The sequence below is a fragment of the Girardinichthys multiradiatus genome, chromosome 21 (assembly GCF_021462225.1).
Source record: "Girardinichthys multiradiatus isolate DD_20200921_A chromosome 21, DD_fGirMul_XY1, whole genome shotgun sequence".
Taxonomy (NCBI): Eukaryota; Metazoa; Chordata; class Actinopteri; order Cyprinodontiformes; family Goodeidae; genus Girardinichthys; species Girardinichthys multiradiatus.
Window position 1 is genome coordinate 17,127,340 of NC_061813.1, and position 144,179 is coordinate 17,271,518.

General features: G+C 38.5%; 1 protein-coding gene across 1 annotated transcript; it reads right to left on the reverse strand.

Moving 5' to 3' along the window:
* Positions 1-6,683: 6,683 nt before the first annotated feature.
* ofcc1 (orofacial cleft 1 candidate 1) lies at positions 6,684-112,271 on the reverse strand. The gene is made up of 23 exons (XM_047350578.1): positions 112,194-112,271; positions 108,457-108,523; positions 107,895-108,074; positions 104,532-104,636; positions 103,817-103,900; positions 99,428-99,658; positions 98,975-99,072; positions 97,590-97,676; positions 96,070-96,140; positions 94,731-94,839; positions 88,394-88,636; positions 83,956-84,104; positions 83,627-83,741; positions 82,672-82,981; positions 76,671-76,762; positions 74,759-74,934; positions 53,903-54,157; positions 50,380-50,632; positions 49,863-50,026; positions 42,390-42,549; positions 15,910-16,110; positions 9,103-9,241; positions 6,684-8,976 (listed from the first exon to the last, which is right to left on the reverse strand). The coding sequence occupies exons 1-23, from the start codon at positions 112,209-112,211 to the stop codon at positions 8,903-8,905; spliced, it is 3,381 nt and encodes a 1,126-aa protein (XP_047206534.1). The 5' UTR covers positions 112,212-112,271; the 3' UTR covers positions 6,684-8,902.
* Between the last annotated feature and the right edge of the window lie 31,908 nt (positions 112,272-144,179).

Below are 144,179 nucleotides of genomic sequence, written 5' to 3' on the forward strand. Positions count from 1 at the left end.
GCCCGTGCATACTGCCTGCAACCATCACACTGTGTAACCAAATCAAGACGCAGCATATGCCTAACAATGCAACAACATTAGAATTGACTAATCTTTGTTGTGACATTATGGCCTGTGTATAAACTTAATGATGAATTCTGTTTTTCCCGGGCCACTGGAAAATATATTCATGAAATTTCAATGTCCGACGAAAGAAGTCATCCTTTAAACAAAGCTCGACTGTGACATCCTATTCCTCATTTCCATTCCAGGGGAGACTTTATTTTAGTCAAATAAATATCCATTTTTCTTCCACTACTTCTTTTTTTCCCCCCTTCTCTGGATTCACTCTTAGCCCCAGTAATTGAACAGTAGTTGTTGAGGGCCCCAGCAAATGAAACTGCCATTGTAGCATCAAAAATAATCAATTTGATGAGTCTTGTATATACTCCCATACTCAACGTAATGTGATATTGATTCGCGCTCTGATATAGTACCCCTCTCGCGCACCAGAATGATTATTGGCTTTTGACAAATTCCATCGCAATATTTTATTTCACCCTCCCTCTCGGCCCAGCTGCCTCTTTTGTCTCAGAGCGCTGCTGCAAAAAAGCCCTCAGCTCCACTTCCCTCCACAGCCAGACTTCATGTGTTTGTAACCCACTTGGACAATAAAAAAAGAGAAGAAAAACTCTTGTCTTGACTGCTAATCATCTGAAGGAATATGATTTATTCCAACCTGCCAGCATCAAAGTATTTTGTATGCAACTCAGTTTGTCTCTAAAAACATATCTGATATCGAATCTGGTATCTCTTGGCTTTATCAATTTGGACACACATGCCCACCTTTGAGTTAATGTTTCCTCATGTTGTGAGACATTGTGAATAGCTCCCTTCAAAATCTAATACATTATTTAAATCTAAATCACCCTGCCCTGTCTAACTATGTTATAGATGACAATAATACAGCCACGGTATTCAACCCCCCACACCATAGATTTGAACTTCCATTTCTTCTCCTTGTGTGCACTTGCTCACTGTAGCTACAACACTTTGAATCTATGGATTGATGGGGGCCATGAAAATAGTATTGACAGACCGATGGTTGGATCATATGACAACGGAATAAGGAAAAATAGATGAGTGAGAAGATGGATTGGATTCAGGTGTGGAAAAGCAAAAGAAGGAAGGCATTGGATGGATGAGCGATGGATGAGAGTGAAAGCTAAGTGAGAGAGGATGGGCCACAGAGGTAAGATGGAAAGATGACACACCTCAACACCAGACCAGTTAGTATTGTTTAGTGTGCGTAATAAAGAAATCGAGACACCTGGCCCATGAGGGGACATGGCTCTCTTGGCATCTGCTTTAACAAGGAATCCATTTGTATGTGTATATGTTTGTGAATGTGTGTGTGTGTGTGTGTGTGCGTGTGTGTGTGTGTATATGAAATCTAAAGCTATTAAATATGCCAATGCCTGCATTTTACTCACTGAAATGCCAAAGGGTGTCTACAGAAATGAATAAAAGAACAAGTACACTATGTGTGTCTGTGTCAGCGCACAGACTGTGCATGCAAGATTATATGTTTGTGTGTGTGCCTGCTGCAGGCTGCAACTCCAGCATGAAGGCACTTCACACACACACACACACACACACACACACACACAACAAGGGCCCGCTCATGGAAAAATCAATATGATGGTGATAGAAATATGCTTGAATGTTCTCTAGGTGAGAGATTGATCTGAGCTCTACAGAGAATTTGTCCAAAACCAAGTAATGGTTAAGGGCCAGCGACCTCCAAATCTCCACAGAAAACAATAATTAGAACCACACTGTGTGAGCCTACACTAACCATATTAAGGCCAGAGTCAATGAAGGCTAAATGCTAACATTGCAAATGTTGCTTTTCAAAATAATGTCAGAGAGAATGGTGGTTTTAACAATAATGTTTACATTTTGTTTTAAATTATATTTTTTGTCCACTTAAGAAAAATTGTCCCCTTTTTACTAGACAATTTGTCGAGTTTACTATCTTCTCGTCTATTTGCATTTGGTTTTTTCTAGTTTACTGTTTTAGCTATGTGTGTGTCACATACTGTCAATTTGCTATCATATTGTACTGCTTATAATATTGAACTAATATTGTATTGTCAGTGACCATTTGGATGATCCAGAGGAGGAATGGGAGAAGGTCATGTGGTCTGATGAGACAAAAATAGAGCTTTGTGGTCTAAACTCCACCCACCGTGTTTGGAGGAAGAAGAAGGATGAGAACAACCCCAAGAACACCATCCCTACATGGAGTTGGAAACATCACAGGGGACAGGACACTGCACCATATTGAGGGGAGGATGGATGGGGCCATGTATCTGTAGATCTTAGCCGACAACCTCCTTCCCTCAGTAAGGGCACTGAAGATGGTTTGTGGCTGGCTCTTCCAAATTTTAAATGTCTTCCACATTTTTGAACCACTAATTCATGAGCTTAAAGCTATAAAAGTTTCTTCAAATTATGGAAGTCTGACCTAAAACTCTGTACAATTTCCTAAAAAGAACTACAGTACAGCTGGAAGATTTATAGTTAGACTAAATTTTTTTTATTTTACTTTATTTAGCAAATTAAAAGTATCGTGGAGTTTTCTGTGTTTTTACAACGATAAAACCACCTTGGCACTTATTGGCTGTCCTCCTTTCCACAATTGCCTTCAACATTTATTTGAGGAGAGCTATAATGTCTCATAGAAAAAGTTAAATAGAAGGCACAAATGTATCCACTCACGTAAAATATATCCATATTTTGGAATATGGAAAGAGAGTTTGATTGAAAATCAGACGTTTTCAACTAGTTTGTTATAATCTAAAAGCAGTAAATATTAACACATGAACTGGCTGGATAGGCTGACAGAACGACCTGATGTCACTTATCAAGTCTATCATCAGCCCAGCCACTTTTTGAGTGATGAGTCTCCTACAGGAAACAACAGCTGTATGTGCAAATCATGCATATAAATCAATTACTGAGGCCCTATGTACTTTAAATGCACCCATTAATTAAGCAATGTCAGACACAATGAACCATGAAGTTCATTACATTTTTAGCATTTAGACCCAGGATTATTTGAAGACTGCATGAGGGTGAGGAAGATGAGTTTACCTAATGATCAGAACTATAGCTCAAAGTCAGGCAGATGCCAGCGGAAATGTGAAGAAAGCTTTTGTGAGAGGAGACAGCAGAACAGAAGGTTGTCTTTGCAATCTGCAACACTGAGAAAATTTTATCAAAAGGTAAGCAAAAAATTATAACTAGCTGTTTTTTCTCCTTCAACATTTATCTCAGAAGAGCATGTGATTCACACTTGTTCAGTTCAGTTACATTTGTATTTTCTCACAACCAGATTTTCAGTTTTGGATTTGGATTAAACATTCAGCACGAGTAAAGCAGAAACTGTTCCTCTGTTGTATGCTTTATATGTTGTACACAGATTTCCAAATTAATGCAAATCACCTGTTTACATTTAGTGGTCATAAATGAATGACATCATTTTCTAAACTTAATTCATAAAAAAATATGTTACAAAATGGATCCATCTATACATTTTCTATACCCGCTTCTTCTGTAGACGGTCACTGGGGAGTTGTTGCCTATCTCCAGCGGTCTACGGGTGAGAGGCAGGGTACACCCGGGTCACCAGTCCATCGAATGGCTACAAAATGGATTTTCCATAAAGCTTTCTTCATATTTTTATACCTTCATCTGTAAAGTTTTGCAGGCGCAAACTTAGTATTTGAATATATTTTCATAAAAAATCTAGTAAGGTTTTGATGGGAGAGGCGAATGACTGTCTTCTGCTAAAGAGGTTATACTAGTGTTGAGCTTTTCAGACACTTACGTTGACCTCATCATTATTCCTGCTGCTTATATGTGTGCTAATGACAAGAGGCAAGATGCTCCCTTCACCATATTTCACTGTAAGGAGGCTATAAAGCAACGCTATTATTAATGTCACTAATGAAAATAACCAGGTAATTTTCTGAACTTGACTATTCAGCTAAATAAATACCTCATGCCAGCGCACATCTACCCATCTATCCAACTGCAAGGAAAAAGTGGGTAGAAAACGGACAAGGAACAGGCAGACAAACAGTAGAATCCAGCAGGAACAACAACAAACAGAGCTTACATGGGTAAAGAAACAGGTGCAGACTGTGGACTAATGAGACGGCACAGGTGAACAGAATCTACTTGATTGCATGTGGCTGTGGCTGAGGGTGGAAGACTAATAAACATGAATGGAGCGGAACAGAAAACAAGAAAATCCAGGGAAATATCTAACAGAGATTTAACAAGAACATTTTTTTAAAAGAACAAGGAACACTAGAAGAAGCATGACACAAAAGAATGGACTAATAAGGAAAACACCTAACAATGAAGAGCAAAGGGAAATGAAGAAGGCATATCCTGAAGAACATAACAGGAGAATAATCAAAATACATATACGATGGAAAATCAAAACTTAAACACCTTCAGATCATGACAGAAAAGCTTTTTTCTAGCCACAAAAGACTGGATGTATATAACCTGGTGTATATAACTTTCAGTTGTTTGCTGGATTGAACAATGAAGCTCTAACTGCATTGTACATGCATCATTTTTGCATATTGGTGATTGTTCCTTTAGATAGTTTCAAGCATGTTACCTAAAGAAAGTCAGCTTAGCATGCAATATAGCACACAAAAGAGTACATTGCTCTTTCAATCACTTCAAAATAAAATTCTAAGGAATTGTAAAAAGAAAAGTAGTCTGTAAAGCATGTCAAATTTTAAGTATGGCTCATATGACTTAAATATATTTTTAAGATATTTTTTTCAACTAGTAAGTCTCATCATGGTAACTCATTTATTCATAAAGAGAAGCCTTTTCAAAATTCTGTCGTAACTATTAGCTTTTCTTCCAAGCAATGCAACATGCAAACTGTGTTTCTAAAAACATTTGGTACAAGTATTTTTTAAAACAACGGGATAGTTTGTGGGTAAGTGTGGGGGCCCCCTCAGAGAGACGAAGCTTGGCCCAGCTGCCTGGCATTAAGCAGTGACCTCTGCATAATGAAAGATGGCAACAACATTTCCCACTCATTACAAGGTTCCACACTGTGACAAGATTTGCATATTCATATATTTTGTTCCCCCTCACCCCCACTCCCCTTCCTCACTGCAAATTATTATTTTTTCCTGTGAGCAGGACATCTGCCTCCCTGACAGAGCTCTGGAAGAGCTAAAATAAATAAATATGTGTGTAGACACACAGCATCTATCCAGATGCCACAAAAATATGGTGTGATGTCTACTTCGTCGCTTACCACAGCCGAGCATGTTTTCTTCGATTTAAGCACCAGGAAATCAAGTTCAGGGTCACTGGAGAAGAATGCAGTTTTGACAGAAAAATCTGATATGGAATTTAAATTTGTTGTGGTTATTATTGTAACGCTATATCTCTATATTACTCATATTTTGTTGCTAAAGAAAAAATGATATAGCTCCATCTTAGTTTTATCAACCTAGCTTTACTTTTTCTAACTTGCATTAAATAGGCTGCTGCTAAAAACATAAATATGTTTGATAATATTTAAAAATGAAGGTTTGGCATATTCCTAAATTAATATGTACTACTATATTTTAGGACCTTATTGTATTAAAACAATTCCCTAAGGGTTTTCATTGATCAAAAAGTTACCCCATGCATGGGTATAACTTCAAATAAGAAAGTTCAATAAATGAAACTCAAAAATACCGGCATGTGGGCAAAAACAGTGCAATAACATTCACAATCAAAAGAAATACAGAAAAAGAAGTGTTTGCCCATAAAAACATCCACAGAAGGTTGAAAATTAATAATAAGAGAAAAAAAAAAAAAACAGGGTGAAAAGTATGAATTTGAATCACATCTATTTAGTTGTGCAACTTTAATTCAACTGAATCAGTCTGAGCTGGAGCCGCCAACCTTGCCCGGAGAGTTGCCGATCTCGATGAGAAGCGTAACGATCACCACAGCACTTTTGAATACAAACTGTTTTATGTGAACACCTCGAGCTGAGGGCTACATAAATATAGAATTAGTCAAAGTGTTATTTTTTCTTCTTTTTATGTTTTATTTTCCCCCCTCTTTTCTCATTCTCCAGCAAGATCCTCAGGTTTGGGCTGGCTCCAAGCAGATGTGGGCACCTACTTCAAAAAGTTGCAGCTCCCTTATGATAGCTCTGCAAAAAGGTTTTCTTTTAACTTAAATCAGCAAATGTGTGGAGCACAGACCTAGCGGCATGTTTTTCTCCCTCAGAAATAATTTCTCCCAGGGATCCATTTGAAATTTAAATTGCAGCGAAGTGGTGTTTGTCATTAACAATCAAATATTTGAGCCAGTGAATTACCTTTGCCCCCTCTGTACTTGCACTTCACTCAGTTTGCACAAATTGCATGGGGCATTGTTTTGATGATCATGAAAAAAGAAAGATGATGATTCTCTCTGAAAACATCAAACAACAAAGAAAGCAGAAAGGATAAAATGTCAAATTGTACAGCCTTACATGAAATAGAAAAAAAATGAATACAGCAGTCAATTATTTTTGTTTTGTCACTTTATAAAATGCTATCCTTTTAAATATAAGGATAGAACAAGGAGAAAATAAAGTGACAAGTTGAGTAAATTAGTGCAATCACCATGGTAAGAGTATTTAGAGAAAGACTTGGCTTCATATCATCTCTGAAAGGCAGACTTTCTGCTTAATGTTCATTAGAGGACTGATTGAATTGGAGGGTGTAGTACTGTCACTGTTAATAGAGTGATCTCTAATTAGCTATTTAGGCCCTGACTAGTGTCAAACAGACAAGAGGGCAGGGTGCAGTAAAAAAAAATGCTTCCTGCTGATGCTAAATGTTCTCCAGAAGCAGCTAAATTAAATCATTTCACAAGCATTTTTGTGTGGAATAGAGATGTAGCCAATATGCAGCATTTTCTTTATTCTGAAAAGCACCTTGCACAAATATTGATTCCATTTGAACTATATATATTTTTTTTATGTTAAAACCACAAACTTCAACATGTTCTGTTCTGAGTTCTATATGATAGAGCAACACAACACTATGTGTGGCAGAAAATTAAAATCCACATCAGCCAGACCTCACTATTCCCACGGTGAGACATGGTGTTCGGTGCATTATTGTGTGGGGACGCTTTTGTTCAGCTAGGGACGCTAATTACAATGTAATCCTAATCCTACAAAATAAACAATAAAGAAAAAAAAACAAAACATAAAACTTAAAATGCAAAGGACTGGCTGGGCAGAGGTTCAAGCAGGGCAGTGAGTCTGAACATACAGCCAGCGCTATTTCTGCATATTGTTTTGCATTGCCATGTGTCAGAATGGCCTAGTTAAATTCCAGAGGTACATCCAGTTGCTGTAATGTGAAAAAAGGCAAAGGCAAAAATGTACTGTAAATTAAGGCATTTTGAGCTCCTTTTCTCTCTTTTAAGGCCAATATCCGAATGGATATTGAATCTGTGTGAGTGTGTTGTGTGTGTGTTCATATGCACTGGCACCGCAGGGCCACAACTATGATGGTTTGAACATGGAGGTGAGCAGCAACTTCAAGGCCAAAGTAAGGCATATTCTTGAAAATGATATGGCCGCAATGACCATTCGGTAAGACCCAGAACTTGATCTGTAATGGCTGCCCATAAAGGGGAAATCATCATCAATGAAAATGACAGGTTATTAAGATCAGATTTTAAAGAGGCAATGGCTTTAGTATGATAGGTTAGCCATCCATAAAAAGCTCTGAACGACATCAGTCGTCATCCTGCACCCTGCATCAGAGACACATGCTAATAAGCTCACAACCTTTAATTAAGCAATATGTGTAAGTAGGCGACCATTACAGCCTGATTTGTGAGCCAGTTCATTACACTAAGCACTGGCCAGCAGACACATATTCAATACAAATCAAGCTGGCCTGAAAATTATCCTGTTTAATGTGAGGCCAGAATTGATATTTTATCACTTGACTTCTGATTAGTGACTTAAGGAATCCTCATATTTCATTTTGTTTAGGCAGTGTGGGACATCAGACAACCTGCATTTGTTAGGGAGTTGTCAAAGTTTTTACTGACGTCGTTAGGTCACAGATGACTTATCAGTTCTGATGTTTGCTTGCATAGCATCTCAGAGACAAATGTTGTACCCTACAACACCACAATGTTTTCTCAATGTTAGGAAATGTTCTAAATAAAGTGTTTATGGGATTGGAATCCTGATCAATTGAGTTAGAAATTATCTCTGATAGAATGCCTGACTAAACTCAACTCCAGATACCAACTGTTGTGATTTTGTCAGCTATAGCCATATAGTTTGTCAGCTAGCATACAGTCACAATTTACACAGCTAGTTTTTTAGTGTCACAGCCTACGGGTTGTGCACCAAATTATGCTGATATAATTTTGGTTTTCTCTAATAATCTTAGTGTTTTCTAGCCTTTACCTTGATATTCAAAATGAAAGAAAGCTTGTATTGGCTTCTTCAGTTTCCTGTCTGTCTGTGTCATGTAAGCTGCTGAAAGGCTTGTCATTAAATGTTTCGAAGTCCAAAGCAAATTCAAAAGTCAGCCAGAGAACTCCTTTTTTTTTTCTCAGCACACCAATGAAGTGGTATCCAAATTAAAATATGCTACAAACCAAATTATCTTCAAGTCAAGTAAAATAAAAGAGATTTAACATGCTAGCATTAGCCTAGAGCTATAGTTAGCAGGAGCTAAATTTTGTTGCGACAGAAAAGCTGTTGCTGTCTAGAAAAACTGAGACTTCAGTGTCCAAAAAGTCGTCGACAAATGTTTTATCAAAAACACATCAGATCTTCACCTCCTCTTCATTATTATTGAGTGAGGTCATGCAGTGCAAAACTTGAGCCACATCCACTTCCTGCTATTGGCTCCACACGATTGGAACCTAGAGCAATTAAAGACACTGCATAAATGTAAGGCAAACAATTTATCCAAATCCAAAAAGCAAGATTTGTAAATCAATGTGACCAAGACTTTACACATGTGAAAAAGCATCAAAAATAATCCTTACGTGCAAACAGTTTCTTTCGTTTACGTAACTGGAGTAAAACACATGCACCTCCGTTGTCCTCTCTTTGAGTGGGAGGGCTCCGTTCCAGGCAAGTCACCTCCTTGTTTGCATTCTCCAATCCATGTAATTCACCGATCACCTACAGAAAATTAACAAGCAAAAACAAAAACAATGCTATGCCAGTTCCTACAATGGGTCAGACAGCTTGATCAAAAAAGAGGCAACGCACTCTAAAATGTCTTCTGCTGCAGAACTAAGAATATATTTAACTGGAATTGAGCAACCACGCACAGATCCAGAAATAACTCTTCATCATAATCCTGTCCCCACCAAACTTTGCCTTTAACCCAATGCAATCAGGCAAGAACCATTCTGCTAGTAGCTGTTAAACCCAGACTCATGGATCAGACTGCCAGACAGGATAAGTGTGATTTATCACTCAAGAGGACACCACACTTGATAAGATTTGGATCAAGGAGGTCATTGAAACACTTGATTTTAATTGTTTGGATAGGTGTCGCTATTGTTTGGCAATATACTGTATTTTTCTTAAGGCCTACTACAAGGTCTTCTGAAGTAGATTACATATATAAGAAAGCATTGCATCTGCCTAGAATATAAGCAGCCACTTAATACATTTTCTAAATAAAGAAAAGGTTTCACCAATTTTTCTGTGATGTTAAACTAGTATACACTATTCAGATAATTACATGTCGTGGGATCAGATAAGTCCTCCTGCTAAGTTGATATGGCTGCCAGGGAGACATCAAGCTCCTCATGCAACATACTGCGACGAGCCAAGGACATTCCTTTATCTCTCATCTTTTCTGAGTGTCTTTTTGCGACAAATACACACACAAACACACAAACTTGCAATGCACTCTAACTTCCTGTACAAATCAAATTCATACTTTTGACGGTGGCTGACGACCTCATGGCAATGAAGCATCAGCCCTCAGCTCCGCAGTGGCAATCAAACATGCAACAGAGTAATTACAAGAAGAGGGAGGAAGACGGAGAATTGATGCGGTTTGTCAATTAATGTTGCTGCAAGGTGTTTCAACAAAAGGTTAACTTCTTCATATTCTCTGCATGCTAAATTAGGTCAATATTGGTCCAGTGAAGAGACATTATTTGAAGATGGACAGCAGGTGGAGTCATGGCAAATAAAAAAAAATAAAAAAAACAATAATGACAGATTTAATGTAATATCATGATGAACTCTAAACTACTCTTTAATAGATTTTTCATTCTTTCAAATCATTGCTGCTGCATAATGATCATCACAAAATTTGTTTGCTTTGTAGTCGTGAAAATCTACAACCTACATGGACTAATTGCGCTGCAACACTTTGACCCCTGTTGAAGGTAAGATAATTACATGTCAGGCAATAAAATCTTACTGTTAAATAAACTGCACACCTTTTGTTTCTGCGGCTGAGCGCATCTCCAAGAAGGAGACGTGAAAAAAAGGCGCCAGATAAATTACAGAGAAAAGTTCTTCTATTTATTCAAGTTGCTGGAGATGCTCATCATCAGCGTTTTTTCCGAGCCATAAATAATTTGCAGAGAGAGGTAATATTCAAGCTGGCAGAGCCTTAGTTGTGCATCTTTAATGGAAGTTTTACAGAAGCTGAGCCAGTTCTTGCATATGCTGCTGTCACCCATATGGAGGAAAAGGAGACAAAAGGAGCACAGTTGGCTTGTCCTATCTTTTTATAAGTCCGCCGACACTTAAATGCTAGCCTCAGAGAAAAAGCAGCACAGGGGGACATAAACCCACTGTGGTTTTAGGAGGGAAGATAATGACTTTGCCTGCATTAATTTCTTCATCAGCCATCTTGTTTCTACAGACAGAGTGGTTATGAGTCCTTCTCTGAAGGTCCTAGCTTATATGGATGCTTTTCCCTGCATAATCTTGGCCCTAACAGTTGTTGTCGACGGCGCATTTTGCAATTCGGCAGCTGTGGAACATCTGTTTATAGGTAATGAGTATTTGGAAAGCTACACCTCACTTTACCTTTAATGTCTTTTATTGGAGCACACTGATGGGAAAGAAGCTTTAACTTCTTGTTTTGTTGGGATTCAGCAAGAAGATTCTTTTAGTAGGGTCAGTAACACACACACACACACACACACACACCTGCCTCTGGCTACAGACTGTGAAGGCACATGATGGATCATTAATATTAACTTTTAAAACAGAATTCAACATGCAAGTCAATAAAGAGTTCATTATTGTTATAGTTTTGACTAAACATTCTTGACTGCAACTTTACTCTGCTATTTTCTATTTGCAAAGGCTGCAACACAATCAACATAAAATGTTTCACAACTGCTGAATAAACAAAAGATTGTTTTCTTTACTTTTGACTTTTGCTCTGTCTTTCACTCTAAAATTAATAGTTTTGGTCTGTATTCCTTTCAACAGCTCAAGGCACTTGTTTACAGACTTGCTTTTTATTGTCTTCATTTACACAAGTTTTAGGTGTAGATCTGTGCATTTTGCAATCCTGCTGTCCCCAGAAGCTGTGGTCATGTTTGGCTAAGAGTAAAACAAGTCCTTCAGGGCACCTCTGTAAAGGGGATTGGCTAGATAAACAGAACTCCTTTAAGGAAATTGGTCAAATATTTCATCAGCAACTGCAAACTTTTTAAATGGCGAGATGATCATTTCATTTCTAAGAAAGAGAATGTTGGTTACATCATCAACACCATCTAATTAGGATAAGTGCTACCCTGTGGAAGTATTCATGCCTCTTAAACCTTTTCACATTTTGTAATTATACAACCACATGTGTGTAATTTCATCTCAATATAAAAACAGCGGTTCTCTGAAGATTTCAAAGGCCTGTTTCGAGAACATTTCTGGAAAAACAGCAAAATAGAGAACAAGTAATACACCAGAGGTCTGAAGCAAAGTTAGGTTAAAAAAGAATATTGCAAGCTTTGAACATCACTGTTCAATCCATAACAGAGGAGTATACCCCAACTACAAACCTACCAACACATGGCCGTCCACCTACACTGACAGGCCGGACAAGGAAAGCATTAATCAGAGAAGCAGGCAAGAGGCCCATGGTAATTTTGGAGGAGATGCAGTGATTGACAACACAGGTGGGAAAGTCTGTGAAGAGAACAATTGTGCAATCTATAATTTTGACCACAATCAAAAAGTGGCATGAAAAATGATAAACTATAAGAAGCCCAGTTTGTAGATTACCCCAAGGCATGGGACACATCAAATATGTAAAAGAAGGTGTTTAGATCAGATTAGACCAGAATGTTTGATTTTAGATTTTGTTTTTTGATTTTACATGAAAACACAATGTGTGCTAGAAAACCAACACTACACATCGCCCTGCCTAAACACATTGTCCTTGCTGTGAAACATGGCAATGGCAGCATCCTGCCGTGGGGATGCTTTTCTTAAACACAAACAAGGAAACTGATCAGAGTTGATACAGGGAAATACTGGAAGAAAGCTGAATAGAGGCTACTACAGAAGGTCTGTACTACAGAGGTTCACCTTCCAGAAAGACAATGACACTAAAGATACAGCCGGAGGTACAATAGAAGAGTTTAGATCAACACATGTGCATGTGTTAGATTGATCCAGTCATAGTCAAAACCTACAGAAATGTTCTCCTTCCGTTCTGACTGAGCTTGAGTTATTCTGCAAAGAACAATGGGCAAGAAATTCCATCAGGAGATGTGCAAAGCTGGTAGAGACATACCCTGAAAGACTTGCTGCTATTATTTTCCTTCCATTTTAAAATTATGTACCACTTTCATTTGGTTTATCACATACATTTCAATAAATACATTCAAGTTTGCATTTGTAATGTGACAATATAATTATGGACAGTTTTCCTTGGCAAAACAGCCTCACAGGTACAAATTAATATTTTAAAATGAACAAAATATATATTTCTATATATATTTTGTAAATTACTGGAACTCAATGTGTCCATTTTCTGTACTGTTGCTGTAACATGGCTGTTAGGTGTGTTTTTTTTCCTCTCCTCATACTTTTTATACATCAGATTAAATTGTACAAGCTGTCCCTGTCGATATGTACCAGAATTATACATAAACCACAAATAAAGTTAGCTGAAGAGTTCGTCCAACTGCAGAGGATGGCCTTTGATGATTCCTGGATCCATACATAAACCCAGTCTATATATTTAGGGCTGGATTACTTTTGAATATGTAAAGTGAGGATCTGTGCTTCCAGGCGAAAGGGATCAGTTTTATGTGATGTGCTGCATCCCGGTGTTATCACTCCTCTCTACCAGCAGGTGAAAAAGGATGCCATTGGCATCACTTACCAGAAAGCAAAGGAAGAGAAGCATTAAAAAGAGTGTGAGTAAGAATTTTCCATGGACAGTGACAACAATCTTTTACTTGTGGCTTCTGTGAAATTTCCATTGTCGTTTTAATGCAAAGATGTTGTGATCAATATTTTTATTGTTAGAAACTAGTGAGAATATCTGTGTTTAGGTGCTTGCAAAGATTACTTGTAACTGCCATTACTTTTGTTTTTGCAATGTGTCTATTTTCCATGATGAACACTCCTCCGTGTTATCTCATTTAGTCTGCAGAAATCTATAGGCTATACACACATAAACACACTCACACACACATAGACACCAGAAACAGATTTACCAGCATCATGTTTTGTTAAATAAGCTCATTTGTCTGTTGGTTTATGATTGAGGACCATTAGGACTAACAGAGCCTCAGAGCTAATTGTTGGCATATCAAGCATTTTCTCTTCTCACTTCTTTGACATTTCAACTTTAAAATATTAATTTTGTTGAGATGATCCAGGTTGCTCGAGGTGTGACAGAATGATTGAAGACTGTATAATACATTCTTGCTTAAACAGCAGCACTTGCCACAGAATGCTACTTTTGAGTAACTCTGCATAAGTAACAAAATTTTATTTATATAGCCCCTTTCACAGATAAAATGTTACAAAGTTAATCACAGTATAATATAAATTACATAAAGTACACAAAGTAAGAAGATAGTAGTACCTTAACTAAAAGTCTGTTTAAAAAACACCCTTGGCCTTTTAGTAATGATAATCAAATGTTGAACTTAATCACAAATAGTTCATCCTCCCTCCACCTATTATTTATACCTGCTCATCCTTGGCAGTTTGCGGTTTGTTTATTTTTTTATCTCCGGCAACTGTGGGGGACAGACAGGGTACACCCTGGACAGGTAGCCGGTCCTCCCCAGGACCTCATCAGAGATACACAGGAAAGCAAGCAAGCACGCATACACCCACATTGCACAAGTGCATGTTACAGAGGTCAAACAACCTTACTTGCACATGTTTGGACAGTGGGAGGAAGCCGGAGTACCCAGAGAGAACTCACGCATGCACACGGAGAAATGCAAACTCCATTCAGAAAGACCTCAGCTGCACAGACTCTGCTGCAAAGACTCCATGCACAACTGCCTCACCATGCAGCCCCAGGCAATTCATCAGAATGACAAATCTGTTTTGTTTTGTTTTTCTGGTGTGAAAAAAAGAGAGAGAACTTTGTAATTTTATTTTTGCAGACAGTACAATTTCAAAAGAATGTTTAACCATGAAGATAGTTAAATTCCCCCCATTTGTTCAACACCTGAGGCGTTAAAACTATACAATTACCTTTTATTTGAATGAAAATACAATAGAACAGTAATTTTACATTTCTTTGTGTAAAACACAAGAAATGAGCAATCAATATGTTGACCTCTTGAGAACTTCCAAATCAAATCCTTCTGCCTTTTATTTATTTTTTTATTTTTTCAGCTTTTAGCTTCACTTCACAAGAAAAGATGGCCTAAAACCTGGTGAATGTTGGTAAATGATTGAGTGGCACAAAATGGGGGATGTTACAAATGTTGATAGGTAGTCTAAAGTAGTCTCAATAAACAGTGGATGTCACATATTAGGACAATACAACTTCTTCAGGCTCCTTCCTGCCGCCTCTTTACACTCAGAAATTTCAGCTGGTGCCTCATTTAGATGTCTGACAGTCATTTTATGGTTTCATCATGGATATTTGTTTTTTTTTCTTTTTCCTCTTTTTTTGCTAGTTTGCAAGATATTCAACTGAAATCTGCAAACCTTAAGTTGTGAATTTGTGTTTATTTTGTGCAAAGCAGGAAAGCAAAGTAAATGGCGAGAACTTAACCTGCGCTTGACTTACATTTGAACAGTTTGTTAGGCAATAAACACAGCCCCTATGCTGTCTTCAAGGACACTAGGTGCAAATCAAATCTTTTGAAAGTGTCTGCTCTACAGTCTTGGCTTTTGACAAATAGAGCTATTTCAAATCTGGGTCATTATCTTAACTTGGTCATTCCTCATTTCAGTTTGAGTGGGAAATGACTGGAATGAGTTGTAAAATCGCTAAAGCTTCGTACTTTTACCCCGATGTCTACTTTCACTAATTCATTGCAACTGATGTTTCTGATCAGTTCAGCTGCTTCTGATTTGCACATTATTTTCTTTTGTCTCTCTGTATTATTAGATTGTCTTTGTGATTATTATTAAGTTTGTATTATCTGCCTTTACAAGTGCCTTTGTAAATGAGACATTATTCTCAATCGTCTAACCTGGTTAAATAAAGGTTAAATAAACATAAAATTAAAAAGGCAGGATTCTCAATCATACAAAAAGACTGCAACAGGCAACACAGTAGGTGTGTCTTTTTTCAATGAGAATCAGACATGCAAAAGATCTGCTTGAGAAATGGATAAATTGCCCTAGGAACAATGAAAAAGCCTCTTCATTGATCTCACCTCAATGATAGCCCCATCAGGTTGTCGAAGGAAGTGTCTGTATCTTTGTTTCAGCCCACTCAGGTACAGTGTATGGATTACGACATGAGTGCTGGTCTCGCTCTCTGGTGGTGACCCACCCTCTGTGTGAGGCTCATCACTGGGTGCAGCGGAGCTTGATAGAGAGTCCTCTGCTGTCCAGACATAGTCATAAACTGCCACCTGCTCAACCAAAGACAAAAGCAGAGAAATAGGGATATGATTCTTTAAGTCAGATCCTGATGAGTTATTTTTAATTTATTTAGTACAGTAGAGAAGGGAAGTGCTTAGAAAACAAAACACACAAGAAGGAAGTCCTATGGGAGCTTATGTGTAGCAGGTATAGGGACAGGCTGTGTTTGTGATCATATGAGCTGTATAATCCAGATGGTTGCCTTGTTCATGATTCCACTCTGTGTGTTCATGTGCATTTATTGTGGGGCTTACACACCTGTAATGTGCTGCTCTTCCATATCAGGGTGAGACATGGGAGCTAGCGGAGCATGTAACATGTTATATAGGTCATGTAACTTGAAGTCATCCATGTGTGAAGATCATGGAAGCCCATTCCCTCTGTGGAAGTGTTTATGGTTGAAGGCTGGAATTTTTATTTATCATATATTTTATGCATGAAATCAAAAAACAAACAAAATAAAACAAAATAGAACAAAAAAAAAAAGCTGACAAATAGTAAAGGCAATGTGCAGTTTCAAACTAGAGTACAAAAGTATTTACTTTCTATGTGTTTGCACATCCAAGGGTGTCTACTTACAGTGCCTTGCAAAAATATTCACACCCCTTGAATTCTTACCACATTTTGCCACATTACAACCACAAACTTGAAATGCTAATAGGGTTTTAGGCCATAAACCAACAAAACCTAATGCATCGTTGTTTAGTGCAAGGAAAATGATGATGAACATGGTTTTCAATATGTTTTGCAAATAGAAATCTGAAAAGTGTGGTGTGCCTTTATTGTCAACCCCTCTGAGTCAATACTTGGTAGAACCATCTTTTGTTGCAATTACAGCTGTTTGTCTTTTGGGACATGTCTCTACCAGTTTGCATATCAACAAACATATTATGTTGTTGTTGTTTAAAGAGAACCTCAAACTGTTTTAGATTGGATTGTCAATGTTAACAGCAAAGTTTTGAACCACAGGCTATTGAGAATGGACTATGAATGAGCCATTCAATAATATGCTTTAATTTAAACCATTCCATTGCAGCTCTGGTTGTATGTTTAGGGTTGTTGTCCTGCTGGAAGGTGAACCTTTCTGCTGTTTGAACACATAAACTTCCAAAAAACACATTGAAATATGCCGTTGTAATGTAACAATGCTCAAGAGGTCTGAATAATTTTGCAAACCACTGTCAAGACCATTAATTAAAATTTAACCAAGCACCTGACACACAGTGGTGAACACTACACACACAAACACACACACGCCCACACACACACACACACACACAGTCAAAGTCATAAAGAGAATAAAGTTCTTCAAGGTGACCCCCTAATTGGCTGTGTAATTATGATTCGTCTAAAAATACAGAGAAAGAAAAAATGGTAAACTCATTCAGTGGGCCATGAGTGGCAGGGTCAAGCTGAAGGAGGGGTGGCGTATCAATGTCACCCTCATACTTATAAACGCAAACACAACTCTAGGCACTTCACTGAGAAAACAGTGGAAGCCATTACCAAACTTGTAATTAGAGACGTAGCATAAAGTGCAGAGCAGACACCCTGTAAGTAGAAAGGCCCTCATTGTCAAAGTGTCAAAGAGGCACAAAGCAAATAGGAAAAATGTCTGAAGGAAAGTGTGCGTTTGTGTGTGTGTGTGTGTGTGTAAGAGAAAGAGAGAGTGGGAGAAAAGAGAGAACGTTTGGGAGGGGATACTGGAATGCATCTCTTCACTGCTAATTTAGACTCTCATTAGAGGAATCGCCTCAACTGCGCTTTGCCTCAAGCTTGGCCTCAGCCCACACTAGGAGTAACTGATTACCTGAATTTCTTAAGTAATCAGCACTTCTGCAAGGCAGCAATCAGTCTGTTTGTACAGCAAGAGTACGATGATTTTTTTCTTTTCAACTAAACCTGACTAAGAGTGTGAGAAAGTTGGATTTATTCCAATACAATCATGGTACAAGGAAACACACACTTTTATTTGTGTTAGAGTGTGTAAAATATTTGAAATTTTGTCCTAATAGCTGAAGCACTGGCATCAGGACGATACCTCATTACTAACTGAATATGGACAATGCATTTGAAAACCATGTTATGGTTTCTATAGATTTTCTATGGAAAACTGAGTGAGCAGCATTCAGGTGAATGATCTCGTTACCATCTTGCTATTGAAGCAGGATGAAGTTCTTTCTAAAGATTGCACAATATATTGAATAATATTTGGCATTGCAATATCCGTGTGTGCAATATGGAAATTGCAAAGGGACAATAAAAATAGGGGTCATAAATGTATTGACCATTTTCAGCTGATTTTCTTACTATCAATTTAAGACCCTGCTAAACCTTCAAAGAGACCCACCAAGTTTTCCTGATACGGTTTTTACTGCATTTAGTTGAGCCAGTCATGTCCCATACAAGAAATGCAGGTTAATTACGATCCATATAGTCATGCGAATATTCTAAAATATTGTCGCAAGTTCCTGTTTTCAAATTTCAATCCTTCAATAGAAATAGTCAGATAAATGCTGATAGTTAAGATTACTGTGCCCTCTTCTCTCCACCATGTGCATATGTTGCAAGGCTTTTTTTTTGCAGATAATCTTCTTAACATCAATATTGTTTTTTGGTCCAGTAGTAATAGTGAACTTCAATTTAAAAAATAAAAGAACATGTTCTAATAATAACAAATAGAAAGTATGTGTTCTCACCATTTACCCTTGGTTTATAACATAATGGATTGTTTAAATCTGAGTTATACAGGTCAAACAGAGATTCCATATTAGTTTTCTGGTTGAGGATGTATTTAAAAAAGACAATTATTTCAACAAACTGCAAGTGAAACATCTTTTCCCCCTTACTAGCCACATGAAGTGTGGTTATGAGCCAGTTATGACCCTTAACCAGAGTCCTGAAGACCAAGCTGTACAGTGATGATAGAAACACCCACCCACCTACTTATTGCACTTGCAATGTTTCTTTTTTTTTTTTTGCCCAAGCAGCTTAGCGCACTTTATTAGGTATCTTTGAAGATCAGGCCCTATGTGTTCTGGGTCTATACTATACGCCACTGTGGTTAAACACACCTGCTCATATTCTCTGTTGTGGTTTGCAAGAGTATGTATTTTGGCTTGCATGAAAATAGGTTTGTTTTATGTTAGCCATGCTACCATCCTACACTAATTAGCACGTGAAATCAAGTTGACAAGACTAGACAAAAGCTTGAAAAGGTGTTTGTGTGTTCCGTTTGGATGATGCCATTTCATGCAATGCACCATGGCTCTCAGGAAGCATCACTGCTAAGACACAAAAAGGAAAGAGCATTAGAAGAGGCCTGTCTGCTCAGCACTACTCTGTTCTGGTCTGTTGTGTTGCGTTATGGTGCTAGTCTGGCTTCTAGCCCCAGCTTGAGTGCTTTCTCCACTCTACCATTGTTCCATTTGATAGCACTAAGTGACTGATTTAGGTTCAATGCCTGCATGGAGCAGACGGGCCAGCTGTGGGTTAAGCAGATAGCATTCAAGTGAGTTAACCCAATTCAAACCCAATCAAGCCAGGATTTATTGTTGAGGTCTGTATTTAGAAATCTGATAGAGTCTACATCAGTCCTTTGACTTGTATAAGGAAAGACGGGTCTTGTTTCTTTTAGTGGAGGACTATAAACGGCAAACCATGTTTTCCAGCAGGGACATAAATTTTAAGATTTGTAGACATTACCACAAATCAGCATTGGAAGAGAAGGACAGGCATGGGATCAGGAAGTGGGGATGGTGCATCTGCTGATTGGCTCCATGGTTTACCATATAGTCTGTCTTTCTGGAAGAAGATGCAATTTCACACCCACCATTTCATATCATACTGCAAATGAATGAGGAATAAAAGCAATCAGTCTGTAAAGAAGAACACCTATTTTTAACAATACAGCGTGACTTGTAATATAATTTGCCTAACTTGTCAATCATTTTAGTGTGGACAAGTATACAGTCCCTCAGTGTGTAAATGTCTGAGACCAAATAACTGGTGAGACTACCTCCGAGATAAATTGATTTTGCATATTCCGTAAATAATATTTGTCATATTCAGAGAGAGATACCCACTTCTAGTGTTTTGCTTACTTTTTCATTTTTTTATGTTTTGTTATGGTACAACCACATACTTCAATATATTTCATTGGTATTTTATATGAGAGACCAATACAAAGCAGAGCAAAAATATGAAATTTTTGAGACATATTTTTATAACAAAAAAAAGAAAACACCTGAAAACTGTGATGTTTCACCCCTACTTTCAAATGTCAGTCTTTTGGGGATATGCCACAGTTTTATCAGCTTTATAGATCTGGAAACTGCTGTTGCCCGTTCTTCTTTCCAAAATAACTTAAATTATGTATGATTTGATCGACATACTGGCAACCTGTCCGGGGTGTACCCCACGTCTCGCCCGTGGACCGCTGGAATCCAGCTCCCTCGTTACCCTGTATGGAAGAAGCGGGAATAGAAAATGGATGGATGGTTGGACATATTACCAATTGCATTTAGTATTGTGTTCCTCCTGGTAGGAGACACTCTTAACCACCTTTATGTGTTTTGCAGCATCTAACAAATTTTCTTCCAGAATAGTCCTGTGTCAAGCTCGACCCATATTTTAATCAACTCTGAAAATCTTTCCTGTCCCTCCTAATGAAAATCATCTCCACTGCATTATGTTAGTACCACTAGGTTTCATGGTGGGGATAATGCATATAGTTTTCTGACACATTTAGTATGTTCAGTTTCAGTTTTGTCTAACCATTGAACTTTATTTCACATATTTGCTGTGTCCTGCAAACTGCAAATTGGGCTTCTTTTGAATTTCTTTGATTATTCAGTTTCTTCTAGCCATTGTTCAGTAAAGGCCAGATTTGTGGAGTGGATGTCCTTAGACAGATTCTCCCACCTGAGCTGTAAGTTCTGTGGATTTCTGCAGCTTCTTCAGAGTTACCATAGACCCTTTTGGTTACTCATCTGAATAATATATTCTCTCTCAGCCAGTTAGTTTCGGTAGCTGGCCTTCTTTTTTTTAGGTTAGGTTTGAAGTTATTTAATAATCTTTACATTTTTTGAGGATCGACTGAACACTGCCAATGGCATATTCAAACCTTATTTGTTTTCTTTTTTTTTTTTTACCTAACCCTGCTTTTAATCTCTCCACAATGATATCCCTTGACCTGTCTGGAGTGCTCTTTGGTCTTCATGATGCTATTTGTTTAATAATATTCTCAAATAATCCTGTGTCACTTACCGAAAAAAACATTTGGACTCATTTGGACTCTTATTTACCAGTTATGCGACTTATAATTCTATTAAGAGGTTTTGGAGTAAAGAGAGTTGATTACAAATTCACTCCCCACTATTCTGAGTTTTGTTTGCAAAAACATGTTTGTGTAGTCTCACCTATCTCTTATTAAGTTAAGTTAAGTTTATTTATATAGCGCTTTTCAGCAACAAGGCACTCAAGGTGCTGTACATAAGGAAAAACATTACAATGATGCAGAAAATCAAACAACAGAGGTGATCAAAAAAACAAAAAGAGTATAGAATAATGGATAAGAAAAATAAAGGAAAATTGGACTGAAAACTTGACTAATAATGTTTAGGTGACACATTCAAAGGCCACTCTAAACAAATACATTTTTAATCTTGAGTTAAAGCATCTTAGGGTTTCGGCGCTTTTACAGTTTTCTGGTGCTTATTCCAGATTAGTGGAGCATAACAACTTTCCCCACTTCACAAATATGTGCCACATTGTATTGTTAAATACAATTAAATATAATTAAATATCATTAAAATACATTAACGTTTGCGGTTGTAATGTGACAAAATGTGAATAAATTCAGGGGGCATGACAAAATGTCTGTCACTTTTGTCATGCCAGTTTTAAATGCGTATCTTCTACTGACTGTTATGAATTAATGTTATTTTTTTTCCATATTGAATCTATCTGGCCTGCCCTGCTGGCAAGCAAAGCAGTTCCACCTCACCCCAAAGACCTTTTTGCAAGTTTTACTGTTTTTCAGTGCTCAAAACAATGTGTCAAAAAGAAAACATTCACAGATGCAAGTGTTAATCCACCTTATGGAATACTGACATGGACCAATCAGTGATTAATAAACACAATCAAACACAGACCTAGGTTGAGTTCATTTTTAGAAATAAATATTAACATTTTATTGAGAACAGTCTTTGCACATGTCAACCAGTGTTTATGTTTTAAGACACTTGTTTGCACATATAGTCAATGGTGTAAATTATGTTTGCCTGCTTGATACTGAAAGGAGGCAAGAAGTATAAGTCTGCACCAGCAGACAAGCTGGCTACTGTCCAGAACAGAAGCCTTAGGCACATACACCATCAGGCTTGTGTTCCTCTCTGATTGTTGAATGACTGATCCAAAATAGATAGCTGTCATTAACATTTCATGCATTTTCTTTCCCAAATCTATCTTCCTCTGTTTCATTTCACATCCTAGTTGCATGTTCCAAAACTCACCTTTCACATGTTTTGAGAACCAAACCATAAAAAAGAACTTTAGAACCTTTAGGCATTCCTAAGTAATAAGATTGTAAGATGAGATCATGCATGATAGCAGGTTCTGGTAAGGGGAGTTTGCACTGTGTGTTAGTTGTAAAATACAATTTGGCCTATGTTTAATGATATGTTTTTATTTATGTAGCTCTCAGCAGTAACAAGCCCAACAGAGCTTGTCTCACAACATGGCCACTGTGACTTGTACTGTATATGTCTTTCTTCACCCACCTTTGTCTGTCTTGCCATTGACCACTTGAAAACCAAAGTTACGGACCTTTCCTGGGTTCTGCCACCTGCATATTTTCCAATCCTCACAAATTTATACTGCGAGTAGGCAGAAGTTTTCTCCACTGACATGATCCTTTTGGTTTGTAGTTCTGTCCCACTTGACTTTAATTTACAGTGGGAAAATAATTAGAATCTCACTTTTGCAAAGAGTGGAGTGAAAATGTAAACAATGCTTCCCTGCGGGCGGGTGCTTCATCACTTTGACAGGTGCATTTGAATTTGCCTGGGTGGCGGACAGGCTTGGTTATTTATGTGTCAGTCGCACATGAAAGCTCCGGCTGCGGCTGGAGTTGGGACTGACACTATGGAAGGGGTTGAAACTCTGTTCAGTGGGTTTCGATTTGGGGGAATAAAGGGGATGTTGCTAGGTTTTGAACGGGAAGGTTACAACAGGGTTATTCCCTCTGGCAGTAAGATGAGGGCAATGGGCAGGGTAGAGAATGCAGCTGGATGTGAAGTTTTTGCTGTGAGTTACTGTTGTAGTGGGGAGATATAAGGTGACATAACCCACTTGCATAAAACAAATTATTTTGAAATGATGGATACAAATAATCTTACTAACTTAGTTATTTTAGGTGCAGAAGCTGCTTCATGTGGAAGAAATGCTTGGGAAATATTTTTGTTATGTTTAAAATGCACCATTCCAAGCTTTACCAACTCTATCAGAATGTGAATAACTTTGTAAAACCATCATCGCTGTAGGTTTTTCTCCTGCTAGAAGATAACTTGAGACTGGGGCAGATGTTTATCTTCAATTCATCTAACAGGTTTTCTTCCTGGACTATCACTAACTTTGATAAACACATTTAAGGGTGTCTTTACATTGTTAGTTTACAGTAATGGTAATAAAATACATTATTATGCTGATGTTTCTGCACACCCTAAAACTAAAGTCCTCCCAACAGGAAATATCTGCAGAAATAAAGCAAAAAAGCACTAAAAGGAGCATCAGTGATTGTTGTCAAGTGAGTGAAAAGGTAGACAGAGTTGCTTTCTTTGTCTGCAGATATATGTACACACATATAAAGAAGCACAGTAACACATGCTAACACACATATAACTAAGCCCACGAACAGACAAAGCCCCACACAGTGAGGCAACGCATGCATGCATCTTCAGTGCCTGCGGGTGCCTGAAGCTGCAGAGCAGGGAGTGGGGGAAGGGGGAGAGTAGAGGGCTCTGGGGTGATAGAAAGGGTGTGTATGTGTGTGTGTGTGTGTATGTTGCGTGTGCGTGCAGTGGGGGGAGTAGCATGGCAAGGGGTGTGGTGAGGGTGCTGTGCACTGAGGCTGTCAGAGCAATAGAGGGTCAATCCCTTGACTCCCTGACCAAACCATCATTTCATTAAGACCTTGTCTGGGCTCAAGGCTTGGGTACTGAGCACCAGTTATATGCCACGGAAAAGTAGACAGTCTGCACGAATACAGACACACAATGCTGCATAGCCTGATGCATTGTCTGACTCATTGGACCTAGTTGTTCAGTCTCATGAGTCTCCATTTCAGCTACAACATTCAGATTGCAGAGTCAGAATTTCACATTAACAACAATGTAGCATAGACCCATCCTGCTTTCTAACAGCAGTTAAGGCTGGTGGTGGTGATATTCTGGTGCAGGGGAATAATTTATTTCCACACTTTGGTCCCCCTAGCATTAACTGAGGGTCATTAAAAGCAAAATCTTACCTGAATATTGTTGCTAAAGGCAGTTCTGAAAGTAAAAGAGGGCCCAACCCTATATCAACAAGGTGAACCTAATGGACTAGACAGTATACTTAATGTAATAATGTGTTGTTCTCATGTTTTTGGGGATAAATAAGCTACAAATGGTTTAGTTTAGTTGTATTTCTTTTGGGTGTACATCAGTGTTTGGGTAACCAATTAATAATGCAATCAAATCTTTTCATTTTGGTTTAAGGCAGCAACCATACAACTAGTGCACAGCATATGAACCTGCCAGGATTTGCATTTTCATTTTAAAAGAGCCACAAACAGTTTTGGAGGTGCTGTCCACTAAGTACAGAGAAACCAAGCTTGTAATCTTCAAAGAAACACCCACAAATGTCATTGTAAAAGACAGGATCCCTTGAATAAGTAATTAGAACAGCATTTCTCAATTTCAATATGTTAGGCTTTTGTCTGCCTGTTACAGGAAGAAGTAAACATGCAGTTGTGTAAGGTAAAGTAAAGCGCCGTTGCCCACTCTTGTACTTGGCTACGCATGGGGTTCATGCAACACATACAAATACAAAGCCAAGACATGCCACAGTACATTGCACATGGCTGGGAACAGACCAAAAACCACAAAGCATAAAGGACCACTGACATATATGCATGGATAGGCCAAGCAATGTCAGCCATTATAACAGAAATAGATATGCTATTATTGTAAAATTGGCCAATATGTGGCCAGTCGGCAAACATAATTGGAGCAGCTTGAAAATGGCATGGATGCACACGGTCTGTGTTGGGCCTGATTTGGCTGAAGCAAAGGTCTGTGTCTGGTTAAATGCACCACTGGACAAGACAGGCCACCCATTCATATTTGCATGAAGGGACACATATATGCATGCACGCACACTCGCATACAGTGACAAAATGGCTAGTATGCTACAGTAGCTTTCACCCACCCTCTGCTCATTACTCTGCTTCTAAAGCAGTGACCACTGCCTATAACTGTTTTGACCGGAATAGTCACAATTAAAATGCAATAAAAAAAACTCTAGCCAAAAGTAGCACACAGCAAACTGGACTCTGAGAAAAGATAAACAAGCAAAAATAACTGTATTTACAGTCAGAATAGACCAGACGACTTTAGACGACTTTAAAGAGATTATCCATTGAGATAGCATCTCTCAGTGCCTGAGATAATCCAGAAAATAAGATATGCATAAATTGCTGTTACTAATCTCCTTTGCAAAAAGCTTACTCCCAACCTACAGTAAACAACTCAGATAGCAGCTCAGCTTTTTCTTCCATACCGTTTCTGACTCACCCCAGGCCCTAAGGAGATCACTTTTCCAGGTTTGTTTTGGGGCATGCTGAAGTTTACTGGCAAATTTGATGGAAAAAAGATGGTAACTTCCCATTTAAGCCCTTTCTTAGATCACAGATGACTGACAGTATGATATATTGTCAAGTTTCTTCAAGTGATAATTTAAAAGGATGATTTAAATTTTTTGAGCGCTATCCATATGCAAATATGCAACTCCAGACCTTCCACAGCAAGCTCAAGCCAAAATCACACAAATTCACAGAGGTATGTGCACTCATGGATTAAGGGTTGCTAATATTTAGAACTGCCAAAGCCAAACCAATCACATCCCCAGTGCCTTCCACTGAACTAATTCAACATAGTGGCATGCCTCCTTCAGGTAATCCTATTGTGGCGCAAAAACATGTTTCCCCTCACTCAAACTGCGCAGAGCACATATCTCAGCATGCCATATTCAATTCTTAAAATTGTAGAGGATCGGGATTCATATTAAGATGCTGCAGACAGATGCCAAAGTTGAGTGTTGCCTTTGATATCCAGAATTTAAGTTTGGAGTAGCTTCAACCTAATCAAGCCTTGGAGGCTTTAGGTGATAAGTATCCAAGCCAATAACCTCAATGAGGGCTGAAAGTTAGGGATATGCCTTCACACACGTGCTCTCTCTCACACGCTGTGTTACATGTGCATGTGAATACACACCCATACAACATTTAAGGTTGTATGTGTGTTTAAGGTTTAAGGTTTAAGGTTTAAGTAAAAACCCTTATAAAAAAAAGAAATCACCAAATATCTATCTGTTCTCGAGATGTCATGTGAGGCTGTTAAGGCGTGACACCTGTCATGATCAGCAGGACTTCTTCAGCCCCTTGGAGCCACAGGAAGCGATGAAGGTCAAGCTCTTTAAAGAGAAGGAAGGGAATGAGTGGAAAAGAATTGACTAACGACAGACAGTCACAAAGAATCATATCTGTCAAATCAAAGTAAAACCTCTTCAGAGCCAGGGGCTGTTTGTACAATTTTTTGTAGTGATTGTGTTCCACACATGTACTTTACTGTGTGTATGCAAAGTATTTAAGCATGTGGGCTACATGGTCTGTGACATCTCTTAAGTGGTAAAATCAGCGTCTTTTCCTCCAATAAAGCTATCTCTCCATGTCAATAATACATCCAAATGTTTGGTTTAACATGATTCTACGCTGACTGCACTGATTTGAGCCAGGTGGTTTAGTTGTTAAATCTGTGGAAGTGTTGTAGGGACTGTTGACTTATTTAGCTGTGTTTTTTCCTAAACTTTTTTCCCTTCAACAGTTCAATTTGTTACCATCTGTGTCATATTATGGGAAGATGGCAAGAGAAAAACTAAGAATTCCTCTGGACTTGGCCCCATCTGGGAAAGAAGGAAAAGAAGTGAGAAAAGGAAAAGTGCCTAAAAGTGGCCAAAACCTGGTGTCAATTTACCTCCTCCAACTGCATGTGTTTTGACAGCTGACAGGCAAAGCTTCCTATAATAAAGAAATAATAGGAAAAAGCTCTTCCACACTAATAGACCTAAAAGTGCTTGAAATAGTCAAATGTAGTGTTTCCAAACAATATGTAAGCACCCTAACTGAATCCTCTTGTCTGACACAGAGATTGAATACATTACAGCCTGCTAAACAAATGCATTTCCTTGCTTAGACTGATTTTCTTTTTCAATCTCTCATTCCCTGTCTCAGACCACTGATAGATAATGATATTTGTTTCAAAGATTAATTGTAAAGGACAAACTGAGAAGTTGGACTATGTCTCCCGATAATGAAACCACAGAGACAATGCTCCCAAATTGGCTGTATGGTTTCAATTTCTCTATATCTCTTGATATGCCGTTCTGTAAAGATGGGCCTTTATAAATACAAGAAAATGCTATATGCAAGTTAAAAGAGTAAAATATTCTGTGAAATCAAGGCTGAGTCTGATTTCCCCATCATAATAATTTAACAAACACATGTTTGATCACTTTGAACCATATATCGGTGTGGTTTGTGAGCCAACCTTTCACACAATTATAAAGTTCTCAACAAAATGTGCAAATAATAAGCAATATACTTAAAGTCCCAGAATGACCTGCTGCAAAACATAAAAAATAAGCAAAATATTGACTGTATAAAATAATCAAGGTTACTATTTCTTTATACCCTTTACATAGGTGCCTGTCTCATTTCCTATCAGAAACAAATTTATTGGCTGAATGAAAATAATTTTACTTCTAAATTAACCAGGGGTGTGAATATTTTTACGGCTTATCTGTAATTGGTTTAATTCTTGCACTTTTTTGAGCAATGTCAATTTGGCTCTCAATGCAGACAGACATAATCCATAAAATCTGATACATCCATATTTTTCTCCAAAAAAGGTTCCCTTTGAATCATAATGGAGTTAAATACATTTGAACTTCATCTGTTGTTTTTCCTCTTCTTTTTTAACCACTGTGCACCCCTTTCACACATTAGTGCCTAGCAAAGTCTATGACCTTTTCAGAACACTGGCATGTAGTCTTTGCAGTCATATCTCATATTGAGCTCCCTAATGCTCTGAGTGTGGCTGCTGTGCTCGCTGCTGTGTCTCTCCAGTCACTACATGCCGTTTGCCTGCAATTGCCCCAGGCCCTTGGGGCCCTCAGCAGTGTCCACCGCACAAAAAAAAAAAAAAATCTCCACTGCAATGTAACTGAAGATGCAATCTGAATGTGACATGCACATGAAGGACTGAAAAGAGGTCTGCATGTAGATGCTCACACATACGGACATGCATGTAGACTACAGACACACAGTGAATACACAGACTGAGTGCATTAACAGGTTTGTGTCAAAACACATGCAGCCAAGAGCAAAAAATGCAAAAACAGTCATACATTAAAAAGCCCACACACTGCCCACATTGCTCTGTGGTACGGGTTACCAGGGTTTGGGGGACACTGCTCACTCCAATGGATATACACAAACCTTATCCTACTAAAACACACATCCATGCACACTGACCACAGCACTAGCTGTCTTTGGACTCTGAAAACCTCCAGTGTAAATGAAGCACTTAGCCCTTTCTCTCACTGTGTTTCTGTGTTGCTGTTATGGTTTCCTGCTCAGGAGCTGAGGATTCTATTATCACATGACAGCGGTTCCTGTGTATCCTTTCACAGCCCACTAATTTGTCACATGACAGCGGTTTCTGTGTATCCTTTCACAGCCCACCTTCTTCCTCCAAGCTTCTTCATCCACTACTTAAGTTTCAGCTTAGCATCTCGGGTGGCCTGTACTCAGGTATGTTTAGTACTGCATGTGCACAGACCAAGACTTATAAACTAAATGCTGTTGGTAGAGCAATTTTATATGAAAATCCTAAACTGGGGGTTTAAAAGCCTGCATCTGTGTTGAATGTTTGCCAATGTTAAATAGGTTAAAAAACATTGTATCTTTTTTTTTATTTATTATTCAGAAGATACATTTTTTATACTTAAATGTGCTCAGATGCTGACTGGATGAACCCATCCCATGAATTATTGGCATCTCTGATAAAGATGAACAAATTGCTTAAAATTAGGTTTAATCTCTGAAAAAAATCTAACCTTTAATTCATAGCTAACAATTCTGGTCAAATAAATTTAGCTGAAGCAATTTTATCTTATCCCTATGGTGAGGAAGACGAGGTTATAAGAAGAAATGTCCAATTCTCACTATAAGAGAAGTGCAACAAAGTTTTTCACCTTTGGGTGTTTTATTATTGGAAAAAGACGTTTGTTTCCTACCATAACACATTTTAATGAATTGTGGTTTCTAAACAGATACTGAAGCTTGAACTGAATCGTGGGATTTGGTCAGATGAGACTAATTTAGCTTTTCAGTCAGCAAAACAGGAAGAAGATGTGGAAAAGCACCTCACATCCAATGTTATATATAATGTACCATCTGCGATGCTGAGGGTCTGTATCGTCTAACGAGCCTAGGAACATTGTTAGAGAGCCTTGCATCAAAAACACCAGGATATTGTAAGTATAATTATGGCAGCATCTCCCAAAAAACTGAAAGTGGGCCTTCTTTGGGCATTTCTGCACAATAGTGATCCAAAACGTATATCCAAATCAACAAAAAACTAGAAGACGCGGGACATTGGACAACCTAGAGAGACTGAAGACCCCTCCCTCTACATTCTTCAATCTTGTGAAATAAGGTTAGATAATAAAAGGGTTTGTATAAAATTGAGAGCAGGGTTGTCAAAAGTGTGACACTAGGGATTTTAATCCAAACAATCATTTGTTGAAAGCATTTTTTCCCCTGCTAAATTGAAAGAACTAAAATTAAAGAATCAGTATTTTTAATGTCTCTGTGACGTTATCCTAATCCATTAGAAAATGTATTTACTTTTTTGTTTTTTTGTTTTCTTTTACACATCTTTAGCAGGGGTGCAAGAAAATTGTGGAGGGGGCTGTAAATTTATTGCTATTCCAACATGTTTTGTTTCACTCTTAACAGGTTTACTTGCCTCCAACCATGCTGTAGTTGCAAAGCACCTTGGGTGTTCCCAAACTTGCCCGCTGGTACCCCATTACCCAGACATAGAGTGACAAACGGTGCAAACGTACTCAAAATGTTGATGCAATCAAGTTGAGAAAACATCTCCAGGGCCTGGAGAGGGGGGGCCCTCTCTCCCTTTCTCCTTTAATTATAAAAACATCATCAACACAAAAAGGAAACTTTCTTCTTTAGGTGAATTAATAGCACAAAGACATTATCAGCAGGTAGGCTGATGGGGCTCTACTCTGTCATTGTCAAAGCGGTGTCTCCAACAAAACAGTTTGCATACCTGCTTAAGTATTACAGAAATTAACACCTCCCTTCCAGGTACAGTAATCAACGGGGTGACAGGAGACAATTAATTAGGTCCATCTGCATCACTGCCTTTACATAATTAATGGGGCTCATTACCGAGCTGCACTGAACCACTTACAAGCATAAAGCTAGGATAGTAGTAAAAGGGAAAGTAAGGAATCTTTATAATATGTTTTTAAATTTTTCCAAATTTACAGCATATCAACATCTATTAAATGTTTTATCATCTTAACGTTTAGGTTTAAACACTGAACTGAACCTAACTATAGATACACATGAATGTAGTCATTACTGGTTATTGCATGATGAAAAGTAATTTTAAAAACAACAGACAGAAATGCCTGTGAGTTGTTTCCTTCAAAATTTAAGTAAACTTTATGAGTTTGATGGAACCTCATCTGTAGCTGCAATCCACCTTTTTTGCAGTCAATTTATGTCCATAACACCAGTGCAGAATGCACACAAGAAGTATGTTACTTGCTGTGCTGAGTCAGTAAATGCTTTTGTCTCTATCTACCCCTGTAAATTTGCAACAATTTAAGGCCAACATCATGATCAAAAGGTGTGGAAGAATCTCTGACATAGAGGTAATTCGTAAAAACATAAAAATTAAATAAAGTTTTATGGTTGCCTTGTGAAAATTACAAGTTTGATAATGACAGCCAATTTTAAGGTTAGTAATTGAATGCATTTTTTTTTTCTTTTATTGTTTTAGAGCTGGAGGGAAATACAAAAAGACAGATTTTGCTGAGTTCTTTGATTTAACACAGAACATTCAGGAAGCAAGGTTTTATCCGATTATAATTGCATCTTATGTTGTTTAGATGATTTTAATTATGTGCTGGCAATAGAAACAGTAGTAAAGTTTTAAGAATAAGACTAGTTGCCTGATGAAAAACACATGTGGCTGTGCAGAATGCAAATCAAATTTTATTTGACTTATTTATTTATGTGAAAGTATCAATTCTGTCCTTGTATCAAGAGAATGCTTGGCATTAAAAAAAGATTTTTCTGAGAAGTAGGTTATTTTGTAGTTCCATCCTATTTTTGTCACCTTTTTAAATGCCAAATATTATCATACTTTTGATCCACAAAATCTTAGCTGACATTGGAAATCCATGGTTTCTCGAAGCAAATAGGTTTATACATTTATTTTCTGACCCAAAACGAGCCTTTTGAGTCATGCCCTCGAAACCAGACGTGCACTTCCATATATGGATGATGTGGTAGCATCTGTATTTTGCACCATGTCTATGGCTGTACAAAGAGAACAGATTTTCTTTCCTGACAAAAAGGATATTTTCACCAGAAATATGTCAAATGAATGTGTGGTTGCTTGTCGGCAACATGAAAAAAAAAAGATGGTGTGAACACTTTTGCTACCAAGATCATCTACAGAGGAAACAAGAGGTTAATCGAAATAAACAGTGAAAAGGACAGATTTCTCCTCACCCATAAAAATAATCTTTCCAGTGGGAACATGTTTTGCCACAGGATTGTGAAGCTATTGAAATATTCAAAGCTCAGGGAAGAGAACACGCACAGTTCATGCCACAGCTATTACAGATAGCTCAAGCAGGGACCCAACAGCCAGACCACAAGGCAACATTTTTATGTGTCTTCTGCCTGTGCAAAACCTTTGTCAATTTCTGTAGATTGTTTTAAATCTAAAATCACTCTCTACAAACATTCTACCAGCATGTTTGAATAATTGGCTTCAATTTAGAGATATTTCTTTGTCTGAGTAAAATAAGTACATCAGAGTGTTTGATTGCAGTTGCAATCCGTGTTTAAATCAGTATATTAACTTCTCTTCCAGCCACCACACCTGGAGGTCAACTTAAAGTAACTTTTCAGAAGACTCAGCTAAGCTGGTCTCCAAGCCACTCATCCCAGACAACATTTCTCTTGACTGTCTCCTCTTGAAAAATCTCCACAACACTTTACTTTATAAACTTATAGGCTTGAGACTCTTCTAACATTGATTTCCTTTACGGTGGACATTCTGCTATGAACTCAGTTGAGTTCAGCATTCCCAACATGACGTCATTAATCTTCAACAACTTTCAGAAGTGTAATTTTTGGCCGCCTTGTGCTTTTTATAGATTCATTTTTTTATATTTACTTATTTTGGATATAAAAATAAATATAACTAGGTAAAAGGCCTGAGTAGGAAAAGTTGTTAAAGTGTATAATTACATATAATAATTTGTTATATTCAATGTTGCACAGGTCTCTATCGTTGAGGGGTTTATATGCCAATATGAATTTGGAGTTACAGACAAACTGTCATTTTCGATATAGCACTGACCCACATACAGAGAACACTCAGAGGAAACAAGCTGAAAGTGTAATGGTGTTTATTTACAGTACGTGAACACAGGGACATGAATGGGTAAATTCCCCAACTGAAAGAGAGGGGAAGAGAACTGGTGAAACAGGGAACGGCATTAACGAAAACGATACTTGTAAACAAGAAAGTGTCTTACTAAGTAAATGCCGATAGGTCGCCAGGGGTAGAGGGAGTCAGAACCTGGGTGTGCAAAGCTAGGTTGTCCAGATGCTTCAGTACAAGCTGCGGAATGAATACTGGTGAGTTCATGCGAGAGTTGAATGTTCAGGTACTTGCGTTGGAGGGTGGACAGGGTTTGCCTCTGCCTTGGTTCAGGAGTCGGGAACTTCCAGGAAGCTGCCAGCTTAATCCAAAACACGAAATACAGAACGTAATTCACAAAACGTAGGTAAACCTGAGCGTCCAGGAAATTACTGGAGCCAAAGACGAAGCTCAATGAAGATAAACAAGGTTCAGGTTTCAGCCTGTGAAAAATCAAACACAATGTCAGCAAAGATTCATGGAACGAAGCATAGCTTGGGTAGTGGCTAGGTTTGTTACCACTGAAGGCAAATACTCTGGCATCGAAGTGCTGGCAGACTCCTGCTTAAATACTCCTCAAGGCAATCAGCAGATCAGTCGCACCTGTCACCCCATGCACCTGAGAAACTCTGGAACCATCTGAAAGCTAAAAGCAAAGTGAATACAAACACACACAAACACAAAAACCCAGAACCCTGACATCATGCCCCCCTCAACGGCCGCCTCCTGGCGGTCCAGAAGAAGTGGAGGGAATTGAAGCATGATAGTCCTTTATCAAAGATGGATCACAAATGAAGGACCGGGACACCCAAGGGCAGTCCTCGGGACCGTAACCCTCCCAATTGACGAGGCACTGCCAACCACGACCCCGCCAACGAGAATCCAGGATCTGTCAGACCGCGTAGACTGGGTGTCCCTGTCGGTCCAGGGTGGACAGTGGGGGTTTGGCCGGAGTGCAAAAACCACTGGAGATCACTGGCTTAATCTGAGAGAAGTGGAAAGTAGGGTGAATACGAAGGCTTGCTGGAAGGTGAAGGCGAACCGCAGAGGGGCTAATAACAGTCTCAATTTCGCAAGGACCAATGAAGCTGGACATAGACTTGTGTGGCGCGTCTCGTGCCGACAACCACATTTTCTGGCTGGGCTGATACTTCTGTGCAGGTCGGTGTCTTCGATCAGCAAACGCTTATTTTGGTCAGCAGTTCGTTGCAGGGCTTGAATGGTTGTGGTCCAGATCTTAAGGCAGCGGCGAATGTGTTGTTGAACTGATGTGACTGTAATGTCCTTTTCGTCGGCTGAGAACATAGGTGGCTGGTATCCAAGAGATGCTTCGAAAGGTGAACGTCCAGTTGCAGAAGATATGTGAGAGTTGAGGGCATACTCAACCCAGGGTAGATATGAGCACCAATCGGTGGGGTTTGTGGATGTGAGGCAACGTAGGGTGAATTCCAGTTGTTGGTTTAATCTTTCTGTCTGACCGTTGGACTGAGGATGGTAACCAGAAGTGGGTGAAACTTGCGCTCCTAAGACTAAACATAACTGTCTCCAAACCTGAGAGATGAACTGTGGGCCGCGGTCAGACAGAATGTCCTGAGGAATCCCATGGAGGCGAAAGACATGCTTGGTAAGGAGTCTTGCTGTTTGTAATGTTGATGGATTTTTTCTGAGGGGTATGAGATGACATGACTTAGTAAAATGGTCAACGATTGTGAGTACAGTAGTCATACCTGAAGAACGAGGCAGTCCTGTAACAAAATCTAAGGCTATGTGGGACCAAGGTCGATTAGGTATGCTGAGGGGTTGGAGAAAACCTACAGGGGACTGATTGCTGGACTTGTTCCTGGCACAAATGGCGCAGGCCTGAACAAAATCTTTGACATCTTTATGTATGGATGACCGCCAAAACCTTCTCTGGACCAAAGCTATGGTTCTGCTCACACCAGGATGAGCCAAACATTTGGCTGAATGAAGCCAATCAATGAGCTTAACACGTACTTGAGAGGGAACATAAATGCGGTTCGGTGGTCTCGTGCCAGGATCAGGTTCCTGTTGTTGAGCCCTGTTAATGACATCCTCAATCTCCCATCTAAGGGGTCCAACTGTCCAGTTGGAAGCCAAAATGGGAGCTGGTTCCTCCACCGAGTCGTCATTGGCAAACTGTCTGGAGAGGGAATCTGGCTTAACATTCTTGGGTCCAGTCCTGAAAGAGATACATAAATCAAAATGGGAGAAAAATAAAGACCATTGTGACTGTCGAGGATTGAGTCTCTTTGTTGACTGGAGGTAGGCCAAGTTTTTATGATCAGTCCAGACTTGCACAGGATCCTTGGCTCCCTCCAGCCAGTGGCGCCATTCTTCAAGGGCCAGTTTAATGGCTAGTAATTCTGTGCCCCCCACATCATAGTTCCTCTCAGTGTTGCTTAATCTGCAAGAAGAAAAAAGCACAGGGATGAAGTCTCCCCTCCTCAGAGTTCTAAGAAAGAACAGCCCCCACACCAGTGTCATAAGCATCAACTTCCAGGATGAACTGTTTTGAGGAGTGGGGTGAACTAAGAGAGGGGCTTGTGAGAATTTTACTTTTAGGGCCTGAAAAGCCGCTTCAGCTTCAGATGACCAGGAAAACGAGACCTTAGACGAAGTTAGTGCGGTGAGGGGTGCAGCTATGATACTATAGTCCTTGATGAAATGCCTGTAGAAATGAACAAAACCAAGAAAATGCTGAAGAGCTTTTCGGGAGTCTGGTTCAGGCCATTCCAGAACTGCCCTTATCTTTTCCTGATCAGAACGTACCTGTCCACCCTCGAGGATGTAGCCCAAAAATGTGACAGACGGTTGATGAAATACACACTTCCGGCCTTAACAAACAGGTGGTTCTCTAGGAGACACTGAAGTGCCTGGCGAACATGTGTGCGATGCTCCTCAATGTCCTTGGAGTAAATCAAAATATCATCAAGGTACACAAAAACAAAAATATTCAGAAAGTTTCTGAGAACGTCATTGACTAAAGCTTGGAAAACAGCAGGAGCATTGCACAGTCCAAATGGCATGACCAGGTACTCGAAATGGCCCAACGGTGTTTTGAAGACCATCTTCCACTCGTCCCCCTGGCGGATCCTGACAAGATGGTAGGCATTTCTGAGATCTAATTTGGAGAATATGGTAGCACCATGGACTGGTTCAAAAGCAGACGTTATGAGAGGAAGTGGGTATTTATTATTTATCGTGATCTGATTTAAACCTCTACAGTCAATACAGGGCCATAGTGAACCGTCCTTCTTACCTACGAAGAAAAATCCTGCCCCAAGTGGTGAGAAGGAAGGCCGAATAATTCCTCCAGCTAAAGAGTCATTAATGTAATTTTCCATTGATTTTCATAAGATCTATGGGGGGGGGGGGGTAAAGACAAAGCCTTATCTTTACTAAAAACTATCTTTAAATCATGGTATTCAGTGGGCACACGAGACAAATCTATTATTTCATCCTATACTTTAATCTGTAACGGGTAACTCGGGGTGAATGCTGACTGAAGACAAGACGAATGACAATTAGTGGACCAGGATTCGATACGACACTCAGACCAGTCTAGGTGAGGATTATGTTTCTTTAACCACGGGAAGCCTAAAACTATAGAACCCTGAGATACTGGAAACACGTAAAACAAAATCTCTTCCTTATGGTTTCCTGACAACAGCAGTTCAAGCGGTTTAGTTCGCTGATTTATCTGCTGTAGTTTCTTGCCGTCTAAGGCTAGGACGGAACGAGGAGAAGTGAGTGGTTCCACCTCAATTACAGCTCTTGTAACCAACTCAGAATCTATTAATCAAGCATGACAGAATCAACGTATGCTTATTGAATCTAATTGTAGCAGGCAAACTGAATCTGGGGGCCTTGTTCTCCTGTGAAGGGTCCACCAACCCCCCCTTCATAGCTGGTGGACTCTGCCTTTTGGCTGCCCAGGACAAACAAGACAAGATGCTATGAAGTGGTCAGGTGAACCGCAATGAAAACATTGTCTTGTAAGCCTGCGTCTCTGTCTTTCTTCAACTGATAACCGTGTGCAACCCGCTAGCATGGGTTCAGGTTCAGATTCAGATTGTTGGGGCGGAGTCCTGACTAAGTGTGGTGAGTTGGTTGGAAATTGTGGTGTATGATTTACTTTTTCTGCTCTGGATCTCCTTCTCTCCCTAATCCTATTGTCAATTCTAATAGCCTGGGAAATAGCTTCATCTGGTGTAGAAGGATCATCAATCAAAACTAACTCATCCTTTAAGGAGTCGTCCAGAGCATGAAGAAAGGTTGACTTCAAAGCGTCATTGTTCCAGCCAGAAGCTGCGGCCAAAGTACAAAACTTGACTGTAAATTCAGTAAGGGGTCTATTATGCTGCTTTAAAGCCCTCAACGGTCATCCAGTATGAGTCTTGTCACAAACAGGTGAGAATGTCTGTTTAAACTCTTTAATAAATTCTTCAAAAGTACAACCAAAGTCCCTGCAATTTGAGAAATGGGCCGCTGCCCACTGTATGGCTTTGCCAGTCAATAAGCCAATAACATAAGAAATCTTCACGTCATCATGGGGAAAAGAATGAGGGGCTCAGTTAAACACTAGGTCACACTGAAGCAAAAAACCCTTACATTTACCAACCTCTCCGGAAAACTTTTCCGGGTTTGGTGAGGTGACGTCACGGACATACGGAAGCTGTTGCGATGGTGGTGATGCTGCAGCGCCATCTACACATGGGGCGGATTGAGTATTCGAAGCCTGTTGAAGCATGGAAGTTATGTGCTCTAACTTTAGGTTTGTTTGGTGCTGTTGTTCTGAAAGAGAATGAAGAGAGTTGTCAAGAATATGGATTTGGTTAGTGTGTTCAGATAGGGATCTTCTGACCATTTCTCCTGGGTCTCGCTGGCCACAGTGTTCTGTCATTTTCAATATAGCACTGACCCACATACAGAGAACACTCAGAGGAAACAAGCTGAAAGTGTAACGGTGTTTATTTACAGTACGTGAACACAGGGACATGAATCGGTAAATTCGCCAATTGAAAGAGAGGGGAAGAGAACTGGTGAAACAGAGAACGGTGTTAACGAAAACGATACTTGTAAACAAGAAAGTGTCTTACTAAGTAAATGCCGATAGGTCGCCAGGGGTAGAGGGTGTCAGAACCTGGGTGTGCAAAGCTAGGTTGTCCAGATGCTTCAGTACGAGCTGGGGAGTGAATACTGGTGAGTTCATGAGAGAGTTGAATGTTCAGGTACTTGCATTGGAGGGTGGACAGCGTATGCCTCTGCCCTGGTTCAGGAGTCGAGAATTTCCAGGAAGCTGCCAGCTTAATCCAAAACACGAAATACAGAACGTAATCCACAAAACGTAGGTAAATTAGAGCGTCCAGGAAATCACTGGAGCCAAAGACGAAGCTCAACGAAGATAAACAAGGTTCAGGTTTCAGCCTGCGAAAAATCAAACACAATGTCAGCAAAGATTTATGGAATGAAGCATAGCTTGGGTAGTGGCTAGGTTTGTTACCACTGAAGGCAAACACTCTGGCATCAAAGTGCTGGCAGCCTCCTGCTTAAATACCCCTCAAGGCAATCAGCAGATCAGTCGCACCTGTCACCCCATGCACCTGAGAACCTCTGGAACCATCTGAAAGCTAAAAACAAAGTGAACACAAACACACACAAAACCCAGAACCCTGAGACAAACCTTAAAAGAGCTTTTTTGTTTTCAAATAAATCCCATCTTTAGTTGTTCTGAGTTGACAGCAGACATGAAATTGGCCAAAAACAATCAGTATTTAATCTTGTTTGCCTGACATTGTTTGTTGAAAATGTCAAATGCTATCCTTCTAAGAATGCATTGTTTATAACTTTTTTTAAAACGATTGCTACAGACTGTAGCCGATCCCGTGAGTACCTAGTTTTTCTCCTCCTCATCCCTTCTTTCTCTCAGTCAGCTAATGAAGGCCTCGTAGCCCACTGTTATTAAAATTACGCCCTTGCCTCTGATATTAATTGGGTTCGTAATAAGGAATGTGCCAGATTCATTATTTAATTGCAAGGGCACACTTGGAATACAGTTTCTGAAATGTATTTTTAATGAAAAACACTACATCCTGACCTAATCATATCAACCTTATTCTATCTAATTAGGGATGCAAAAAATCATTAGAGTTGCAAAATATTAGTTTCGGCTCTTTCGGGCTTCTCCTTTCCTTGCCTTCATGAATATATTTTTCCCTGTCTATGATAAATAGTTAATGAGGGAAAAATGACAGAAATTTGCATGTAGGCAAATTAGTTTAATAGGGATATGGCTTTGCTGAGTTAGGAAAGTGACCCTTTTGCACAGGAGAAATTGTGACAATAATTATAAAATAAGACAAGGCCTATCTTATTTTGATGAAATATTCCTTTTGTATAATGTGAAAATGTTAAACTGTAATAAACCTATATTTTCATCATGCCACAGAATGTGTTAGCATTTTATCAGCGTAATAACACCAAATTAGGTGCAATACGACAAATGCTGTAATTGTTGCTGTGGAGGGAAGAATGCAGTACTGGAAGGATAATAAAGATGTGTATCACAGCAAGAGTTTGCCTGATGCTAAATGGGGTATTTGTTAAGTAAAATAAAAAAACAGGTCTAAAACATTATAAGTTTAGTTGTTTAGTTGCTTATAAGAATCATCAGTGTTCCATCTTTTGGTACAGTTGTAACATACAAGGAGTTAACTAAAACTAACTTACAATTCAGCATTTTATTGCTTTATAGCTGTATTAAGATCAAACTTACATCAAAATGTTATTGTATTTCTATTTTATAAGATGAGTATTTTTTATTCCTATTGCTAAAAATAAAAGGTTCCACCTGATTTTGTTCCCACAAAACTATTTTAATATTTAGATGAACTAGTTCTATAAGGTCAGGTCATCCAGTTCAAATGAAAATAAATTCATTTTTCAAAGTGCTGTACTTATTTTTATTCTTAACAAAATCCAGCTTCCTGGTAACAAAGTCCATGTTAAATATAACTAATTTTACATTTTTATATAAAAAAAAATATTCTCTAGAATGTTGAATTCATTTCATCCTCTCTACCTCGAGATAGACTCTGTGGCTGAGGCATCTTTGCATGCGGTGTGTGCAAGTAGCAGGTGTGCACACCTCATAGTAAAGTTTAAAACAGTGAGAAAGGCATATGTGTTAACAATTTACGATCACTACAAAAACAGCACTACTGACATCACCTTGAAATACTGAGGGTTTGATCTACAGGTTTCACGGATTCAAGCATATAGCTCAAAGTCTAGCAGACTCAGTACTAGTTCCTCCAAAACAAACTGTGACTATAAAGTTGCAGAAATATTGTATTTTATTAAATTGAATGTGATAGATCAACATAAAGTAGGGCATTCTTGTGAAGTGGAAGAAAAATGATACATGATTTTCAAAAAACCTTTACTTTCAAAAATGTCTTAAAAGTATGACCATTTGTATCAATTTCCCATGAGACAATATGTTGTGGAACCACCTTTCACTGAAATCACACCTGTAAGATTTTGGGGTTATGTCGCTACGCGTTTGCACCTCTAGAAACAGATTTCTTGCTCATCCTTCTTTTAAAACACTCAAGCTCAGTCAGACTGAATGGAGAGCATCTGTGAATGTCTGTCCAAGTCCTTCAAGCCACAGATTCTCAATTGGTTTTAGGTCTGGGTTTTGTCTGGGTCATTCCAACACATGGATACGCTTTGACCTAAACCACTGTATGTATGCAAATCTAAACTTAAACTTTATTCCTGACCTGTCTGCTGTTTCCCTTGGTCTATATCATGCTGATTGTTCACTAACCTTCTCAAACAAATCTTTGAGGGCTTTACTGACTGGACTCTATTTACAAATTAGGTAACTTCTAATAGTGATTGGTTACAATGGATTTCTTTAGGGCAATCAGAGAAAATGTGTCTGAATGCATACACCGGCCACAATATTTGTAGTTGTAAAATGTTCTAGGGACATGAATACTTTGGCAAGGCACTGTCACTCAATTAAGCAATAAACCTTTATTTATAGAGCACTTTTCAAGAGGTTGGGTATATCACATAGTGCTTTAAAGAGGTTAAAATCAGAAAGACTGACATTTAACCACTAGAGACAGACATTATAAATGATCAAATTAGGTAAACAGACAAATAAAACAAGTAATTACTGGTTATGAAACACACAACAATTAAAAGTGACAATCAATCAATTATAAATGTTCTGGAACTGTCGACATTGTGTAGATTAGCGTTAAAACACTTGAGATTATGTGTATCTTATTGGGAGAAAGGTAAAATAATGTAAACTCTCATGAATATACAAATACAGACAGCTAATAAAGATGAGCAGAGTTTGTCATGTGTAGCACTTAATAAATTCTACAAATCATATTAAAAGGTGCCTCCAGTTTGATCAGTGCATTTCCTTTCCCTTATCTCTACAAGTCACATTTTCAATCTTTATGCAAAATTTCACATCATCTGTGGGCTCAACACATGCCAGTGACGTTACAGCTGACCTCTGTCGGGATGTCAAACATTTGACAGCCATAATTTCAAGATAGTATGCAATCTGGGGAACTGCCCTACCTGACAATAAGACATCCACATGAAGATAGGGCCCCGTTGTGACACACCCATGAAGTTCACTTTGTGTGTTGATTGAGCAGTCTCTACTTAATGGAATATCTTCAGAAATTGGCTTTCACAGGCTAATCAGGCAGCGCACTAGTCGAGTTTCTGTTTTGGTAATTATCTTGTACTAATTAGAATGAAGCTAAAGACCTCTGAGATGGATCTCAGCATTCTCACATGTAACTAAAGAAATGACATAAATTCAGCCCATGCCATACATCCTGGTAGGTGGAATTTCTCTTTTAAAGTTACAAGTAAATATTGAACTGCTGTAGCTGTTCAACCTTCTTCTTGCCCAGCACTTAGCACCCTTGACATTGAAGAACCTGCATCTGGATCACAGACCTTCTACCCCTCTGGGTTTAAGATCACTCTTTTTTCAGAAACTAATCAATCATCCTAGTATTAATGACCTGATAGAGCATTATGTCCTTAAGAAAACAACATTAAGCCCAGTTGATCTCCATGGATTTATTTGGAAAAGAAAAGGAGGAGGGACAGTTTGGTGATGAGTTTACCTTACGCCTCTCTCCATTGAAGCCTCTCCACTGCTCTGCCTTTTTGACAATGTAGCTGAGTTCCTGATTTGACAGCTCAAGGTCTTCAGGCAGGAAATAAACTCCCTCTTTGGCGGTGAGTCGCTGGTAGACATCCAACATGCGACCATCGTTGTGGAATCTGGAAGGTGTGTTGGGAAAGACGTGAGAAGTGTAAGTTGAGGTAATGTCATTCCAAATAACTGACCTTTAGAAGCTTGCATGCTATAGGAATGATTTTCAAAGCAGGAAAGATAAAAATGATAGCTGTGGCCTCCACTTTGCCAAACAGACTGACTGAAAAAAAATATAGAATAAAAAACACATAAAAACCTTTATTGATTGTTGAACACATACGGGTGATGCTCTTTAAAGTATAATACATCAAGTGAAGCAGCACAAGGAATCAAACAAATTGGCCTCTGAGTGGGAAGTGCTTTGTTAACACAAGCTGGCTGTAGCTGTGTCCATGTTTGGCTGGGTGTCTGTGTGGTTTTACATCTTTTAATGTGTAGGAGTCAGATCCTGGGATGTTCTTCATTGTTAATGCCGAGCTTTAAAGATTCCCATTGCAACGATAGAAGATGCGTCTGGAGAGGCTGGCTTGAGTCACAAGAAAATGTTCTGCAGAGCAGAAGGCATATTGATTGATAACTCCAGATGAATGTGCACAACCAAAGTGTTATTTTTGTTTTTCCACACATGCAGCCAACCCCTAAAAAGAAACACGTCTGTAAACAAATGCTTTGGCCGACCATCAAAACTGGGAGACCTTGTGCCCTTCCACAGAGATTCTAGTCTGTCAAAGGGTAATCAGCTCTCAAATAAAAACAACATCAAGGAGACAAGGCTTTACACAAGGAGCTGCTACGGAGCTTTGAACTCAGCATTATTCCCCATCGCTCTTGGGAGAGGAATGTTTGTAGATGCTTGACCTCAGACACAGGAATAGCATACAATCATTTTCATCCTACACTTGAATTTTGCTTCTCATTCATTTATGCGGTTGCTTTCTTGAAGGAATTCACAATCTTCTTATCTGTCTTCCTTAAAGCAGGCTAATTTTACTTTGGTGGATGAGCCTGAACCTCACTGTATTGTTTTTATATGTAGGGGTCTGACTTTGATGATGAGGCTCCAGTGTAGAGGTCACCATAGGACAAGTTATACATGTACAAGTTATATTATGAAATACATTTACTAATACAATTCTTAGATAATGTGATAGTAAATGATGAAGCTATGCCATATTGTCTTTAAGTAATAAAATGTCATATCAGTTTCATTAAATATAATTTTGCACTCTCATATCTGTCAGAAATCAGTCTGAATGATACATTTTGTCTTAAATCTGGGAACCAACCTTTTGCACACTATACAGAAAGTAATTATAAATTTTTATATGTTTTTATTTTAACATATATTTATTGTAAATCACGATATTGACACTCCAATTAATGTTGAATTGTTACATTAAACCTAGTCTATAATAGAATTCTGAATTAACCTATAAGTTATCACACACAATATAATTTGATGATTGAGAAAAGAAAGAAAAGATAGCATGAACAAATAATGAAACTAGCAACTACCTAAAGGAGATATCTAAAGAAAACAAACCATTAATTAAAGCTCTAACATCATCAAAAGTAATATCAAATTCTCTCAATTTCTAACATTTAAATGCAAGATTCCATGCAGCATTGGAGTACTATATAGCTGACCTAACTTTAAAGGAAAATAGGTGGAATGATCTCTAAATGAGCCACTTTTCATCCATCAGTTTCCTGCACCACAATCAACAAAACTGATAATTTTACAGGGTCGGAGGATGCTGTTGATTTTTTCGTAACCAACTTGTGTTTTTGGTCTGGTGCTATCACCTTCATTTTTTCACCTTGAGACAAACTGGCTTCAAAAGAAATATTATCTGCCATGAAAAATCACTCTGAAAAGGGGAGGTCCCTGGATGCCTCAAAGATTCCTCTCTCCGTATTCAAAACCAACTTGGTAACAGTCCAATAACAAACATCATGCTACATAAGCTGTATTCCATCTCCATCACAGTTGCATAATGGCTAAATAAAACACAATGTGGTGTAACTTTACATACAAAATTCGAGGATCCATTCAAAGTAAAAAACAAAAATAAATAAAAAATTAATAACTACTCCTGTACTGATTGCATATAAATGTAAAAGCTTTCTGGGTTTGAAAGTAGTCAATTGCAGAAACAAACACTTTGACATGTATTAACATGCGTCTAAATAAGCAGTTTCTGATCATAAGCAATGCCTGTTCTGTCTGTGTTTATGAAGTTTTACAGAGCACATAGGTGAAAGATGTATTTTTACAAAAAGTGACTAAAGGCAAATGTAAAATGTAATTAATAGAGGATAGCAGTCCGTTTTATCTACATGTATAGCCTGAGGGTTGTTTTTATTTTTCCAAAAATAGGTCACAGTCTGTGTCAGAGCCCCTTCATTGCAGCCAATAGGAAAACTATATCCCATAAAATTATCAACCTTGCTTCAACCTCGTGGCCTACATTCAAAACAAACCCAGTTGAGTGGCTGAAGTCATTATTCTCGGCTGCTGTTTTAATGTTGGCCATTTAGCTGGATCCTAGATAAGCCTCCTGCCTACAGAAATTAGATGGCACCCCAGCCATCAAAGATTCACTCAAAAAGGATTTTCTTGCATTGTAAAGTCTTAATAGTGTTTTTTCTTGTATGAATGTGGAAAGAAAAGTCCTCAGATGAAAACTAAGACATTTTATGAAAAATTCATTTACCTGCCTTTAATTCATTAGTTTTAACCAACAAAAATTGGTTCCATTTCTGTTTTTAGAAAAGCAACATTAAATAATTAGTTGATGACTAACAATTGATTATTAGGGCACTGTTTAAGCATTTCAGCAGAGAGCAAATCAACCTAAAACTATTTACTGTCACAGGCAAGTGTTGCTTGAGATTTTCCAGATATATTTTGAAGTCTTAAATCTACTGAAATAAAGAGAAAGTCTCCACACATATCCCAATGCTTAACACAAATACAGCAGACAATTAATGTTATTAATATTTTATTCTAAGTTGCTTAAATCGTGGCATGAGATCAACACAGTACAGAACAGCATTTATGTTCATTGCCATATTTGCAGTCTATTCGTATGTATGAAATGTTTATAGGGACCAACTGTACCAAACATTAAGCTTAATCTATATATATCAGAGAGTGAAGAGGGTATAGGCATGTTCATACTATTAAAAAAAAAGTGTGATTTTTGAAATGGTAAATTTTAAAATTTCAAAGATGTCTGTAAAATAAAAACTGCTGAGTTTATGTTTTTTTATCCTGACTGCTAGATTTATGTTGTTGGTTAGCTGTAACCAATCATTGGGTTTTGACCAAGTTTTGACCCGGTCCATTGGGTTATAGAACAGACCAGAAGAAGAACCATCATTTACTGAACTTCTTCCGTAGAATAAAATAAGAAATGCTCTATTGGTAACATTATGCTGTATGATGATGTTAATGTCTGTTATTTATGTTAATGACCTCACGTCACAATAATGTAAACATTTGTTCAAGGAAGATAACATTAGTGTTGTGCCTGCTAAGTAGGTAGTGCAAACCAGTGCTAGCTGTGAGTAAGTAGGTAGTGATCACACTTTGATCAATAAACTAGACATAAATTCAATGTATTATACACAACAGTAATCCTTAGTTACTTTAATTTATTGTTCAGGTTCAAAACATAATATGCTGGGCCAAACCCGTAACACAACCCTGCTGCGTTAAATCAACCTAGGGCTGGATTGGTTCATATTTAACCAATTTTAGGTTGTTTTCAAGCCAAGCAGTTTTGAGGGTGTAAGAAGAAATCTTTGTGTGTGTGCTGATGCATCTGGTCAATATCTGTATTTTTTTGTATTTTGTTAGCAACTTTCTTGCTTTGAATTTCATTAGCAATTAATTTATTAAATGAAATACTCCCATTTGCATTAGTTTATGTTGCTTTTTTGGTTCTGTGTGGTCATTCAGTTGTTAGGATTATGATTATTGACTAATTAATATTTATCAAGAATTATAATTTAAAATCATAATTTGAGAAAATTTATTTATTAACCAAAAATCAAAGCCAGAGATGTCCTCTGGTGTTGTAATTGTAGCCTAAAGACCTTGATAATTACAACCGTTAAATACTGAGTAATAGTTGATAACTATTACTAGATGTCACTGTTTAATCAACGGTTTTTGCCGAAACGTGGGAACTTTGACCTTATTTTGACTGACAAATCACTCTTGCACAAAATAAACACAAACGACTTCTCTTTATCTATGTGAATATTTATTAAATCAACAGCCTGATCCACCTCGCTATTCCGATTCAATAATCTTCACCTAATCAAACATGCAAAGTTCTACACAAAAGGGTAAAATATCTAACTAAACAAAATAAAACAAAACAGCAGTGGGTGTGTATGGAATCAACCAGCAGTTATGGCAAAAGTGATAATATGACAAAGGAATATGGTGTTGAATGGAGTTTTGGGAGCGCAGGCCCCCAAACATGTAGCTTAGTTACGGTGAGTCATAAAACTTCCCCCACCGCTGGGGATGTTCGAGAACACAAAGGGTTATAAAACTTTTGGCAGCAACTCATAAAACCCAAAGTTGGAGACAAAGAAAATGGTGAATTTTACCATGAGGTTATTATAGCAGTCAGTCTTACGTGCACTAACGCTTAGGTGTTCGCACGGTAAAAACACAACTTGAGAAGCGCGGCGGCTTCAAAGTCCAACAGCAAGTTTCAAAATGATGGCATGCACATACAATTCAGAACACATCAGACTATAAGTGACGAATCTAATCGCACTAAAATCCTATCTCTACCCTGCCCAGACTACTTTACTAGAAAGAAAATAATAAACAGAACGGAGTTACTTGGTGGAGTCTTCCTTCTGGGGCAGCGAGTGAGGAAAAGGGGGAGGGAGTTACTGCGCGTCCACAGTTAACTCCAAGAAGAGCAGTCAATCTCCATCCTCCGGCCTCCTTTGGCGAAAGGGGGAAATATGATCTGACTGTCAGCAGTCGACTGGAACAAAACAAGGTGGCGATCTGTCTCCTTGAAACCTCTGTGAGGGTTTGTTTTTTTCTGTTATGTGTTAAACTGACGTCTTTGATCGGCAAAGTTAAATTTCTGGCCTTCTTATTCCAGAAACCTCTTTCATGAATTTTTCTTTTTCGTTAGCCAACGGTGGAGAGTAAATGAAAAATCCATGTGGGACCTCTTCTTCAGTTGCTGGTCCAGTTCCAGCGTGAAAAGCAAGCTCCTTACCGCGGCCACCTTCCTATATACTTTCCTGTGACGTCAGATTTGGGACGCCCCGTCACATCAGCCGCAATGCCGCTGGGATTTATAGTGGCGGACTATACTGGGATACAAAATGGCAGATGACGTCGGACGGCCTGGTGGTGTCCAGCAAGGTGCAAATGGTCAATATTCAGCAAACAAGTGATCCACCACAGTGAAAGGAAAGAAAGGATAAATAATGTGATGCAGAACTGGTAAAACGGCTTTAGGATAAGGTTAGAGGGTTTGAAACAGTTCTGAATCAGGTCTCTTGTCAAGAGGGCTAAGATTTAAACTATTTTGAAATGGGCCATCTGTTTCATAGCCTAAACAGAATACATCACTTCCAGTATAATCAAAAGAACTCTCAGCTTTGGTGTGACAATAATTTTCAATGCTCATAACCAGAACCCGTCAGTAGTCAGGAGAAGAAGAAGGTCAGCATAGCTAATAAATGTCACTATATTAGCTATTTTCACACATGAGTTCTGGAGTTATTTAGCAACATATATAGAAAGCGTATATTTTCGGTTACGGCTTATCAACATGGACATTTTATTATGGTGCACTTGCATGTGCAGTCACTTTCCTTCTCACTTAAGTCACTGTTTCGCCTTTATAACATTTCTCTAAGTAGCATAGAAGATTCCTCAAGAAGTCTGAATATGTCATAGTGTTACGTATGGCTCTGACCCAGATGCAGAAATCACGCTCAAGGGAAACAGGTACCAGTTTGAAAAAAGGTTTATTTAAGGAGAATGGATCAGTATGGTGTGCAGGAACAACTGTAAGGAAAAACGACAGGTAAGTGACACAGTAAACGGTACCGGAACTTAAATGTGAAATGTCTCTTACTTGAAGGGAGTAGGCAATCCGCCAGGAGGAGAGGGATTCGGACAGGAGAAGAAGTGAATATGGAGACAATTTTAGGTCCGATGATTTATTAGTTACTTGGGTTAGAGCTTGGAGTGCAAGCGGAGCGTCAGCGGAGAGGTGGAGGGTGGACAGGTTAGGTTGAATGGTCTCTGGAGAATCCGGGTCTGGAAGCAGCCAGCCGGGGAAGTTCCAGAGTTCGGCGTCGGGTAGGTGTGTGTGGAAGATCCTTCCTGGGGAGATCCTGGGAGCGAGGCTAGTGCGAAACGAAACCACCAGGGCCAGCCTGGGTAACCTCCAGGTAGTTGCCGGTATAATCCTTGGAAGGTCCTTGAAAACGTAGTTAGTGTTTGAATGAAGCGACCCGGGCCAGCCTGGGTAACCTCCAGGTAGTCGCCGGTTCAGTTCACTAAGAAGAACAAAGAACAAGTTAAACGTTGTCGAAGGCAAAGTACACATAAACTTAATTAATACGAGGCTGGGTGAGTAGCAACCACAGAGGCTAATACTCGAGCGACGAGATGCTGGCTGCTTCCTGCTTAAATACTCCAGGACTCAATCACCGAGATGGAAAACACCTGTCTCCAACACTGCTGAGCACTAGCGCCTACTAGGAGTCAAAAAACACAGACAAAAACATACAACAGCAACTCCAGCCCCGACAGAATCAGATTTTTAGAACATTTTATTGTATTGAATGCCTGAAAATAGCTTTTTTTTATGAAAATGTTTATGAAAATCATGTATGTGTGACAAAGGAAATAAGTCTCAACCACTTTTAAATTTGTTTATCTGGAAGAATCTTGGGTAATTGGGAAAATAAAGAAATGGTGACAAATAATGGACCAGATATGAATGATTTTTAAGCACTGAGAAAATACTGCAACTAGCTAACAGCTGGGTAGCCGCTGACACTGCTAAAGTTAACATCAGTTTCATAGACTCCTGCCTGCTGAAACTACAGGCTGGATTTAATTTTAATTTTTAATCTCTTCTTCAAAATCTAATATTCTGATCAAACCAGAAGTACATATCTCTACACTAAACAGAGGTGCTTTAAAACAGTTTGAGATTACCACCTTAGAACTAGACAAGGATAAAACCAGAAGTCATACCTAAGCTGAATTATTTTACACTGATTAAAACTGATTAAATTCTGTGGATGGAAACATATCATACCAATTGAGAATTGCACAGGATTTGGTTAAGGTTTCTGTATGTCTCACCTGAGCAAGTAAATTATGAGAATAGTGATTGAGAGCAGGAAGTGGACTGCGTAGAGGAACACAGTGATGATCACCCCTGCTGCACCTGATCCATCAGCTCGATAGAAGTGCCAGTAAAGCTTGGCTGCATCCCCCACTGGTGTGTCGGGGCTGTAGGCCAGATGCTGGAGAGACAACATTTTAAAGAAAACAGTAAACTGAGCGAAGGATTTAGAATAATCAGACTGGACATTGAAAAGATGGAAAAGATGAAAAAGTTCAATACAGTTTAAGAAAGAATTTGCTCATTTAGGATGTGATTTAAATACTACATATATTCAAATAACAAATTATATTAGGAGGAATATTAGCGTTTCCAATTTGCAAATTTCAGTTCACTTCCAAAAAAGACACTCATCTAACCTTGCACAGTTTCCTTCCCCCACCGATTTTTTTATAATTTAAAGTCACTTTGCCAGGATAAAGTGAACTCCTATTTAAAGTGCACAAGTGTCCAAGTTATTTTTAAGTGACTTACCCCGAGGACGGCATCCACAGCAAAGACTGCCAGGGGGTCGAGGACTGTCCACACTCCCTGAGCCATGATAAAATTTGACGTGAAGGAAGGGAGTGAGCCAAATATCAGTTGACAGCCCCATCTGATCAGAACCAGCAGGAACGTTACAGCGTTCAAGGTCAAGGGACCCACCACCACCATTGCCAGCTCCTCTCGGGTGTGGAGCAAAGAGCTCTGGTAGATGAGATCCACTGTGTGTGCATGGAAGTGAAATCTGATGAGAGAGGAAAGTGTCAATACCATAATTGCATTTATGATGCTTTGCTGCTGCGGGGCAGCTGGTTCTGGCAACTCCCACATTGTGTTATAATATTTGTGGTTGATTCAGTCATTCTTAATTAGTCTGACGACAATACCAATTATTATAAGCTGTTAGCTTCTCTGGTCGCTAAGTGTACTGGACATTAATCCGTTTTATTTTTATCATATTATATTTAAATTGCTCAAACATCTGTCCGAGTTAACCAATATATTGCTGATAAAAGAAAGAGCTCGAAAAAGTTCCCTTTTGCAAGTTAGACTACCCATTTACAGCAAGCCTCATGAGCTTCTTAATCTTCCCATCAGCCAGGAGGAGGTAAAGCAGTGGTGGCCGAGGACAGGTCCAGTTTTCCTCATTAATTTCCATCCGATTTGCTCCGAGAGTTGAGCATCTCTCAGATTCTGTCCATTAATCTGACTGAAGAGCTCCATTGGTTTTTTTGAAACAGATCCTTTTACAGAGTCAAATATTAAAATTTAATAAGGAAGTCAATGCATTTTTAGCTCAAAGACGAGCAAAGGAAAAATAAAGTAAATTTGAGATTTATTTAAGTGTTATTGTGAAAGTGACACAAAAATATTGCAATTATTTACATTGAAAACATCTATCTTGGCAAATAACTAAATTAGAATGAATCTCAGTATAGGTGGTAAAATGTAATGCGGACTCTGACAGGATTTTGGAAACATTTGCTAATTTATATGTACACAGAAATGTATGCATATCTGTTATGAAGTCTTATAATTTTATTATTCATTCATGTCATCAACTATACATACTTTAGTAAAGGTTTTTCCATATTTTGGGGCATAAATCTCTTCCCGTTTAGTTCAACGCTTTGAGAAAGCACCAAAAGTTGTTGCCTTAAATTTTGATTTATCTTAGAAGCCTGTTAGGCAGCCCATCATCAAGATGAGTTTATGAGGTGAAGTGTTTGTATTTGCATTATTGGGAGGTGGTTGACTTCTGTTTTTAGACAGTATTCTTTTAGACATGCCTTTTAACATTTAATTGCATGCTGCGTTTGATTTGTCTTGGAGGTTTTGTAGTTCAGATCTGGGGAATCATTTCTCTCTATATCAGACATTCAAATACTAAAGGAAGCTGTTCAAACATAGATATTGCACAAGAGCTTGCATGCAGCAAATTTACTGAGATATAAGCTCAGTAAATCACCTTTTGTCTGCACAGAACTCTATTGTGTCTATAGGGTTGTAACATATCAGCTTGGTAATTTTCTGACTTCATGTTTGCCCTGCTCACTGAGAAAAGGAAATGGTAGATTTCCCCCTATGAATATCACAATAATGCAAGCTTTAGACAGTGTGCGTTGACAGTTAATAAATGGAAGTCTCGTAATCTATATCTCACAGGAAGTTGTCCATTTTTGGTTGTAGTACTCACGAATCCTTCACCTACAACTTTTGGTGCTTTCTAGTGGCTTTGCAGACATATGCCGAGCCTGGCGACAAATCTGTTGTGGTGGCAGTGGTTAATGCCCTTGGTGGCAAGATAGCCAATGTGTAAGGGCAATTTATGACTACATTCTATATTGGATAATAAGCTCTGGGCTGCTTTGCAACCTTTGATATCCTCAGTCTGGATTCGAACTGTTGGGGACATTCATGTTGCATTTTTGACTTGAAACTCAGAAAATCTAACTTCTGATTACAAACCACCAGACCAACTGAATTGTTTTCAAAAATAAATAAATAAATAAAAACAAAAGGTTACTTTGTACATTTGAACAAAATCTAATTGTTTGACTTTGGAGCCTCCTATCATATTAAATCTGTGGCTCTGCCATTTTGAGGTATAATCACTGCTAATAGTGAGCTAACAAAATGTTTCTGTGTGTTTACATGTGTCTGTGTATATGTGCAAATGTCTGTGGTAGGGTTGGCAGGCTAGGGATCTGTATCGCACAGATACAGTCACTTATCAGACTTAATAAGCATTAATGAGCACATAACATATTACACCCTGATACATTGCAGGAGGATAATGCAGTCCCTACCTGATAACAAGAATAGACGTGGTCACAATAATTACTGTTGGATCCCTCACATTAAGTACCATTTTAAACAATGAGGTTGAATGCAGTGCTACATTTCTTTTGCAGTACATTATTGGCTATGCACTGATTCCCAAAAGTAGATTTTGGTGATTGAGGAAAAAAAATACAAAAAAGATACAAATTCAAAAGACGCAAGAGACGCAGCAGTGAAAAGAGTTTCTTGTCATCACAGTACACACACTGACTGTCACTTGGTCTCTTTCCCTGTCAGTGGCCCCTACCAACTCTGAGGTAGAGCAGCTGATTTGGACATGTGGAAGTTGTCATCCAGCATTGACCCCCTCTGTTTTTCTCTTTTTTCTATTGCTCATATATCTACCCCCTCAGTCTATTTTTTCTCACTCTGTCACACAACCCCCCCCCCCCCACCCCCCCTCCTCCTTGCATCTCCAGTCCCTTTCCATGATTTAACACATGATGCCTTCACTAAAATGCTATTGTAATAAAAACCTTTGTGTATACTTGTTTCCAGTCAGCATTGTTGTTTTATTGTGATGAACTAAATCGGGCCCATATGTTGTTGCAGTGTGATTTAACTGTTCTGTGGTGTCTCATTGCAGTTTACTATCAATGCTGTACACCAAAAAATAACAATAAATTCCCTCCAAATAGGGTCTTTTGGGACCTGAAGCTGTGTGGTGAGCTAACTCCCCCAGCAATAGTCGGTTAATATTGAGAGAGTCTTGTTAAAATGTTAATAGGGGGATTCCAAACAGATGATTTGGGTGTATCCAGCTTCCATGTTTGCCAACATATGAACACACTCGCACACACACACACACACACACACACACACACACACACAGAGACTGAAACATGGTATTAATTTTCAGTGTCTTCTCTGTTTGTTATCCACATCCTGTTTAACGACAATCTTTGTTTGCAAGCTTTTTCATTCTGAGCTTACATGCTGTGTGTTTCGAGATCCGCAAATTTGGGATTTGTTAATAACTTACAGTAATCTACTGTAACTACTGTATCCCCCTTTGCTAATGTATTTCAGGATCGCTCTCTGTGTTGGTGAAACTATGCATTTCTGTGTGTGTGTGTGTGTGTGTGTGTGTGTGTGTGTGTGTGTGTGTGTGTGTGTGTGTGTGTGTGAGCAATGCGTGTGTGCAGGATCATATCAAAGGAGGCAAACTCACTTGTTGACAGGAACTGCAATGGCCTGGAGGTAGAGCCACTGGCTGCAGTAATGCAGGTAAAGCCTCACAAACCACATCAAAGCCAGCAGCAGAATAATGAGGCCGAGCTGCTGAATGGAGTCATGCCAGCTTATGTGCAGTTGTTGCTGTTGCCATGACAATGGCAGGCCCAGCTCGGACGGTAGCATGCGTAGGGCCAGTTGGGCTCGATCAGACAGTCGTGGGGGACATGATCTCGGTATAGTTGATGCTGATCTAATGTTAGACAAAAAAATACAATTCCCTCTATAATTACTGTTGGATTGTTTTTCTTTATAATACTGCGGCGGCCACAGTTTATGCATCCATGCTAAATTTGTTTAAAAAAAAACTTAAAATATACATACAATAACCATACAAATACATTTATTGAGTGAGGAACAAAAATCATGTCTCAGAATATTTATTTTTAACAAAATTGCCATTATGGGGGACCACTGCTATCAATACTTTTGTATGACAGCATTTTACCTTGTACTATAATATTAGGTTGCAAGGTTAGTAGAAGCAAAAGAGAGTGAGATCTTTGACAATTCCTCTTCACACAATGTTTGTAGATCATCCAAAGTCCTGGGACCTCTCTTATTCTCTCTTTTCTTCAGCTAATCCCAGACATATGCTACAGGATTTAGGTCTGGGTGGTGAAGTGACTGTGGAAGATGTGTGATGTTGTGTCTGGTTAACCATTTCTGTGTTGATTTGGCCATACGTTTAGATTAGTGGTTCTTAATCCTGGTCCTGGGCCGACTGTCCTTCCTGTTTTAGGTGTGTCTTTCCTCCTCAAATGATTACACTGCCTCATCAGCATGCCATCAAGTGCTGCAGAAATCTGTTGATCATTAATTTATTTAGATCAGGTGTGTGGTAACAAGGAAACACCTAAAACATGCAGGACAGTGGGTCCTGAGGACCATGGTTGAGAATCAGTGTTTTAGTTCATTTTCCTGGTCGGGTGAACCCGAATTTTACTTAAAATTTTCTGGTATAGGTTCAGAGGGTCTTTGAAAGAGATACAGGCCCACAGCATAACAGATCATATACCATACCTAGCACTGGGTATAAGGAATTTTCTAAAAATTACTTGCTTTTTATATGGCAGTTTTGTGTATTTTGCTTAAAACACAATCTTAGTCTTATCTGTTAAAAACATATTTTTGTTTGTTTTTTTTGCAACGAAATAAATGCTTTCAAATTCAAGTGTGAGATTATGTTACTGCAGGAAAGATACATTTATTTTTAGGCATTTTACACATCGACAGTTTTGTTGCACCATATGCAACGAAATTGTCAGCATATGTACCTAAAACAATAAACATATTATGTTTCCTTTTAAAATGTACCTTTTTGAGATATGATCATTAGAAAACAAACAGTATTCATAAAGAGTTCCTTCACTGCTTTCCGATGTCTGAATTTGAACTTAACGGCTGCACAAAGGACAATTGAGCGTATTTACCTACATGTATAACATTGGATCTGATTGTGTGAATTGAACAACACACTTCATTGTTTTTGCCACACAGTGAATATTTAAAATCTTCTCTACATTAAAGGTAGGGAAGTCTAATATTCAAATTGATACACTGTCAAGCATGCACACAATGGTTCTTTCTCTATCATGGACACATACTCACATACAACACACATACACAAACAAATAGAAATCCTTTCCAGCGATGTTCAGCTTTCCTCAGCACCTCTGTGCCGCCCTTTGTCAGGCCTGCTCAACTATTCCCTTTCATACAGAGGGCACAGATGGAGCACTGTGAAGCAAGAGGAGGAGAGCAAAGAAGATGTGAGAGAAGGATAGGACAGAAAAGACAAGGAAAGGACATTTTTATACAGCAATTAAACAAAAAATATGAAAACAGAAAAGTCACAAAAAGATAAAGGGGGAAATTAATTCTGTCTTTAAATCAGTATGTAAAGTTAAATAAAATGTCACAATTATTGAAATTCTAGACCATGTCCAATACAAGAGGATGTTTGTGACCTCTATCATCTGACTAACATTAACTATATTACAGCAAGAAAATGCTTGTTTACAGTGCAGCCATGGTTAGAACTGCAGAATGTGGCTTCAGGCCTGTGCTCGTGGACATCCCTGTGTCTCGCTACTGTCTCCCAGAGCACAGTTGGAATTCACTTTGTAGTGTTCATCTTGGGAAAATCACACACCGCCTAAAGACGAAAACAGAATCAATTGTGTTGCTCCCACACCCCCTTTACTAAATAATTAGGGTAGACTTACATCAAAATGAGGCACTGCATTTTATTTCCTGCTCGTATCGCTGCAAGAATGCCAACTCTCACACAGCTATTCATGCTTTTTCTTATTTTTTTTTTAAGAGACGCTCTTCTGTGAGATGTGCACACTTTCTGAAGTGTTAAATTGCTTGGAGTTGAAGTTCCTCCGAGCATGCTTACAACAGCAGCATCATAACATACACTTCATGTGAGAGACGTTGAGGTTTGTTCACAAAATGCTTACTCAACAGTTTGGGCTAATAAATATTCACAGGTTGGCCGAAACAAACTCACACAGAGATGATGAGGATCTCTCAGAACAGCCAGTTATAACACTGAGATTTTATTTTACAGGATTTTCGGTTAGTATAACATTGATCCCTCCTTTACAGAATCAGATGTTGCATATGAAGAAAATTAATTACTTTTTATAAAAATATATATATTTATTGCAGTCTGCTAATAACTACAGATGCACCAATCAATCGGGAAGACATTGAAATATGCCAGTTGTCCCTTGATTGGCTCAAAATTAAAATTGGCAGGCTAAATACTGAAAAATCAGATGCTTTTCAATTAAAAATATTAGACAGAGGGTATGGGCATAAGCTTTGACATTCCTTAATTTTCTGTAGGAAGCCACCACCTATTTGTTTTCTTCTGTGTGTTACTGTTCTCAGGGACCAAAGAACAGAAATTGGTAATGACGAGGAAAAGCCAGATTGGTGTGTAAGTACTAGCAATCTTTGTCAGTTATCAGACATCTAAAGCAGCTTTAAGCTTTTTTTGTAAGAGTTTAATGTTGATAGTTATGCAAACCTAATGTTAAGTGTCGTTTGGGGCCAGACTGTGATACATAATCCCACCAAAAAGAGGACAGAGGACAGTTAAATGTTTGCCCCTTTTCTGCTCTGTAATGATTTTGACAGTGGCACTTCTATTGAGAGCATTGTCACAGCTTGCCTCACCACAAGGGTGGCATAAAACTGCTTTCTGCATGTCGGCAAAAGTAGAATTACAGTGTAGACATAAAAAAAGCAGTGTGCCTCAGACACAGGCAAGATGCTACCCTGTCAACTGTCATTAAATAAAAACACCAAATGCAACCTGACGTCCATCTTTCAAATAATGAAGACCTTGGTGGTGCGTGAAAGAGGCATATTTTTAGACACGTTTGTGTGGTGGTTTCCTTTAAAGGAAGCTGGTGGATTGATGGGAATCTGTTATTTCCTTTAAATTTTGTTTGTTATGGTGCCTTCAGTTACTAAAATACTAGAAAGAAAAAGAGAAATGGATGGCAGATGTGTAGAAATTTTATCTTGCATGAAGAAATGATGTTTCACTCCAACATAACAGCTTGTCCTCTCCACTACATTCTGGCCCGCTGATGATACAAAACATTTAAACATGCATGGACTGACATGTTGTGCAGTTTTCTTTTATTGTAGCTGCTTCTGTGAAATTGAGGTGAAATTGAGCTGTTTCCTTATTTCCTTATGTATGTTGTTTATTCCCATGTCACGAAAGCACATTGCAAAAAGGAGTTATCCTTTGTGGATATGAATGTGTCAAGGCATGTAAATCAGATTTAACCTGTGTGAGTTTGTCAGTGTCTGAAGCAGGAGAGCATCTCCCTGAACTGGTTCTCTCAAGTTCTGTTCCTAATGTTGTATGGCGTGACAACAAAACAGAGCAGTGCTTTAAAAATAGCACAAAGTGAATTGCAAGTATAGACAAGTATTAAACCTTTCGACAGCATGGGTAATGAAAGAAGGAAGGGTGGGGAACTGGAAGAATACAGTAGAATTATATTTTAAATTGCACAGTTAAGCCTGAGGGTACATAAAGGCAACCTGCCGATCTCTTCTGGACTAAACCTTTCTATGTGGGACCACTTAGAGTATTAAACTGCTCTCTTTATTTTGAGGACTGTGATTGTTCTGTCACTTTCCTGTTTCAGCCAGTGACAGTAATAAATTTACCAAAACCGATTCGACCTTTTGCACACAGCTGAATAATGGCTTGCTGTTGGGTAAATTGAGAAATCCAAAAAATTAAAGTGATTAAAGAGACTTAAAAGATTCACAGATAATGGAATTGTTTTCAATGTAGCCTAGATTCACTAGTGTTGTGGTGATTAACAGAAGGCGATTATCTTAGTCATCAATAGAAGATACAATATTTTAATTTCATTGAACAAAAATCCTGATAGTGTGTTTGTTTCAAAAATGGGAAGCCTATCTGTCATCTGTCCTCTGGTGGTTACACTGTCAGTTCCCTTCTGAATAATGTGCGAACATTCATAGTGTTTTTACTTTCTATAAGCCACATTCCAGGGTTTTTCTTTGTTTGATTTTCAGTGGAGATAACAGCAACATTTATTTAGTTGGGCGTAAAGTAAAACTAATTTTACTGACATGGCTCCTCTGACTGGAAGTAATATTAAATTGTTGGAGTGGTCCAGCCAAAGTCCAGACTGGAATCTGATGGAGTCTGTGGAAGGAGTTAAAGATTAGGGTGATGGTCAAACCTCAAAGAACTGAAGCCTATCACCAAAAATAAATCATCAAAATACCAGTGGAAAAGTACAGAAAGATGGTAAGCAATCAATGCAAGGATTTACTATGGATGTCAAAAAGAAAATTTTGTCTTTTGTAAGATGACAACGGCAGGTCCGCACTCCTCCTCAGCCAATCATCTCCCAGGGCATCACTTTTAAAGACCCTCTGCATGGAAAACACCGCTCTTCTGCTGTGCTTTGACCCTCCTCTACCCCTTCTCTACCATGGGCTCCCAACTCCTTCCATACCAAGGCCTACACCACCACCAGGATCGGATCCCAGGGGGGGAAGACGTACCTATTCAAACCTACTTCATCCTCAGCGTTTACGTCTCCTTCAGGGGTCCGAGCGCCAAATAAATAATCTTTCATTAATAAATTCTTTAACCGTCTTCTTGTTGTTTCTCCTTTATGTGAGTCTTTCCAGGTTGAATTAGAAACAAACTTCTTTGTTTAACTCATTCATTCATTCATTCATCTCCTATACCGCTTATTTCATAGGGGTAGCTGGTGCCTTCCTCCAGCAGTCTACGGGCGAGTGGCGAGGTACACCTAGGACAGGTTGCCAATCCATCACAGGGCAACACAGAGACACATAGGACAAACGATGATGCACATGCTCGTTCACACCTAAGGGCAACTTAGAGAGACCATTTAACCTAACAGTCATGTTTTTTGGACTGTGGGAGGAAGCCGGAGTACCCGGTGAGAAACCACGCATGCACGGGGAGAACATGCAAACTCCATGCAAAAAGACCCCCGGCCGAGAGTCGAACCCAGGACCTTCTTGCTGCAAGGCAACAGTGGGGACCAAGGGGTTACAGTGGTTTATGGACAAGTCCCCCTAATATATATAAAATTAAAATAAAATACTTGATACTTGTCATTTGACAGAGGGATATTTATCAGTTATTGAATGTTGCAACAAAAACAAAGGCATATGAAAGCTCACTGCTTCACAGGGGTAAAAATAGTGAAACGTTACAACATGAAAAAGATGCACCAAGAACACATTGACATCAAATGTGGAGTTAGTACAGGCCACTTAATGGCCTGAAAGTGATATTTAGCTATTGTTTATAGTATTTATAAATAAGACAGTACCACATTACTGACAATGCATATGAAGATCAAGCATTCTGCAAAGGACTTAAACAGGATTACGCTAAGACTTAATTTCACATCTGTTGTTAATATTAATATTAGAATGTGATGATGTGAAAATATTTTGCTTTGTTTTAATCATTGCGTCATGTAACACAACACCTTTGAAGCTTGTCAGATTTTACAGTATGTTGATTCAAGGTAAACTACCCAGCATGACTAAGAAGTAGAACAGACACCACAGGTTTAAACCTGCTGAAGAATGATTTGGTTTACTAAATGAGAAAGTACTTAACAGTTTAAACATTGTTTTGCTTTTACAATCAAATCATTTAAGAATATTTTAAACTTAATTACTGTTTAATCTATGCATGTTACAGATTCATTTTATTTTTTAAATTTTCTCATGCCGAAAGTCATCTGACAAAAAAAGCACAATAATTCCTAGATAAAATTTATTTTCAGCAACAAAGAAATAATTTGAAAAGCAAAGCTAACACTGCCTTTTTCGAGCTTAGCGTCATGACTTTTTTTATAGTTAATTTGTAGTTCTAGTTGCAAAAGTATTTTTAAACTCTTGTGTATTATTATTTTCTTTTATTTATATAAGTAACCTTTGCACCACTCAGGTCAGGTGGAAATAAGTGACTTGACACACCTGTAATCGGTGACATAAAAATCTTGTGTTCATACTGTACATATGTGATGGCTGGCATATTCAGAGTGTAGCAATGTGACACAGAAAGCAATGAAGTATAATGTAAAAGAGATAAACTAATCCCATAAAATATAATAAATGATGAAAAAAAGGAGTTATATCAAATGCATAACGTTGGCAAATGTGCACATTTTATTCTATATTCAAATCCTTTTGTGTATGCAAGATATCATGTATGCACCTACCTACTGACCTACTTACTAATGAGGTTGAAGTTTTTACAGCCATGTTTCCACAGCTTTTTCTACAACGCTGGCAATGAAAAGGTTGATTTTCCATCCAGACAAGCTTGTAAGGGGAAGTATAGTAAAGTCACAAGTTCAACCACTACAATCTTATTTTGTTCCTCTGATATAGCTTTATATAAAATAGTCTTTATGATGATGAAATGTTAAGACTTGTGACTGTTCCGTCATAAATTCCCACCTAAACACGTTTTTGGCCTCCTCAGACACCTTGGAACCGTTTAGACCTGTTCATGAAGTAGCTGTTTCATTGCCAAGCAACATGTGGTGTTTTTATTGAGCCCCCGACCTAGCATGAGAGGGAATTAAACCGTGGAAATGCCAGGTCCCTTGGTGTGCTATAAATGAGGGAGGAAACATTTCTGGAGCAGATGCACCTGGGATCAACAAACACACTGGAACATCCAAAGCGCTCCTCACATGATCGGCTACTAAATCTAACAGTAAATTTCTCTATATAAACCTTTAAAGAAAATACACAAATCATGATGTCAGTAGATGTATAAAACAGACAATTATTGGTGGTTGAAAAAAAAAGACAGAAATATTTTACAGAAATATTTTCATTCATCAAAATAGGTGAGGTGCTCAGGGAGGGATGCTTTAGAGGCTTAGTATTGGCCTCATGAGAGTTGCATCAGTATTTAAATGGATTTGACTGCTCTGACCTTGCCTCATAACTGCAGGACTTTGTCACAAGAGAAATAGAGAGAAGATGGAGAGAGAGAATATAAGAAAATTAGAGGGACATACTGTAAGATAAAGTTGGAATTAACAGTAGGACTGAGAGCTGTAGTAACTAACTTCAATGGAAATTATTTATTTTACATATTTCTAGCATAGTGTAAAAATGGCTGAATGGTTACTGGGTAACATCTGGTCATTTTTACCCAATACATGCCAAGTATTCATACCCTTTGAACCTGCGTGACAGTTGCAGGGCAACATAGAAACACACATGACAAAAAACCATGCATGGCATTTTATGATTTTGTTTTTCTCGCACTTGGGTCGCCATATTTTGAAGTTGTGAAGCACTATAATGAATGAATACACACACAAGTACACGTTGTTTCCTCATATTCTTACAGCGACTTTGCATTGACTTCCATTCGTTGCCATAACCTAACCCTGACCCTTAACCTTACCAGTATACAGGTCCTTCTCAAAATATTAGCATATTGTGATGAAGTTCATTATTTTCCATAATGTCATGATGAAAATTTAACATTCATATATTTTAGATTCATTGCACACTAACTGAAATATTTAAGGTCTTTTATTGTCTTAATACTGATGATTTTGTCATACAGCTCATGAAAACCCAAAATTCCTATCTCACAAAATTAGCATATCATTAAAAGGGTCTCTAAACGAGCTATGAACCTAATCATCTGAATCGACGAGTTAACTCTAAACACCTGCAAAAGATTCCTGAGGCCTTTAAAACTCCCAGCCTGGTTCATCACTCAAAACCCCAATCATGGGTAAGACTGCCGACCTGACTGCTGTCCAGAAGGCCACTATTGACACCCTCAAGCAAGAGGGTAAGACACAGAAAGAAATTTCTGAACGAATAGGCTGTTCCCAGAGTGCTGTATCAAGGCACCTCAGTGGGAAGTCTGTGGGAAGGAAAAAGTGTGGCAGAAAACGCTGCACAACGAGAAGAGGTGACCGGACCCTGAGGAAGATTGTGGAGAAGGGCCGATTCCAGACCTTGGGGGACCTGCGGAAGCAGTGGACTGAGTCTGGAGTAGAAACATCCAGAGCCACCGTGCACAGGCGTGTGCAGGAAATGGGCTACAGGTGCCGCATTCCCCAGGTCAAGCCACTTTTGAACCAGAAACAGCGGCAGAAGCACCTGACCTGGGCTACAGAGAAGCAGCACTGGACTGTTGCTCAGTGGTCCAAAGTACCTTTTTCGGATGAAAGCAAATTCTGCATGTCATTCGGAAATCAAGGTGCCAGAGTCTGGAGGAAGACTGGGGAGAAAGAAATGCCAAAATGCCAGAAGTCCAGTGTCAAGTACCCACAGTCAGTGATGGTCTGGGGTGCCATGTCAGCTGCTGGTGTTGGTCCACTGTGTTTTATCAAGGGCAGGGTCAATGCAGCTAGCTATCAGGAGATTTTGGAGCACTTCATGCTTCCATCTGCTGAAAAGCTTTATGGAGATGAATATTTCATTTTTCAGCACGACCTGGCACCTGCTCACAATGCCAAAACCACTGGTAAATGGTTTACTGACCATGGTATCACTGTGCTCAATTGGCCTGCCAACTCTCCTGACCTGAACCCCATAGAGAATCTGTGGGATATTGTGAAGAGAACGTTGAGAGACTCAAGACCCAACACTCTGGATGAGCTAAAGGCCGCTATCGAAGCATCCTGGGCCTCCATAAGACCTCAACAGTGCCACAGGCTGATTGCCTCCATGCCACGCCGCATTGAAGCAGTCATTTCTGCCAAAAGATTCCCGACCAAGTATTGAGTGCATAACTGTACATGATTATTTGAAGGTTGACGTTTTTTGTATTAAAAACACTTTTCTTTTGTTGGTCGGATGAAATATGCTAATTTTGTGAGATAGGAATTTTGGGTTTTCATGAGCTGTATGCCAAAATCATCCGTATTAAGACAATAAAAGACCTGAAATATTTCAGTTAGTGTGCAATTAATCTAAAATATATGAATGTTAAATTTTCATCATGACATTATGGAAAATAATGAACTTTATCACAATATGCTAATATTTTGAGAAGGACCTGTACAACTAACCCAAAACCTAACCTAAACTCAATTCATACCTTAGTCCTAAACCTAATCATTAACACGCATAACCCATTTTTTCTTGTGTGGATCAAGCAAAGTTGCAGAGTTAGTTTTCTGCCATTGGTCTAGTTTTTTACAGTTGAAAAACTTCCTACATCTGGACACATCACCTTTTTCCACATGACTTTAAAATGGGTCTTCTAAAGGCATTCTTTTCCAGTTGTGGTTTTCTTTTTGCAACTATCAAAAAGGCCGGACATTTGGAGTCTGTGACCAATAGTTCCAATGTCAACAGACTGTACAATCTCAACTGTGGATCTCTGCAGCACCATCAGTTACCATAGGTCTCTTGGCTGCTTCCCTGATCAATACTGTTCTTCCCCAGCCTTATGTGGAGGACCTTTTTAATAGGTATGCAGTTGTTCTAAGCTCTATCCTTTGTTAGATTTATGAACTAAACAGTTCTCTTAAAAAAGTTCAAAGCTTGGCATGCGATTTTATAACCAAACCCTGCTTCCCTACAGCTTTACACCTGACATGTATGCTGTGTTCCTTGGTCTTTGTGATGTTGTTCATTTACCACTAATCTCTAACAAACCTTTGAGGCCTCCACAGAACAGCTGCTTTTATACTGAAATTAAATTACACACAGGCAACCCCTATTTAATAAATAGGTGCGTTGGATGGCAATGTGTGGTATCAGAGTAAAGGTGGATAAATAAAGGTGGATAAAAACATTATGCAAGTTACATTTTAAGATTTTAGTTTGTACACTTCATGATTACCTTTCATTTTATAGTTTGTGGTTGCTACATGACAAAATGTATAAAGAATCTGAATTACCACTCCAGCATAGCTCTGTTGTAAATATACAGAGCTAAAATGGATACATCACATCCTGATTACATTGGCATCTATATATTGTCAGTTATGTCACCAAAAGCTACCTGTCAGATATAATGCATCCACAAAACATTTTTTTTTGCAGAAGACAATGTGTGTTTGGGTATATGTTTGCTGCACTAGATCAGAATACCTTGGAAGTGATTTATTGTTAATCATACACTCTTACAAATACTGTAGTTCCTCTCATCTTTCTCTATCCGATGTCTTTAACTCTTTCTTACATGAAATGTGAAAAACACATTTGTTTGATCCAGACCACCAATGGACCCAGAGCCAGCACTAAGCCGACACCCACCTCGCAGAAGATTAACCAATTATTTTGCGTTTGCCTGTCAGACAGCTGACAGCCCTACTTTCCATAAAGGAAACAGCATGTTGATTTTGTATGTGTGTGTATGTCTGAGAGACCCAAGTTGACCCAGGGCAAGTCTGGCCACAGAAAAAACACCCTGACATGTGCACCCAGGCCGAGGTAGCCAGGGGCCTTGGTTTCACACATATGCGCACAATGCTGGGCGCACAGAAAAGCACATGCGTTTCTGCCCCCTCAGCAAAGGAAAGAGCACTGGGAAGCACTGGAGCCTTAGAGGTGACTGGCACTGCCATCTTTATCCACTTCTACTAGCAGCATTACAGCTGAAATAATTGAACCTTGCCACCAACTTGTGATCCGGAACAGCACCTTCAGAGGATTGACAGCATGGATCCGGTGGTTCATTTCTAACTTTCACTCAAAGTATTTTGGATTTTTCTTCAGAAAAACAATGCGGCTTTGATATAAGGCACATGATGCTGTTACACTAGAAGTATAGGTCAAGCACCTCTGAGCATAACGACTGCTGACTTTAAAGCTTATCTAGTATGTATGCATAGATACAGACTAAAACAGATGGAGGGCACAGACTGATAGAAAGCCAGAGACACAGACTGAGGGGAGCGCTCTGATAGGCTCAGTTGGGGGAAACGGGTGGAGAGGAACGCTGGTCCCCAACGAGGCAAGCTAAGTGGGGAAAATTAGGTCAGTGTGTTCCTTGCGACTCCACAGCAAGAACAGGCATGTGTATGTGTGTGTGTTGCTGGTACACCTAAAGAGCAACACTGCACCGGAACAGACTCATACTGTGTCGATCTGTTTGTCTTTATATGTGTAACAGTGTATGCTGCAAGGTGCATTCAGTACAATGACCTCTGCAGTATCAGTCGAGTCTTGACTTCCCGTTAAAACAAGATTAAATTCCACAACTTTTTCATAACCAATCCAACTGAGACAGAAAACAAGGATGTAACTAATCATAGCATCATAATCTGTGACAAAATTGTTCAGAATATGGAAGAGTTGAATAAAGGTTACGTGACTTTTATCCCCATTTGGCCGCACAGTCTTCTAATTCACGCTTTTGGGACTAATGGAGTCTGCTGTCATATGTCCTCTGGAGGACGAGGATGCTCCTCTTTCTGTAGCTTCCACCGAGCTTCATCGCCACTCATTGTCTTTTCCTGTCTCCAGACCAGGACACGTCACACATACTATAATTGATATGAGATTTAGGGGGTATATTTTAATGTAATTAGAATCTTGGTAATTGGACTAATTAGATCTAATTGCTATGTGAGAATGACTTTGATTAAAACAGGTTTCTCTCCTCAAACGATGAGGAAAAAATAGTTGGGTGACATTGGTGGGATACAATGCAAAGCTAATTGACTATAAGCACCGATAAAGATTAGGTACAGTAATGTAGAGAGCACAGGAAAAACAGTCAACATCTGAGAATTTCTTTAGATAAGATAATGACTTTAAAACAGTGCCAAACTCAGATTAAAGGATTCTGCCAAAACTCTTGCTATACTGGCAAACAAACTCAGTCCGAGTATGTTTAGATTCCTCCAAAAGCAACAAAATGCTCCAATCAATAACAACAACTGCACTGAGCTAAGAGCTTTGATTATTCTGGGCAACATTCTGGGGAAAAAGGGCAGTTAAGTTACACATGCCGACATCAAATAAGCTGAAAGGTCTGCAGAACTCATGCATGTTTATTTGGATATCAGTAGCACAGTATTTTTTAACCACAAAGACTGGATCAATCTTGAAATAATTTTACATTTTTCCCTTTTCATCTGACCAGAATTTACTTTGTGTATTTTGATACTTGTAGTAAAAGGTGCAGCACGTTTGGAATTAATGGATTAGACTTATCAAGACTTTCAATAAAATGAAATTATGCTTTTTGTAGGCTAATCGTTGCACCTCTGCGTTAACAAATGTAGGGTTTAAAGCTTAATATAAATTAAGAAGAAATTCACACTAACAGAAAATGTATTTTTGGTGTGCTTCTGGTTGTTTCAGTAGGTAAGTTAGAACATTGTTCAGTGACAACAAATACAAAACACAATGAGATGCATAACACTGTAAAACCTTTAATAACCCTTGAACATTTTTACCTATTGTCACATAACAACAAAAATCTTCAATATATTGAATTTGGAAGTTTATGTGTCTCACCATCACAAAGAAATGCATAATTGTGAAAATTAAGATAAAATTATGGGTGGTTTCCAAGTCTTTTTTTTACAAATCAAAATCTGAAAAGTATGGCTTGCATTTGCATTCAGACCACTCGGTCAATACTTTGTAGGAGCACCTTTTGTCGCAGTTAGCTCCAGGACTTTTAAGGTATGTCTCTACCAGCTATGTGCATCTAGAAACGTCTGAGTAACAACTGAATAATGAACATCTCTGAACATCACCTTTAAAGTTTTGTAAAAATTCTCAAATAGATTTAGGTCTAGGCCTTTCTGAGACATGAAGTTGGTTTGATCTAAACATTCCATTTAGCGCTGCCCTCGACGCTGCTGTCCCCTGGTTCGAGTCCTAGCAATTGTGACCTGTGCTGCATGTCTTCCGCCCATTGCCCATCTGCCTAGTTTCAAAGAAAGATTACAAAATAAAGGCCACTAGTGCAGCAAAACAAATCTTAAAAAAAAAAAAAAAAGTTTTCCCAGTTTTTCTTCCAGTTTTGCTGTATATTTATCTCCATCCATCTTCCCATCAACTTTGACCAGCTTTCATGTTCCTGCTAAACAGTGGCACCCCCACATCATGATGTCAAGACCACTATTTTTGGGCATGGTGCAGGGTATTACCACACAAAACATTTTGCATGTAGGCCAATAAGTTAAATCTTTGTTTGCTCTGATTAGCGCACATTGTTTCTTATCTGTGCAGTGTCCCCTACATGGCTTGCAGAGGTTACCTCTTGTGACGTTTTTCAACAGTTCAACAATTCTGCAGAAACCAAATTTGTATGAGCTAACAGATCCTCCCACTTAAACTTTGATTGTCTGCAGCTTCTCCTGAGTTACCATGAACATCTCTTTTTGCTAATTACGTGTCTTTAAAAGGCAATTGGTTTCATAGAAGGTTGTTTAGGGGGAAATGAATAAAAGGGCCTGAGAACAAATACCTTTTCAGATTTGTATTTGCAAAAACTATTGCCCTTCCACTTCGCATTTACACATTATGATACTATATCTCTCACTAAAAGTCCCAATAAAATATGTTGAAGTTTAAGATTATGACTTGACAAATTATGAAAAAAGTTTAAAGGATGTAAAGACTTTGGCATGTCACAGTCAGTTGTGTCAGTTTTGTGTCATACATCTTTATATGTTTACTTAATATATTAAGCATTTGCTCCCTTATCTAAACTAGAACTATTTTTGGCCAGTTTCAACAAAATTATTCCCTTACATAGATAATTCATGGAATTCTACAGTACATAATAAGCTCTCTTTCAATACACCCCTCAACGTTTATTTTACAAGCTGAATAAAGTCCTCAATCTGACTTTTCTAGAAATGTGTTATTTTACAGCATTTTTGTCATTCATAAGCTATCTGTTCTGAATCGTTGTGTTTCCATGTGTGAGCTTAATTATGCATTAGCCCCTGATTTGCACATTTGTGTCAGGATGCCACATAAAAATCCCAATGAGCTAAGCCTCGTGCGGCTCAATAGATGGCAGTAATATCCCTCAATCACTGTGGTATGATTCCTCTTTGCACTTAAAGCACATGAATATTCAGATGTGTATGTCCACATCCTGCGCACTCATGCAGTTAGTATATACTGAGCACATAAACACAAGCAAACACTCTTGTACGCATGCACAAAAAACCATAGATACATTGACACAACCAAAACAAATAGTGATAAAATCATAGCAAATAAAGACATAAATAAATCCATTAAAACAATCCCTTTTGTCCGGATATTTGTGAGTCTTACAGTAACAGACAAGCCCAGAGCAATTCACAGGAAGATGGTTTGACTTTCCCTCTGCAGTGTTTCTGCCTTGGTTGTAAAATTTAAGACTCACACTGTACCTTCCTAATAGTCTGATTAGGTGAAGGCCAAGAAGGAGCTTTTAGCTCGAGATACTGTAAAGTGAATGCTTGCAAATATGAAATCAATAGCTGCAGCACCTTCACAGGGAATCAGGGGAAATGCTGAAGTTCTTACTCAATACAGCTAGTGTGTATAACAGACAGAAATGTCTCATCTCACCCAACCAACGACTGCTCAGAGGTAAAAAGCAGCACTATGAATAATCGTGAAAACCATTTAATTTTGTCCCTTTGTGAGCAGCCTGCCCGGGTTCTGTGCTCGTTTTGTATTCACCCCCCGCCTCAAGACAGTCCCTGTGTCGTCATTTGTTGGTAGGATATGCTGGTAATCATTTGAATTCCCTGAGTATGTTCAGAAGATGTCAGGATGTCTCTGATCTTGTTTAATATATGACCAGCAGCTATAAATTACGAACTCCCACAAATGAGGAAACAAGGATACTCTTAAATCTCTAGGGAGAATTCGCTTCAAGTTCCTCTTGCACATACAAAGTCTCCCTCTCCTCCCCTTAATTTACTTGGAGTTCAAATAAAAAAAACTAATACCTGTGACTTTTGAGTTGAAATAGGCTTTTTCACTTTTAGACTGTTTTGATGCCTCACCTTGTTGCTTTAGATGTATATGACCAACGTTGTTTGAAATTCTCTGGTCTATTTGTTTTTCATAAATTGTTTTTTTTAATTAAAATTAAATGCTGAAAGCCACACTGAGGACAAAAACACTTTATACTATTTCTCTACCATGGACAATAAAGTAAATCAAAGTAGGTTTGAAAATAAACACATAGTTGCACTATGATTATGGTAGGATTTTAGCAGCGTGTGTTTGGTTTGGCTTCATATGCAAAATAAACTTTAAACAAACACATTTATCACTTTCTCTCAAAATAAATATGAACCGTAATTAAAATAAAAGGAATAGTGATGATCTGATCTAAATTCACAAAAATTTGTACACAAGATGTGACCCTAGATTTTCTTTGCACCATGTTTGTTCTTCTAAAGTAGTTTGAAAAATTCAGCTATTCAGCTCTCGCTACATGTACTGGCATCGCTGATAAAAAGGGTAAACAGTTTTTAAATGATTTCATTTTTCATTTCAGTAGCATAACCTCACACTAGAGAAGTTGCTAACAGTGAGCTTTTGGGATATTTTCACTCCACAAGATTATTTTTAATTTATAATATATGCACTCTAGCTTCACAGGGTCTTTAAAAACCTACTCTGACCCACAGAACCCCAGATCAGCCCCCATACCTAGCAGTGGAGTAGTTCTCTACATATTCACAATACAGTTTAGATTCAAACCAACCTGGAGTGTTTGGTGTTTGTAGTGGAAAAGCTTCATCTGTCTCGCTGACCAAAGTATGCAGTTCCAATTAAAGTCACAGTAGTGTTTACTAAATAACTCTAAGTCATTTGTCCCTTCCAAGCCCATTTCACCACTGCCATTGTGTCCCTTTCTGCTTCCATGTTGTACCCATAAACAAAATATTTTATACCAAAATACTACTGCCATTAATGACTTACAGGAATAAATTGCCATAAAATTGCTCAAATCTCATGTTTTCTTAATTTGATTATTTATTTTCTTCTATGTGTTCGCCCCTATTTTCATTGAATGTTGTTCTGATCCCAGGTTGGACCAGCTGGCTCAATATGACAGATTAGGACCGTGATGATATTAAATAACTAAATGACCTTCTGATGGTGGATAATATTTATTGAAGCAATACAACCAAATTCTCTTAAAGTAATGTCTAAGGAGATACATAGAATATAGGATATGGAAAAACTATTTAAAATTGTCGATGTAAAAGCAGGTACAAAACGTCCTAGACAAGTATGAATTGGAACTAGGTTGGAATGAAAAATCTTGCTACCAACTAGCTACCAACTAGTCCATTTTGTTTCTGACTTTTACAGGTATGAAATTAGGAAACGACCAACAATCTTAATAACTTCAAGATATTTACATCTGTGACTCTAGGACAAATAAAGCTTTTCTCTGGCATTACTTCCAAGCAACTGCCAAACAACTCTTTGCTGCAGTTTTCCCAATGAGGATTTTTTTTTCACCTCCCTAACCATCCTGTTCACTATGTATGGTAAGTAAGGTAAGGTAAGTTTATTTATATAGCGCTTTTCAGTAACGAGACACTCAAAGCACTGTACATACAATTACAATACAATCACAAAGAAAATAAACACAGATACAGACATAGAAAAACAAATCAAATGATTCTAAGAAATCTAAAAATCTATGAATCCTTCTGAGAAATCTAATAGTCTCATCATTCCACTGAATTCTAACTAGGGAATGTATGATAGCAAGATAAACTTGGGTCCTCACCATGTGTTTTAATTTCTATACTGACTGTAGATATTAGTAGGTAGCTAGGTAGGTAGGTTTTTTGTTGCCATTTTCTGACTTATTACAACATACCTCAGCCTTAATGAGATGACATGTTGTCTTGTCTCTTTCCTATTTTGAAGAGTTGCTAAGGTAAATATTCCTTTGTGACCCCTTACATTTACACACCATGGAAACTGGAAATTCTGGATTAGTTTGATGTAACTGGTAGTTTCTACATGCTCCGATGTGTCAGTCTTCATGAATGTAAAACGATTCCATCACTGGTGATTTTGTTAAAAACATTAATTTCTTGACATACATTTTTGAGTAAATATACTCCAATCGGTGGTAGGATTTTACTTTTATATCATTTTAAAAAGTGGTACAAATAAACGTCAAGAGGACTCTGTCTCTCTACTAGGGTTGTCAAAATAATCGATATTTCAATATAATAGATACTAGAAACGTGAAGTATTCAAAGATACTCATTTGCGTCAAAAATATTAACTGACCCATTTTCGTTATCCAAATTGTCGCAACTTCTCCTGGCAGCAGCACTGCATCAACAGATACACTCAACACTTTCCTTCAGCCGCTTTTCTGACCAAAACAATGAGCTGCTGCAGGAAAGTGTAAACGTTGCTTACATGTCGAATAAATCCAGCAAAACAACATATGCATCCCTCTTTAGCCAACAAAGCAAACACAAAAGCATTGTTCAGAGGTACTTTCCCTATGAGGTGGACAGGTAAAAAACGAAATGCTACAGGATGCAACAAGCTAGCTGCACTAACGCTACTAACTAATGCTATGACAGTGATGATTGAGAGCAACTTAAAAAGGTCAGTAAAGCTCCTGTATCTGCCACAGTGAAGTTGTAAACCTCACAGACAACATAAGCTTCAAGGACACGGACAGCACAATGATGTGTCCTGATGGTTTGAGCTCCCCGGAGATGCTCCCCTCGAGATGCACTTCCCAGGCGCCAATGTTCCATTCTACTACGGTACAAATTATCGCAGGAAAATATTAATCAGCTGACTGCTCAATCAGCAACTAAATAGTGAAAAAACGCAATGAACCTCCATGCCCCACTTCATTACTCCTTCGTTTAGTTGTGAAGATATTGGAGGCTAATGTGGCTAATGATAACACAAGTGGTGCCAGACTGAAGCTGACAAGTAGAGGAGAAAGAAGAAGAAGCCTGTAGCAACCTACCCTGCTGCTGTAGTTGATCACTAAAGAAATAAGTAAAATTACCAGAAAGAGAGAAATTGAACAGGCCTGCTGCTGCATTCATTTGAATGGACCAGATCTTGTTTATGCTGTAAAATGTGTGTTTTGTACAGGTCCTTCTCAAAATATTAGCATATTGTGATAAAGTTCATTATTTTCCATAATGTAATGATGGAAATTTAACATTCATATATTTTAGATTCATTGCACACTAACTGAAATATTTCAGGTCTTTTATTGTCTTAATACGGATGATTTTGGCATACAGCTCATGAAAACCCAAAAATCCTATCTCACAAAATTAGCATATCATTAAAAGGGTCTCTAAACGAGCTATGAACCTAATCATCTGAATCAACGAGTTAACTCTAAACACCTGCAAAAGATTCCTGAGGCCTTTAAAACTCCCAGCCTGGTTCATCACTCAAAACCCCAATCATGGGTAAGACTGCCGACCTGACTGCTGTCCAGAAGGCCACTATTGACACCCTCAAGCAAGAGGGTAAGACACAGAAAGAAATTTCTGAACGAATAGACTGTTCCCAGAGTGCTGTATCAAGGCACCTCAGTGGGAAGTCTGTGGGATGTAAAAAGTGTGGCAAAAAACGCTGCACAACGAGAAGAGGTGACCGGACCCTGAGGAAGATTGTGGAGAAGGGCCGATTCCAGACCTTGGGGGACCTGCGGAAGCAGTGGACTGAGTCTGGAGTAGAAACATCCAGAGCCACCGTGCACAGGCGTGTGCAGGAAATGGGCTACAGGTGCCGCATTCCCCAAGTCAAGCCACTTTTGAACCAGAAACAGCAGCAGAAGCGCCTGACCGGACCTACAGAGAAGCAGCACTGGACTGTTGCTCAGTGGTCCAAAGTACTTTTTTCGGATGAAAGCAAATTCTGCATGTCATTCAGAAATCAAGGTGCCAGAGTCTGGAGGAAGACTGGGGAGAAGGAAATGCCAAAATGCCAGAAGTCCAGTGTCAAGTACCCACAGTCAGTGATGGTCTGGGGTGCCGTGTCAGCTGCTGGTGTTGGTCCACTGTGTTTTATCAAGGGCAGGGTCAATGCAGCTAGCTATCAGGAGATTTTGGAGCACTTCATCCTTCCATCTGCTGAAAAGCTTTATGGAGATGAAGGTTTCATTTTTCAGCACGACCTGGCACCTGCTCACAGTGCCAAAACCACTGGTAAATGGTTTACTGACCATGGTATCACTGTGCTCAATTGGCCTGCCAACTCTCCTGACCTGAACCCCATAGAGAATCTGTGGGATATTGTGAAGAGAACGTTGAGAGACTCAAGACCCAACACTCTGGATGAGCTAAAGGCCGCTATCGAAGCATCCTGGGCCTCCATAAGACCTCAGCAGTGCCACAGGCTGATTGCCTCCATGCCACGCCGCATTGAAGCAGTCATTTCTGCAAAAGGATTCCCAACCAAGTATTGAGTGCATAACTGTACATGATTATTTGAAGGTTGACGTTTTTTGTATTAAAAACACTTTTCTTTTTTTGGTCGGATTAAATATGCTAATTTTGTGAGATAGGATTTTTGGGTTTTCATGAGCTGTATGCCAAAATCATCCGTATTAAGACAATAAAAGACCTGAAATATTTCAGTTATTATAGAATCTAAAATATATGAATGTTAAATTTTCATCATTACATTATGGAAAATAATGAACTTTATCACAATATGTTAATATTTTGAGAAGGACCTGTATGTTTGTTTAGAAACACAATTTGTTTTAGTATAGAAGCGTCCTTTTTTCTCTTTCAGTAAAAAAAAAATATACATATATATTTGTATCAACAATGAAATGACAGTCAAACGGAAGCACACAGTAGGACACTAAGGATTAGCAATTTTAATAAAATAAAATAACTCCATGACTGGATCAAAGGTACATACTTCCAAAAAGGAAATTAACACTTATAGTGTAATTTGTCTACTGTTTTACCAAACAGGGAAGAGACACATTTAAATCATGTATTTATTTTCTAAATAAGGACTGAATTGTCCCATATTAAATGGTTTTGCCCTGATTAGGGAAGTAAACATATTGTCATATTGCAAAGAGGCCGTGCCTTCAAACAATGTTGCTACGGTATCAAAAATGGTATTAAGTCTCAAGTATTTTACATAGTATCAGTATCAACTTCGAAATTTAAGTATCATGAACACTTTCCAGTCAGGGTGAATTTTGTTGTGATCATCTTGTCTTCTTGATGTTAATTTTGTAAGCATGAGGATAGATACCTAGACTTACTGTAAAAAGAAAGTATATCCTTCCATCTCCTCCATGGAGAGACTCTTCACTGTAGGCTGCATTTTCTGTTTGTCTGCCTGCAGAGGCGGCCCGCTTCTGCCACTCATGCTGGGGCCGCAGCTATTTGTCTTCTTGATTGGCTTCTTCTGTGAGGAGCAGAAATCGGGGAGAACACATACGGATGTCATTTGTAATCAAAGCAGGAAACAGGCCTTTGAATTTATCTTGGAGGATGCACACGGTGTCTGTGGCATTTCGGGTGCTTTTCCTATATCTCAACCAGCTCCTCAACTGATGCGAGACAAGAGTGACGGCGAAATCACATACACTATGCCATCCTTCAAGTCGGGTTCATTCGGGAAGTGCGTGCATAGTGACGCTGGCGTTAAATATGTGATGTTGGAGCAGCACAGTTTTTTTTTTTTTTCCTGCACGCAAGTCATTTACTGTCATCATCATAAACACAGTCAAACGAAATCAGGAAGTGGGATTTAAAATTTTTCACCAAGGTACTTTGGAGCAGATATTATTTGTTAAGCCGCCAACATGTTAACGGCTGGCCCTGTCAGCCCTGTCTATGTTGCCCTTGGGTGGGCTTAGTGCCTTTCTGCTTGAAGTTGTGACATACACACCGATGTATGTTAATGAGATCCACAGTTGGAATAAGCAACCTCTCTTTTTCTCTAACACCCCTCCCTTATTCTACCTTCGCCTATTTCATCTTTTTTCTGCCCTCCGTCTCTTCTCTCATGTTGTACGCTAGACCCAGGAAGTAGTAAATGGGCAGAGTACCATGAAATCTCCATCCGTTTTGACAGGGCAATCTTTGCCAAAGCAAGCTTGGATTCCAGAGTGATGATCACAATATAAGGTAGAAGAGAGAGAGACAAATAAAAATGCAGGAGATATATAAACCACAATGTTCTCCAGTGTCTCTCCACAATAAATTTAATGCAATACCTTAAGAGTAGATTCAGTATATAGCTGGATTCCTGCCCTGTGGGCAAAGGGGTTGCCTGGAGAAAATTCATTTTAATTAGGCCGGCACTGCAGGTTGAAGGGCTGAAATCTGATCCCTAGTGCTCCCAGGCTCAGGCAGGTTGGAGATCATTCCACTTAATCATTAGACAACTGGGTTCCACACCGCAACGTTTGACAGATTTAGCCAGGTTTTAAGGATGGGGCACAGTGTGGTGAGAATAAAAATGGTGGACAGAGGTTGCGGAGAAATAAAAACCTCATATAAACAAACTCATTTATTTATCAGGACATTGCTGATTGATGGTCTTCTGAGGACCCTCTGGTAGATCGGCAAAAAGAGGTTACAAACAATAAATACTTGTAGGGCATGGAGGAGGAAGCCTGGAGAGGAAAATGTGAATGTGGAAGAGGGAGGGAAAGGCAGGCTTGATGTCGCTCACAGACTTCTAACTCCCCCAACAATAACATGGCAACAACAAAAGGCCGCTGCTGAGGCACAATGGCAGGGGCGGACTGAGAGGCTGCAACGCTGGATCAGCACAAGCGGTAATTTTGCAATTACCACTTCAAAGTATGGCAGGTAACATGCAGGCTTTGATTAATTTAGCTTAAGTCTTCTGTTGAACAGGAAGAGGTGGGTTAGGTAAAGGTTTGGAGAAGAAGAAAAAAGAAAAAGAAGGAGGGCTGGCTGGCATTGCTGATTTCACAGAATTTGAGCTGTCCTGGCTTGTCAAGTAGATCAAAACTGGCTTTGAAGGCTGAAAAATACCTGTTAGTGTGAAATGTATTTTGACAAATCTCAGATAATAAGCCAGGGAGGTGCACGTAAGGGTGGAGAGAGGGGCAAAAAGAGGAAGGAAAGTGGTGAAGGAATAAAGGAAGAAAACAGCTCATTTTAAAGGGTCAAACACATCTTAAACCAAAGTGTTACCTTGTACAGGTAGCCACCTTCTACTTTCTCCTGACATGAATCAGTCTTCTCTGCAGCGCTTCCTGAAAATACTTCTGCGGAGTCATTCTTCCCTGCATCCCAAAATGGAAAGTAATGTAGTTAAATCTGCAGTGAGGAAACTAAGATGAAAAAGTTTGTTCAACGCGACTTAGTACAATTTATGCTACAAAGTCCATATATTGCTTGTTAATAGTTGCCAGACATGCAATGGAGAACTTTGGAGAACAATGGAGAAAACCAAAAAAACTAAAATTTTATGCAAAACCTACAATGAAGATTTCATGCTGAAGACGTTTGTGAAATGCAGGATTGTAGCAAAAAATATTTTTTTCTGTTGAAATCATCTTTGATTTTCTTACCAAGCTTCACATATTTTCTAGAAAAAGATTTAAATAAATAAAATATGCAAAAAAGATTTTGGACTAAAAAAAATAACAACATGCAAAATGTAATCTGAATTTGATCAAAGTATAATAATGTATGAACTAACTCCTCAAGTCAGAGTCAAAGTGGTTTAGAATGCCTAAAATACACAATTAGAAATAATGAAAAATCCAAAAAGAAATTAATAGTGTTGCCGAACCTATATCCTTTCTCCTTATCTCTACAAAATTACATTTGCAGTGTTTCTCATCCTGCAATTTTTCCTTTTCTTTATATCTCTCTCACTTTTTCTTGCCGTAATTTAAATGGTAAGCCACCAGATGTGTGTCTCATGCTTGAAGAGTCGAGGATCTGCATTATTTAGCATATTAACATTCACAGAATTTCAAAAAGGGGTTCCTGCTTTGCCTGGAGGTTGTAATTAAGTAAACCTTAGCTTGATACGTGTAAAAATCTCACTCTATGAAACTTTTGTCCCCCTCATGGAACCAATCATCTATATATAATACATATAGAAAACTCAGTGAAGATATAATTTCTTCTCTTGCCACAATATTAAATATATCAGTAATAATGACTTAAACATAAAATATCAGTCTGACAGCTAAAATGTAGTACATGCAAATGTACAAAAAAAAGATTCATTTTTACTTTGAAAGGACTCTAAAATCACATATTACAGAAATAATGTATCTATTTTATTTTCAAGGTTATGTTTTTTCTGCCTTGCTTATAGTATAATACTCTATTTAACATTTCTCATTGCATATATAGCTGTAAACTCAGTTATGTGTCGCCAGAATCATAAACATGCATTGATGTTTTAAAGAAATGTTGACATTTTTGTGAAGATCCATTAGAAAAGTAAATGGAACTGTAAAAGAAAAACACATTTAGAAAAAAGGTTAAATAAATTAGCTATGTGATTTTATAAATGCTTAACATGGAATATACAAAATATGATTCTGTGTTTTTACTTCATCACAGTCAGCAAAGTTTCTGTGTGTGTACAGACAACCTGAGAAAGAGTGATGAAACCCACAGCCACCTTTTCTTTGCATGAGTGCACACAAACACACAAGTTCGTACACACAAAAAAATCTCAGCCACCATTAACAACATAAACAATCATGTATACTTGTAGACTTAGACCCCCACGGATTTGAATGTTGTCTAAAGCCATGCAACCGAACACACACACTCATTACACTGGGGCCCCACTTGCTAATGGTCAGATGCTGTGGAACCAAAACCAGTGCGGAGGCAGCATCGGCTGCTTTGACAGCTAAGGGCTACGTCCGTGAACTTGGAGCGCTGGAGCTGCCACAACTCCAGCCTCTCCGGGCACCCAAGGCCAACAACAAACTCCTTGTTCTTTCCCAGTGCTCTGAGCTATGTTAAGACTGATACACATGCTCATCCATTACACACACACACACACACCCACATATTGCATTGATGCACCCACACACCAAAACGCAAAGACATGAATGTAGACACTTGCATATATGCACAAACATTTTCGAGGGTAGAAATATAAGAGTGTTGAGCTTACAAACATAGTCAGGTTGAGTGAAGAAAAAGCCCGAAGGCTGCACCACTGTGTAAGCCCCCGTTACTGTGTTAACAGTGAGATGGAACCAGAGTGAAATGCCAGTTATTGCTCATCAAGGCCCATAATTGCATGATGACTGGCCAAGATTTGCTAAAGAATCAAAGGTTATCAACTTGCAAATTACCCGAGTTCATCGAGGGATCTTGTGCTGTAATGCTGTAAATGCTTGGTGTTGCTTTAAGCAAGAGTGCATTTATTTTTAATCTACTGGATTTTGTTTACAGTAAAAAACACGTTATGAACAGTAGTGTGTGTACAGTGCCTTGAAGATGTATTTATACCCCTTAAACGTTTTCACACGTTATCACATTACAACCAGAAACATCAGTGGATGCACACTTGGTAGTTCATAATTGTAAAGCAGAAGAAAAAGTATTGATCATTATTATAAAATTCATACAAAGACAAACGGAAATGTGTGGCCTGAAATGTGTGGCCTGTATTTGTATTTAGACTCGTTTAGTCGGTAGAAACACTTTTTTCTATGACAGACCAACACAAAATACTTTATAATTTTAAATTGGAAAGATAATGATACATTGTTTTCAACATTTTTTGCAAATAAAACTAAAATATGTGTCGAGCATTTACAGTTAGCCCTGCTGAGTTGATATTTTGCAGAGATATTGCTGCAACTAAAGCTGCAAGTGTTAGGGACTGACGTTTTGCCAATATGTCTTTCCCAAATAGCTTAAACTCAGTCAGACTGGATGGAGAGTGACTGTGGAAGAAAAGCATCCTTACAGCATGATGTTGCCATCTCCATGTTTTATCTCACGGATGGTGAAGTAATGTGCAGTGCTAGTTTTTCTATAAAAATGGCATTTTGCAAGGAGGGAAAAAGTTATTATTGTCTAATCCTATTAGAGCACCTTTTTCTATGTTTGCTTTGCTCTTATACGGCTTTCAGCTAACTTTAAAATGAACTTTTCAGGGGTTTCATTCTATAGTGGTTTTCATTCTGCCACTCATTCGTTGTTTTATAACCTAAGCCTGATTTAAACTTCTCCAAAACATTATGCCTGACCTCTCTGGTGTGCCACTGGATTTTCTTGTTCAGCAATGGTATTTAAGAAACCTCTGAGGACCCCGCAGAACAGCTGTAGAGAAGCTGAGAGAACCCTGAAAGGGGAGTACTCCAAAGAAGACATTAGATGCGGAGTACCTAATCTCATCTTGAGTGACGAGGGGTTGGGATCTTAAGATAAATTCATTGAAAAAAAGCAACAAAGAGAAATGAAACAGCACTCATCAGCATGCTTATAATGACCCACTACAGGCGTCATGAAATGAGACACTGATCTAATTTGTCATTTGGGTTCAAACAAACCTAGTATAACTGGATCATTCTGTTAATGTGAAAGGTCACTTAACCCAGTGTGCCTCTAGCTAATCACCATAATACTAAATACATTTCATTACGCTTAGGCAAGTCATCTAAGGTAAATCAGATTATTATCATGGAAATACAAAATGATGAAATCACACACAACAGCGTTTGCGGCAATCCTCTAATACTCTGATCACAACTTGTCAGAGATATTATTTTAGATTGGGATGTCAGGTTTGGTTTTGTTGGCACATGACAAGTACAGTGATTCTCTTGTTTTATATAAAAGGGATTAATTAACTTAAGGCCTCAGGATTGTAAACCCAATGTTTTACTGCCAAGCCTTGTGTACGTTATAAATGACAAGAGGTCTCTATGTACTTGTCCCGCCTCTGAGACAAATGGGTATTAAGGAAAATCCAGGCATTACATGTACAGAGATTGTGATCCCACCACAGCACACATCAGCATCTGAAATAGGGAAGCATAAAATAGAAAGGAAACATCTCAAACCCCCACACCACCACAACCACCACCGATTTGACTAAGAACTGGGGAAGCTGGAGGATAATTCGTTTTTCTTTTTCCTGACTGAATTGGATTTCCATTTTTGGCTAGGTTAAAGTTGTCCATCCAATCGCCCTGCTCAGCCTTGACATATCGCCCCATCTGAACGCCATAATTCACTCCAGAGGTAATGCAACCTGAACTGATCTGTATGCAAATAGGCCCAAATGTCAGATTGGCTTAGGGAGCGGCACAGATGAGGTGCAGGACACCTTTTGATCCATTATTTCACTCGCCGGATCAGGTTCACTTCTCAAACAACCTCCTCACCTGGCTGTGAGAAGGTGCATGTGTGTGTGCGTGTGTGTATGTGTGTGTGTTTTCATGCATGTCTGTGCATGCGAGAGCTTGCAGTCTTCTGCAGTGAATAGATCTGCTGAACTTTGCATTATGTGGTAGAACATAAATCCCGACATAATAAGTGCATTTCTCGCTCTCTGTCTCTTAGGAAAGGCAGTCAGTTCGTTGGGGACACTTCCCTTGTGGGTGTTAGGATCTCTGTGGGGGGTCACAGGTCAGCTAGCGGAGGAAGCGACAAGCTGTGAAATGTAAAAGACCAATTTCTTCCACATGTTTCAGTGCTGGGAGAACACTGCCAAGCTGTCAGCCAGCATCACGTTTAAAATGGGCCAGGGTGCTACCCAGCAGACCTGTCACAACTCATTTGTAATTAAAAAGCCTGTGTGATGTTTAAAGCAGAGCACCCCAGAAACTTTTGAGAACTGTTAAATAAAGATGAGCTGTATGTGCACATGGAAAGAAAGAAAGAAAGAAAGAAAGAAAGAGGGTATTAAATATTGCGCAATTGCAATGTATAAAAGATATTCAAACTTACCAAAACATTAGAATCAGAATTTAATAAAATATGTTCTTTCAGTAAAATGTTATTTTTATTCGCAGTGTTTGATCTCCTGCAGAGCACTTAGCTAAAGCACCAAAGCTAAAGTCAAACTTGCTAGCAAGCTAAACCTCTTTACCCTGATGTGTTGATCCTAATGAACGGCACACCTTAGCTATGGCTGTCAGGGAAACGTTTTACATGCCACTTTGTTAAAGTAGACTTAAAAGAGTTGTTATCATCTTATTAAATGTCTTACTCCCAAAACCAGTCTATCAATATTGTTTTGTTTCTTTTTAACATGGGACTGTGAAGCACAATAAGAAAATAATCTAAATAAAACGTTAGAATTTAACTAATTTATTTCACCTGCTGAACCTAGTAAACGTTAGGAACTTTCCTGAAATATGTGGATGAGAAAGCTGTTTGTTAAAACGAGGGTGTTTTTCAGCTGTAACAACTTTAGCTAAATTATGAAAGTCACACTTGCTAAATGCTAAAGTCAAATTTGCTTGCAAGTTGGGCTCCCTAACTCTAGCACGTTAGCTGTATCTCAAAGGAACTTTACAACTTTTAAAACTTTTTAAAAATATATTTACAAGATGAGGAACATATTTAAAACGGATTATAATTTGAATAATTTATTTGTTTTTAAATGTTAAAGTTATATATTTTATACACAGAAATATCAACTAAGCTCTGCACAAATAAAACACCAGTTTATTTGTTAAATTCTATGAGAGTGTTTTATTAGTGTTGACAGACACTGACGGATTTTTCCCATGTTCTCCTCTTATTTAGGAAAAAAACTCTTTGTCTCACTGGCATATTAGAGTTATTTAGTGTTTTCAGTAACTACTAATTAGACTTCTTTATTCACTGCTTTCTATGACAGTATGATAAGGATTCATTTACAGGTTAAATTTGCATTGGTACTTGTCTGAATTTGTCAAAGCTATCCCTGGCAACAAATAATGCGCATATGGCCAAAATCTTTGGTTGTATCCTGCACAGCTTATCTGATGGGTTTTGTCACAAAATCTAAAAAAGAAAACATAATTTGTTTATGCAATTTCTGCTGCCTGGCTTTATTTAACTTTTCCCTAAAGCACATTTACCTCAGTAGAGAGTTGATTTAAGTGATATCTGCCATTCTTCCACCCCCCACCCCTCCAACTCAAGACATTAGAGTGACATTTTCTCCCCACAGTGCCCTAGTTGGGGTTTTTCAGCTTCGGACTCCTACCTGGCAGAGATGAAGAAGAGCAAGCTGAATCAGCTGATAGATGGAGAGGTGAACCCTGCTGAGAGTGTACCATGGTGGACTCTCCTGCTCTGCAGCTGGGGCCTGTGTACAGATGCTGCTGGGATTGGACAAGAAGGGGTCGGGGAAAAAGTTGAGACTGGGATGTGGGGCGGGGCTGGAGGGGCAGCTGGGTAAAGGTCCTATCATGAGGATCTTCAGGTTTGGTTAAGATTTTAGGGTTAGAGAAGGAAATTGATGGCGCAACAAAGTACTTTGTCTCTCCAGATGTTCCAGGTGGATGTTTCTTTACCTAAAACACACACAAATAAATGAAGGAAAAATCAAACTGTTGGTGCACATGGATATAACATGTAGTTTGTCTCTATAATCATTGTATGCCATATTGCTAGTGTGTGGTATGACTATTAAGTCTGTTAGCGTACATACTAAAATATTTTTTTGTTCACTGCATTAGCAAAGACAAAAAAAAATATCCTCCAGGAATCAAAGCAACAGTAGACCACAGTAATGATAGAGTAATACAAACAGCATGTCACAGTCAAAGGGATAAAGAAGCAAACAGAAGAGAGAGAGCATTGTTCTGTTTTTTTAATTTGATTAAGATGTTTACTAATCTAATCAATGCATCAGCTCAGATGCATCCGGAATTATTGGGTAAAGATGTGGATTTTGTTTTCTCTCTGGAGACAATTTCCAATTTCTCTGTAAACGCTTTTTGTCATAGAAAACATCCAAATGTCAGATGCCGCTGGACTTTCCATAACAAGCTAAATAATGAAACAGGGATTGTATTTTTAAACTTCATGCACACATGTTCCCATAGCCCTAAATGTGCAGTGGAAAGATAACAACTTTAAATGCAAAAAACAAACTGCAGGTCTTCTTGAGAACCACATGTAGGCATGTTTTTTTAACTGGGGATGTGAGCACTCACCTGAAAATACAGGTTGCACAGCCAGTGGTCAAGATCGGAGGAGATGATAGCCTCAATTTTTTTAAACTGGTCCAGTCGTGGGCTGAGCTCCCCCCTGATCATTGGAGTTTTGAATCTAAGAGGATAAAACATCATTGCTGGCAGCCAAAAGCCTTGATGATTTAAGTAGATGTAAGCAAGCAATTAAATAAATAAAGTTGCAGATGTTTTTGTTTTTCAGAAAAGTGTTGAAATGCTTTTCTCAAATGCATGTCTCCTTCTAGTGCTAATTTAGCCAATTCTATTCTAAAATGTTAGCTTGCAGTGAAAATATCAGGTTATTGACTCACCTGCCTTGGACTAGACTTAAGTTCAGGCCACATATAGGAAATACTCCCCAGGCCAGTACAGAGCTGAAATGGCTACCGTGTCCAGGTAGGCTGATCAATTGGAATACCAAGATCATGGAGGGGGTGATGTAAGAGGCAGCAGGTAAGCTCTACAGAAATATAGTAACCCACAAAAACGCTCTGAGTTCAATTCTGTCATCTTACAACCAAATGCTTTAATGCATTATATTACACTTTATGATAAAGACAAACTGTAAGACAAATAAAGACAAATGTGGATATTTATGATGTGAAAATATTCACATTTGATAGGATGACGGACATAAAGAGACTTTTTAAAGGCCTCCTTCAAACTGGAATCTTTGCCCATCTGTTTCTACAAATTGACAAAGAGTATACATTATGTTGCACAGATACAGGCTGTGTATCTGTGCAACATATGTCTGCGCTTCAGATTGCCACTGTAGTACAAACTGACAGCTACTGAATTAGAGATCCAGTAAGGCCACCATAAATCAAATTGATAATATTACGGTTGTCTTCCATGAAGCAAAAAGTGTTGGTGGTTAGCAGTCGATGGCAAATACATGCATGCTTATTTACCCAGAGAACGGTAGGGGTTTGCTTAAAAAATGAACTGACAGTGAAGTGTGCCCCACTTCATCCATCACTGAGTAGGAAATATTTTATCCCTTTATTAGTTGTAATGGAAAATGGAGGGGACTTGTTTTAACGCATTAATCATGTGTATCATGTACCAAATCCGGGACACACTGGTGAAATGATGGGTAGTGGTGTGTGATTCAAGACATAAATTTATGGAACAATATCACGGATTACAGATATTGAGGATATTTATATAATTCATTTACTGTGGGAAATATGACCTCCACCAGAAGTGCATTGTCGTTGTGTGTGTGTGTGTGTGTGTGTACACATGCTGGAAGTTCCTGCTTTGAGACATGAACAGTTATTTGCATTTGTGTGTAGGATATCCTGTGTTTCTGTAAGTTTTGTGTGAGTGTGGTACATACAGAGACTCGCAGTGGCATTTAAACCACAAACTTCAAGGTGTTTGTTAGGACTTGCTGCATAATTGTAAAGTGGAAGGAAAATAGTGTGGTTCATAAGATGATTTCTACATTTTGTCTTGAGGATACCGGTTTTACCAAATACATACATACAGTTTTCCCCTATCCTTCTTTGCAAAATAGCTCCACATCAATCAGATGGGTCTATGTCTGTGAATGGCAATGGCAATTTTCATATGTTGCTGCTGCAAAAATCTAACAGCATTTTTTTAAACCTTGCCACATATTCTCATTTGGATTTGGGTCTGGAGTTTGACTTGGCCATTTAAACACACTGATATATTCCATTATATGTTTGGCTGAATGTTTAATGTTGTTGTCCTACTGGAAACTGAACCTCTGTCCTAGCCTTATGCACTTGCTAGCAAATTTTTGAAGAATGCCCTGTATTAATATCTAAAAATCTTCCCATAAAATGTGACGAGCTTCCCAGTGATGGATGGGGTGGTCAGAGCCATAGTGTTTTCTATGTGGGCTAAAAGGTCTAATTTTTGTCCCATCTGAGGGGAACAGCTGCTTCCACATGTTTGCTGTGTCTCCTCTATGGCTTGTGATAAACTTAGAATGGAATTTCTTACAACAACGGTTTTGTCTTGGCACTCTGCTCTCAAGGCCAAATTTATTGATTGCATGACTTTTTTTTTAATCAATAATTTTTCAGATGACTGATTAAACTGTGCCCCATGAGATGTTCAGAGCTTGGAATGTTGTATATAATAACCTTACTTTACACTTCACCATACCTTCACCCCTGACCTGTCTGGTGCGTACCTTGGTCTTCATAATGGTGTTTGTTCAGTATGGAAACACAGTAATTAGAACACCCACAGCACAAGCCAGTAAGGACTTTATTTGCTGACTAAAGCATAGCTCCAATGTTCAAGAAAGACAGATTAGACCAAATGAATGAATTTCTACAAGACCACTTTTCTTTTTGTTTATTTTATACTTGTTTACTCGAAAACTAAAGCCACATACACATCCTTCTAATTCTCACTTAAAATGAAATTCAGACAGTCTTTCAACTCTACCCAGGCATTCCTACTCACCTGCAAATGCTTGACACTCCACTGTTTCTGCCTTAATCTGGCCCAGACAGACAAAACAAGTGATGAATGAAAAAAGTGGGGGAGAGAGAAAGAAAGATAGAGAAGGAGGAAAGGAAAATAAGCTCCTGGCCTCTCTCTACCATCACTAATTCCTCATTTCCTCCTAGAAGAGACTGCATGTACTTCTGAAATCGCACGCTATAGTGTGGGCAAGAGGAGGAAAGGAAAAAAAAGCAGCTAAGCTAGTGGTCTCATACAAATCTGATCAGCATTTCCACTGCTGTCAATGAGAATAACAACAGCTGGTTTGCCTTTAAAGCTCAGCTCACAGTTTAGGGAGGAGTGGAAGAAGAGTGACACAAGGCATTTACTATGCCGTACTTAAACCGTTTTTTTTTTACCTCTGAAACAGATCCCAGGTCTGCATTCAGTTCATGCCAGCTTTTACCCCATGCTTTATGTTTGATGGAAGCTGGAGACAATATTATCAGGGAGCTTGAGCTCAGTGAATACGCCCACAAGCATAGTGTCCACATGTGCTGAATGCTCCACATAGGCCTTCAACAGATGCCATCAGAAAACAGTGCACATATACATGACGATATAGGATCAGGAGGGACACTGAATATAGAGGCGTCTGTTTTAAGGTTTTTTTTGCATGTGAATCTTTTATATAATCAATGAATAAACAGAACTGAAAGCATCCTAATCCACTGGTCAATATCAACCATCCAGAATAAGTCTGTGGGGTTTTAAGATTAGTGCTGCTTATATACAGAGAATGACTTCTTTTCAAGAGGCTTAAGGAAGTGGTTGTGAAATGTGCTCAGATTTGATCTAATATAATCTGCTGGACCAAAATGGGAAAACAGATTGATTGTTCTATTATGAAAAGGAAAAAAAGTTGAGATTTTCTAACACATTAAATTCCAAGCAAAAGTAATAGTATTCCTTGAACATTTTCACATTTTGTTACATTACAATCCCACGTTTCTATGGAGAAGACAATCACAAAGTAGTGAACAGATGTAAAAGGGATCTTGTAGAATTCAGGCTTTTAATTTCTTTTACACAGTAAAAATTAAAAAAGTGAGGTGTGCATTTGTATTCAGCCCTTTTTACTCTGTTAATCCTATATAGAATTTCAGTGCAACCAGTTTCCTTCAGATAACATCTTATTGGTAAGTAAAATCCACCCTTGTCTAGTCATACATCCAGCTGTTCTGTGAAGACCTCAAAGGTTTGTAAGAGAACTTCTGTGAACAAACAGCATCATGAAGACCATGGAACACACCAGAAATATGGTAAATCTGGAGAAGAGCCAAGCAGATCCACAAATTCAGGTGAGGACATCTGTTGACAGGACTATTGCCCCTTTTCCATTAGTACCTGCTCTATTTGACTCATCTTGGTCTGCTCTACTCTACATGGTTTGGTTCATTTTCCATGACAAATGAGTACCATCTCAATGTGGGCGGGATCTTCAATAGCAAGGCGACCCCAAGATCCAATAAAGTATCAAGATGGGATTTGTAGTGACACAAACACAATAGCCTTGACAGCTGCTTAGTTTATGGTTGTTGTCAGACTCAAAGTAAAATTAGAGGTATGCTATGGGCAGCAATACAAAACACTCTGGATAAGTACAGGGGGAGAGAAGGAAGCCATAGAGTGGTATCAAACTGTAAGGCACCACCTCGGGGACATGTGAGGGTAAGCTAACACCACCTACTGCTAGTTTGCTATAGTGGTCATATACACAATAAGGCCAGTGTTCAATGATCAAAGATATCAGTTATCATAATATGAATGCTGTGAATAGTGACACTGCCCCCTACCCAAGCAGTGAAAGATGGTCTTCTGACGTCGTTTTTCTCAACACGACTCGGCATGCTTTGAACCACCTCTAACCAGGTTTACGGTTCCACGTAAACGTTACTAATGGAAAAGGTCTCTGTTAAAGCTTTTCTTCAGAAGAGACAGAGAAGACCCTAAACATACAGCCAGATTTAGAATCGAGTGGCTTAGATTAATACATATTTGTGTGTTAGAATGGCCCAGTCAAAATCCAGCTTTCAATACAACTGAGAATCTTTGGCAAGATTGAAAAACTGCTGTTTAGATTTCTGCATCATTTATATCCAATAAACACTCCAACTTCCATATGTGTGCCCAAAATGTTTGAAATTGTTAATAGAAGTGAGGAAGTCTTAGACCTTCCGCTCTTTTTTAATTATGGTATGTTATTATACATTCTCATAATTTAAAAATTTTATAAAATAAGTCAATTTTAGGCACCATGAACAGGCTCTGGTTAATGTGCAGGTCATTGTCGTAGAAGCGGCCTCTGTGCTCCACTGGCTGAGTAGATGCCACCCATGTTTGCTGTTCTGAACTGTTTTGGAAGGGCAGAGGAGGACCTCCTAGATGGCTCTGAAGTGCCACGCTGACAGAATAGAGACCTCTTGGAAGCTTGTCTCTGGTGGCTCTAAGGCAACATACACACACCTCTAAAGGTTGGGGAAGAGGTCCCTGGTCCCCCTATTAAAGAGAAAATGTAGAACACAAGGATTACATTTAAATTCCATGTTTTGCTAATATAATTATTTCATTTCAATAGAGGCTACAGATTCTGTGTTCTTACACAAAGTTTTACTGGACAGAATATTTTGTTCTGCAGTTAATTGCATCAATAAAACAGACAAAAAGCTTATGCACTAATATCTAACTGTCACATTACAACCACAGTTTAATTAAAAAGGTGCCTAGTTTTTTAGAAAGAACAACCTTTCTTGAAGTTGTATCTACACATAATTAACACATACCACACTGTATCACACTAATTATACCACACTAATTATGTTATGTATAAGCTAAATTATCAACAAGTATTATCAAAACAGAGGGTTAAAGAAGTTAACTTTAGTGTAGCACTTCAACCAACTGTCCTGCTTGAGAAGAGGTAATGTGTAGAGTCAGATATATCTATAGAAGTAAATGATAGTTATACACCAAATAAAGCACTAGACTTGAATTTGGTTTCAGTGAATTCCTAATCTTATATGATTTGGTTTGGAATTATTGACAAAAACAAACTGATAGGAACATTCTTATTTATTTCAGTACCAATAAGGAACTTATATAGACTTAAATCATAACACATGAAGAAATTAATTGGGCTCTCTTTATTTCATATTATACAAACAAAAGCCTGTTTGCTGTTTGCTGAAAGTTATTTAAAGGGCTTGGAGAAAATAAAGAAAGCCATCTATTCATTTAGCAAAGACGAATAAGAAATTGCACAGAAATAAGAAACAATTCAGCCCAGCCAAAGGGAGAGAGTTTCTTCAAAAAAAAAAAAGAATTCAGAGGCTAAGCAACTAGGAGCCAGTACCACAGTTAACCTAGAATAAAGATGATCTTATGGTGTTTAACTAAACAAGACAATGCTTCATTTAGGAAAGCCTGCATCTTTACATAGCCTAACCAGGGCTCAGCATTAAACCCCAGAACATCTGTTGAGATATCTCAAATGGCATCCAGCGTATCAAAGCTTGAGAGGATCTGCTAGGAAGACTTGGATAAATGTCCCAAATCCAGGTGTAAAAGGCTTTTAAAGTCTTACTAAAGAAGCTGTAATTGCTGCCAAAGGGGCTTCTGCAAAGTAATAATTTCATTTTGATCTTTTATTAATTTTTGAAAAATATGTTTTCACTTTGACATTATAATTAGAAAGTTTGAACCAGTCAGAAAATGATTGATTAGCGGAAAACCTAAATTTACTCATGTGAAATGCAAGAGGAGGTCTGAATGCTGAAAAAAACGTATATTTATAAAAAGTCCACCACAACTAATATCTTCATTGCAATATTAATTCAATGTTGGGGTTATAGCCTTTAAGCATCATTCAAGGCACATCAAAATTAACTGCTGTCAAAGTCAGATTGCCCATTTAGATGTAGATAGAAGATGGAGAAAATGCAAGACCTGTGGTGGTGAAATATTCTTTTAAGGACTTGTGTTATGGTTTAGGGTGGGTAATTGAATAAATTGATTAAATAGAATATTCAGAAGATATGTAATAAATGTATTTTCTCTTATGTAAGGTCTGAAGAAGATTTAATTGATTAATATTCAACATAAAGTTTGAAACCTTTTATAATTAACTATTTCTTCATTTTCTTTTAACATGTTGATGTCTAATAAGCAGTCATGCCAGCTGATACTGATAATTAGTATGGTCTCTAAATATAGTTGTTGGTATTTTGTGGTGGGCAGGATCATTTTAATTATAATATAATCCTATTGCCACACCAAGTCGTTGATCTTCACTATTGTGAAGAATCCGATTTTTTTAAATGAATTTAACATTCATGTCCCTTTCTATCTAATCCAATCCTATCCTACACTACCCTTCTCTTTCTAATCCCATCCTCTTCCATTGTATCATAATGTATTGTGTCTTACAGTATAATTATATACCATAGTGTATGGCATCACCTTGCATCATACTGTAATATATCCTATCCTATCCTATCCTATCCTATCCTATCCTATCCTATCCTATCCTATCCTATCCTATCCTATCCTATCCTATCCTATCCTATCCTATCCTTTCCTATCCTATCCTATCCTATCCTATCCTATCCTATCCTATCCTATCCTATCCTATCCTATCCTATCCTATCCTATCCTATCCTATCCTGTCCTATCCTATCCTTCAAGACAGTCATAACATCCACTGTAAATTACATCTCCTAATTCCTATTTATTGTATGTGCTTAAATATACAGTATGTTAACCAGGTCCTAAGGGCATATTTTGAGTGTCTGGCAATTAAAGCCTCTGTTCCAATCAATGATACAATCAAAGAGCTACACACACTCACACACACTTATATTTTTATTCTAGGACTTTCTCCATATGCTGTCAAGTATCATCTTTACCTACTTTTTAACGATTTTTACAAAACAATTTCAGCTAGTAAACGGTCAAAATGCCCATGACAGTGCCAGTCAGTAAAGGGGAAGGCATGTGCTGATCCGTGCAGTAATATCCCCTCAATTTTCCCACTGTGAGCTTCTTTGAATACCAAAACAACCAAAAACAATATAGGCAGAAGTAAAATTAGTATAATTGGTGGCAAAGCGGTTTAGCCCACATGTCTCACATTTAACAGGAGGTGGGGAGGGCCTCCAAGCTCCCACACTGGAAAAAGATGTATGCGTGCAGACTGAAACAGAAAGAAAGATGGAAAAGGAGGCGGAGGAGGGGGGGAAACAAAGCAAAGAATAAAAAATAATAACATCACATCACTGTATCTAATTTTCAGCATGTGTTGTAGAAGTATTGTTATTGTCTGGCTCAAATGATTGCACAGGCATCATAGGAAACAGCAAAGACAGCAAGGTGAAGGTAAAAGGTGAAGTGAGCCAATTTTCCATATCAGAGGTGGTTTGTTTGCCCCGAGCCTGAGTTGTGCCTAAAGTGCCATAACATTACAGCACTCCTACAGATGAGATCAAAGGCTCTAGTGAGGGATCCTCCGTGGTTTTGCTGGCAAGTGGCCGTCCCATCGCTGAAAGATCTTTGGAGGGCTTTCCACACATTGACTGATCACACAAAATGCACTCTTAATGGAGACAGGAAATGCCACATACAAAAACTTCCTTTCTTTCTAAGTATGGGCTAATATTCAGAGATTAAGCTTTCTTGTTAATTATTTTCATTTTAATTAGTAAATCTTAATTAACAATGAACATTTACCCTTAAAATATTTTGGCTTTGGAATGAAGGAGGGGGTGAAGAAAAGAGAGAATAAATATGACAATCTTTTTGGGACCTCCGGGCAGGATTACTGATGCAGGCTGCTTTAGTTATTAAACACGTTCTAAATTAAATGCCTCCATGAATTTTGCACAGAAATATATTTTCATAGTTTTGCATGCCAAATGTGACATTTTAGATTTCAGATTCATCTCGGTGCAGTAATTTTTAAGAAATGGCATATAAACAAAGATTTTGTCATTTACCAAAAGAAATTACTATGCGTGGCAGGTTTGGGCAGTGCTTCTCTCTTTCTATTTTTTTTTCTTTTTGCCTCTCCCTGCTTTGCCCCCTTATTCTGCCTGCACTAGTTGTTTCAAGTCAGCAAGCCATAAAAAATCTTTATCTCAGTGAAACACAGCAATTTGGGAGATAATCGAATGGTGACTGGGGGGCACAAACGCCAGTCTGAGGAATTATACCACAATCTCCCCTGCATTTACAACCTTCCTCAAAGCCAGTTGTCACCCTGGAAGGAAAGCCCCCGACTGAAGATTCATTACATCTTTAAGCCAGCACGGTGGCATGGCAGGCTCATCCCCAGATGCAACACAACAGCACACTCACTCCCACAGCTGGTGATGCTACTTCTCAAACTGCAGTCCCCCTCTCACTTTTTCTCAATTGGTTCCCCTTTTTTTCTTCTCTCCCTTTGCTGCCTGGGTTTCGATCTTTTAAGACGGCATTTTCCACCTACTGATGTTTCCTTAAACTAGAGACACTACTACCATAAATACACAAAACAAATCTTGGAAAGTTGAAATAGAAAGTGAAGCTGGAGGTTAGCATATTGTATAGGGTATTTTCTTCTTGGCTCACTGTAGAGAAGTGCTTGTATACAGCCATACTGAATAAATTAGAATATGCATCCTGATGAGGTTTGTTTGACAGATATCTTTAGAAAATAACATCCTTAAAGCAGGTATTAAGCCCACATTTCTGTATTAGAATGTTTTTTTATTGGTTTAATGTAACATTCTAATCTTAAATGTCATGTTTCATTAGCTGCAAGCAGAAAATGATCATAATTAACAGAAAGAAAAGTGTGAAAACATCAGTCTGTGACTAATTAATCTATATAATGTCTAATCTATAACTTAGTGAATTGAGTTACTGATATAAATGAACTTTTTAATAGTATTCTAATTTATTTTATAGGACTGTATGTCTCTGTGTATGTATATTGATATAGAAACACTTATTTTTTTCTTTATCTGATAGGTCCCATTCATTACTCCATTACACATAATTACATCATTTAACTACTTTCTAGCAAACAATGCTGTTTTCCTCTTATGATTTGTAAACACCTCAGAATCAAGCTTTCCTGTGACATCACAGAGTTTTTCCACCAAGGCAGTTCTAGTACTTAATGGTGCAGATGCTGATTCTTGGTTTTGGTTTTGGTTTTCTGCAACCAGAGGGCCAGTTTGGAGCTACATCACTACTAAGCTTGATTTAGTAAAGTCTATCTACTTGTCACACTATATTCCTGAGTATTTCTGCATTAATATAACCTGCTTAATTTATTTAACCTGCCTGAAAAAAAATATACTTGGTTTGTAAATGTGTAACATAAAGCAGGATTGCTTCATTGTATCTGAAAATAATAAAAAGCCATAATGTTTAAGAACTGGGTCAGAAATTGCATCTATAGATTCCGTAGAAAGCTTCTGTAATTGCAGCTTTATGTGACACACTGACCTATTTATGAGCAACACCAATCGATGTCCTTTAACTTGTACTAAAAAGCCACTCACACCAGAGGTGTCTTGTCGGTGGCCAATGATCCAAGGTGCAGTGCTGAGCTAACCTTTTTAGATCTGCTCTAAGGTTTTTCACAGTGAAAGTCCAGTTATCAGTGCACTCCAGCACGATGCTCGTACTCATACTCGTATTTGTACATTAACACTGTTGATGTGCATTCTGCTTTAAATGAAGCGTTGTGTTTTCACAGCTAAAATCGGACATATTACATGGTCTAAACTGGACATATCAAAAGCAAAACCAACTTGGGACTCTTAAACATGGTGCTTAGAACATTTTGAATGGTCTCCATGTGCCCGACTCCTGATTCTGACGAGTGTGTTTCTTTCCTCTGGCCCAGCTCAGAGTCGCTGCTGGGATAACACAGATTTACCAGTGCCCAGTTAGTTAGATTTGAACTTTCTCAGGCCTTATAAAGACCCTCATACATTTTTTTGACTTATATGAATTACACAAGGAAAACCGAGCTTAGTTATCATCCCTTGTAAAGGACTAATTCATGAGTCTTTGAAATTCACCTTCACTTTGTTACTAACTTATTATAATTATTTTTTTTTTTTTGTATTTTTACTTAGTTTGTTTCCCTTGGGTCCTGTTTCTAACTTTGTGAAGCACTTTGTGCTACACTTGGCTGTATGGAAAGTACTCCATGAAAAAAAATTGGTTGATTAACTGATTTATAAAAAAAAAAAAAAAATGGAATAAATAAAATAATAATTGGAGAAATAAATTAATAACACTAACAGCTCTATCTAAAGTTAATTTAGTAACCAAGCTATAATGAAATATCTGGACGTATTTAGGACCTTTTAAGACCTGAATTTGAGCTTCTGAGATTTAAGATGTTTCATGACTTTTTAAGAAACATTGGGTGCCACAGAACAGTTTAAAGCTGATATTGAGCAAGCACTGGGACCATGTTCCTGTTGGAACTGCTTTACTAGAAAGACCCCATTAAAAATTAAGAAGTGTGTTGCCTACTGTTTAGGTGCCCTGTTTGTGTTCCAGGAAATGTATGTTTCTCAGTCCACCACCACCTCACCTGCAATGACGCCCGTGATGCTGAAGAGGAGGATTGTGGGCGCTCTTTGACCGTCCCGTCTTCTCGGCCTTCCCCCAGTGCTCTGAGTGACAGGCTGTCGAGGTTTTTCCTGCAGTGCGCACAAACATACGTATGTATCACACACCAACACGAGGGGCTAACCCTGTTAACAGCCACCTGCATTTTGGGCCCTTTGTTGTTCCACTCTGTAGCCAACAGCAGCTCAATCTAATAACAGCAAAACAAAACACTTTCCACTGGATCCCTCTCTCTTTCTTTCTGTGCTTTTCCTCTTGTCTCTGTGGCTCTCTCCCTCTCTCCCTGCCTTTCTCTGCCTTTCAATCTTATCAGTGGTAATGTAATAAGCGCTTGCTTCGCTCGTCTCCTCGCCACCTCTCTTAATTCCTCAAAATAAAGCAATATCACAGGGGCCCCGGCCTGCCTGTGACTGGGGATAAGATGCTTGTTAAAGGAAGGATAATTCAGCAAATAAATGCTCTGCATCAAAGGCAGGCGCTGGATCTTTCTTTCTTTTCTCTCCTTTCCCTCCCCTCTGTTTGCCTATCAAAAGTATTACACATGCTTTCATCAGTTCACAACATGGCACAATGTGCTTCCTAATGCAATTACTCAACCTCCATTAAATCAGAAACGGTGGAAACAAATGAATTACACATTTGTTACAAAAACACAAGTCAGCTCTGTCTGTTCTAATTTTTTCTTTCTTTTTCTCTCAAAGATGTAGGGAGAGAAAAGTGATATAATTTCTCATTCCATTTCAGGCCGATCTAGCCCTGGGTGATGCGTACAAAGTCTCCCATGTCTAATAGCCACCCACTATTGATATCAGCAAGAATTTACAGGGTTCAAGGCTGTCTGGAGGAGGTCATCTCGCTAAACTCCAAATCACATTCATCTGACAGGGCGGGTGTCCGACTTACCACCCACCCATAACACAGGCCAGTGCAAGCCGCGATTCTGACGCGCACACTAGTTTCTTGATTTTTATCATCTCAGCCAGCATGCTAGTCCATAATTACTGAAAACTTAAACATGTTAAGCTGATTGCCTGCAGGGCTCTCACCACAAGATGTGAAGTCTGACCAAAGTGGATGGAGCAAGAATTGATGCACCTCCGAGCCCAATGACATGGACTGATTTCTGTGCCTCAGAGCCATATTACCCACAATGCAATGCCTGCTGACAGCAGAAGCCTCACAGAGGACATATGAATCTGGAATGTCAGTGGGAATACAAATGCTTTTCACACAATTAATGATTACAGTCATGTGACATCAGTTTTACATATGGAGAGAAATATGAAAGGAGCTGTACTTACAACTGAAACAATGTATTCAGCCTGCGCTGGGGTCTTAATGCTTCATCACAATCGCTTTGTGAACTGGGTTCCTTTAAAAAATGCATCCTGATAAATTGAAGGGATTTTTCCTTAGGATTATCAGATAAATGTTTTATCTAAGTGTCTTTATTTTGTAATATTATACATTACAGTTCCTTTGCACAAGTACTTCTACCCCTTAAACTATTTTCGTTTTTTTTTGTCACACAACAACCACTCCTACAAGGTATTTGGGGGGATTTGCATCTGTAATTAATTTTCACATCTTCAAACAGATTTCCTGATGGATTTAGGTCTGGAGTTTTACTGGACCATTCTAACACAGGAATCTGCTTTGTTCTAAATGAGTCTGTTGATGCTCTGGTTGTATGTGCAGTGTCACTGTCGCGCTAAAAGCTGAACTTCAGCTCCAATCTCAAGTCCTTTACAAAATGTAAGTTTTCTTCCAGGATTGCCAATTAATAGCTCTATCCATACTGATATTAACTCTGAGCAGCATCCCTGTTCCTGTTGAAGACACGTATCACTTAGCATGAAACTGCCACCACCATGCTTTAAATGGATATGGTGTGTTCAGTATTAGCTGCATCTTGTATTTTACTTAAACATTAATTTGACTATTGCACCTTCTTTCACATATTTATTGTTCCCACCCCATGGTTTTTGGCAAATTTGAAACATGACTTCCAACTAATATCCATTGTTCATAGATTCTTCTACCTCTGCTATGGAGGACGACAGCCCCTCCAAAGTTGACCCTTTTGGTTGCTTTTTTTGATTGCCTGCCATGTCTTGCAAATTTGCAGTTGTGCCAAAGCCTTTTTATGATCAGATGATAGATAGGTGCTCGACAACATGTTTAAAGCTTAAAATATTATTTTATAGTTTAACCATGTTTTAAACGTCTTCACAACTTTAGTGCTGTTCTTCACAATGTTTTTCTCTGCACTGGTGTTCGCTAACAAATTCCAGAGGACTTCACAGAACTGTTGGATCTATACTGAGATAAAATGCAAACATGTAGATTGTATTTACTAATTAGGTGACTTCTGAAGGTAATTGCGCAATTGTTTTAGGGGTATCAGGGTAAAGAAAGTTGAATATAAATGAATACCATACATATGTGATTTTTTTGTCAGGAATTTGGAAAATCATGCATCATTTTGCTTTCACTTTAGAAATATTTACTCCTTTAGGTTGATTATTCACATGAAACCCATCTAAAATGCATCAACGTTTGTGATTGTTATGTGACAGAACAAGGAGATGGACTATTTTTGCAAAGCACTGAATTAAAGATTCTCTAAAAAAGCAGTTTAACTGTTTAAACGTTAACATTATCTATGTTAAACAAAAAGCTAATTAAATAAGGAAAATAAAATATAGGGCTAGTTTGTAAAGGAGACTATAAACAGTTGCTTTTCTCTCTTAAACCCTTAAAGGAGGCTAAAAATATAGATACACCTCATTCAGCTTGCATACAATGCATGGTCATTTACCTCGACATTGCCAGTGAAGAAGGCCATTAGTCTTTTTTTTCTTTCTGCCCACTCACTCCATTCCTGCGTTCCCTTTTGATCTGTTTGCTAAAAAAATATGCAAATACAAACACAGACTTTCTATGGATTCTGCCTTATGAAGCACTACAGTGCACCATAATAGCAGAATTAAACACAAGGAGCAACTGTAACGCAATGTGCAGGCAATCAATACAGAGCCAGACCCTAAAGACATGGAGCATTTGATGAGTGTTTCAGCCAGTTTTACATTCAGTCAGCACATTTACACAGCCCATTCAGACACATTGACATTGCTAAGTGACAGCATCTTGCAGAAGAAGAAAGAGATTAAAAAAGCTATAATTTTTTAAATAGATGTGACATCTCTGGTGGATAATGTACTTTCATTTGAAGGTGGGTGTGGAAACAGTAACAGAGCACGTACATATTATACCAGAAAAAGATAACACTGATCCCAGCACTGATAAAGTAGATGCCACTGATTATCCACTTACATGAAGATGAGTCAACTGTTGCAGTGACTTCCAAGTGACACTGAAACACTGTTGTACATTTGTTTTTATATTACATCTGCTCTCTATTCATGTAATGTTCCCACTGTCTTTTCGAATGAGATTAGAACTAAAAATACAGTGAATAGAAGTTATGCTACCACTTTACATATGCATTAATGTCTGTAATGCTTTGCAATCTGGATTTCCCAAGACAATATAACCCCAACATTCTTCTATCTACTCCCATTCCTCTTTTGACTGGGGAGCATCAACATGCAAACACTTTTATTTTCTCAAAGAGGCTTCAGATCTCAATGCTAGTTTGCAAAATCCCCTGTTGTGAAATAATATGTCGTCATGCTCCATTTTTTGTGAAAAGATCATAAGACTGGTAAAGAAGCAAGCAAATCCAGCTTCTCTTGGAGACAAAGAGGCATAATAACACACAGAAAAGTTGAAAGACAGACAAAAACAGAATAAATTAATTAGGTGAAAATATTGCATGTGGTATTGAGGATACAATGGAAATCTATATACCGATGCTAAGGTAAAGATGCATGAGTAACCTAACATCTGCAAACGTTGAATCTCTGTTTTACAAAACATTCTGAGATTTTATGAAATCTGTGTAAGCAAATGCAAAGAGGAAAGCACAGAAACCATGGTGAAATGGGAACCAGGAAAACAGTAAAGCAAGTAATTCACACATACAGTACACAAACAGACAGTCGAAAGCAGACAAACACAAATGCAGAAACACACACATTCTGTGTCCATTAGCCAAACCTCTGATACACGGCATAATGGATATGGCTGACGTGCTGGTGAATATGGGATGATGACACAGATATTCCTCTTTGTGACTCTGACCTGCTGCAGTGAAAGGCTGCCAAGCGTGATCATGTCAGGCCGCACACGCTCCCTCAACTGCTGGGCGTAGCAGGGGATCACTTCCTCAGCTGCTCTTGCTACAAGAAATAGCTCATGACATGAAAAACATCCTAAGACTTTGCCAGATTAGAATAATGCAATCAATGTCCATTAAGTTATTTTCAAATATTATCAAGAATATAGAATTTTAAAATATCTCAGAGAGTCATGGATCTTCATCATAATTTCATCATAATTTCACAAACATACTATAAAATATTATGAATAAAAATCCTATATAAAATTTCACATTACTATGCAGGACATCCTATGTCACCATATAAATTGCACAATTTATAATACTGCATTTCAGTTTTACTCTTTATACTAACACAAGGCATATATGCATACACAATAAATTAACGACTGAAACTAATGAAAGAAAAGCATGACTTTTTATAGCACTTTCTCTGCCCATTACCATCCTACCTGCTTGGAGTCCAGCCTCTCCTCCCAGCCAAGCAGTACTCTCTGCCTGTGCTTTGGCAATGGTATGGGCCTGGGAGGGTCCGGAGCCCGAGGCATCACAACCACCACCACTGTGGAGCAGCAGTCGCCGCTGAAGCACCAGATCACCCGCCTTCACCTCCAACACCTCCTCATCCCTCGAGGCTTGCAGTGTACCTGGAGAGATAACGCATTGATGAGTATGCACAGACACATGCACACAAATAGACACACACAGAAACACAGACGGATGGGCATTCATAAACATCGGTACATGCATTCGCATGCTGATGGATGAGCATACTTAGCAAAAATGCATACACACACACATACACACACCGATGTGGGTTTTTGCACAGAAAGCATGGAAATGGACAGTTATTTACTTAAGCAGAAAGATGAAAATACAAAGCAAATTCACTCAGGCACTTTGACAGTTTCAGCCCATATGGGGTCTTAAAAAGTACTCATACCCCTTGAACTTTGCAATATTTTCTGACATACAGGTCCTTCTCAAAATATTAGCATATTGTGAGAAAGTTAATTATTTTCCATAATGTCATGATGAAAATGTAACATTCATATATTTTAGATTCATTGCACACTAACTGAAATATTTCAGGTCTTTTATTGTCTTAATACGGATGGTTTTGGCATACAGCTCATGAAAACCCAAAATTCCTATCTCACAAAATTAGCATATCATTAAAAGGGTCTCTAAACGAGCTATGAACCTAATCATCTGAATCAACGAGTTAACTCTAAACACCTGCAAAAGATTCCTGAGGCCTTTAAAACTCCCAGCCTGGTTCATCACTCAAAACCCCAATCATGGGTAAGACCGCCGACCTGACTGCTGTCCAGAAGGCCACTATTGACACGCTCAAGCAAGAGGGTAAGACACAGAAAGAAATTTCTGAACGAATAGGCTGTTCCCAGAGTGCTGTATCAAGGCACCTCAGTGGGAAGTCTGTGGGAAGGAAAAAGTGTGGCAGAAAACGCTGCACAACGAGAAGAGGTGACCAGACCCTGAGGAAGATTGTGGAGAAGGGCCGATTCCAGACCTTGGGGGACCTGCGGAAGCAGTGTACTGAGTCTGGAGTAGAAACATCCAGAGCCACCGTGCACAGGCGTGTGCAAGAAATGGGCTACAGGTGCCGCATTCCCCAGGTCAAGCCACTTTTGAACCAGAAACAGCGGCAGAAGCACCTGACCTGGGCTACAGAGAAGCAGCACTGGACTGTTGCTCAGTGGTCCAAAGTACTTTTTTCGGATGAAAGCAAATTCTGCATGTCATTCGGAAATCAAGGTGCCAGAGTCTGGAGGAAGACTGGGGAGAAGGAAATGCCAAAATGCCAGAAGTCCGGTGTCAAGTACCCACAGTCAGTGATGGTCTGGGGTGCCATGTCAGCTGCTGGTGTTGGTCCATTGTGTTTTATCAAGGGCAGGGTCAATGCAGCTAGCTATCAGGAGATTTTGGAGCACTTCATGCTTCCATCTGCTGAAAAGCTTTATGGAGATGAAGATTTCATTTTTCAGCACGACCTGGCACCTGCTCACAGTGCCAAAACCACTGGTAAATGGTTTACTGACCATGGTATTACTGTGCTCAATTGGCCTGCCAACTCTCCTGACCTGAACCCCATAGAGAATCTGTGGGGAATTGTGAAGAGAACGTTGAGAGACTCAAGACCCAACACTCTGGATGAGCTAAAGGCCGCTATCGAAGCATCCTGGGACTCCATAAGACCTCAGCAGTGCCACAGGCTGATTGCCTCCACGCCACGCCGCATTGAAGCAGTCATTTCTGCAAAAGGATTCCCAACCAAGTATTGAGTGCATAACTGTACATGATTATTTGAAGGTTGACGTTTTTTGTATTAAAAACACTTTTCTTTTATTGGTCGGATGAAATATGCTAATTTTGTGAGATAGGAATTTTGGGTTTTCATGAGCTGTATGCCAAAATCATCCGTATTAAGACAATAAAAGACCTGAAATATTTCAGTTAGTGTGCAATGAATCTAAAATATATGAATGTTAAATTTTCATCATGACATTATGGAAAATAATGAACTTTATCACAATATGCTAATATTTTGAGAAGGACCTGTACAACTACAAACCTCATTGTAGTTTATTGGAACTTTGTGTGATAGACCAAAGCTGTTCAAATCATGGCCCCATTGACCAATTGAGCCCCTCACAATTATTCTATGTGGCCCAAGAACATACTTCAAGAATGGTACAAATTTGGCCTGCAAAAGCAAATCATTGATGCATATTGAGAGTTTTTAAACATTTTTAAGCATTTTTAGATTATTTTAAATTATGCAAGACATTTTCAAACAATTTTGTTACCCACCGGTACTTTTAACTTGTTGACTTTTGTTTGAAGGCAAAACATTTTACACCACTGTGATGGACCAACATAAAGTAGTGCATAATTGTGAAGGAAAGTAATATATGGGTTTCAACGCTAATTTGTAAAACATCCATTTGCATCCATAAACAATCCATTTGTCATTTTCCTTCTGTCTTGCGAGCATGTGCTAGTTTTTGTTCGTCTATCACAACATATTGGAATCAAAACATTTCTGGTTGCAACACGGAAACATTTTAAAAGGTTCAAGGCATGCTAATACTTTTGCATGGCTCGTTTACTGTACTCTTTAAAACAATACTCTTTTAAAATGTAAATAAATAGCATAAAATTGTGAATTAAACTAGAGCTGGATCTTTAAAGATGAGAGCAAAAATGTCATAAAGCTGTTCTGGTGATTTACAAGAATTACCTACAGTTTGCTCAGTGTATGTCTTTGCAGTTATGTTTTACTCCCTTTTAGATAGAAAGCATAATGATTCTTTTAGAGTATAGGGTGTATTCAACGTGTGGAGTCCAACATGTGTAGGAGCCAAAGCTCATGCCGCTGCCTAATGCTTTCTGTATAGAAACTGCCATCAATGACTCATGCCTTGCAAAAAACAGGAATGAACAGAAGAACAGTTTTGTGTTTGTATCTATCTGAGCCAAAACAAAATAATCCATCAAAATAACTGTTATTCTTACATAGACAGAAGGGATATCTTCAAGAACTTTGTTTGACAAAAATATCTATACTGGCCACTGTCCATTTTATTAACACTTTGTCTTATTCATACTCTATCTTGTGAAATTCTTGGTTCTTTGTGGTGGGCTGGAAAATCGACACAAAAGCCTGAGAAGCAGTCACTAAATATCAGGATCAGCTATGACACGCTCCCCTCCTGCCCTATTGCCCTGCTTGTAGCCTGTACCAGTGGGAGGCAACCATACAACTACATAAGGTAATTGTTTTGAAGTCTATTGTTGCTTAGTTAAGTGCTAACTGGCAGCCGCCACAGTTTCACTTCAGTACAGGAGGACAAGCTCTCTCCCTCTGCTTTGGTGTCAATCTTTGCTTTTCTGTCTCTCAGCCTATTGCGTGGAACTGTTAATCCAAGATCCTCTTTGCATTCTCTGGTGGGATTTTTATGAACATCCTAAGACAATGAATAGGGCCACTAATCTTGGTGGTACAGCTAAATCCAAAACAATGGCAAATAATGCAAGCCTGCTAAATTCTAGCATGCCAAAGCGGGCCTAAACCCATCACTCGTGTGCAGGAATTACAAGGGAGGTGTGCGTCATGGCAAAAGGATCTGGTATGACTATCTTCCCCTAGAACAATGCCAAGCTTTTACCATCTCGATGGGTACAGTATAAAATGAAAGTGAGCTAATAAGGAAAGGCACACCTCCCATAAAACAATGCCAATGCATGGAAAGCACAATTCAGGGTCCCTTTTGAATTTATTCTTTTTTTGGCTATAGTCCTGCTTTTGATGTACATCCTACCCTTGTATAGCTTGTTTATGGAATTAAACAGTTCTAGTGTACTTTATAAAGGTACAGTGCCTTGTAAAAGTATTCAGAAACCCTGAGCTTGTTCACATTTTGCTACAACCACAAAATTGAGCATATTTTATTGGAAATTTATGGGATAGGCTACTACAAATTAGGGTAAAATTGTGCGTAGTTGTGAAATGGATGAAAAAGGATATACAGGTTTAAACGTTTTGAAAGATAAAAATCTAAAAATTGCTGAGTGCATTTTTATCCAACCCCACCCCCAAACATGATGTTGCCACCGCCACAGTTTCACAGTATGGGTTGGTGGTTTCAGGCTGATGTGCAGACCTGGATTTGCATGGAGGTTGGGAAGTGTAATTGTGTTCTCATCAAACCAGAGCATCTTCTTCCGCCTTAGTTAGCATCAATGCTAACTAAGTTGTATTATTACAGTATTATACATACCAGGTAAGTCTATAAATGTGTCATCTTCATCAAGCAATGCCGTCATTCTTTCATACAGTCTGTTTTCATCTGCATTCAGTATTTCTAGAAACCAAAACATTCAGAAAATGATTTTACCTTCAGTGAAATATCTCATTCATTTATCAGCTTCAAAATTACTTTCTACTTATCAGTTAATCTAAACCACATCTTAGCCTGGAAACTGGAGACATTAGCTGCAGCGAAGAAGGGTGAAAATGGAGGCTATGCAGATGGGGGTACTGAAATAGGAGCATTAACATGCCTGTTAGCTGGCCTGTCATCATGTGATGAGATTTGATTTGGTGAATCCTTTGATATTACAAGGCAGTGATATCCAAAAGATACAGGTGAAATGGCTTCTCCATTAATAGCCAGGTTTCATTATAACATGCATATTGCTTGGCTCCCAAGAGCTTGCTTGTAATAGGCCCACTTTAGCATAAGGCTGCAAACTATTGATATGCCTCTGCATGTGTCTCTGACTGGGGAGACAAAACTATAGTGAAATGAAAACTGACCAATGATTCGTGACCTTCATCAATGACAACGAGTTGGGTAGCCAATCTAGTAATGCCATTGTTTGATGTATTTACATAAAATGTCCTGTCGTCACAAATGGCAGCCTGCTACCAGTGATCTCTCTCACCCCTCTTTAATGAACCAAGGAGAACCATTATGACAGAGAATGGCATACTTAATTCCAGCTCATCTTCGGCGCTGACCCCAGCCATCCCGCATTGCCTTGGGTCTGTCTGTTCTGGCAATGGCGGGTCAAAGTAATTTCGAATACGTTCATTTCCTTAGGAAAGTGAGGAGGGAGAGTGAATGAAAAAAGGAAGGGTTGGGAGAAGGCAGGGGGGAGACATGAGGAGGGGTGCATAAAATGGAAAGAGGGGGAGTTGTAGAGGTTCAGGTTAGTGGTTATTAGAAGCACATGAAGCAAAATTTTAATTTTGAAACTCACACTGTCGAAGGGCAGTGTCAGCGGTGTGTTGCAGATAAGGCAGCTCCAAGATGAGACAAGTTCAGAGGCAGAGAGCGAAGTGGGAAAAAGACTGCTGGGCTTCACAGAGCACCTCTCTATGCCCTGCGGTGCTCTGGGGCCTAATTAGCATGCCGCAAAAGGTCAAAGCAGGCAATCTCTTAAATACAACTGCCATATGTTTGGCATGTTCAAAAGAAACTGAGAAAGTCTACAAGTCTTAAAGTACCTGGAATTTCAAAGACAATACCTTCTAAATACTCCGAGGTCAGCGGCCTAGAGGTCCATGCAGGTTTGGAGGACCTGATCCAAAGGAAAATAATCTGAGCCCTTGTCTCATTGACTTCTTATTAGCAATCACCGACCTATGGGTATGAAGTCTGTGCCACACAGTTTATGGGAATCAAAACGACTCCAGGGCCTATTCCATTAAGAGTACACACCACCAAGCAGCTTTCTTAAACCAAAATTATTCTCTTTTTGAACATTTTACTCCAATCCAAAATTGATTTACTTGCATTTCTCAGGTTGTGGGGAAAAAAGATAGATGATGCATTAAATCATGTTATATATTCAAGACAAGGCCTCTCTTTATGGGAACCTAAATGTGTTGAGGCTTGGATGCTCAAAATGTCAGTAGGCGGGTTTGGATAGGGGCACCACCACCCAAAAATGGTTCGCAGGGATCCTTTCAAGCTCATCTAAAATAACCGCATGAGGTTTTCACACCCTGTCCGTACTCTAAGTTAAACACTCAGACCGAAATACTTATTAACTTTGGAGCCGCAGTTTGACTTTTCAATGGCACCATAAATTGACTGTGAAATTCACGTTAAATCCCTCTACACTGTTAGCACCGAGTTTGAACAATTTCTCTGCAAATAGCTCTGAGGTTATGAAACCCTTTTTTCAAATACAAATTTGCATAATGGTAGTAGCTTCGTGAATCGTCTTTTGAGTCATAGCTGTGATTTACCTAAATAGTCTGGCTGCCCTCCAATTCATCCCTCTAATGAAAATTTCAATTATCTGTTCTTACACACACAGTATGTGAAACTAACATTTCTTGTAAGCCAGAGACACTGGTAACAGAAACAAGATAAGGTGTTTTTCTAATGTCAAAGTGTCACAGAAATATAACACAAATAATTTCATATCTTTCAGAATTCAACCGATAAATATATCTGCATTTTCTCATAAAAAAAATACAAAAGTTATTTTTGAGCTAGAGAATTTTTTAAAACAGAAACTGCAAAAATCTGTAAATTCAGGAATTACATTAGCACAAAAAAGTGTTTGAATTGATCCTTCGGAAGAAGTCTTTGTCAAATTTCTGTTTTATTGAGCTGAAATAGACTTTTCCTTTTATGTACTTGTAAAAAAAATCATTGTTTTTATATAGTTTGTAATTTAAGTCTTTTTTTTATATATATTTGGTCATTTGAAAACATAGTAACAAATACTTTTTTATATATTTTATAATTGTTGAATCTGTTGCAAATATTTTCTATCATGTAGATTGTAATTTGTAAGCAATGTTACAAAGTTCTCTTTTAAGTAGTTTGTAAAGTGATAAAACTTTAATAAATCTTTCTTTTTATATAACTTATAATTTGGTAATATTTTGCAAACAGTTCTATTTTGGTATAATTTGTCAACACTTAAAAATAAACAAATAATTGAAACATCTGTTCATTATTTGTACTGAAGAGCAATGGCAAAAATAGTTAAACATTAGGCATCAATTATATGGGCATTACACAGATCTAGGTGGAAGGCCACAAACATACATCCAGAAAAACAAAGGATTGCTCTAACAGTTACTCCATGCCATAATGAGTAATTAACAACCTACCACTTAAAAATAAACTTTTTTTACAAAGAACAATCATATACAATGCTGAAAACAAATTCAACTTCTTCCATCATCTGTCCATCCATTAATTTCCTAAAACCACATAATGCTTCTGGGATGCGGGGCGGGGTGGATGAGGGGCCTGCAGCCTTTTTTAAGTGGTCAATGCCAAGAGGTGGGGTAAGCGCTAGAAAGGTCCACAACAACTAAAATACTTTAAAATGTTGTCATTTATTTTAGATTTTTTAAGGCAGGTCGGCAGGTGAAATTCAGATTACCAAAGAAGCATTTTGATTCAATACAATTTTCTCCACCAAAGTACTCATGAAAAAAGTATTTTTTGTAGTTATTTAAATAAACAAATAAAGGCAATCTCAGCAACGCTTTTCTTCTGGTGCTCAGAGTACTGCTAGTCCAAAAAGAAGGGACAGATGCCTCGGTATACACTATATATGAACTTTCACTGGGTAATGTCTCTCTTTCCTTTTTAAAAATATTGGCATTATTTATATTACAACAGAATACATTTCATAGGAGTACTAGACAAAAGAAAATATTAGCAATTTACTAAACAACTCAGGAATAAATATTTCTTCCCACATAAGTCGGATTCTATTTCCATTGCATTAATAACAATGACAATAAGGGTAAATAATTACTAACCATTCTGAGCCAACGAAAAATAAGCCACATTAAATCAAAAATCTAAAATGTGACTCATCCCTGAGAAAACTGGCACGCTCACAACCTTGAACACAACCTAATTTACCATCCCATTCCTCAAGAGTTCTCCCTGACATACTGAATTATAAGGGGGCATATTCGTATGCCTGATTGGCCTAAAGCCGTGTTTTGGGGGTGTTGTGAGTACACTACACAGACAGCGGATCGGCTCAGTAACATAGAAGCATATGTAAATGCACTCTCCTATGACTCCAGCCCACCACAAGGCATGTAGTCGAGAGTGGGAGTCAAGGCTGATTGTGTCGAGGGTACTTCTAGATAGAGATAGAACACCCACTACAGTAGAGCGATCTTCAGCGGAAGAAGAAGTTATACGACCGCGCTTGTTTGGACACGCTTGCTTTGGAATGCCAGTACCAAGGGCCCCTCAAATGGTGAGAGAGCAGGATAGAAAGAAGGAGTAAGGGAGAGAAAGGTTAGATCAGAAACACATCTACTGTCAACAGATTTGAGGCTAATGAAGAATGAAGCTTCACCTCTTTCTCTGGCAGGGGCTTGCAGCTCCAATTTTTTTTGGTGAGCTGCAAGGGTGCTATCTGGCCTGTCACCTCGCATTTTTCTCCCCAGCCAACTTGGAGAATTGGAAAGCGCGGCGCTTCCTTCTCCATTGAAAGCAGGATTTTCTATGCCCACAACAGCAGCTCTCTCCTCACTCCCTGATAAAATAAGCAGAAACATAAATTGAAAGGCATTGACATGTAGGCCAAAACAACAGCTATAGGTCAGAATGACTCACCACAAAAACATTTTTTTTTTATATTAGACATATTTATTAATAAAAACATTCTACAAGAGATTTCGATGCCCCTAATGTTCAAGCGCATCCTCCTCAAATGATACTAAAACACAATTAGGTTAAAATTAAATCAGAATCTTGCAGGAGGAAGATAAAAAAAGAGGAGAAGAAGAAATGATTAAAATAATTACAAATTGCGCCCTGACAAGCAAGAGCAAAATTTAGCCCAAAGCCATTTGTCTGTAATTAGTTAATTAATCCTTACACAAATTATGAGCAATAACTCATCAAGCAGGACTCACCCATCAGAAATTCAGCCGACTTGGATTTCTTCTGCTTAGGTTGCTGCAGTGCCTTCTGCTGTAACTTCTGGAGGGAAATTGTTAAATGAATAAATTAGCTGCAGAATGAAGATCATCATTTATGATCCGCAACTAACGCAGTATTTTAAATATGGGACGACACTGAAATGTCATTTAATTTACATCGCCGCTAAAGGGGTCAAGCACTAATTGAACAACAGGAGTGGAAAAGAATTTAATCATAAATAGATAAGAAAAGTTGACATGAATGTGTAATGAAGGTCACGTTAAAATACTGCCTTCGTGTGTTTAAAATGAATAAGCAACAACACTATCTTCTGGAAAATTGTGCACTTTTACACAAGTAGGATGGGAGCACACAGGCAGGATGCACAGACATGGTTTACATGTCTTTTTGCGTTACTTTACATCAACCTGAAGAGTCTTGACTTACAGTATATTAAGGCAACCAAATTAAATTTAAATAAGGCGTGATGCATTGGCAAGATTGATCTATACATTTCTGTGCAGACATGTTAACTCTAACATTGTAGGTGGTCTTCACATGTCTAAAATCTTACAAAAAAGGATATCCAAAAGCAAATATGGGTTTCTTTGAAATCACAAACCAGGCACATTCCCACATTTCTCTTATTTCCGTAGAGCAGAAGAACAATGCAAAGGCAGAAGGAAAGGACATCAGTAGTTGTGTTTTTGTGTTACTGATATGTTTACATGTGAATGCACCATATGAAAGAGCTCTGTTGCTTAAAGCGTATGGAGCTCTTTAAGCATTATTTTATGCAGATTCCAGTGATGAACGGTGCTCATGCCCATGAACAGCATGTATTTGTATACAATATTTAATTTCAAAGGCAAAATCAAGGGGCAGACTGTTTTTGGGGGTGGGGGAAGAGCTTTTTTCAGTTTTAAATGACAGAGCAATTAAAATAGCAGAGGATGAGTTCCAGACCAATCTGGAAAGAGGGGTTTTGTAAATCTGTTTTTACATTCGACAAGCCCTACAGCAAGACATTCATTTATACCACTGAGATTAATGCTTATCTAATTGTAACTTATTTAAAAACCATTTTCTTTTCGACTGGGTACCAATCATCTTCTGTGACTTGAACACACTGTGTCATACCAAAGATGAGAGACAGATTTGGCATTGGTTATGACTGTCTCCCTGGAATTTTGTCTTTTCTTCTCATTTCCCTATTTTCTTAATTCTTTATATATATATATATATATATATTTTTTTATTTTTTTTATTAGAGATTCACTCAGAAATCATCTGGTGACCAGAATCAGCCAATTTACACTTTGACCCGTGACCGGCCAGTCAAATCCTAATAAATCCGATCTTTTCATGATCAAAGAATGCAACATAGCTAAATGCTAACAGGCTGTGCTAACAACAACACCCTTTGGTGCGGAAGCTGTTACTGAGGGAAAACCTTTGCTATTTATCGTGTCAGTGAGGTGTTTAAAAATAAAGATAGCATTTAAAAAGTAACTTTTCTATAAAAGCAAATTTGCCAATCATCCAGGCTGCTACTTAAACGCAATTAAATGTTCATCAAATAACAGGAAGGCCTAACGTTTTACAGGTAAGTTGTTTTATTTTTTTTTTCCTTTTGAGAAAGCCCTTTCAGCCCCATCTTGGAAAAGTGCTGGATTTAGAAATGTTGGGAACATTTTGGAAATCTCAGATTTAAAGTAAGGATCTAGTGAATAGACCTAAGGATCACTATTTGCAAATAATTAATCTGCAATAGCACAATATTCTGTGTGGGCTTATGATTAAGAAACTCAAACAACAGGTATAGGAAAGTTAATAGAAAAGTTGCTAATTAAAAAGCTTGGCATTCTGGCTACTGTCAAGTGTTGTTGGAGTGCAAATATACTCAGCAAAAATGTGCTGGGTCATTCTATTTGACTAAGAGTATGGGTTGGGTCTATTTGGCCCACTTACTCTTTTAAGCCCCGCCTTATCTGTTTCCCAAATGTGTACTTTGCATTCAGCATCGGAAAAAAAAAGATTTATATGCGGTGGCAAAAGAAATTCATGACTTCTTTCCTTTTAAATGTGATTGTTGTCAAAAGGAATAGAGCACAACAATGCCTTGTTCAATTCTTGTTGAATTCAAAGGCATAGCTAGAAGGGCTTGGGGAAGACCGCTTGCTGCTAGGGGCTGGTGGGCACAGACCAGCTAGAAAGTGAATTTTGCATACTGTACGGATCATCGCCCAGTTCAGCCCAGTCACATTGAATCTGCCGTCAACCAATTGTGCTTCATGAAACCGTCAACCCTTATTTACGTCTGCCTGTTTTCTTCCCCGCACAGCTGTAAACAAGGCCCCAGCTTTGAGCTGTCTTCCTCTGTCCCTGCACACGCTGCTTGCCAGGGGAGAGTCGACAGCTACAGCTCGTCCTCCCTAGGACAGTTAGAGCTACCATTTCCAGACAAACACTCAAAACACTAGGCAAATAGGAGTCAGGGTGCAAGATTTTCTGGAAGTGATAGAATTTTTCAGAAACTTGACATAAATATCCCTGCGCAGGTTTTGTCTCTGGCTTTAGTTTTAGCTTCTTTTTTTTTATAAAAAAAACCTTCTCAAATGTAGGTCTACATGACACATGACATTATTTTAAGCATCTTCTGGCATTGAGGTCAAAACATGACAGGTTTCTTTTTCTACACTTATACCAAACTTTAAAAAAAAACTTAGAAACCCACAAGGATTAGACCAAACACCTTATGAAATCAATGAAGGCCTAAAGGATTGTTCTGTTTCAATATTGAGGGAGACTCTTTTTAACAATGAAAATGCTAAAAAAGCATTTGTATTAATGAAATGTCATAAGAACAGTGAAAACCTCTACAAAGCACCTTCAATAATGCTTGTAAAGATTAGGTTAGCATTTTCTTTCAAAGACAAACCCAGCCCTGCCATTAAAATGTGAAAGCATCTTAATTTATAGAGCGGACTTATATGAGCACGGTAATTGTTACCCACCAAACAGTTTCTTCTAAACAACAACTGTGTCCGTTGGTGTAGACAGAAAAACATAATTAGTATTCAAGCTTAATTAATCTATGCTGGCCCCCTTTAAGTGAATTAGTCAATTATTTATGCATGTGTGCTCCTTTGATGCTAACAGATTATGTATGTTAGTGGAAAAACCTTGAAAAATGACTTTGAAAACTTTCCGCCATGAAATGTCACTACAAGCCTTTGCAGTGACTTTATTTCAGTTAAGGCCATGACATCTTTGTGGGTAGAAAAAGTTTCAATGAATTCTTATTTAGCCAAATTACCATGCCACATATTTTAATGGCAGGCAGTAAAACACTGATATCTCCTTGTCCAGAATCCAGGGCAAGGGACAAACTAAATCAGCTAAATATGTTTTTTTATTTTTTATTTTTTTTTGCGGCCTAATCCATGGAATGGAAATCTAACACAAGTCGGATCAAGGTCTGTCTTAGGATCATGGGAACTCCTTGGGATTTTCAAGAGCCTTTTGTTTTTACCCCTGAGAACCGGGCACTGGCCTCTGCACTCCTCAATCCCCCATTGAGAATGCAGAGGCAGCACGGAGGAATGTTAAATGTCAATGGTCAGGCTGCACCAGCACCTTTACAGAGGGGGAGAGTCTGAGGTATGAGGTTTGGCCTTCTCGAGTTCAGCTATGGTCTTATGAGGAACAGAAATGAAACTGCACTCACATTGCCAAAGGTGTCCATCTCCACAAATGACCAAAGATCAACACAGGCTGGTTGTGATCTCTCTGCAACAGCAAGCCCTGTGCTGCAAAATAAAACTAATGGTAATAAATAAACAATTACACATATCAAGGCAGGCTTAACCACACAATGAGACTGACTTATAATATGGATACATATAAGTATGAAAACAACAGTAACATTGTAGCTAAAACGCAAAAGAGCTATACTAAAAAATAGAAGTAGTGAATATGTTTTTGTGTTTTTTTCAACCAATGTATATTTCTAACCTCCTTATTCTCATAAAATTTGCACCAGATGTTGATATCAGCCCAGGTAATCAACTAATTTCAAAGAATTCAAAACAAGTACATACAATATAGGTGGACAAGTGTAATGACACAGGAAATAAGTCTTAAACATGTGAAGAAAAGGAGGTGCAATGAGACATGGAAAGCCAAGAAACCAGTAGAAATGTTTTAGTATTTAGAAAGCGTCTTGGTGTAAATTATGTTTGAGCTGGTTTAGTCCTAACTGAGGAATAATGTTTCTTTTTTACAGGATATCACAGAGGAAGCATTTCATGATGAGTAAAAGACCCTCTCATCCTTATTTTTCCTAAACATTCTAATGGCATTGGTTATAGTGAGCACCATTGGATCCATATTCAAAAGAGCCAAAAGGACATAATTTCACCATAAGCCAAGCCAAACCAGGTGATCTTTGCAGTATTTCAGTCAGAGGCGCCAAAAGACTAATCAGACACGTTATTCCAGTGGCAAGAAAGATTTGGAGAAAGCATTATAACTAGTAGGTAAAGTTATTCCAAATAAGAGTACATAATGCATTAAATGTGTGTCCATGGCCCCCTTGGACACACCATGGACTTTAATGCTAAAGAAAAAGCATGTAGAAATGTATTTCAAATTTGTAGCAGAAAATTTTGACAAGCCAATAAAATACTGGAGCAAAATTATCTGTTAAGATGAAACCAAAACTCTTTGCATGCCATAGTGGGGAGAAACAGCACTGTACACCCGATAAACAACATACCACTAGTAAAGGTGGTAGCATCATGGTGTGTTGTTCTTTTCTTTTCTACATACTGTACTGCCAGACTTAATACAAGTGAAAAAGCATGGGCATTTATTGTATAGTTTATTGTGAATTGTTCTTGATCAAGAAGAGAATTATGGTGGTGACCTGTCCAGGGTGTACCCCACCTCTCGTCCGTAGACTGCTGGAGATAGGCACCCTCTCCCCTGCAACCCAGTATAGATGAAGCAGGTATAGAGAATGGATGGATGGGTGGATGGATGGAGATGAGAATTTTGATTTATCATGATGATGTATTATAATTAATGCCTGAAAACCCCCAAAACTGAGTATTGTCGGGAATGTTTTATTATTTTTTCCACAGTTAGGTCCATGAAAGCATCAGTAAATAACAAAATATTAAAAAAATATTGTTAAATGCAGCTACTGTGTGCAGCTTTGCCGTTTTCCACTTCTTTATGTAACCACTGTTCTAAGAGAAAGCTATTTCAGAATTTGTATGTTTTTTGTTATTTGTTACTGTGTTTATGGAGGGTTGGTTGCAGTGACATACAGTCACCATACAGTTGCCCAACAACATTTCCAAGAAGTTATAAAAAACTTTTTATTATCACTTTTTTCATTATCATAATAAATACCATAATATATTGTGACATAATTGGAAGTCCATGTCACCCATTACTAGAAGAAAGGATGATTTTTTTTGACATTTTATAAAAATCTAAATATAAAACATTATTTTTTGACAAAACAATAATTCCATGCAAATACACTGTCTCTGCTTGGCTCAAGAAAAACAAAATAAAGCTGCTAGAATGGCCCAGCTAGTCACCCCACTTTAATCCAGTACAAAAACTGATGTAATGAGCTAAACATCAGAGTGCATAGAAGAGGCCTGCAGAACATTGAAGATTTGAAGCCAGTCTGGAGCATGTTGCCAAAATCCCTCCTGATCAATATAGGGAGTCTTTCTCCATAAAGGACTAGACAAAGCTTTCCTTTTAAGTATTTCATAATTTTTAGGTTGCACAATCAATATTTATTCCATGTGTAATTTTACATTTGAGCCATAACCTAATTCCTGAACTAATTTATTTTGAATCCCTTCTATGTGTAGACTACTTTAGATACTAACAACCAGTATGTTTTCCATGCCATTAACCCTATTAGAATGTTTCTGTTAATGTTATCTATACTTATTCCCCCTGCTGTATTATGGAGAACAAAATAACTCCTTCCAAGCAGTGTCACACTATCTTCTTTCTGCTTGTATGTTTAAAAGTATTATCTCTGCAATGCATCTTTGAGAAGAAAGGATGATAAACAGCTTTTATTTTCAGAGATAACAAATTATTTGCCCTGATTATTCAAATTGTTTGTTCATTTACATCCGATACAATATCATTTGGTATTTTTATCATCTTTTCCTGTGGTAATTCACAGGGCTCGTGCAAGTTTCTACTGAAATAGCAAAACAAACCCCGGGCAAAATGTGAAAGATTATCCCATACCATGCGAGCTAGGATGAAATGCTGCACTTTTTCACACTGAACACTGCTCCACTGGGTGTGATTGAAAAACATGTAAAGCTATTGAATCCATGGTTTGTATATGTGAGGGGAAAATGAGTGTTGTAACAAGTGGGCCAGTGTTTTTGTAATTGTTTCAAATTACACTCGACGTAATAACTCAGTTAAAGCAGAGCCAGTGTGCGGTCCATTCACGTTAACCAGGCAAAGACCACAGGATATCCATGTACCCTTATCTTGGCCTGCAAAAAAGAGCTGATTATGTAAACAAATGGGGAGAATAAACTCCTTAGCCATACTTCCAGCTGTCTCTGTTTGTATCCAATGGCACTTATATCCAGAAGAGGGATAATACTTTAAGATACAAAGGTGCTTTGTGGCATTTCCTATACATGTGTATTATATTAAATTAGAGACCCTAACATTCCTGTTTTTGATTTGCTTAACTGCCTTTCTGTGTTATTTAAAGAGTTGTGTGCGTGTGTGAACATTTTACACAGGTTGTAAAATTGTGATGCTGCGAGAAGTGTATTAATTGTTAAAGCTGCATGCCTCCTGCCAAACATTCACTCTCAAAACAAAGAAGTTGCCAACACTGTTGTGAACCACATGAATTACTGATTCACTTTTCAGCTAAAGGTTCATGTTTTCTGTCAAAAGCCATATGTGAACACAACAACCATGTTGAAAAACCTCAGGTCCATCAGAATTCAAAGCACTTGCTGAATCTGAGTTAGGATCAGATAAGCAAGATTAACATGTATGAGTTTAATGATGTACTGAATTATTTAATGTGTGTCTAGCTAAATTATACATACAGGGTTTTCTGCAAATGCGTTTGTTTCTGACCTGTACATTGTATTATTTTTCCAGGTTTCATCATAGCCACAAATTTAAAACAAACTGCTCTGCTCAGAGTTAAACAACACAACCTATTTTTCAGTTAATTGCTGTTTTGAATTTTGCTGCTAAAATGTTTCTGCTTCTAAAGATTCCCCTTCATGACTTTTAGCAGACCCTTATTTATATCACATCGCTTTTTGTTTGCATAAGCTGCATGTGTACAGTTTGTATTTACTATTTTGAAAGCCCGTGCATAATGACAGTCTAGACGTATACTTATACAGCCTTGCAAAAACAGGCATACCGCTTCAACATTTGTCAAGTTTTGTCACATCAAGACAATGAACGTTAGTGTATTTTAATTGACTTTTTTTTTTAAGTCAGTACTTTAGAGAACTGACTTTTTTGATTACAACTGCAAGTTTTTTGTCGAATGTCAACTTTGCTCTTATATTAAATTAACATTTTGCCCATTCTTCTTCAGAAAACTGTTCAAGCTTAGTCAGTATTCAACTCTTGCCAAAGATTGTTAGTTGGATTTAGGGTCTGGACTTTGACTGGAACATTCTAACACTTTAATATGTTTTGATATAAACTACTCTATTGTAGTTCTGGATGTATGTTTAGAAGTCGTTGTCCTGCTGAAAGGTGAACCCTCTGTACTATGGTCTTTTGCAACCTCTAATAGGTTTTCTCTTGGAGTGCCCTGTAATTAGCTCCCTCCATCTCCCCATCACCTCTGTTCAACTTCCTTGTGCCTGATGAAAAAAAGCGTCCCCACAGCATTGTTCCACCACCACCATGTTTAACATTAAGGATGGTGTATTTAGGGTAATGTGCAGTGCGAATGTTATGGTCACACTAAATCTTTTGACTCAAAGCCCCAAAAATAAGTGTTTTGCTCATCTAAGCAAAGCTCTTTCCTCCATTTGTTTGCTATGTGCTATATCTGACGTTGGCAGACTTTGAAAGGGACTTTTTAGCTTTCTTTCAACAATAGCTTTTTTCTTGCAACTACTTAAGTTAGACTGGTAAATGAATAAATATAAAACCGTGTGTCACTGTACTTCTATTTTACAATTATGCTCTATTTTGTGTTGGCCTGATACATACAACCTAAAACCAAATAGCCTAAAATATTGGGTTTTAAAGAGACAAAATGTGAAAGTTCCACAATTAGTAATACTTTTGTAAGGCACTGTGAAGCTGATCTTACCTGAAAAGTAACACACAAATCAGGGATGTAATTCAGTAGTCACGATGGGACTAGTCTCTGGTGGACACAGGCTTTTTCTTAATGTGCGACAACAACCAAATCCACCTCATATCACAGCAGCATTTCCTCCATGCTAAGCAATTTGCATCCATATGCACTCAAAAAACACTATCTAAGCATTAAACTTTATTTTAAAGACAAATTTAGCTTCTGTAAAGTAAATAGAAATGAACTCAAGTGAATCTTTCAAAATATGTTGTTATAATTTATGTATTATTAATACAATATACTTCAAATTTATTAGCTTGCTGTTGCAGATGTTAAGGTATTGCCTTTTTAAAACAAGTTCTTTTCAAATTAATGAATTTGATCAGATTACATTAACAAACTAACTTACGGTAAAAAAAAGAATAGTACATTTGATTGCTTACTGTATACATAATATCCTTTTGGATTAATCAAAACATTACCTTATAAAGTCAGACTTTTCCTCTTGTCACAGGCAGCTTCTCTTAGGTCGTCAGGCCAACAGGAACGACACACAACAGACTTGGCGTCAGATGACCTCCTCCCATTCACTCTCACTGACTGAAATACAAGTACACGAGAAAGTCTTGAATTAATTATGCACAGGTACACATATTAAATTTGAATGGTAAATATTATAAATTTGCCTTCATTTGATTACACATTTTCAGAAAGAACATTTAGTGGCAACAAAAAATTTTAACAGCCAAGTTTTATCTACCAGATGGCATTACTATGTTAACGTTAATGTTCTTTGCGGTGTTGAATTATTAATGGAAGCTGTGGCAGGATGCTTTTTTAACCAGATGTTTGCTTAGTGTTTCACTAGAACACAGACAATGGATTGCTTTGTCATCTTCCACTCACCATTACAATGAACTTCCCCAAACTGAAGTTAAACTGCTCACACCGCCTTTTCAACATCTATTATTATGTAATATATGACAGTTCACATAAAAGTAGCACCATTAATTATTTATTGGAAAGTACACACAGATATATTTCCCAGCTAAAGACAGCCAACAAGCTCTGCGGCCACTGTGAGGAATAGGTAGAGAATGCCCAGCGGATTGGCCCTGCACTAATAACACTAATGTCCCCTTAAAAGAAATCATGAACTACAGCTAATGGTTCCCTTGCAACACACATTCTGACTACCTTATTTATGACTGCAAAGCCATCAGGCCATTGGTGGCCTTTTCAACCAGCGAAGAGCGATTGTTCATATGACAGCACAATCCAAAAGTATTCACGCATCTTGAACCTTTGCACATTTTGTCATGTGAAATCTTCAAACCAAAATACATTTTATAATTATTTCACAGAGACCAAGATGCCAACACAAAGCAATGCATGGTTGTGAAATGGAAGAAACCAATACATGGTTTTCTGTTCCAAGCTGAGTGTTGAATTTCTGAATGCATCTCCTCCAGAGTTTCCAGGAGGGTCCTGGCTGCTTTTCCTTGCCTAGCCTCTCAGCCATCCTTTCGTGGGTTTTAGAGCTGTGCCATAGTCTTTTTTTTTCTTGGATGATGTATTGATGTATGTATGTTTGTATAGTTATATCCGAGCCCCTAAGGAATGTATGTTGAACAGTGCTCTATGAGATGTTCAAAGCCTTCGAGGCCTTCTAATAATGTATTTATACTGAGATATACTCGGTTTATTAATTAGTTGACTTTTGAAGGCATTAGTGGCACTTGAGTTCATTTATGATGTCATGATGTCATGGGGTATGTTTAAGGTCATGTATCATTTTCCTAGAGTGACAGATGTGTGAAATTGGTGGAGATTCTTGTAACCAAGGCACTATATTGACAAAGAGCATTGCTCATTTGTTCTTTGATATGTAGCAGACTGTTTAGCTTTATCTTAAGTTTTTGATTAGTGACCCATGTCACAATCTCCTCTTGATTATGAAACAAAGCTGAAAACAATCAGGATTTAACAAGGCACCACAATTTAATCTGTTCAGTGCATCCTACAAGGGCCCTTGCAGCACCTATATTAACAAATCATTGAGATTTTTTTTTCTTCATTAAGCTGGTTTAATGTAATCTAAATAAGATTTTCACTGATTTGGACCTCCCATTTTGTGCCAAAGCTGTCGTTGATCGTTTATGTGATTTAAACAGAGACCTAAATCTCCATCTTATCCTATTAATTTTCAGTGCAGGCATGAGAGTGGCTAATGATGTTATCTTACCTAATTAACCTGTATAGGGATTCAACTCCAGGACAGGGGATTGTTCATCCTTCATCCAAGCGTTCATTATTATCATTATAATCATTATCATAAAAGGACTAACTTATGTTGGCCATTCCACCACCATTAATCTAGATTGAGTCTTTTTGGGAGAGAATGATCCTTTGGGGTCATTTTTAATTATCAGTAACAGGATGGGAATTCCTGCAAAGCTGAGTAAGTTCAGTTGTGACCATAGCAATAAATGGAATCCCATTAGACTGCACCACATGATTATTATGATTTGGCTTTGAGGACGACATAGTACGATCCTCAAAGATTTTCGCTACCAGCTCTGGAACTGACTCTTGGCTTCAACCTATTAACACTGCACACTTGAAGAAGATCAATAGCCTTCATTGGGCCATGTGTCATTGGTTAATCGGATATTGATGAGGATATTGACATGCACCTAATTAATCTCAGGCCCAGTGCTGGCTTTCATGTGTTTCTTTAATCATGAACTTCATCTAAGTCCATACAGTGCAGCAAGGTGGCACTACCTTTTTGACTTTGAGGTATAAAGTTGAAACCTGCTAAGTATATTGTTTGCAGATACAGTTTAATAATAGTTTAAATATTTAGATTTTTCTAAGCCTCAAAGATAAATTAACCTTGACTTGTGCAGCAATACATGCTTGAAAACTTTAATATGTTAAGTGGGATTTGTGAGGACCTGTGTATTCATATGTGTGTTTTACTTTGACAAATCCAGGTTGATCAATAGAAATGTGCATTAGTGTGCCGGTATACAGATGAGAGAGCACCCAAAGGTGACCCTGACTACTGGCATCACCACAGGGCTCCAATAAGCTGCTCCTCAACCTCTCCTCTGCAAATCGCAAATCTCCAACTTTTAGCCCTGCTGTTGGTTTGATTATTGTTTATAGATAGAGCCGAGAATTAAAGCATGGCCCGCAGGCAGCATAATTATTTACAGCTGAAAACTCATATCATTACCAGCATGCTCCTAATTGCCAGAAGTAATATCAATGTTAGTTGATTAAGCATTTTTTTTTTCATCTTCAGCCTCCATAATGTGCAGAGATTGTTTTTCCTCAGCATATGGGGTGACGGTTTATCTCAATACAGCTGTTCATCTGGCTTTGCTTCCATTTTCTTCCCCTACTGTTCACTGCAAAACACGAAATCTTCAGAGGGTAGCAATCAATCGCTTCAGTATTAGTTGTTCACTCACAAGGTCAGTGAAAACACAAGAATTATTCTTAATAGTTAAAAAAAATACTGATCTCCATTAACATTCTCTCTAAACAAATGGGCTCACAGCAGTAACTGCACACTCATGGTGATATCAGAGCCACTGAGAAATATGTGAAGCTAACTTATTTCACTGTCAAATGATTAGTTAAATCAAGTGTTTATTTGGCCGGGGTCCCTCTCCCTCCGCTATGGATTTGACAAAATATGTCATCTTGTGTTTAAAGCAACAAGAAAAATTAGGCTATTAATAACATGACCCATGAAGGAAAAAAAAACATACAAAGCCTTGAAAGCTACTTTATTATTCACATGTAGATCACTCAAACATCATTGAAGCTTTGTAGAATTAAAAAAACTAATATCTTGGGTCTGAGCATAAAAAGTTGTAATAATTTTGATGATGTTGGTTTATGTTGAATTTTTTATTTTATTTTCAAAAAGGCAGCTGTCAAATAACACTGTAATTTTGTTTGCAATTGATCTGACCCACATACAGAGAACAGAATATGTAAAGGATGTTTATTGTGACAAAGATTATCAGGAACGTAACGGATGATTCTCCAACTGTATGGGAAGAAGGGAAGAGCAATGGTGAAAAATAGGGAACTGAATAATGTCGAACAAGGAACAAGGAATTAATGCAAACAAGAGACCTGCTTCCTTAATAGGTATGGTCAGGTCGCCATGGGAAGAGGTATTCAGGATCAAGGTTTGTAGAAGTTTCTTTAGGTGCTATTCTGTGTGAGCTCGGAGCAAACAGGAATGAGTTCGGTGTGCAGATGTTTACGATGGAGGGTGGTGTTAGGATTATGAATCTGAGAATATTATTAAATATTTAATATTAATATTTTATCAAATAATAATCAAATAATATTTTGGTCTGTTAAGGGTTGTCCTGTGAATACCAGCCCAGTAAGGTGATGGTATTAGGGCAAAATAGGAAGGTGTGAGACGAGCTCTGACATTATTGAACAGCAAAAACTCTGCACACACATGGAATGAATTCACACAATTTCTTAAAATACAAGAATTTATTAACAAAAATAAGTCAACTCAAAGTCAAACATATTTCAATCAACAAACTCTTTACTATGCTAAAACAATCCAACTAAACTACCAAGCAGAATTAAAGAATAACGAAGACTAATGGGCTATGTACAATATAAACAAGTTGATTAAAGATGATTGAAAATCATGACCAAAAGAGTGATGCAACATTACCATGCAATGTTTATGTTTGAGAACCAAGGATTATCTTGAAGAATCTGGAAGTGAAGTTAAGTTAGTCTTGGAACTAACTTAGACAACTCTTCACAATGCAAGATCATAAAATATTATTTTAATAAAATAATGTTTTAAGAATGATCTGCTGAATAAAACCAACCTTCTGGATGACTAATTCTCAACGGGGTCTCATTAGCTGTCTTTATTTATTAAAATAATTATTAAAGAAATATTGTTAAAGGAAATGGTAAAATATTTAAGGGAATATTTTGGAAAAGAGCCAAATCTTTCTGGAGAAATGGGGCTTAATGGTGTTTACTTACAGGGGTTGGACAATGAAACTGAAACACCTGGTTTTAGACCACAATAATTTATTAGTATGGTGTAGGGCCTCCTTTTGCGGCCAATACAGCATCAATTTGTCTTGGGAATGACATATACAAGTCCTGCACAGTGGTCAGAGGGATTTTAATCAATTTTTCTTGCAGGATAGTGGCCAGGTCACTACGTGATACTGGTGGAGGAAAATGTTTCCTGACTCGCTCCTCCAAAACACCCCAAAGTGGCTCAATAATATTTAGATCTGGTGACTGTGCAGGCCATGGGAGATGTTCAACTTCACTTTCATGTTCATCAAACCAATCTTTCACCAGTCTTGCTGTGTGTATTGGTGCGTTGTCATCCTGATACACGCCACCACCTTCAGGATACAATGTTTGAACCATTGGATGCACATGGTCCTCAAGAATGGTTCGGTAGTCCTTGGCAGTGACGCGCCCATCTAGCACAAGTATTGGGCCAAGGGAATGCCATGATATGGCAGCCTAAACCATCACTGATCCACCCCCATGCTTCACTCCGGGCATGCAACAGTCTGGGTGGTACGCTTCTTTGGGGCTTCTCCACACCGTAACTCTCCCGGATGTGGGGAAAACAGTAAAGGTGGATTCATCACATCACATTATTTACTGGATTGAAAACTAAACCTTTCTGGTTAAATATTATTTGGCAGCAAGCATGTGTCCTTACCTGTTAGCAGTTGAAGCTAACAAAGGAAGCTGATAGCTTAGCTCCAGAATCAAAACACACACCTTTAAAAATAAAAGGGTTAAAATGCATAAGCACGGACGGTGCGTTATGATCAATCTTCTGTTTCAAGTAAAGTTTGTCTTAACTTTAAAAACATACAAACAAAGAACACACCCTAAGCACGTGTGCTGCAGATATTCTACTAGCACCAAGATAGCTGAGTTCTACACAAACAAAACCAAACTTCATAAAATGAAAAACATTTAGATAATTTCAATCTAAATCACTTCTATATTATTCTGCCCAAACACTTAACCTCATGAACTGTGGTGAGGAACGTTGTCCAAGGCAGCGAAGTTTGAAGAAATGTCCACAGTCTTTAAACGGTTAGCTACAGCTAATCTCCTTAGCTGTGGGGAGTGGCGGCTGTTCTGTCGGCCGGCCAAACTGCACATTACCGTAACTACGGTGATGCGGATCCTGTTGTCCTTCTCTCAGGCAGGGAAAACCGTTTCACTCAGCTAGTAGAGACAGCGTCTCTACTGGGGACTTCTCTGGGACAGTTTGCTTCTGCAGGCCTCAGAGAGAAAGTAAGCAATGCTTATACCTTAATTTACCCCTTTTTATGAATGAGTACCGGATTCTTTCAACAGTAATTCATCAGTACTTAACTTGTGCATACGATCGATGATCGTATGACACCCTTGGATCCAGTTGAAGAGTTTATGTCTGTTTGCCAGCAAAGAGACATTAGCACGCTGCCTATCCGATCCCGGTCCCGCAAAGAGAAACAGTGGAAGAGATCGGACTATTGGAAAGGAGGGTGCTTTTATACAGCCAGTGGCATCATGGGAAGTCCGCTGCTACCCCCATTCCTCAGTTCCTGGAAGTAGGTTAATGCAATTTATTTTGGAAGTTCCAGGAAAGTCTGTACTGGCCTTTCATGTTGTAACCATGGATGTGGGTCCCAACAGTGGACAGGGTACGCTTGTGACTTGGTCCAGGAGGCCAAGGTAGCATGAAACTGCCAGCTAGGTGCGAATCCAAATGAAGACAGTAGATAGGAAATTAAATCCTTAGAACTTAGATAGCCTTGATCATCCAAAAAGACTTCCAGACACATAGTCAGTATTCAGTGACATAAATCCAGGGTTTAGGTTTACTTAGCCTGCAAAGGAGCATAAACAAAGTTACACGAGGTCGAAGAACCAAGCATAGATTTAGTGGTTGGCTTGAGCTTCTTACCAATGAGGGCAAAACACTCTGGCATCGAAGTGTTGGCAGCCTCCTGCTTAAGTACACCTCAAAGTAATCAGAAGAATAAGTTGCAACTGTCATCCAGCACACCTGAGAACTCCAGCACCGTCTGAAAACACTGAACACATGTAGCAAGCACAAAACACAAACACAACCCAGATCCTGACAAACACTTTGTTCCATAAGTACGTATGGATGTAGCGATACATCAGGTCACAGGACAAGATTACAAACTGTCTCTGATTTATTAGAATAAGAAAAGGCTTCGGCAATCTTATGGAGGAAAAACACATTTCTGTCATGTTTGCTGGTTTGTGAAGGATGCAAGTGCAGATGGCAGACTTGTGGGACTGAATAAAACTTTAATAATAAAATGAAGAGAAATTACAGGGGGAACATGTCATGAAATAACGGCAGAAATACGGGCAGTCAAAAGAGAAACAGTGTAAATGGAAGATTAACCAAAGAATCCGGCAATGAACAATGAGAAATCAGGGTTAAATATTGAGAAAGGGGTGGAAGATGACAAAGGAACCAAATTAGCTAATCAGAGGAAATGTGGAGCAGCCAGGGTTGAGTACAAGCAGGGAAGCTGAGGGAGGGAGACCAATTAACACGAATGGAGCTACGCTTAGATACAAAGAAATGATACAACCAAGGGTAAGTCTAACAGCAATAATTCCAAATCAACAAGGAATAGAACACAAGAATAAATGAATGAATGAACAAATGAATGAATAAATGAACGAATGGAATAACTAAAATGGCGACACCTTAGAGAACATAAACAACAGGGTAATGAAGAAAACAGGCACACAAAAGAAACCCAAAAACCCAAGCACTTAAGGAACATTAAATTTTTTGGGTTTTCTCAGAGTAAAGGCTTAACCAACCAAAATGTGTTTAAGAAAATCTATAATTTTTAGAATACCTTAGTAAATGTTTGACTGGTCCACATGCAGTATTTCGATACTTGTATAATTTTTAGTTAGTCCCCATGCCATTAAAATAATTGAAAATATTCCATTTTTGTGTTTCACCAATCAGAGTGGAAGTTTCGTGAATCTCCCATGTGTATTCACTGTTGCAACAAGCTTGTTCCGGACAAAGGTTTGCTGCAAAGTCACTTGATGCAGTTGGCTAGGATTCCTCAAATAGAAATCTTTTTGCCACACTAAACTGAACTTGACTGGGTTGTAATAAAACTAGGATCAAACTGAAATGTAGGTAAAACTGAATGTTAATGGGATTGGATTCATTTGTTTACGTATTTATTTTATATAAACTGGATCCGTTTGTCTTTAAAATTCTCCTGAGATGACATTTCCTGAATTGTTGCTATAGAAATAAACTGATTTGAATCGTTTTAAAGAATTTCTATCTAGTTCATAAATGATCCATTCAAGTATATTAGATTTTGAATTACTTCCTTTTTTATTTTAAAATAAAAGCTTTGTAACAAAATGGAGAGACGTTTCAAGTCCTCGCCTTCATATCTGTGACTAATAATAAAGGCTTCCACTTACTTCACATGCTGGATAGCTCTTCGCAAGGCAGACTTCACTTTGATTAGACACCTTTTTAAAAATTGCAAAGATTATACACACTTTGCTTTTTGTCTTGTTATCAAAACCCTCATCAATAAACAAAATCAGACTATCTACTTACTTCAGAATGAACTTTATGAATCAGGACATCACTTTAGAAAGTATATTTTAGTATGGCAGTGAAATCTTGTGTGAGAGACAGGCCATTTGACTAGGGTACACCCCACCTCTAGCCTTCACCAATAACCCTGAACAGGAAAATACAAAAATGGAAGGTGGATGAAATGTTAGTTTAATTTTGTCAAAAAGTGTATGTATCTACTTGTCAGTCAATGTTGTTTCTGGATTCTTTTTGCTTTGGTTTCTCCTTGACACAGAGTTTGTAATGCCTCATAACCGAGGGCATGAGTGGCGTTTTTTAAAAAGAGTCTGTGTGTGAAGCCTCAGTTTTCCTTTCATCATACTTGGGAACAGATGTTGTAGAAATAAACTTGTGATACGGAAAAAGAGGAGGAAAGTCATTGGAGGGACAGTTAAAAGTTTGCATGATTTCATCAGAATCTGTCATACATTGAAGAGAAAACTAACATTACCCCAAATTATTGTGTTTACAAAGAATTTCATCATTGGATCTCATGCTTCCACAGTTAAAATTGTGCAGCAAAGTGGAATAATTGTTAAAAGGGCAATGCAAATAGTGATTAAAAGGTGGCCTTGGGTCATCATTATGACATGATTTCAGAGAAAGTGAGAGCAAGGGGAAGTGTTTGAGAAACATCTTCCTGACCAACGAGAACTCTTTTGCATGCCACTGACTCTTCATGACAAAGCCTTTTTATGTGCTTTTTGACAGGCAGTGAGTCTTCTTGGTTGATGAGCATGCTGACTGAAAGTTCAGGCATGAAATGCTTGGGGAAATCAGACAATTGTTGAAATTAAACTTGATGCTATAAATGCATTTGCTTTCTTTCATTTAGTGTGAGACAGAGTGATGTTATTATGTGATAAAGGTCTTATCAACGTTTTTAAAGAACAAGAGACCAGAGGGAGTGCTGTGTTGTGATATAATATAGGTCAAAGTCCAGACATATCAAGTTCAATGACTGTGATATCTGTACCTTGATGACAAATTATACCCAAGCAACATCAACATTTTATGTAATTTTTGTGATAAGAAAAAAACATCTGCAACTAAACCAAATTAACTAATTACATGATATATCAACTTAATTTACCTTTTAGCAGGCTCCCTAAACGAGAAGTAAAAGCTTTTTCTCTAAAAAAACAACAGTCGACATGACATTTATTGTCACGTTACCAGGTCCTAAGTCTGACCAAATCTACATTAAAATACTTCTAAGCTCTTGGTTTAATTTTTCTTCATGGAAATTTATGTGAAAAAAGATACATAAATTAACAAATAAATGCATGTTAGATAAGTAAGGTGTTCATATGCTAAACTTTGCCTTGATTTATTTTACTACTTTCTAATATATATATATATATATATTAGAAAGTAGTTCTTTGAAAAACAAATTACCAGTATTTAATCTTCAAACTAGCAGATAACTTGTGAGGTCATGGAAAAAGAACATTTTGTCAGACTTGAAAGAAAGTGAGTCCAATAAAAACATTTCTGGATGGACACCAAAACAAATTCCTTGTATGTCCAAAAACGTATTTGGCAATAAAGCTTTTCTGATTCTGATTCTTTTTACACTTGCCTTTCAGGGCTTCCGTAGTCTTATAGTGGTGGTTGGATGGGGTTCAATGTAAGGTTGCAGCTCCTGTAATGCCAAGAAGACTGATGGAAGCCCTTCCCAATAGATGGTCAAATGCTTTTTTCCAAGTATAGTTGGAGTAAGTTGTCTAACTGAACTATTGCCCAAAATTATGTTTGCCAGACCTTTCATACTTTGGTTTTGCATAATTAAAGTTGGAAATTAATGAATAGATGTTTTGTTGTATGTTTCCTAAACAAAAATAAACTAACTAACTAAGCTTTTACAAAATATCAGCTGAAAAGCAATGGGTTATATAATGAGATTACATATTTACTGTGGACATAATTACTGTAGACAGAACAAATTGTACCAATTCAAATCAGATTCATTGAGAAAGCAGCATCTTCAGGACCAGTGCATCTGCATTGTACATGAGTCATAACAGTTTCATGTAAAAATAAAAATAAAAAATGACAAAAAAAAACTACTATTGCTTACTTTGTTTTGATAAGCAAAGATACATTCAGTTGGGATACGAGAGTACCAGGAAATAGTCTAAAGGAACCTCATGGTAAAACAACAGCTGATTGCTAGAATGAGCTTAGCTATGATCTCAAGGGTTTGTAGCTAACCCAGATTGCTGTCGAAACATGTTGGCAAATCTTTGAAATGTAAATGTGCAGTGACCAGCTCCATTCAACTTTGCTTCAGTGGATATGCAACACTGACCCTTGAGGCAGTAGCAAACTCATTAGGGTATTGATAGACTTTGTGTCCTCTGCTTTTACCTTTTAAGTTTTTTAAGGGGTATAATGTTCACACTGTGAGTTTAACCCAGATCCTGTTTGAACTTTTAATGATCTATTTTCTACAGTTAATGATTCAGTACTCAGTTTACTACTGTGTGTTTGCACTGATTAACACCTAAGCCAAGCAAGGACACCACTAGACTTAGAAAATAAATCAGGAAAAACTGTACCCCTGTCATTACTCAACTTAGTGGATGTGGAAAACAATAAGGACGTCTTTATTATGTCTATCTATCTATCTATCTATCTATCTATCTATCTATCTATCTATCTATCTATCTATCTATCTATCTATCTATCTATCTATCTATCTATCTATCTATCTATCTATCTATCTATCTATCTATCTATCTATCTATCTATCTATCTATCTATCTATCTATCTATCTATCTATCTATCTATCTATCTATCTATCTATCTATCTATCTATCAGTTGCGGATGCTGGTCTTTCAAGGAGGGGAAGCTCAATTTCAAGATCGCTGATTCGCTCATTTCGCTGTCAATCAAAAAGGGATTCAGCCTCAGACAGATCATCCAATCATCATGCAGAAGCTGAGCGTCCAGGCCAGCCGAGGCCATCCCACTGCCCCATAGACCCCCAGAGACACTGACCGTCCGATGGGCGGGACAAAGCCCAGCATTTATCCAATGACTCGTCTCGTTTCGCTGCAGCCAAGGCTGGCCTATGGACTCCCAGAGACACTGACCGTCCGATGGGCGGGACAAAGCCCAGCATTTATCCAATGACTCGTCTCGTTTCGCTGCAGCCAAGGCTGGCCTATGGACTCCCAGAGACACTGAGCGTCCGATCGGCGGGACAAAGCCCAGCATTTTTGATTCGCTATTGAACTCACTGTTTAAAGCACTGTGAAGTTGCAGGAATGAGTGAGAGGAAATCCGCGTCGTTACCAGTGATAAGAAGCTGATTCTGAACAAAAGTTGAGCACGTTGTAGCACATATTTAGTCAATGACATGTACACACAATAGTATATATTTGATCACTTATTTTTTGACATTTTAGGGGAAGCTGAGCTTCCCTTGCAGTCTTAGAGCAATCGCCACTGATATATATATACAATACAGACCAAACGTTTGGACACACTCATTTCAGGTGACTACCTCTTGAAGCTCATCAACAGAATGCCAAGAGTGTGCAGAGCAGTAATCAAAGCAAAAGGTGGCTACTTTGAAGAACCTAGAATATAAGACATATTTTGTTGTTTCATACTTTTTTGTTCAGTATATAATTCCACATGTGTTAATTCATAGTTTTGATGCCTTCAGTGTGAAGCTACAATATTCATAGTCATGAAAATAAAGAAAACTATTTGAATGAGAAGGTGTCTTGTCTCCAAACATGGTCTGTACTGTATATACTGGTCCTTCTCAAAATATTAGCATATTGTGATAAAGTTAATTATTTTCCATAATGTCATGATGAAAATTTAACATTCATATATTTTAGATTCATTGCACACTAACTGAAATATTTCAGGTCTTTTATTGTCTTAATACGGATGATTTTGGCAAACAGCTCATGAAAACCCAAAATTCCTATCTCACAAAATTAGCATATCATTAAAAGGGTCTCTAAACGAGCTATGAACCTAATCATCTAAATCAATGAGTTAACTCTAAATACCTGCAAAAGATTCCTGAGGCCTTTAAAACTCCCAGCCTGGTTCATCACTCAAAACCCCAATCATTGGTAAGACTGCCGACCTGACTGCTGTCCAGAAGGCCACTATTGACACCCTCAAGCAAGAGGGTAAGACACAGAAAGAAATTTCTGAACGAATAGGCTGTTCCCAGAGTGCTGTATCAAGGCACCTCAGTGGGAAGTCTGTGGGAAGGAAAAAGTGTGGCAGAAAACGCTGCACAACGAGAAGAGGTGACAGGACCCTGAGGAAGATTGTGGAGAAGGGCCGATTCCAGACCTTGGGGGACCTGCGGAAGCAGTGTACTGAGTCTGGAGTAGAAACATCCAGAGCCACCGTGCACAGGCCAGTGCAGGAAATGGGCTACAGGTGCCGCATTCCCCAGGTCAAGCCACTTTTGAACCAGAAACAGCGGCAGAAGCGCCTGACCTGGGCAACAGAGAAGCAGCACTGGACTGTTGCCCAGTGGTCCAAAGTACTTTTTTCGGATGAAAGCAAATTCTGCATGTCATTCGGAAATCAAGGTGCCAGAGTCTGGAGGAAGACTGGGGAGAAGGAAATGCCAAAATGCCAGAAGTCCAGTGTCAAGTACCCACAGTCAGTGATGGTCTGGGGTGCCGTGTCAGTTGCTGGTGTTGGTCCACTGTGTTTTATCAAGGGCAGGGTCAATGCAGCTAGCTATCAGGAGATTTTGGCGCACTTCATGCTTCCATCTGCTGAAAAGCTTTATGGAGAGGAAGATTTCATTTTTCAGCATGACCTGGCACCTGCTCACAGTGCCAAAACCACTGGTAAATGGTTTACTGACCATGGTATCACTGTGCTCAATTGGCCTGCCAACTCTCCTGACCTGAACCCCATAGAGAATCTGTGGAATATTGTGAAGAGAACGTTGAGAGACTCAAGACCCAACACTCTGGAGGAGCTAAAGGCCGCTATCGAAGCATCCCGGGCCTCCATAAGACCTCAGCAGTGCCACAGGTTGATTGCCTCCATGCCATGCCGCATTGAAGCAGTCATTTCTGCAAAAGGATTCCCGACCAAGTATTGAGTGCATAACTCGTTCGTTCGTTCGTCGTCTTCCGCTTATCCAGGACCGGGTCGCGGGGGCAGCAGACTCAGCAGAGACGCCCAGACGTCCCTCTCTCCAGACACCTCCTCCAGCTCCTCCAGGGGGAGAGTGCATAACTGTACATGATTATTTGAAGGTTGATGTTTTTTGTATTAAAAACACTTTTCTTTTATTGGTTGGATGAAATATGCTAATTTTGTGAGATAGTAATTTTGGGTTTTCATGAGCTGTATGCCACAATCATCCGTATTAAGACAATAAAAGACCTGAAATATTTCAGTTAGTGTGCAATGAATCTAAAATATATGAATGTTAAATTTTCATCATTACATTATGGAAAATAATGAACTTTATCACAATATGCTAATATTATGAGAAGGACCTGTATAGCCACCCTTTTCCAGTCAAGAACCATGGCCTCGGACTTGGAGGAGTTGATCTTCATCCCAGCCGCTTCACATTCGGCTGCGATCCGCCCTAGTGCATTCTGTAGGTCTTGGCTAGAGGGGGCCAGCAGGACCACGTCATCTGCAAAGAGAAGAGACATAATCCACTAGTCTCCTAACCAGACCCCCTGCGACCCTTGGCTGCACCTAGAAATCCTGTCCATAGGCCTTACCAGGGAGGCTGAGGAGTGTGATCCCCCTATAGTTGGAGCACACCCTCTGGTTACACTTTATATGATGGGGAACCACCACCCTGGTCTGCCAGTCCAGAGGCACTGTCCCCGACCGCCATGCAATGTTGAAGAGGGGTGTCAACCATGACAACTCCACAACATCCAAAGATTTGAGGTACTCAGGGCAGATCTCATCTACCCCCAAAGCCCTGCCACCATGGAGCTTTTTTTGTTTATTAATTATAAAATTCTAAACATATAAGATGTGTCATCATTGTTTTTATTCAGTGGAGCCATTTCATGTTTCACAAATAAGTGATGTAGGCTGATCTTAGCAGGTTGTGTCTCCATGCTGTTTGGCAAGTTTGTGCCGCTTTGCTTGATAAGATACAGTATTGGTTAAACAGTGGTAATTTTATCTACATAATTACCAGAAGGAAGACATCATTTAATCTGCTTTTGTGTTTTGATTTATTTTTTGATAATGCCACTGCTGTAATCTACCATCCTTTCTACCAAGAAAATTTTGGAGTAGCAGAGTAATGTAAACAATGAAGTTTCTTTGATAATAGTTTTTCAGTGGATTTTGTTATTAAACCTATATTTTCGTTTCTTACCAATTAATTTGTTGGTAAGTTGGTAAGTTCAGGTGTGTTTGTATTGTGTTATTTGAAAAAGAACTAGTAAAGTACAAAGGAATTTTCAGTAAACATTACTAAACGGCAAGTATGACTCATAATTTGTGCTGTATATATAATGCACTATTTGAGGGTTCAGACCCAAAACATATTGAATTGGGATTTTAAACACTATGTCCTCCAAAGCCTGACAATCCTCAGACTGTGTTTGGTTTGCAGTGGGATAATCTCCATTAATAGTTACTTTGTCAATGTTGTTTGACCAAAGATTAAAAGTGGATAAAAAGCCTGAGTCAATATTGAAGCTGTTGAGTTATGTTCTCAGAGTAGCTCAGGATACCTTTTCTTTTGCCGGCAAATTATTTTGCACTTTAGCTCAAAGCTTACAGGTACGAGTGTTGTTTACATTAACGATGACTAAATAATTTAATTGACACCCTTTTTTTCATGAAGATAACGACAATGATGAGCTAAACTTGTTTCTTTTATGACTACAAAATTATGAGACATATGTGAGTTTTCCAAAATGGTAGTGGGTGGTTTGTCAGACTCAAAATGCATGGCATTTCTCCCTATTGTGCATGTAATCTGTCAGTCAAAAGCTAAAAGGTATCAGCAATGCTACTCCATCCTATCCCTGTTTGGTCACGCCCACCACGACCATGTTTATTAATTCACTAATGCACCACGGCATGTTCTACGAAGGAGCTTGGTGGTTAGAAACCATGAAGGGGTCTATGGACAGACATTACATATGATCCATCCGAAAAAAAAAAAAAAAAAAAAATGTATTGTAGAAAGAGACAGCTGTAAATTTGGCCAAAAACTAGGTGGGAAAATACCACAAATCTTAAGCAGCACCTCAAGGCTCAAAACCCTTGCTATTCTTTCAAAGGTAAGTTAAACATAACAGTACAGATACATAATAATTTTGGCCAGTGCTCATTAAAGAAATATCAGAGGGCTTAAGCACAAGGCGGGTGCCAGTTATGTAATTAATAAGCTTTCAAAATGTTTTTACAATAAAATACAAACACAAAAACGTATTCACTTACAAAGAATTAATTGAACTGTTTAAGCAAACTATTTCACCATAACTCAGCGAAAAAGGATCCACCGTAAGACTTTGGACTCTAAAACAGAGAAAACAAATCAGTAGCAGAATTAGTTATGGAATTTCATAATGTCTTCCAGCTGAATTAAACTGGAATTCACCCGCTCTTAAAGCTGCAGCAGTAACATTTTTAAATATTTATTTTTTTTACATACTGGTTAAAACTGCCACTATGTCCTGAGTAGAATATGACATAGAAAATCTGTGAAAAAAAATCAATCTTCTCTGGCTCCTCCCAGTGGTCCTCCTGCCATTCCCAGAAATACACTGCTTCCGGTCGAAAACAACCAATCAGAGCCAGGAGGAATGTCTTAGCAGTGTCAATCATGCCAGTGTACGCACTGCTCACACCCCTTCCGTGCACAGCACACACCATCATACAAGGTCAATATTGTCAGTAAGCTGCCGCTGTGCTAATGGCACTTAGCTAATGATTTGAGGACCAAGTTTGTAGTCAAAGTATGGGCAGGCCATAGTCAATGTAAAGTATATTGTTGATGTTTTGTCCCTACCGGTGTATGTGCCATAGTTGTTTATCCGCGGTCATAGGTGGCCCTGCTTACTAGCCTGCACCTTCAGCCTGTGCTGTGGGGGCGGAGCTGTGGATCGAGGGCTGTACCACAGCAGAGAGCAAGGGGGAGAGACCCGTAAGGTGTGCTTGTTCAAATTTTCAGGCTAAGTCCACTGTTTTCTCAGAACTCCCTACTACAGCTTTAAAGGAGCCTTTTTAAGCATGTTCAGTGAAAGAATTAAGGATGAGTTGGCATGTAGGGATGAACCCAAGTCCTAAGGGGACTTAATCATTGTATCTATTCGTATCAAAAACTGCCTCTGAGAATGAAATAGAGAAAGAAACAACATCTCTCATGTATCCAGACCCATAGCTTCTGAACCCTGTGTAGTGTCAGAAGGAAAGGTTATAAATTCTCCTTCCAGACCTGAACCCATGCAGATAGGCAGAACACACTTGTCCCCAGAAGAAAGACATCGGTGAATGGGTTCCAGACAATGTCTTTATTGTGGAAACTCTGGACATTTTATTGCATCCTGTCCCATTCTTTCAAACGATTCAGCATGTCAGTAAAAAAGGGGATACTGGCAGGCAGGATGCAACACAAAAATAATCATTTGTTCCTGATCAGTTCACTGTTTTAGCCCTGATTGATTCAGGTTTGGAACAAAACCTAATCAACCCAGACCCAGACCTAATCAATTGTTGTGAAATTAAGATGCTTAAATTATTTAATATTTAATTATTTGGTGTGCCTGTTGGTCTGTCAACTAAAGTATTTACATGAAAATAACAGCCCAATATGGCGGTGGTATTAGAACAATACAGGTCCTTCTCAAAATATTAGCATATTGTGATAAAGTTCATTATTTTCCATAATGTCATGATGAAAATTTAACATTCATATATTTTAGATTCATTGCACACTAACTGAAATATTTCAGGTCTTTTATTGTCTTAATACGGATGATTTTGGCATACAGCTCATGAAAACCCAAAATTTCTATCTCACAAAATTAGCATATCATTAAAAGGGTCTCTAAACGAGGTATGAACCTAATCATCTGAATCAACGAGTTAACTCTAAACACCTGCAAAAGATTCTTGAGGCCTTTAAAACTCCCAGCTTGGTTCATCACTCAAAACCCCAATCATGGGTAAGACTGCCGACCTGACTGCTGTCCAGAAGGCCACTATTGACACCCTCAAGCAAGAGGGTAAGACACAGAAAGAAATTTCTGAACGAATAGGCTGTTCCCAGAGTGCTGTATCAAGGCACCTCAGTGGGAAGTCTGTGGGAAGGAAAAAGTGTGGCAGAAAACGCTGCACAACGAGAAGAGGTGACCGGACCCTGAGGAAGATTGTGGAGAAGGGCCGATTCCAGACCTTGGGGGACCTGCGGAAGCAGTGGACTGAGTCTGGAGTAGAAACATCCAGAGCCACCGTGCACAGGCATGTGCAGGAAATGGGCTACAGGTGCCGCATTCCCCAGGTCAAGCCACTTTTGAACCAGAAACAGTGGCAGAAACGCCTGACCTGGGCTACAGAGAAGCAGCACTGGACTGTTGCTCAGTGGTCCAAAGTACTTTTTTCGGATGAAAGCAAATTCTGCATGTCATTCGGAAACCAAGTTGCCAGAGTCTGGAGGAAGACTGGGGAGAAGGAAATGCCAAAATGCCAGAAGTTCAGTGTCAAGTACCCACAGTCAGTGATGGTCTGGGGTGCCGTGTCAGCTGCTGGTGTTGGTCCACTGTGTTTTATCAAGGGCAGGGTCAATGCAGCTAGCTATGAGGAGATTTTGGAGCACTTCATGCTTCCATCTGCTGAAAAGCTTTATGGAGATGAAGATTTCATTTTTCAGCACGACCTGGCACCTGCTCACAGTGCCAAAACCACTGGTAAATGGTTTACTGACCATGGTATCACTGTGCTCAATTGGCCTGCCAACTCTCCTGACCTGAACCCCATAGAGAATCTGTGGGATATTGTGAAGAGAACGTTGAGAGACTCAAGACCCAACATTCTGGATGAGCTAAAGGCCGCTATCGAAGCATCCTGGGCCTCCATAAGACCTCAGCAGTGCCACAGGCTGATTGCCTCCATGCCACGCCGCATTGAAGCAGTCATTTCTGCAAAAGGATTCCCGACCAAGTATTGAGTGCATAACTGTACATGATTATTTGAAGGTTGACGTTTTTTGTATTAAAAACACTTTTCTTTTATTGGTCAGATGAAATATGCTAATTTTGTGAGATAGGAATTTTGGGTTTTCATGAGCTGTATGCCAAAATCATCCGTATTAAGACAATGAAAAACCTGAAATATTTCAGTTAGTGTGCAATGAATCTAAAATATATGAATGTTAAATTTTCATCATGACATTATGAAAAATAATGAACTTTATCACAATATGCTAATATTTTGAGAAGGACCTGTAGATGATAGAGTGATTCGCACTGGCATTCTTAAAGAGCAACCTTACATGGAATGAATTCACAACAGCTTCCCTGTAAAATATAAGAATTTATTAACAGAAACTATTCAAGTCCAGATTAAACATATTTTAATTGACATACTCTTAACTAGGCTAGGGCAGTGCAACTTAAAACACCAAGCAAAATGAAGGAATAAAGAAAACTAATTAACTATGGACAAATAAAGAAACTTCGGAATTTCTGACCTCCAATTAGGAAATTTCAACTGGAACGCTGTAATTACGAGTTGGTAAGTACAAATGGATTTCCCTTTGCAACCTATTCTTTCAGGAATTGTATGACTGCGATCCTTAACTTTGATGCTTTTTGACATCTCCCATGCTGATTCTATTTTCACACCTTTCATTCTCAACCATAACCATACTTTTTCATTTACATTATAGGATAGGGCAACCCAATTGTTTAGGTGTTGTGGGAGGGAAATAGCTTTGTGTTCTCAGATGGACAGTCATCTTGTGGTCACATAAGACTCCAGTATCCTGCCTCTACCTCAGCCCTGTTGTGTTTACATGGGCACAAGATTTGGGAAGGGCATCGTCAGTTAAGGAATGTTTTTGAGATCCTAGTTGCCGATTTGAGTGATTCTGTTTAACTGCAATGCAAGAAAAACTAGAGAAAATAGCATACTTGTCTGCTAAAATGCTTCCACACCAAAAAAAAAAAAAAAAGCAAATACACAAAAATTACTGGAATGTCTAGTTTGATGTACACTCACCGGCCACTTTATTAGGAACACCTGTCCAACTGCTTGTTAATGCAGATTTCTAATCAGCCAATCACATGGCAGCAACTCAATGCATTTAGGCATGCAGACATGGTCAAGACAATCTGCTCCAGTTCAAATCGAGCATCAAAATGGGGAAGAAAGGTGATTTAAGTGACTTTGAACGTGGCATGGTTGTTTGTGCCAGACGGGCTGGTCTGAGTATTTCAGAAACTGCTGATCTACTGGGATTTTCTCACACCACCATCTCTAGGGTTTACATAGAATGGTTCGAAAAAGAGAAAATATCCAGTGAGCGGCAGTTCTGTGGGCGCACATGCCATGTTGATGCCAGAGGTCAGAGGAGAATGGCTGGTTCGAGCTGATAAAAAGGCAACAGTAACTCAAATAACCACTCGTTACAACCAAGGCATGCAGAAGAGCATCTCTGAATGCACAGCACGTCAAACCTTGAGGGGGATGGGTTACAGCAGCAGAAGACCACACCGGGTGCCACTCCTGTCAGCTAAGAACAGGAAACTAAGGCTACAATTCTTGGCACACTTTAGGCCCCTTAGTACCAATTGAGCATTGTGTCAATGCCACATCCTATCTGACCACGTCCATCCCTTAATGACCACAGTGTACCTATCTTCTGATGGATACTTCCAGCAGGATAACGTGCAATGTCATAAAGCACGAATCATCTCAGACTGGTTTCTTGAACATGACAATGAGTTCACTGTACTCAAATGGCCTCCACAGTCACCAGATCTCAATCCAATAGAGAACCTTTGAGATGTGGTGGAACGGGAGATTCGCATCATGGGATGTGCAGCCAACAAATCTGCAGCATCTGTGTGATGCTATCATGTCAATATGGACCAAACTTTCTCTGGAATGTTTCCAGTACCTCGTTGAATCTATGCCACAAAAGATTAAGGCAGACTTTATGATGTTATTTATCATCAAAAACTGTAAAGACACTCTGTTGTATGCCAAATTCATCTGCTAGCTACCTGGCTTTTGTTGACAAATTTAAATTGCATCTTTTAACATACAAAGAACTGGTAACACCTGATGAAGCTATGACTTCTCAATAGGGCCCTCCTTCCACAGTGGAATACTTCAAAGTACTTAAATAAATTCACAGTGCGTAGGGAGAGGTAATCGGTGTAAGTGCATGAGGCCTATTGGAACATTAGATTCAACTAAATTCTTTTTTTTTTACATGAACTAAAAGAGACCAAAGAGAATACTTAAAAATGAAGGCAACCCCAGCATACCTCTTACATGGCTAAATAGTAAATGTGAGCCTGTGTGGGGCACATTCTAAGTACTCAATATCTCCTGCATACAAAACAGCAAAGAAGACAGGAGCAAGCATTCTCTCTTGTATAAAAGTCATATATCGCTCGCAGGCACCAAAACACAAAAGAAGTTGAGTCGTGAACATATTATGAAACAAGATTGGAGAGTGGCAAATTGGTAATTAGCTTCTACGTTGCAAATGAGCATTACAGTCTTGCTTATGACTTTCCTCTCTGGTCCCCAAAGCCTCTTCTATTAATTTAGCTCTGAGGGGCCATCCATAAACAGGCTGAATAAGCTGTTAGCCTAAACGACGAGTGCAAATGAAGGGCTGGCTAAATATGCTGAAGGTAGCTGAGATAGTAAAACATTCAATACACAAATTAAAGAAAGCAGAGAGAGAAGGAAGTAAGTATAGGAATAAATAAGGATTCTCAGTTCTCCCTGTATAGATAGCTGATACCAGACACATTTTGTTCACTGTCTGATAATAAAATCAGACTAAACCTTTCATGTTGTTGGTCAGTTAGAATTATTTCCATTTGCTAAATACCAAAGTAATGAGACAAATATTTATTTCTTCAGATTCAACAAAAATCAAACTGGAAAAAATTTTCAGATATTCTGGTGGATGGACACACGCTCTCTTTCATAAAATAAAAATATCTAAAGAAAAAAGCCAAGATATCAGAAAAAGAAATGTGTATCTTTACAAGTTTGGTTCTTCATTAGGTACAATTTCCAGTTGCCTGAAGGTGCCATGTTCATCTGTTCAAACAATTTTACACAAGTATAAACACAACGGGAATGCCCAGCCATCAAATTATTAAGACGTTCTGTGCCCCAGAGATTAATGTCTTTTGATGCAAAATGTAAACAAAACACAAGAACAAAAGCTAAAGATCCTTCTGAAGGTCCTAGCTGAATTATGCTGTTAACAGAGTGTAATTTCCACAGTGAAACCAGTCCTGTACCAACATGGGCTGAAAGGCCAATCAGAGAAGAAGAAACCAATATTCTAAAAGATAAAATACAGTTTGAAAATGTTAATAGTGACAAAACCTTACTATTTAAAGTTATGTCCTACAGACTGATGAAACTAAAATTATTTGGAATATTGAATGTTAGAATATTCAAGCAACATATGAAGACATCAACCAGGAAGTTAAAGACTTGGAACAAATAAGATCTTCCGAAATAGACAATGACAGTAAGCACACAGCCATACTAGTTGTAAAGAGAACAACCAAAAGAGATGGCTCAGAAAGCTGTTGTGCTATATGTTTTTATATGTTTGCTCCACCTGTAATTTGTGTGAAGTATCAATATCTTCACAGAAACTGTATTGTCCTCCCCCCACAACATGGGAAAAATCAAACTTCTTGGAGTGTTTCCCTTTTTCCATGTTGTTTGAACTATCGGTAGTTCTTTCACTGCTATAGTTATGCTTACGTAGGGCTAGAGCTCTCACTTTTTTTTTTGAAGATTAGAAAATGTCATGTTATAGTGACCTCAATATCATCTAAAACGTGTGTAAAATATTACTATTTGTTTAATGTTTTTTACAGCTAAAACAGCCGGGGGTCAATTTGACCCCAGAGATGACCAATGCATTCAACATATGTAAAGGACATTGAAAAAATATTGCTATGTTAACTTTATGTTTAACCATATGTCCCCATTAAATTAGGAAAAGTTGCTAAATATGAATCCAAAAAATGTCCCATATTTATTTAGAGACATTAAACATTGAATGTTGTAAAACTGTCCCCAAATGTAATAAGAGGGATAAGAACAACAAAATCAAAGTTTCACAATGCCTTGATCTCAGTTCGGTACAAAATCTTCAGGCAGAGCTGAAAACATGACTCAGTTACACCAGTTGTATCAGGAGGAATTGACCAGAATTCCAACAAACCATTCTGAGATGCTTGTGGAAAGAAACCCAGAACGTTTGACCCAAGTCATAAAGTTTAAACTACAGTTGGAACAAACACTAAGAAATAGTACGCACATTTCTAAAATTGAAAACACAATTTAATATAAAATGTAAAATACATAGATCAGTATGTGTCATAACTATATAATAATCTAACAGTGCAAATACATTTCTAGGCACACACAATAGGGTATACACCTATTATTTATATATTTCACGGAATAAATATTTGAATTATGTCTAACTTATTTTTAGTGTCTACCTGCTTGGTACAGTACAGTTTTCTAGAACGACATCATTTCTCACAGATGATGCTCCATCTCCCAGCTTTAATTTTAATTGTGAACTCCTGGAAGTCTATACCTCTTCTTATGAGGTCAGTTTTCGGCCTCCAAATTCATTTAGCCCTCTGGTTGTCTTGCACAAGAGCAAGAGGAGCCCATTACTTTCAAATGAAACGGAAGCAAGACAGAAACTTCCAAATTAATTTACAGTAGAACACACCTCACAGGTAACTAACTCGAGTTTAATGTAATTACTACAAAAGCCATGAATGGCTGTAATTGAGAAAAAGCCTACAGCATACACGGATAACAAATGGGCAGTTAATGAAAGTAGTGAAAGACATAACTATTCATATTGACGCAAGAGGGACTGATGTCTGGCTTATTTGAGATGGCTTAATTTTGCAAATACAGGACACTTCAGCATGTACTAGTGCCACTGCTGCCCTGTTCTTGCCCTCCTGTAAGCATGTAGATGAGTCAGCCATTAGTTCTAAGTGGTCTTCACTCCTAAAGTCTGCCATTTCACAAATTAAGCAATTTACAACAAAAGATGTTAGCCTGTGGCTAAGGTCAAAAGGTCAGCTGTGGTAAATATAATGTGTAAGCCTACAGTAATGGAGATTAATAATGTATCTTTCAAAAGCTCACAAAAGTAAACTGAGTATACAACATATCTTAGTAAAACCAATGTGCATATAAAAAGATTTCTGCATTTTAAAGGTTAAGAGTAATTCACTGTATTACACTTTTACCTCAACTACAGGTTTTATGCCATCTCAGACTCTGTTCTGGCCTACATAGTGGCCTAAATGGCCACTGCATGGTTTAATGCAATGGACAAAACAGCATTAGGCATTTGCTCTGCATCCTCAGTGTGCATAAAGGCTTATAAGCCCTGCAAAATAGGCTGGAAATAGACAGAGGAAGAAAAAGAAAGAGCACTCTCACATCCCTGCCCTTCCAGTCCATCGAGTTTGCACCAGGGCAGACTGACATATGGGTGATGCTACATTCTTTAAAGGGAGTGAAGCAAATTCCTAACCCACCCTCCCCACCCCCATCATAGTCTCCCGCCCCGTCGCTCACAAATTGCCCATTCGAATGTCAGCCCTCCTTCTTATCAAACAACTCTATTGTCTGCCAATTCGTGGGACACTGACAAGAAAAGGCCAGAGATACTGCTCATATTAGCAGTCAGTGTTTTGAACATGGGGGCACACAGTTGGACACACTGCCAAAAAATCAATACAGCTTTGCATGAGCTTGACCCACATACAGCAACACCATGTCCTGCATAGTCAAGGCTGTTTTATTATTGTGTGTATTTGGAGAAATTTGCTATGCATTTGTAAATCTATAGGCATAAACAAGAGATTAAATGTGTTTGCATTCCCTGTGCATGTGTGCATGTAAAATCGAAAAACATGCATTGTGGGCCTGTTCAGTTGTTGATCAGGAAGAGATTTTTTGTGAAAGTGCACCGAGACCCTTACATTTATGTATGTGTGTGTGTGCATAAGTCTGATCTTTGGGCCAAATTGGGTGTTGAGTTCACACAATCCCTTCCTGCTGCCTGACTTCACTGTCACTGATTGCAAGCGACGCAGAGCTAATAAAAGAGCAAAGCTGACTGTCAGCAGTGATTAGGCAGGCTACACAGACAAGACAAAGAGAGGGGTGAGCACAGCGGCATTAGCTATGGTCATTAAACAACTTGAGTCAAGGAGATTTTCAGACTAACCTGTTCTATTAAAAGGGAAGGAGGACAGCCCAGAAGAGGAGTATTTGCTAAAATTATTCCACATTTTACCCCAAAATCACCCGTGAATGCTGTAGCATATAAATATGAATAATGACCAAGACAGTGCCTTGCAAAAGTATTCATATCTAATGAACTTTTCCACATTCACGTTGCATTTTTGGGATTTTATGTGATAAGCTTACACAATGTAGCACATGACCATGAACTCAAAGGAAAAGGATGCATAGTTTTCAAAATATTTAAAAAATGAAAATTCTGAAGGATTGCAGTGCATATGTATTTCAGCCTCCCTGAGTCAGCCACCCTTTCACCTCTTTCTGCAATTACAAGTTTGTAGGGTAGTGCCTCTACTTGCACATTTAGAGACTGCATTTTTGACCCATTGCTTTTTGCAAAACAATTCAAGTCTAGTCAGATTGGATGGAGAGCATCTGAGAAAATCAATTTTCAAGTATTTCCACAAATGCTCACTTGGAATTTGGTCTAGACTTTGACTAGGCCATTCTATCAAATATATATGCTGTGTTCTGTTGATCTATTGATCCTTGATCTATTGTAGCTCTGGCTGTATGTTTAGGGTTGTTGTCCTGATGGAAGATGACTCTTCATACCAGTCGAAAGTCTTTCCTGGTTTGCCACCAGGATTGCCTTGTATTTTCATCCATCTTCCCATCACATCTGACCAACTTCACTTATCCTGCTCAAGAAAAGCATCCCATCTGCATGATGATACCACCACTATGTTTCACTGTGGGGAATTTAATGTAGAGGATGATGTGCAGTGTCCATTTACCAACCATAGTGTTTTGCATAAAAGTTTGATTTTGGTGTCATCTAACCAAATAAATAATAAATAAATAAATAATAAATCTTCCTCATTTTTCCCATGCCCCCTAAATGACTTGTGCCAAATATAAGGACTTCTTCTGGTTTATTTTCAACAATGTCTTTCATGTTGTTACTCTTCCATAAAGTTCAGATTTGTGGGGTATACATCCTGTTGACAGATTTGTCCACCTGAGATGGGGATCTCTGCAGCTCCACCAGAGTTATCATGAACCTCTTTGCTGCTTCTCTGATAGATGCTCACCTTAGTTGGTTTGCACAGAGAGACTCTATTTACTAATTAGGTAACGTCTCAAAGCAACTGGTTGCACTGTATTTTATTTATGGGCATCAGGAAAGAGGAGGGTGGATGTACAGTTGTATTCAATAAATAAGCTCAGAATGCACATAGATAAAAGAAACACACAAATACAAATTATAAGGCACATCAAGAGGAGAATTGGTGCACTTATAGCAACTGAAAACATCTCTAAAGAAAACTATGAAATATGTACATGGGGATGTAGCATGACGTATTTACATAAAGTGCAGCTTGTGCTAGAGCAGCCTATAAAAGGACATAGGCCATGAAATGACTATTGAGTGTATACAGAGGTGCGATTGCCTTCACAGCTATGGGAAAGAAACAGCTTTTAAGTCTTTAATACGTCTGACCTTCTTCTGGACTCGTGTAATACAAACCGAGTCCAGGTCTGGCAGAAGGCAACCCACAATCCTCTGGGCTGTCCTTACCACCCGTGCCAAGTCTTTCCTCTCCTTGGCGGTGCAGCTCTCGTACCACACTGTAATGCTAAGACACAAGGTGCTTTCCACTGTGGCCCTGTAAAAGTTTGTTAGTAGCTGAGGAGAGAGTCCAGATCACTTTAACTGCCTGTGAAAGAAGTGCCTGTTTGGCTTCTCAGTCCAGGAGAGGTCAGTAGAAATGTAAATGCCCAGGAACTTTATGCTGTCCACACGCTCCACCACCTTCCCCGGTATGCATAGGGGAGCGTATTCAGTCCTCCGTGACCTCCTGTAATCCGCTTTGACCTCCTTGGTCTTGCTGGTGTTCAGGTTGAGGTTATTCCTGGAGAACCACTGTGTAAAGGTTGTGATCATCTTCTCTGTAATGAGTCTCAACATTGTTTTATATGAGGCCCACAGCGGTAGTATTGCAACGAACTTCACAATCGTGTTTGTGTTGTGAATGGCCAAGCAGTCGTGTGTGAATAGAGTGAAGAGGGCAGGGCTGAGAACACAACCCTGTGGCGTGCCGATGTTGGGAATCAGTGGGGCAGATGTGATTTTCCCTATTGTGACCACCT

What these genes read in the sequence shown, in the direction of transcription:
- ofcc1 (XM_047350578.1), bottom strand. An exon ending in CTGAATACATTGTTTCAGTT is followed by an intron (nt 94,840 to 96,069) that starts GTAAGTACAGCT and finishes TGCGCACTGCAG; the next exon opens with GAAAAACCTCGACAGCCTGT. An exon ending in ATTGCAGTTCCTGTCAACAA is followed by an intron (nt 50,633 to 53,902) that starts GTGAGTTTGCCT and finishes CTCTCTCATCAG; the next exon opens with ATTTCACTTCCATGCACACA.